The sequence below is a fragment of the Monodelphis domestica genome, chromosome 8, assembly GCF_027887165.1.
Source record: "Monodelphis domestica isolate mMonDom1 chromosome 8, mMonDom1.pri, whole genome shotgun sequence".
Lineage (NCBI taxonomy): Eukaryota > Metazoa > Chordata > Mammalia > Didelphimorphia > Didelphidae > Monodelphis > Monodelphis domestica.
The window spans coordinates 105265783-105409961 of record NC_077234.1 but is presented as its reverse complement, the minus strand read 5'-3'; the positions used below and the strand labels follow the sequence as shown (position 1 = coordinate 105409961).

General features: G+C 33.6%; 2 long non-coding RNA genes and 1 other non-coding gene across 3 annotated transcripts; 1 reads left to right on the top strand and 2 right to left on the bottom strand.

Moving 5' to 3' along the window:
* Nucleotides 1-83276: 83276 nt before the first annotated feature.
* Nucleotides 83277-112370, bottom strand: LOC103100510 (uncharacterized). The gene is made up of 4 exons (XR_471617.2): nucleotides 112107-112370; nucleotides 110194-110276; nucleotides 85894-85952; nucleotides 83277-83779 (listed from the first exon to the last, which is right to left on the bottom strand). It is a non-coding gene; the product is annotated as an uncharacterized LOC103100510 (long non-coding RNA).
* LOC130456016 (U6atac minor spliceosomal RNA) lies at nucleotides 103058-103180 on the bottom strand. Its single transcript, XR_008914299.1, has one exon. It is a non-coding gene; the product is annotated as a U6atac minor spliceosomal RNA (small nuclear RNA).
* Nucleotides 112371-112532: 162 nt separating the features above from the next.
* On the top strand, nucleotides 112533-143696 carry LOC103100628 (uncharacterized). Its single transcript, XR_471618.2, has 3 exons — nucleotides 112533-112628; nucleotides 125548-125795; nucleotides 143470-143696. It is a non-coding gene; the product is annotated as an uncharacterized LOC103100628 (long non-coding RNA).
* Nucleotides 143697-144179: the final 483 nt, after the last annotated feature.

Genomic DNA, 144179 nt, shown 5'->3' with positions numbered 1-144179 from the left:
ATGCAAAATTGACTCCTTGGTTGTATGTGACATCTAGAAATGAATATATTTCTTCAAGAATGCTACAATTACATTTCAACGTAGCAAACCATAACCCCTTTCTTTCTGGCTATTAGACCTTTCATGCAGCCAAATCTTACTTTTTTTTTTGCTTCTATATTACTCATGTAGTTTCTTAAAACTGCTATCTGTCCATACCCCTCAATTTTGTACTTGTGAAAAATATAATCCATTGATATGTATATAAATATATGTATATAAAGTTAAGAATTGATTTGGTACCCTTCATTGGGCACTCAGTAAATATCTGGTAGCAGAAGACTGGATATGATGTCAGGAAAACATGAGTTCAAATCCTGAATTAGATATTTACTAGCTTTCTGATTATGAACAATCCACATGAACTCCGAACCTTAATAACTTCCTCTATAAACTTGGGATGATAATAGCATTTACCTTATGGGTGTATCATGAGGTTATGCAGAATCATTAGGTAGGTGCTAGAAGTAAATCAAAATTTAGGTAGGAATATCTCTTGACTTTACATGGAGTTTAAGATTATAGAGGAGAATATGACTCCTTTTTGTTTATCACTGGATTGCGGACATATGTGATCCCATTTGGAGGTTTTCTTGGCTAAGATATTAGAGTGGTTTTCCATATCCTTCTCCAGCTCATATTACATATGAGGAAACTGAGGCAGACAGGGTTTAAGTAAATTGATCAGGGTAACAAATCTAGTGTCTGAAGCCAAATTTGAATTCAGAAAAATATATATGTGATAACACACTAAGGGAGGAGGGAGCATTTAACAAGGAGACTTGGAAAGACTTATGAAGAGGGAAAAAATATGAGTTAAGGCTAGAGTTAAAATATTTTTAGTCCTAAATTTTAATCCTAAATAATCCAAGAGAACTCAGACATAAGGGCTAAAATTAAACAAATTATACTAAACTTTCATGCTGTTGTAAGTTGACAAGTATAATTTTGATTGTTTTTTTATAATCAGCTTTCTGTTTTATATAATTGTACCATAGTCTACAAAGACTGATTCTTCCAGCCTAACAGTCTTCAAAGTTAAAGCCAGAAGAATTGAAAGTCATTGACTTTTTTAGAGCTCTGATATTTTCTGTCCCTGGCTCTTTCAAAAATGATAATTTGTTATCACCTTCAGTTTCTTTGCCTCCTACTCCAATTTAAGCCAGTCATTCTCCCTTTACTTTGCTAGAGATGGAACAAAATTCATTATTCAACCTTAGCTGAAATAGTTTCTTTTCTGCATATAAACATAGAACTAAAAGACCACTGTTGGGCATTTTCACTAACAAAAAGGCTAAATCTAATATATGTAATTTTACAAGAGAAGACAAGAAAAAAAATTGAATCTCTATAGATTTACATCGGAGTCTGGCTCTTTGCCTTGACACCAGCTCTGAGTAAGAGAATTGGTCAATGATCCATGCTGCCCTTCTATCCAAACCAGCCACAATTGAATCTGCTGAATCAAAATAGAAAATTAGAAGTTTGGCTCAGCACACCGTATCTCATACAAGAACTACATATGTGACATGATATATGGTTTCAGCAGTTTAGTGTAGCTCTTCTGTCCAAATGCCCAGTTCTAAAGTAAGGATAAGATTTAATGACCACCATATTTTATAATCTAGATATTCTAAAAATTGTGTTTGTATATTTAAAAAATAATTTATGATTACCAGTTGGGATGTATGGGGTGCTCAAGGAGGAGTAATATCTTTGGAATGGAGGGCTTGTCGTGCCCTCCTAGAGCAGCTCTCCAGCCACTGACCCTCACGTGACACCCAGCTCTCAGTTGTGGCTCCCAGTAGCTGCTAGCATGCGGCAGCGGCCTCACCCCGGGCATGGCTTCGACAGGCCAGCTAAACCTTGTGAGAGTAGCCATCGGGTCGTCGACCCCTGGTGAACCAGGGCTTTGCTCACCCAGCATGTGAAGACTGTTTCAGTGGAACAGGTGGAAGAAACCAACAAGAAGGTTCAACGGCTGAGATGGCGATGCAGCAAAGCACTGTGGAGTGCTCAGGGTGTGTTGGAGCACAAAAGACAACAGGGCCATCCATTGCAGCTAAGGAAGTCTCCAGGTGTAAAGACTTTTCGTGCCACTGGACCCAGGTTTCCATCACCGAGAGAGTGGGACTGTCTCTGTGCATGGACTTTTCCACTTAAATCTTCATGCACAGGTGTCTTTGTGCACAAAAACACACAAAGACAATTGTCATCCTCGGTGATTGAGAGACTACTACCATATGATTACCAGTTATGTTTGCTAGGGAAAGTGACAATTCAAGGGAAAATATATTGAGATCAATTTCTCAAAACACATTGATGTCTCTTGAATTGGCTTCATGCTGCTATTTGGCAGGAATCATTTTTGGGTTTCTATACTTAGCAACAAGATTTAGGAAGCAAAAGTTATTCAAAGATTCTCCAAATATATCTACAGGGGTACTGTGCTTTATTGGGTTCTTTCTGACATAAGATAGTTTCAAATCATGAAACATCCATTTAGCCTTGTTTGCCTTTTTGCAGAAAAGTAAGATTTATATCAAGTGACTTTCTGGATGTATTTAAACACTCTTCTTTAACAATGACAATAACTAGCCTAGGGCCAATTTCACAGCTGTTGGAAGGAAAGAAAAAATTAGAGATACCTACTTCCAAATTACAAGTGTGGTTATTGAACTGAACTATATTGAAGTGAGTTGATCCCACCTTTCTGGTTAATTAGCTCCTACCTCCTTTTAAAAGAAGTAAATAAGAACACAATCATAATTTCACATTTACAGCGTTATTAAGTCCATTTTATTTGTGATGAAAGGGTCAACCTCAAACCTCATTTATCTTGCAATGTGAGCTATTGATCACAAGAAAGCAAAATCAATTCATTTCATTCCTAAATTATATGGGCATGTCTCAGTCAATTTATAAGTTAGTTTAATATACATTTGATAAAAAAAACAATAAATAAAAACAAAGAAGTGTTTGACTTGATTAGTGAAATTTTTCTCCAAAGATATGTCCTATTTATGGATCAGTAATTAAATTTGTCTATTAAGTATATCATCATTATTGTATTTTGACAATATTAAAGATAAAAAAATATTTAAATATCAGGAACCAAAATCATATGAGTTCATTTTTTTCATAATAGTTCATTTTTTCATAATATTCTTATTTTTAAGCATATAAAGAATGTAAGTCTTGGTTGGGAGTCCATTTTTGCCTAACAAAATCAGGGCTGATAGAGTATTTTGACCCAAAATACATCACTTATTTTTCCCCAAGGCAAAATTTTGCTTGTTCTCTTTCTCATTAAGCCTTGGTTTGAAATTGATTCATATCAAGAATTGAAGGTGAAAGAATCTAGGTATTCATTTGGATGATTAATTGGAAAGAAAAACTTTATTCAGTCTGGAAAATGATGCACAACCCTATTAGCTACTCAACATTGGCTGAGAATATGATGTGATTCCCAGAAGCATGATTCGTTTTCTTGGGGATGATGGGATTACTATCAGGAATAGACCTCTACTGAATGAATAAGGCTACCCTTGCCAACAATTCCGAATGTTCTCAGGACAAAGGGTTAAATGCATTTGATTTTATTTAAAGTACAAAATGTGAACTACCAGAGGAATAGATTGACTCACACCTCTCATATTTAACTCAACAGATGGAACAATCTTATCCTAAAGCCAGATGATGACACATTCCCAAATTTAATATGCATCTGTAAGACTTAAATGCAAGGATCAAATGTGAACCTTGTTTCTTCTGCCTCTAAGATGAACATGCTGACTGCTGACAATCTGCTCTATAGATATTCTTAAACTTTCATTTTTTCACAGACTTGCATTTCATCAAATGTACACTGAATCAACAGCTGTAATCTTCAGAGAAAGATCCAGAGAAGGCCAGTCTCAATATGTTTTTTATTGACTTTCATGCAAGGATGAGTCTCACCAATACTCTTTGGTAATTCTGTGGGCTCAAACTAATACTTTTGTTAGCGAAAAAATGTTATTCCAAATAATAAAAAAAATTAAACTCCTGCTATATATGAGAAATTGGAGTCTATTTATTATTAGTCTATTTAGCATGTTTCTTTGGGGGGGGGGGTGAGATAGAGTTCCATAGTGCACATTGGAAAAAAACTCTAGATGGTGAAATGAATAGCATTCTGGACCTGGAATAAAGAAGATTAGTTCAAATCTGACCTCAGATAATTACTAGTTATTTGACTCTCAACAAGTCATTTCATCTTTCTTTCTCTCAGTTTCCTCAACTGGTGCTAATGATGGCAGCTACCTCCTAGGATCATTGAGCAGATGAAATTTATAAAGATCTTAGCAGAATGACTGGCACCTAATAAGTGCTAGACAAATGTTAGTTATTACAAATCTCAGGTTTTTAAATACCAATCCATTATTTAATGACACTTAACTAATCCTAATATGCTAGGTATAGAGATAGACAAGTTGGTTTAAAAGATCAACTAGACCTGAATATGTCTGTAGGTATGAGAATGATGAGGAAAATGAGGGCAGCCAGATTAAGTGAGTGGGCAGGGAGAATAGGTGTGGGGAAGGATTTTGGAATGATTAGATATGATAGGAAGAAGTCAAATCAGCTAGGACAAAAAAATGATACATGGGTCGAGAATGACAAAAATTATTATTGATGACTAGGAAGTTTGGGGCACTTAGGGGAAAAAAAGAATTCACTTCTGAAATTTGAAATCATTATGTGCTACTTTTAAAGAGAATTGTTTATTTGTGAATATTTGATATGAACACTCCAGGTATCCTAGCATACTCTTGTCAGGCAAACCTGATACAAAACTGGTGGGAGAAAGAGTATAGAGGTCACTTTGAGAAAAGTATTTGGGAGTTTTAAGGATACATTTAGTTTATTATTCATAGCAATAATGGTAACTTTGAATAGAATGTATTCTCACAAAGAGGACTTACATTTAAATATAAGGTTAGAGCGTTTAGACTGTGTCTACAAATCCTAGGAAAGTTGAGAACTGAGGTAATTATCAGTATACTTCAATGAAAAATACATTTGCATCAATTATCTGCACATTTCAGGTTTTTGACCTGAAATATACTGATAATTACCCCAATTCACCAGTGTTCTCAGTGTCTGTATAGACATAGTCTAAAACAATTCCTTTGTGAGTTTGAAATAATGTTTATTTTCTTTTTCTTTCTAAAAAAAAAGTCTAAAATTCTGAAGATAAAAAGCATAATGGCATGGGGGAAAAGAATTGAAAAAAAATTTAAACAATTCAAGTATCTTGAACAAAGTCAAAATATTTTAAAGATGCCCTTAGGAACAGTAGTTTTAATTCTATGAATAAAGTAAACTTAATTCTGTGAATAAAGTAAACACTTAATCTGATGGACACATGTAATGCTAAAAAAAATTCAGTATATATGTGATTATACAAAAGAAGTGAAATAGGAAAATATAACTGATTTAAAATACTAAATAAATTCCATGGTGCTACATTCAAACATACCTAATAGTTTTAAATTCAATAAACACATTCAATAGACTAAAAGCCCTACTGGGATAAGGACTTATTTAATTTTAGAAAAAGAAAAAAATGTTGTATGGAAAACTGGGCAGGAATATGGAAGAAGTAATACATCATATCACAAACCAAGATAAACTTCAAATGATTGTGTGAAAGATAAACAACTGAGAGAAACACACAAGGTATGGAATCATTAAAACTATATCAGATTATTAAAAGCAAATTTATATCACCTAATAATCCCATTTCATTGTTGGAGAGTTCTCATTAAAAAAACTAAATCCATAAATTCATCTAAAGACTGCCTCCCTGTCTAGAGCTTCAGATTATATTTACTTATCACAATGTGTTTAATCATTTCCCAACTGGTGGACATCTCCTTTGTTTGTGATTCTTTACTACCATAAAAATTACAACTATTAACATTTTGTTATGGATAGGAAGTTTCTTCATATCATTGCCTTCTTTGTGATACAAGCCTGTGAGGGGAATCTCTAGATTATTTTAATGCAGAATTTCAAGTTACTTTAAAAATTATCCAGATTTACAACTTTACTAACAATGTACTAAGTTTCTTCAAATAACTCCTCATATGTCAAATACTCATCATGGAAATTTCATACAAAGATTTTTTCTTCTTATTTAACCACTTCCTTTCTTATCCTGTGTGTATTAATTTAGTCTGTGAAGAGGTTGTTCAATTTCATATAATCAAAATTATATATCTTTTTTTTTCACTTTTGCTATCCCTTGTTTGGTTAAGAATACATTTCCTTCTCATACTTAGGAGAGGTATATGATTTGCTTCCCTTCTATTTTTTATAATAAGATCTTTAATATTAAGGTCACATTCATTTAGACTATATTGTAAAATGTAGTTTGAAGTATTGATCAAAGCTGAATTCTTGCCAGACTGCTTTCCAGTTTTCCCGGTGGATTTTATCAAATAGTTCTTAACTTTTATCAAATAAGGAGAATTTTCTTCCTCCTTATTTTATTTTTTTCTTCTAAAATCTAGAGTTTAAAATAACCTATGCCCTGTATTCTCTGCTTTTCTATAATAGTAGGGCTTATTTCTCTAATATTCTTATTTTTCCCAACTTCTGCTTCCAAAGTTTTTTCAGAATTAAGTTCAAAATAGCCATTCCCCTTGCTGATCTATAGTGAGACTTTGGAATCACTCTCCCATAACTGGTCTAACAATAGCTTTCCTTTAGGATGATAGGGTTACTCTGAGGAATTGGGTTGATTCCAATCAAAGACTACCAACTAAAGTCTCCATATTGCTGTTACTCACACTATTAACTTCCAGTTATTACTGCATAAGCTTCATTTAACCAAATAAAATTAATTAACTTTTACAAAGACCTATTTAATGTGAATGTATAGCAAGAACAAAAGTTAAAATTATTTCCCCCCACATGGAGGCATAGTCACTCCTATACTCTTTGACACCATGGTAGAATACACTCAAATTTATGCTGTTTTTTAAAAGCATTCATCTCACTAAGTTCAAATAGGAGTGCATAGTAGCCAATGGATTCATTGTTGTAGCTCTCTCTTGGTTGCCTTTGATCTATGCTGGGTCATACAGATCATGCAGGACTTTACTCCTCACTATCAGACTTCTGACAAACATCTGCCTCCTAAACACCTAGTGGCTCACCATTTGACCTTGAGAAGTACACTTTGATGGAGTTAGCTCCAAAACTCTCTTAGCTAAAAAAGGAATGAGCACAAAATAAAAAGGATCAACAGAATTGCTACGTACTTATGGGCATGTGACAGCTAGGTGGTGCAGTGGATAGACTGCCAGGCATGGAATCAAAAGGGCTCATCTTCCTGAGTTCAAATCTGGCTTCAGATACTTAGCTGTGGGACTCTGGGAAATTCACTTCATCCTTATGACCTCAGTTTTCTCATCTGTAAAGGGAACTAGAGAAGGAAATGACAAACTGTTCCAGTATCTTTGCCAAGAAAACCCCCAATAGACTCATGAGCAGTTGAACATGACTGAACAACAAGATGACCATGTGGTCCAGCTCAAGAGAGAAATACTCTCATCCATATATCTTTACATAAAAATAGAAAGGCAGGCATGGGAGTTAAAACTTACTTTTAAATGCATCCCAGGTAGAGCTATGAAACCACCCAAAGTTGATAAGCCAATTACAAAATAAATGAATTCTCCAAGTCAGGGAACAAAACCTTTTTTATTTTTTAAATCACACTTTATATCATGGCTTTTTAAAATCTGTCTTACTAACATCTATGTGGGTACTGAATCAACCTAATATGTCATGCAGACTCATCATTCAGCTCCCAGATAAATATTCCTGTACCATTAGCGAGTCAAGTAAAAAACAAACAAACAAAACAGATAAATAAAAGACATATATTTTAAAATAAGATATAGCTTTTCATTGTAGCATGTTAGCCATGAGCTCTAATATCTGAGACCAGATGCATCAATTGAGCTCATTCTTGTGGGGTTTCCCCCCCTATAAAATGCTAAATATCTCAATTACTACTCCTTGTGCTTTTTGCTCTCCATGTTAAGTATTTAAAGTCATTAGTAAAATTTCACCCTACCTTACTATTATGTTAATTTTTTTCAAGAATACGACTTCTAAAGGAAAAATAAAACAACAAAATCTACCCTACTTTTCTTAAAGATAATCTAGTCTGGCCAAGAGTTTTGCTTTATGTCATCCTCTAGGAAAAAAAAAAAAGACTTTATTCTTATTTATTTTACCTTTTTTTAGCCAGCTGTTTACTTTCTGCATCTCCCTTTATCTATGTGAAGTAATTAAGAAACAAAGATAGAATTAATCAAAATCCTAGTAGGTCATATGATATTTAGTATTTATTTTAATTCTTGAAGTCATAATATAATTATAATTGAATCATTTTATCTATGTAATGTTTGAAGACATAAGGGGCTTCATTGTGAGAAGAAGTCAAAGATTCTTTTACTAGTAAAAATGTGACAAAATAATAATCATATTAAATTAACATTTCTTAGTTGTTATTGTGGAAGATTATCTTATTTGAGTAGCCTTTATTTTTTTGTTTAGATTATATTTGCATAACATTGAATAATAAAAGATACCTAAAATATCTGTTAATCATTGTAAGAGAACTACTTCCTTTGTACAATGTAACCTTACTTTTATACTTTAAATTACCAATTTCCATGACTACTTACAAAATACAAGTAAATAATGAGTAAACATGTATTGAAAAGACAATCAAATAGATAGGACCCATAACCAGGGAATTTTGCATTGTTAGGAATATCTAGAGTTGATTTAGGATAGCATATCACTTAGAAGTAGTAAGCCAAAGACTAACAAGTTAGCAAAACAAATCAAACCTGGGAACTCTAGGTCAACCATCTCCTATGTGGTTTTGGACAAAAATTCAAAATATAAAAGAGGGAAATCGGTATGTCAGAACTGGCAGTGGAATTGAAATAGGGGCTAAAGCATCAGGGCCAGGTCAAAATCAGGAGTTGTGGAATTGATCCAGACCAGATGGATACTTGGAATGAAGATAGCAGAAATATGAATGTCACATTAGAAACGCTAGATGGACAGTAAAGATAGAGTTGAGAAGTTACAGACAGCCTGCAAAAATCAGTGTTGGAGGGACAAATCCAACAGGAATGTCTCAGATGGTCAGAAGTGAGAGGTAGCTTACCAAGATCTCACAATTCAATCCTGAGAGAAATCAACCTTTCAAAAGTCAACAAAAGGGTCCACTGGTGAATTCATTTGAACCTGGAAGTTTCAATGAAGAGCTCTTCTGTATTCATAGGAATATTTTTATCATTATTACTATGGACTTCAGTAGACTATATGGCTTATTTCACACATGAATGTGTATATGAATCTATATATGGTTATTATATTTTCATTGTTCAGATATAATGCATACTTCTTAACCTCCCATATCTATCCTGTGGAGTAAAAATAGATTCATCAATGACCAACCATTTGACAACTGATGTGGAATACTCTTTTCTGGTCACCAAAATTCAGAACAGCATTAATCAAGTATTGGATTTATAATTAGAGCCACTATTGCTTTTAAGTCCATCCAACAGATATATAGACAGACATAATCAATCACACAAATTCTAATTGGCTTTTCAAGGAGTGTTCCTATCTTCACTCTATTTGATTTAGCCCTGGTAAACTATTAATGAGAAAATTAAAAATAAAAAAGATTCCAATCAAGAATTGGGATATTTCAAATATCCAGACAGTGATGTTAGAACAACTGCATTCCTTTTAAAGAGAAGTTATATAAAAGATATCCTATTTAAGGTATAAAGATGATTATTGGTATCATCAGTTTAACAGTGGGTAGATTATGTTAGTAGCTACTTGTTTAACCATTTTTGACAAATAATTAACAGCTGATACCTTGTCACCTTCTAACTATTTGGAATTGAGGATTAGAGATAATAGTTCACCTTTCTCTTTTCAGCCAGAACAAGAAGTATGACCCCAAAGTGTCATGTTGACTCTACTTAATGGGGGGGGGGGTTGTGCCCTGAATTTTGTCGAGAATCCCCTTGAGATGATAGAAGTGGAGTAAATTGATTTAAATTTATTTCATTCCCAATGTGAAGAATATGGAATTAGACAAGTATAATGGAATGGCTATAATGGAATTAATCAATAGAACATAGTTACTTCCTCATTCTGTTTCTCCCCTCCATTTATATCTTTCCCCATTTCTTTCTCCATCTCCTCCCAATTCTGTACTTTTCTGCTTATCAATCTGAGAAGTCTTAGACTGGAAGAAAAACAAAGTCATGGCTTTTTACCTTTCTAAGAAAGTTTTTTTTTTTTTAAGAGAAAATTTCTCATCTAATGAGATGAGGGATGGTCACCAGTTTCCACCTATGCTTTCTACATGTTTTATGTGTCTATTTATTAGCATGTGGTCAGCTGGTTGAAAGCAGGACCATTTTAAGAATATTTTCCATATCTAGCATTTAGCAACATGCCTGAAAACTTTTTAGCACCTACTGAATTATTGATTGATTGATTTCTTTTTTCTCTCTTTTTCATTCATTCTAGAAGATAGGAGGTCTAAATGACATGGTATCAAATTAGGATAAAGAAAGAGAATTTTCTAGTTCCATCCTCTCTTCAGAAAATAAAAAATTGTGGGGGTTACAAATTTAGAGTTACTATAGATGATTATACTAATGTTATGTATGATTATTTTAGTATAATGTTATATGTATCTTTTCTGAAAAAGGAATTTCTCCTAATGATCCATGTGATTTTATGGCCACTTCTCAATAATATTTCCTTTTTTTTTTTTTACAACCAACCCTTACCTTCTATCTTAGAATCAATATTGTATATTGGTTCCAAGGCAGAAGAGTGGTAAGGTCTAGGCAACGGGTGTCAAGTGACTTGCCCAGAGTCACACAGCTAGGAAGTGTCTGAGGCCAGATTTGAACCTGGGACCTCCCATCTCTAGGCCTGGATTTCAATCCATTGAGCTACCCAGCTGCCCCCAGTATTCCCCTTTCTTAAAATATATGTGTATTTTATTTATTGTAGTTTTCATGGAACTGTGTTGCCCTTATAGACAAAGAAAAAGTTACCAGTCCTTAATAAATTTGGGTTACAATGGGCTTATTAACAAGCATACTAGTCATATGAATGATCATGAATGTTATAAAGATAGATTAGTATATGAAAAAAATATAATCCATATCAGTAAGTGAAATGTAAGTGAAAACAACTTTTGAGTTTCCAAGTCAAACAAATTAGTAAAGATTATAAAAGATGGGAATAGTCAAGATTAGGGATATATGTGGAAAGATTGGCATTCTAATAAAGTTTTGATGGAGTGATGCTTTAGTTAAGCCATTCTGGAAAATAGGCTTAAAAAGCTGCTAAATTGATATCCTAAGGTGATCAAATAAAATAGTAAAGTCATCACTCATCCAAATATATTTTTTCAGTACAAAAGAACTAAAAAAAGGAAAATGTTCACCAATTAGTACATGAATGTATATAGCAGTATATTATTATAATGTAAGAAACAATGAATTCAGGGTAGACTGACAAGACTCTTCAACACCAGTCCCATTTTCTCATGCCTTCTCTTATATCTATAATATATTGCAGAACTACCTAGTCTTATAGCTCTCGGTTCTCCTTTTTTTAATATTTTAAAGCTATTATATATATATAATCTTTGTCAAGCTATTTTTGCTATACAAAAGTATTAAGATTTAAATATATTCTTTGTATTATACAATAGTAGTTTGTTAATGTTACAAAATTATAAAGAAAAATATTTAAATATTTTGGTACCGGTGGCTTCCCTAATTCTTTGTAAAATTGGTATGTTGTAAGATATCTATATAAAATATTATGTGATACATTTTATTTAACAATATATGTATAATAAATAGTAGGCATTTTTTGACTTAAAAAATAATAGAGGGACTATTTGTATAAAAATATTTAAAGCAGTTCTTTTTGTGGTGGTAAAGAATTGAAAACTGAGGGAATGCCCATCACTTCAGGAATGTCTGAACAAGTTGTGGCATATGATTGTAACAGAGTACTGTAAGAAATGAAGAGGGGGATGGTTTCAGAAAAATATGGGAAATCTCATATGAACTGATGAGAACTGTAATGAGTAGAACCAGGAGATCATTGGGCACAACAATAGCAATATCATAATCATGGTTGAGACATAATTACTCTGATCAATAAAATAACCCAAGACAATTCCAAAAGAATTATGTTGCAAAAACATTATCTTCTTCCAGAGAGAATACAAAATGAAATATAATTTTCTCACTTTATTTTTCTTCCTTTTTGTGAAGTTGCTAATAAACATATATGTTTTGCATGATTTCACAAGTATAATTGATATCACATTGCTTGCCTTCTCAGTAGATGGGGTAGAGGAAGCAGGAAGGGAAAGACTTAGGAACAACTCATTTTTAGTGCTAAAAATAAATAAATATTTTAAAAGAAAATTAGAATTACATGCACTGCTGTAAAATGAATTGAGCCAGAAATACAACTGATACTATGACCTTAACAATGTAAATAGAAAAAAATGATACTCAGAGAAGAAAACAAAAATCTAAAAGTGAATGCTATTGAATGACAAGGATCAAGTTTTGTCCAGGGAAGAGAGATGACATATTTCCTTCCCTTCCTTACAGAGGTGGAGACTTATGCCTAAAGAAAATTATTTATAATGTTAAACTTGAAAAATGATGCCTTGGTTTTATTAAATTTTCCCCATTATCTTCATTATCTTTGGTTTAAGGAATAAGTGGGAAGATAGATGAATTTAAATTGAGAAACAAAGTACATGAAAAACAAAAGTCAGTAACAAAAATAACCATAAAAATTATAGGTTGCTGTTTAAAGTCATATTCCTTAATACCTGCTTAAAAGTTTTAGATGATTTGGGTACTCTAAATAACCTATATTACAAAGGAGTGATAAAACTTTTGCAATAACTTGAATTAACTGCTTGTGACTTTGAGACTGATTTCCCAGTGTGCTTTGGGCTCTTTTTCATATTTTTAACATTTTATATTCTATTTCTAGACTATGAAAATTAATATCACTTATGTATTTAAGCCTTACAAATTTCAACATATGTTTCTGTAATCATAATGGCATTAGGTTCCATTGACTTAATAACCCTAAGTAACTTACACACTAAAAATTCAATGAGGAACATATAGAAAAGTTCTCTACTTTCCCAAATAGGAGAGACCTATATTTTTAATAATGTGAAAATGCTGTTCAATGGAAATTAAAATATAATAATTTAATAAACTTAGTACATGTCCTTTTCACAGATCATCCATTCTTGCAAGATGACTGTTTAATCCTTGTCATGTTGTGATTTTAGTCTTTGAATTTCAATTTATTTTCTTTCATTAATTCATCTTTGGAAGCTTTTTAACAGGCTTTAATTTTTAGACTTTTTGCTATATATATTCTGACAGAGGATTCTATGAGCCTTATATTATTGGCTTGGAGATAAGAGGTAGAGCTATTGTTAGACTCTTAACAGAGCTTCTCCTTTCTATCTTGATACACCTCATCAATCTCTAAAAAAGAGACTTTTTAATAAAAAAAAATAAGTAATAATTGGCAGTTGGTAGGATCTCAGAGCCAGGGCTCCAACCCAAAGGGAGTGCCTTGCTACCACAGAGGCTCACGGCTCTGAACTCAGCTGACAGGGAGGAATCTGAAGGAGAGGGGCAGAGAGGAGGTCAGCCTCATTTCAGCCTTTAGGCAGCACTCCTCTATTTCTCTCTCTGGAAGTTTTGGCCTGAAAGCACATTCAACTCTGCTAATCACCTCAACTAGCTTAATCCAGTCTATCAGTAGAGCAGATAAGAAGCCTCTATAGGGCAGAAAAGTCCAATCTCCAACACCCCTCCCCCACCTACTACACTGAGACCCTTGGTAAGAAACTGTCTGACTGGGATCAAGAGTACTATGGTACCACTACCTGAAGTTCATGGTTCCGATAGAACCACTGGCAGTGGGTAGGGGGGCATATAGGAAGAGAGGAAGAGTAGGGTAACTGTATTCATCCTCCAAATCTTCACTACCACCTTCAACTTCTGGTGACAACTGGGGAAGATCTGGCCTCAGGGCACATTAATACAACTCGTCAGCTCCATCAGCCTAATCCAGTTAATCAGAAGAGCAGAGAAGGAAACTCCATCAGGGCAGAAAAGGCCAAACTCACAGATCAAGCAAATAAACAGAGGAGCAGGAATATAGCCAATAAGGAAAGGGAAAGAAGGGGGGGGGATGAGTAAATAAAAGAAAAAGAAAAGAAGAAATTACAATTGACAGCTTCTATTCTGGTGATGAACAAATAAAAAATGAAACAGAGGAAGGCCAAGGAGCACTAAGCAAAAACTCAGCAACTCTAGTGAATTGGAATCAGGGTTTTGAAGAACTCAAAACACAATTCACAAAACAATTAAGGGAAACTGAAGAAAAATGGGAAAAGAACATAAAAGGCAAAATAGGTCATCTGGAAACAGAGGCACATCAACTAGACCAAGAAAATAGTGTCTTGAAAACCAGAATTAACCAGCTTGAAAACAAGGACAAGAAAAAAAGTCCAAAAGGAAAAGGAGAATCAAAAAGCCAGTCTTTAAATATTAGAATCCAACACTAGAAGCAAATGACATCACAAGGCAGGAAGAGTTTATAAAACAAAATCAAAAGAATGAAAAAAAATGTGGAAAATAGGAAATACCTCATTGGTAAAACAACAAAACTGGAAAATAAATCCAGGAGAGACAATTTAAGAATTATTGGACTACCAGAAAATCATGACAAAAGAAAAATCTTGGACATTATTCTAGAGGAAATTATCTAAGAAAACTGCCATGACATTCTTGAACAAGAGGGTAAATTAGAGACTGAAAACTGGGCATACATCCAAGAAACAACTAACCATTAAAACTGATTACATTCTTGCAGGGGAAAGTATGGTCATTCAACACAATAAAAGAATTCCAAGCATTCCTGAAGAAAAGACCAGACTTAAACAGAAAAAATAATGCCCAAATACAGACCTCAAGAGAATCACCAAAAGATAATAAAAATGGGGAAAAAAAGGGAACCAATAAGTTTGAATATTTGTATTCCTATATGAAAAGATGATATTGGTAACTCTTGAAAAATTTTATTATAATTGGGGTAGCTAGAAGAAGTATACTTTGAGGATACAGGGACAAATTGTATAGGATTATATATAAAAATATATAAAACAAACTAGGGGGGAAGAGGATAATATTAAGAGATGGTATAAAGGAAAATAAGGCAAAGAAGATCACAGGGATGGGGAGAAAGACCAATACAATGGAATGATGGAAGAGGTTGGAGACAGGTAATGCTTAAATTTTACACTCATTAGAATTGAGTCAGGAGGGAAGAACAATCAGATCCATTGGGGCAGAGAATTGTATTATGCCCTATAGAGAAGTAAAAGGGTAATAAATGGGCTAGAGGGGAGGAGAGCAGTACAAGAGAGGGAAAAGTTGGGGGGGTCTCTCAAAAAGAACTATATTAAGAGGGAAATAATAAGAGGGGGTGGTGGGAAGTGGAGTAATATTAGGGAGGGGAAAGAGAGGAGATGGACTAAAATAAAAAAATTGAAGGCGAAGGTAAGAAGGATAAGAGAAAAAGGAAGAATCAAAGAAGGAAGTCAAAATGGAGGAAAATACAAAGAATATGTAATCATAACTGTAAATGTGAATGGGATGAACACATTCTTAAAAAGGAAGCTGATATCAAAATGTCTTAGAAACTAGAATCCTATTCTATGTTGCCTATAAGAGACACACGAGTCAAGTAGACACATACAGGGTAAAGCTAAGAGGGTGGAACACAATTTACTGGGCTACACCTGAGACAAAGAAGGGAGAAGTAGCAATTATGATCTCAGACAAAGTTAAAAAATAGATCTGATAAAAAGAGATGAGGAAGGTAATTAAATCTTGATGAAAAGCAGCATAAATAATGAAGAAATATCAGTACTCAATATATATGCACCAAATGATAGAGCATTCAGATTTCTAAAGGAGAAACTAAAGGAGTATTACAAGGAAATAGATAATAAAACAATACTAGTGGGGGGACTCAACCTTCCTTTATCAGAACTGGATAAATCCAACCAAAAATAAATTAGGAAGAAGTAAGGGAAGTCAATGAAATGTTAGAAAAATTAGAACTAATAGATATCTTGAGAAAAATAAATAGGAATAAAAAGGATATACCTTCTTTCCAGCAGCACATGACACATATAAAAAGCTTGACCATGTACTAAAGCATACATTGCAAACAAATATAAGAAAGCAGAAAAAATATATACAACTTGTTCAGACCATAATGCAATAAAAATCATAAACAATAGGGGCTTATGGAAAGGTAGATCTAAAATTAATTAGAAACTAATTATTCTAATTCTTCAAAACTGGAGGGTCAAAGAATAAATCAAAGAAACAATTACTGATTTCATTGGAAAGGATGACAATGAGGAAACAACCTATCAAAATCTATGGGATTCAGGCAAAGCAGTAATCAGGAGAAAATTTCCATCTCTGAGTGCATATATCAACAAATCAGAGAGAGAAGAGGTGGTCAATGAATTGGGCAGGCAACTTAAAAAACTAGAAAGAGAAGAAATTAATAATTACCAGATAAAAACTAAATTTGAAATCCTAAAAATCAAAGGAAAAATTTAAAAATGTGAAAATAAAACAACTATGTAACTACTAAATAAGACTAGGAGCTGGTCCTTTGAAAAATAAAATAGAAAAAGTACCAGATAATCTAATAAAAAAGAAACAAGAAAATATAACTAACAATATCAAAGTTGAAAAGCGTGACCTCACCTCTAATGAAGAAGAAATTAAAGTAATTATTAAAAACTATTTTGCCCAATTATAAGGCAATAACTAAGACAATCTAGTTGAAATGAGTGAATATTTACAAAAATATAAATTCCCCTCTATTAACAAAAGAAGAAATAGAAAACTTAAACAATCCTAGTTCAGAGAAAAAAATTGAACAAACCATCAAAGAACTCCCTAAGAAAAAATACCCTGGACTAGATGGATTCACAAGTGAATTCTATCAAGCATTCAAGGAACATCTAATCCCAATATTATACAAACTATTTCACAAAAGAAGCAAAGAAGGAATTTTACCAATTCTTTCTATAACACAAATATGGTACTGATGGCAAAACCAGGCAGACCAAAAAGAGAGAAAGAAAACTACCAACCAATCTCCTTAATAAACTATAGATGTAAAAAATCTTAACTAGAATACTAGCAAGAATACTCCAGAAAGTTGATCATGAAGATTTTTCACTATGGTCAGGTGGGATCTATACCAGGAATGCAAGAATGGTTTAATATTAGGAAAAAATATTTACATAATTGACCATATCAACAAGCAAACCAAAAAAAATCACGATTGTCTCAATAGATGCAGAAAAAGTCCTTGATAAAATACAACACCCATTCCTATTGAAAACACTAGGTAGTATAACAATAGAAAGGCCTTTCCTAAAAATAATAAACAGTGTATATTAAAATCATCAGCAAGTATCATCTGAAATGGGGATAAATTAGAAGCCTTCCCAAGGAGATCAAGAGTGAAGCAAGGATGTCCATTTCACCTATATTATTTAACAATGTATTAGAAACACTAGCAGTAGCAATTAGAGAAGAAAAAGAAATTGAAGGTATTAATGTAGGCAATGAAGAGACTAAACTCTCATTCTTTGCAGATGATATGATGATCTACTTAAAGAATCCTAGAGAATCAACTAAAAAGCTATTGGAAATAATCAACAACTTAAGCAAATTTGCAATATACAAAATAAACCCATAAAAATCATCAGCATTTCTATATATTTCCAACACATCTTAGTAGCAAAAATTAGAAAGAGAAATTCCATTTTAAATCACCCTAGACAATATAGAATATTTGGGAATCTATCTACCAAGACAAAAACAGGAATTATATGAACACAACTACAAAGCACTTTCCACACAATTAAAACTAGATCTAAATTATTGGAAAAAAAATTAATTGCTCATGAGTAGGACAAGCTAATATAATAAAAATGACAATTCTACCAAAATTAATTTACTTATTCAGTGCCATATCTCTCAAATTACCAAGAAACTTCCTCATTTAATTAGAAAAAAAATATTAAAAATTCGTTTGGAAGATGAAAAGACCTAGAATATCAAGCGAAATAATTAAAAACAAAAAGAAAAACGTGAATGATGGGGGCCTAGCTGTACCAGAGCTTAAACTGTACTAGAGGGCACTAATCATCAAAACAATATGGTACTGGACATGAGAGAAAAGGGAGGATCAATGGAGTAGATTTGGGGTAAATGACCTCAGCAAGATAGTGTATGATAAGCCCAAAGATTCCAGATTTTGGGACAAGAAATCAGTATTTGACAAAAACTGCTAGGAAAATTATAAAAATGGTATGGGAGAGATTAGGTTTAGATCACCATCATATACTCTATGCCAAGATAAATTCAGAATGGGTAAATGTTTTATATTTAAAGAATGAAATTATAAGTAAATTAGGTGAATATAGAGTAGTATACCTGTCAGATCTAAGGAAAGAATTTATGCCTAAGCAAAAGATAGAGAATATTACAAAATGTAAAAAGAATAATTTTTATTACATTGAAATAAAAGGTTTTGTAGAAACAAAACCAATGCAACCAAAATTAGAAGGTAAGCAACAATTTGTGAAAAAAATCTTCATAACAAAAATATCTGACAAAGGTCTAATTACTCAAATTTATAAAGAGCTAAATCAATAGTACAAAAAATCAAGTCATTCTCCAATTGATGAATGGGCAAGGGACATGAATAGACAATTTTCGGTTAAAGAAATCAAAACTATTAATAAGCTCATGAAAAAGTATTCTAAATCCTTTATCATTAGAGAAATGCAAATCAAAACAACTCTGAAGTACCACCTCACACCTAGCAGATTAGCTAACATAACAGCAAAGTAAAATAATAAATGTTGGAGGGGATGTGGAAAAATTAGGACACTGATGCATTGCTGGTGGATTTGTGAACTGATCTAACCATTCTGGAAGGCCATTTGGAACTATGCAAAAAGGCTTTAAAAGACTGTCTCCCCTTATCCAGCAACACCACTGCTGCATTTGTACTCCAAAGATATAATAAGGAAAAAGACTTGTACAAAAATACTTATAGTCACACTCTTTGTGGTAGCAAAAACTTGGAAAATGAGGGGGTATCTATTGTTTAGGGAATGGCTGAACAAATTTTCATATCTGATGGTACTGGAATACTATTGTGCTAAAAGGAATAATGAATTGGAGGAATTCCAAGTGAATTGGAAAGATCTCCAGGAACTGATGCAGAGTGAAAGGGGCAGAACCAATAGAACATTATATACAGAGATGGATACATTCTGGTACAATCAAATGTAATGGACTTCTCTTCTAGCAGCTATGCAATGATCCAGAACAATTCTGAGGAACTTATGAGAAATAATGCTATCCACATCCAGAGAAATAACTATGGGAGTATAAATGATGAAGAAAACAAAACATATAATTGACCACATGGTTCAATGGGAATATGATTGGGGACTTTAAATGATCACTCTATTGCAAATATTAATAATATGGAAATAGGTTTTGAACAATGAGACATATAAAACCTAGTGGAACTGCTCATTGGTTACAGGAAGGGGGATGGAGTAGAGGAGAGAAAGAACATGAATCATGGAAACATGGGAAAATATTCTAGATTAATTAAATAAATATTTTAAAACTTAAAATTAAAAATTAAAATGTTTATGTGAGTTATAGATCTATATCTATATTTTTCCCAAAAGAAAAACTAAAATCTAGAAATGATAGATAATCTGTTCCCCTTAGGGTTATTGTTTCAGCAAAAAACCAAGCCCAGGGATGTTGATGAATGAACCAGTAATATTTCTACAATACTCCAAAGTTGTATTCAGGAAACTGGGATCTGAATTCTGCATTCAACTTTTGCAGCTTTTCAAATCAAACAACTTCTCAGAAGGTCAATTTTATAAGAATATTTTGTACATGAATTAAGAGTATGCTTTGTTGCTTTGTTCTGTTAAATAGTATCTGAATGTAAGGGATAATAATACTACTGAATACCTATTTAAGTTAAATTGTACTTTTAAATCTACAGGGCATCTCTTCATTTAGTTCAATTTTAAACTTTAGTTTAAAACTTTGAGAATGCTCTACATAAGCTATTTTAGGACAGTTTCTTAAATAAGTAATATATTAAATATACTGATTTTCTTTATGATTAAGTCCACCTTACTAAAACCTAGTATTCAAGCAACTCAAATTAGGCATAATTATACAAATGAATTATATTTTTATTTTCAAAATACTGTATAATTATTTTTAAATTATAAAATGCTATGAAATTAACTGTAAATACAGGAATTAAGTATTATGGGTTTGCAAGTCTTAATGTACTTCTATAAAAAAGTTTTCATTGTACAATCAATCAATAGGCTTTTGTTAAATACTTATTGTGTTCTAAACACTATTAGATGCTCTAGATACAAAAATATCAAAAAAAAATAAAATGAACCCTACTACTCTCAAAAACTACCCCAATACCCTAAAATAATTTTAATTTCATTATGATCATATTACTCCAGTATTCTAATACACCTTAGATGTCACTGTAGATAATTTCAATGCTGCCGATAATCGCCTATCAATGACTACCCACTCTGTGCAATTCTTAACAATGCGCTCCTGCAAATCTGTCTCAGGAGGAATTCGCAACTAGCTAAAGACATTGTTTTCTTGTATTAGCATCAATACCAAATTGTTCAATGATTATCACTCATTCTTTCAGTAGGATTGTTCCATCATTTCCCCATTATTTGGATAAATTATTCTACATATTTCTTCAATTTTAATGAGATGCAGTCTTCTACTCAACCTGCATGCTTTTCTCCATTATTTTAGTTTCTATTTATTTTGCATATAATATATAACTTAATAACAATAAGATATTGTCTTAAATGTATGTTATAATGAACACGCATGTTCAAAAGAAACAAATCCTCACATTATATATGTTCAAAAATCACTCTGCTTCTTTCCCTTTTCCTTCTTTGGCAGCTATTCCTCTGCCCCATGAGGTAGTATGGTAATATGATCTTGGTTGTACACGTATTATCATATAATATGTATCTTTTCATTATGTTGTGAAACAAGACACACATTGCTTCTAGCTGAGAAAAATTCATGGAGAAAAAAAGTGAAGAATGGTATGTTTTGATCTGTATTCAGGATATGTCTGCTCTTTTTTGTGGGAGTGGATATCCTTTTTTGTCATGAATCCCTTATAGCTATCCTGGATCCTTGCCTCCATTAACTTTTGAGTGATCTATTTAAATTCTCCAGCAATAATACTGTTATAACCTATATGTATGAAATATCTTTAGACAGTTTTTATAATTTTTTTGTTTTATATTACCATGTTTGTAAATTCCTCCATATCATGAACTTTCTATAAAGAAATATTCTCTACTAATATAGATTTAATTTTCAATAGAGGACTAAAAAAAAACCAAATTATTCAAAGGTGTATTTTTTGGAAGATCTGGAAGCTGAACATACTGTCCATAAATCAAGCCTAGTTGCTTTGATTTCAAGGTGAATTGGTGTAGTCAGCCAGAAATCGTCTGCTTTTAAGCCTAATAAAGGAACTGCTTCCGCATGCATGACATCTTCAGATGAGATTAATATGCGGATTGGGACTTCTATTGGTAGAACTATCCAATTATCCACTTCTAGCAGTTGAAGCTTATCCTGGGTTGAGGGCCTGAGTAGAAAATATGTATGAATCAAATGTGAAGTCTTCATAGTCTGTGGATTCATTACTTCAATGTCATTGGTGGTCTATAGCTTTGATTGTTCATCAGTTATAAATTTCATCCATTATGGAAAAGATTAGTAACGATGCTAGGGCATTTAGGACTAGGATGAAGGCTGGCAAGATGGTTCAGATTCTTTCTACTTCTGGAGGATCCATTTCGATAGTTTGAGGGAGTTTTGTTGTAAGTATAAGAAAAATACTATATAACACTAAGGAGATGATCAGAAACATGATCATTAATGTGTGGTCATGAAAGTATATGGATTTTTCTATAATAGGGGATGTGGTTTCTTGGACAACTAGTTGTATAGGATAAGGTAAATAAGATGAATACATTTTAAAACTATACCTATGGCAAAGTTATGTAATGGTTTTACTAATATCTTATAAGAAAGTCTTGATCAAGAGTCCTGTGGTAAAAGCTGTTTGGAAATGGCTGCCGCCACTGCGCTGAGCAGAGGAGGAGGAGTCAAGGAGGACAGACTGATCCATAAAAACACAGAATCACCAGTTCCTGCTTTGATGTGACTTGTGACTCCCCAGAACACATCTTGCTTCCGTAGACCAGCTCCAGCAGGATTCCATGGTAGCTGGGATGTTAGGGCTCAGGACATGAGAACTCTTTCCTTTTATCTTTGCCTACTATCAGTTGTCCTCTACCTATTTGGATCCAGGCCAAAGTTCCAGTAGGTGTATAGGTAGCATGGACACCAGAAGAGAGAAGTCACTTCCCTGATGTTTAAATTTGGTTAAAGGGCACAGCTAGAAAGTGGAGGATTCTTAGCCTTTACAGGTTGATGGTCAATTGTTATTTCAGTGTTCACAAATCATTGCTTGTATCTCCAAGTTGAAACTTGACCAACAGTTCCTGAATAAAACAGAAGGATAAAAAGTACCACAAGGGGCATTTCATTTAGAAGTTTCCATGATCATTTGGATGTAGACATTTTAACCTTGATCAGAGAATTATTTAATCTGAGAGGACCTGAGAGTTCATCTTCAACCACCAATCATTTCTCCAAGGAGCAAGATTAAAGACAGATCAAGCATCTTGTCCAAAGTGTCACAACAAGTTAGTGGAAAACTGGAACTAGAGCACAGTCTCCATGGTATACTACATTGGACTGGACTTAGTCAGGAGAGGCCTGGGCACAAAACCTGCTACTGGCCTTTATTAGCTTCATGCTGGTGGACAAGCCTTAATCCCTTAGAACCTGGGATTCCTCTCCTATAAAAGGGAGGTGGTCATAGCTAAAGTGCCAATTTCCTAGGTTTTAAACAATGATACACATAAAACCCAGTGGAATTGCTCATCAGCTTTGGGGGAAGGGGAGGGAAAGAACATGAATCATATAACCATGGAAAAATATTCTAAATAAATTAATTTTAAAAAAGAAAAAAGAAAAAAAGAAAGTCTTAAAGGTCATGGGGTTCACTTGAAACTAATCTTAGGAAGTTCAATTCCTCCCTTTCTTTAATTAAAGTTTAATGAAAACTGGTAGACTGAATGTAGGATGGTATAGAGGAAAACTGTAAAGTCATTTGATATTGGTTGCTAATTCTAAATTAAAAACTTCTCGCTTGGATACAAAGACCTCAGATAACAAATACTATTAGAATTATGTTTGTAATTGTGATGAATGAGCCAAATGATATTAGTACCTTTCATATTGTGTAAGCATATGGATAATCTGAGTATTGTGGAGTCACACCAGATAAACCTAAAAAGTATTGGGGAAAGAATGCTAACTCCTAAAAATATTTTTAAAAAGTGGATTTTTGCTCACATGTCATTAAGAATATTAACCTTTGAAGAAAGGAAATCAGTGGACAAAGCCTCTTATAATTGTGGATATAACACCTGTTGATGTTATATAGTGAAAGTGGGCTACTATATAGTATGTGTCATGTAAAATAATGTCTAATAATGAGTTAGTTATAATAATACCTGTAAGACATCCAATTGTAAAGAGGAAAATAAAGCCTAAAACTTAAAGTATTGGAGGTAATCATTTAATAATATCGCCATGAAGTGTAGCTAGTCAGCTGAATACTTTAATGTTCCCTTTCCACAACATATAAAGAAAAAAAAAAGCTTAAATTCATCACTTGGATTATAGACTATTTTGCATATTTCCATTAATTTCCTTCCTTCCTTCCTTCCTTCCTTCCTTCCTTCCTTCCTTCCTTCCTTCCTTCCTTCCTTCCTTCCTTCCTTCTTTCCATCCTTCTTTCTTTCCTTTGTTTCTTCCCTCCCTCTTTTCTTCTTAGTCTGTTTCTTTTTGTTTGCTTGTTTGTTTATTTGTTTCTTTCTTTTTTCCTTCTTTCTTTTTTCTTTCTTTTCTTTCTTTCTTTCTTTCTTTCTTTCTTTCTTTCTTTCTTTCTTTCTTTCTTTCTTTCTTTCTTTCTTTCTTTCTTTCTTTCTTTCTTTCTTTCTTTCTTTCTTTCTTTCTTTCTTTCTTTCTTTCTTTCTTTCTTTCTTTCTTTCTTTCTTTCTTTCTTTCTTTCTTTCTTTCTTTCTCTATAGTTCCAAACACCCTTATCTTACAAAGAATATACATAACTAATAATTATACTAAACTAATAAGTGGCCTATAGTTTTCCATTTCTGATTTCCAAGCTGTCAAGTTAAGCAGCAAAAGGGTGAGGCTATTTTGATTGAGATGGTGCATTCATACTCTTTGAAATCTTTTGAAAATCATTTTCAAGGTACATTATACTTACCACTTGTAATGAGCAAATTAATCAGGTTGAGACCACTGTATTCAGAATTTGCCACAGTCATTTAGTGTAACCACTAAAGAATAGAGAAGCCTGTGAAGTTCTTCTAAAGGAACCAGATTTGTACAGCTGTGGAACCCAGGAGGCCAATGGAGTATCAGTGAGAGAACAGTTTGGGAAGCTATATATCACTGAATTGAGATTCTACTAATTAATTCTCACATAAAAGTACAATTATTATGCTTTTCTGTAGTGCTATCATTTATAAAAAAGCTGTCATTTGGGTACAATAAAAAGTATAAAAATAATTTATTCTCTACATATTTTAGGCAAAAAATACTCCTAATTTAAAAATTAACTTACAATTATCAAATAGAAAAGCCAAAGCAACTATTCTGAAATGCCATTAAAATATAGACTGGTTCCCTTAGGAAATTTTGGGAATTTGAAAACTGTATCTTTTCTTGTCCTCTCTGGACTTGTATACATGTCCAATATTATATTATATAACACTTGTAGAAAAGTTTGATTCATTGATATTCTTAGTTGTATTAGCTATAGGAGTATTACTGATAGTATTAATAGCTGAAATTTATATAAGAACTTATGGTTTACCAAATGTATTTTATAAAATGTTGTGTTGTGACTATTATAAAAACCACCACCACATGAGGACATAGAGGATAAAGTAAGAGGCATAGAAGGTTGACAATTAAAATTGAATTATGATATGGAATTGTGAAATAATTTTACCATTAGCCCCCTCAAGAACAGCCTGATTCTATGTTGAGTCTGAAATAGTTTCTCCCCCAGGCTCTGAAACTGGATTGGAACCTTCATTTTGTTAAGACCTTTGTTAAGAATAAAGGGTTTAACAGCAGGAATGAATAACCACTTCACCCATCATAGAGAACAAAGGAAACCAATGTGTTCTGCTGACCTGTTGGATGGACCCAGACACATGGTGAAGAGGAAGGAATGTGCTGGCATCCTCTTGATACCTGTCTCTTCCTGGGATGAAGTAACAAGGAAGAAGTTAGGGTCTCCAAGAGTACCTCTTCAGTTGGCTAAATACTAATTAGCAATCATTTGGGTGGTCCAGGGGAAAGACAAGTGAATGAGACTGTAATGTTCATTAGAGTCCATTCTCTCTCTTTTGCCCCTCTCTTTAGTCTTACTCTTTTTGCCTCACTTGCTGTCTTTGGTTCCCATTACTTGCTTTTGAGAATCTCAATTATTATAATGGTCAGGAAGATTTTGTTTCAAATCCTTCCTCTAATACTAGTTATATAGCTATTAAGTGATTTAATCTCTCAACTTCAGTCTCCTTATCTATACAATTGAGATTATGATGATAATATTTGTTGCTGTAAAGGGTTAAATTTTGGGGGCAAGAGTTTGATCAAAAGTCATTGCACAGTTTATTAAACACAAAACACTTAGTTTATTATCAGGAAATATGGTTGGGAAATAGGAAGGAAGTGAAAGTAATCTTATAATAAATAATAACTATGCCCAAGATCCCAATCCTAACTAAATTTTTCTAGAAAACCCTACACTTATCTTCCTCTGAGGACAGTATGTTCTGGTAGGCCAAAGCACTTGCCTGCTCTCACTACTCTTTCTATATAATAAGATATACCCACTATCTATCTACCTTATCTTCCCAAGTTATCAATGATCAATAAGGATATTAAGACCTTATTCTATTTTTCTGTCTCCAACCAGAGAGCATGCTAGCAATACACCCTCTCCCCAGGAGACTCAGAGACAAAAACCTCTTCCAGAGGTTTGCCACTTAATAACCACACTCAACCTCAACCTTCTGTCACCAACTGCCAAGAGGCACAGCAGGGACTCTCTAACTGCCAAACTTACTGAAAAATATCATTGCTCCTTTTCCTCTTAAATATAAAAAAGGAGAAATTAATAAATTTCTTAATTTATTTTAAATCTTAATTTAAATCTCAACACTGCACAGAATTTTTGTGAGGAACAAGGGAAAGGATATATGAGAAAGCATGCTATGGTGAAAAGAAAAATGACTTTGAAGTCTGAAGACTTGTCTTTTGAATGTTGTCCTTGTCACCACCTATATTACTATGGGCATATTCTAAGAATCAGTTTCAGTATCTATAAAATGAAACTGTTGTAATAGTTTTCATCTGAGTTAATTTTCAGCTCAAATTTACTATCTTTTTTCTCATTTTTACAGAGCAGTTTATAAAATTTCAAGAGATTTTATAAATGTCAATTATATTCCCTAGTTTATAGATAAGAGATCTGAAACTTAGAGAAGTTCTAGTTTAGCTATAGTCACATAATCATACAATCAGTTAAGCACCTGGATTAGAAGCCAGGTATTTTCTTTAAGTGCAGTGTTATTTCTGTTATTTAAGAACAAATGTTTATTAAGCATTTATTCTGCTCTTTAACAACAAAAATTAAACATTTATTATTTTATTACTATCTGCAAAGGAAAAATTACTAGCTATAGTATTGCTTTCTTTAAAAAAAAATAACAAAATCCTATGTTCTGTCTTAGACTTTATACTTAGAATTGATACTAAATATCTGTTCCAAAGCAGAAGACTGATAAGTACTGGGCAGCTGGAGTTAAGTGACTTGCCCAGTATCACACAGCTAGGAACTATCAGAGGTCACATTTGAACCCAGGTTGCCCCATCTCTCCACAACCGGCTCTCTGTCCACATAGCCACCTGGATGCCTGGCTAAAGTAATTATTTTCATGATTAAAGTTTCAAATATAACTTCAGGTAATAAGCTTAATTTTTTCTTTAGTTGAAGTTAAATCTCTTTTCATCCCCAAACTCCTTTTAAGGCTAGTTCTAATGCTACTTTTTTTTTTTTTTGGTTGTTTGCACGTTCCTCGATACAGTAAACAGCACATAGTAGGCACTTCATTGAATTATATTGAATTAAACAGTTTGGAAAATTATTTATTGCTACCATCATTCATCAGTCAATTTTCTGTTGCCTAAGGAAATAGCCTAGAGATGTGAAATCATAACCAGGGCAGCCAATTAAACTATCCCACTGTGGAGTTCCGCCTGAGGACATGGTATTCCATACACTTCCCTCAGACTCCCTTCAGTCTGTGTGCAACCTTGAAGGAACCATGAAGGGCACGGTCTATGAAAAACCCCCACCACACAAAGAGCCAGCCCCAAATCACAGAATAAGTAAAGCATTTTACTTTTAGCTTCAGAATAAATTAAAGGGATACTCCTAGCTCTCTCCCGGATCCTTCTCGTAGAAGCCAGCCCTTTGAAGGGAATGACAAAGTACTGATGTGCTTGAAGGAGATTTGACTTCACTGGCTGGAATGGGGGCATCTTTGGATGCTCGACAGTTCTGGCTGCTTCTGAGGAGGCTGTGCTGATTCTCTGTGTCTGGCATATGGAGCAGAGTGTTACACAGCAGTGGTTTCTGAACACTGCTTACATCTCTCTGTTCACTGAGCGGGGAGTTGTGATTACAGAGATCATCATTCAGAACTTGCTACAGTAACTCTACAAAGTCAACACATAACAACATGCAAAGCCAAGTGTATGGGAGGAATCACACTTTGGTGGAAGGAATGCAAATGAGGAAAAATGAATCGACTTTCTTTTCTTTTCTTCTGTAACATTTGGCTACCATGGCCTCTTACCTCCTGGAGGGAGAGATACATTGCATGTCCCACCCATCCACAGATTTCTCTCCCTTTCTTAAGAACGTGTCCTCCCAAGTTTAGGTGGCTTCCCTATAGTCCCCATTCAATTTAGTCACGATTAGACTCAGTTTGACAGAGGAATTTTCACTTCAAAAAGCATAAGAAACAGACAACCTGGCTCTATTCTATATGGTAAATAATTTTCTCCCTCACCTCCTTTTACTGGGAAGTGGAAAGGGTTCCATTTATGCATTATCTCAGTTTTTAGAGAGGCATCTTTCCCAGTTTCAAGTCCAAGCTCCCTTTAGGGTTGAGTCTCAGGTATCCTGGTTTCTCCAGGCTTTCTATGAGATTGGCTGGTTTGTACTATCCTATTTCCAGTCCTGGGTCCAAGGATGCCATAGCTTAAACTCCCAGGTTCAATGAAGGATTAGGGCTGATGTTTGAAACTGAAAAGGGCAAACAGCATAGGACAGAGACCAGGCTCATTTCTCAGAACTGGAGGAAAAGAGACAGGGGGCAGATTCACTACCTCTTCTCAGTTCAGTTCATAGAACCTATATACTATGGGTATACTGTAATCATTACTATGTAAGTAGCAAGAAGTGGTACATGGGAAAGAAAAAAATATTACAGTCTGGTCAGTTTTAAAAATGTTACCTGTTCCAGCTACACAGAAAATCAATGGAACCTATATCCATCCACCTGATAGAAAAGCACAGTTCTTTATACTTCTTTTATTGGTGGCATTGTCATCTTTGTTATCAAAAACCAAAACAAAAAAAAGGAAGCAAAACACTGTCCCCTCTTCTAAATTTTCATTTTCTACTCTTCCCAGCCTCCAAGGTATTTAACCTCATATTGTAAAAATAAATTATGGTGAGTTATAAAAGTAAAATATTTATCAAAACTGTTCAATACGGGTTCAAAACTGTTTGGATACTTTTGATATATGTAATCAAAAGTATCCTCGGTGATGAAGTGAAGCTCAGATGTGAACTTCCCTTCAGAGGCAGGCACAAAGACGCTAAGGAGACTCATTATAAAAATAAAATATTTATTGAAATATATAAGGACACAACAGGATTTCTAATTCTAAGGGATTTTAAATTCACCCAAATAAGCTCCCTGGTTCCTCAAGGAGCCACTTCTTCTGTGTTTCACAGGCTACACTAATCCTTCCTGATCTGATGAACTCAAGTTTATACTATCTAAATAAAAACTACCACTATTATCCTTATAATTCTTAACTTCACATTCAAATTATAAAATAGCAAAGGCTAGCTGGTTGAGTCTCAATAAGAATCAAGTTAGGACTCTGAGTCTGAAAAGACTCAGAATCAAAACTAAAGACCTGGTTTTTCTTTGGTCTCAGATATAAACCAATCTATTGAAAAGATAGAAAGTCAATAGTGTTTCCCAAATTGGGAAAGGAAAACACTAAGTTCCTTCATAACTTTCCCTCAGACAGAGAGAGAAGCAACAATGTTACCTCCTCCAGCCCTGAGAGAGAGTCTCTAAGAGTGTGTCTCTGCCAACTGCCAGAGACCAACTCCCAAAGGCCAGAGTAATTGACACAGAAAAAGGGTTATAACTGTCAACATCTTAAATCAACATGCTCTCTCACCTCTGCTTCAAACTCCAATTCTTTTCTCAAGCTAGCTCTCTACTTTTTATCCCTAAACTAATAAAACAATACTTATTTTCTAATATCATCCTTACAATATTATATTATCTTCCCTTGATCCAATATTGAATGACTTGCCACATTTTTACTTAGTACCCTTACAATACTTTTCAATTTGTACAAGTTTTCTCCACTCATATGGCCAATATAATAGTTCAGTCTCTTATTATATTTCACATAGATCATGTTAAACTGGTTTACTAACTGATTCTCCATTCCAATCTATTCTCAAAATTGCTGACAAAATGATTTTCCTAAAGGTCAGATCTGGCTTCATCATTCACACACTCTCTTGCCTCTAGGATCAAACTCAAATTTCCACTATTTAGAGGTTTAAAGCCCTTCACAATCTTGTAAAAACATGTTTTCCTTGCCTCACCATACATTATTTCCTCATCCTTTGCTTTGTGATCCAAAGGAACTTGTCTTTTCTCTGTTCCTCACAGAGAATTTTGCATCTCTTCCACACAGACATTTTCACTGGTAATTTTGCATGTCTATAATGTACTCCTTTATTTTATTAAATGACCATTTTTCCCTGGAAAGAAAACACTTTGTTTCTCTGGATAGGTAATTCTTCCTTGTAAACCTAGCTCCTTTGTCTTTTGGAATATCATATTCCAAACCTCCCAACCCCTTAATGTAGAAGCTGCTAAGTCCTGAGTAATCCTTAAATGGTTCCATGCTATGTAAAAGGTTTCTTTCTGATTGCTTTTAGTATTTTCTCCTAAGCCTGGGAGTGCTAAAATTTGGCTATAATACTCATGGGAGTTATCATCTAGGGATTTATTTCAAGAGATGATTGGTGGAATCTTTCAATTTCTATTTAACCTTTTTGTTCAAGAATATCAGAGCAATTTGATAATTTCTTATAATATGATATCTAGGCTTTTCCTAAATTAAAAAAAAACCTTATCTTCCATCTTGGAATGAATACTGTGTATTGGTTTCAAGACAGAAGAGTGGTAAGGGCTGGGCAATGGGGGTTATGTAACTTGCCCAGGGTCATACAGGTGGGAAGTGTCTGAGGTCAGATTTGAACCTAGGACTCCCCATTTCTAGGCCTGGCTCTCAATCCACTGACCTATCCAGCTGCCCCTCTAGACTTTTGTTTTTTTTTTTTACATTATGGCTTTCAGATAGTCCAATAATTCTTAAATTGCCTCTCCTAGATCTATTTTATAAGCAAGTCATTTTTTCTAATGAGGTATTTAATATGTTCTATTTTTTTCATTCATTTGATTTTGTTTTGTTTCCCAATGTTTTTTTGATATCATTAGCCTCCAGTTGCCCAATTCTAATTTTTATGGAATTATTTTCCTCACTGAGTTTTTGAATCTCTTTCTCTTTCGGATTAATTTTAGAAAACTCTTTTCTTCATTAGAAAACATTTTCTTCATGTACCTCTTTTCCCATTTGGCCAATTTTAATTTTTAAGATTTAATTTTCTTTTTCCATTGATTTCATTTCACTTCCTTGATTTTGTTTGCTTTTCTTATTTGATTTTTGAAATTCATTTTGTATCCTTCCAAAACCTGAGATTACTTTCCATTTTTCTTTGGAGTTTTGCATGTAACTGCTTTGATCTTACTTTCCCTTTTGAGTTTTTGCCTTGCTGTTTTTTATTACATAATAATTATATATGGTCAGGTTTTATTTTTTTTGGATGCTTGCTTATTTCCCTAAACTTTTAAAATTGATTTTTACTTTTATCTTAAAGGTTAGCTCTCTTCTCAGGGTAAAAGGGACAATCTTTTAAATTTCAGATTTTTTTTTTCCTTACTGCTACCCTTAGGTCTAATTGTGGGTTTCTACAAGTTTCAGTTATTCCAAGGTTGTATGCTGCCCTTTAGACTGAGAGCTTTGAAAGTCACCTACTCTTGTTGATTTAATCAACCCTAGTGTATGCTGAAGGCTTGAAGACCCAGAGCACAGTGAGCTAATTCATGCAAGGTTCAGGGCCTCACCTTGGCTTTGCACTGACCTAGATCAATGATTGCTGGGGTTTGGGCCTTCACTGTAACCTTGAGAAGGGGCTCTTGGTCCCTCTTGGGATTGCATCATCTAGGTTCCATGTGAACTGCCTTTATCTGGAGCTTGGACCCTCACCTACACCTAAACCTTGTTCAGAACCTCAGGGCTTTATTCTGGGTTTTTACAGGCTAAGAGCACTATTGATTTCCTTGGTCTGGTGCTTGCAATCTCACTGCAAGCTTTGGCAGGGGTCTAGAGCTTCAAGAGGTCTGAGTTGGGGTGCTCTGCTATTAGCTTAGACAGCATCTCTGAGTCTCAATGTTGGTTTGAGTTCTGGTTCAGAGCCTTGGTTAGTAGGGATAGGGTGGAAGACCTTGCTATTGGCTTATAACTATATTCCCGAGTGGGTCCTTTCTGTAGACTGTGCTCCCCTATCACCCCAATGAAACCAGCCCTCTCTGCTTACTGTGTAAGTTGTTTTCTGGAGGAAATTTGCTTTATTATATCCCTTTTTTGGTTCTCTCACTCCAATATTCCTTTTGATATTTCATTTTGTGAGAATTTAACACTAGACTTCACCCTTTTCTCACTACCAATTTTGACTTAGAAGTTTAAAAGGGCAAAGTTTTATATTGATTTGAAAGTAGCCCATTCTCTGATTGACATTGGTTGCAATTCAACTCTATGATTTGATTGAATTATGAAAAATACTTGATGCCTATATGTCAACAAACTACTTAAGATAGGGGGGATGCATGCTCTCTTTTGGGATGATATCAGGGGCCTCCTGGATCCCTAGAACATGGAAAACACTCAACTCTTATCCCTATAACCTCCAGCATCAAGAAGATCTGTCTCTGTTCTAGACTGAAGTCAGAATCTGTCACATCAGAGGGATTCAGAAACATGACATCACAAGTAGCTTAAATGGGATAAAGGAGAGGAAGTTGTTTTCTTTTGTCTAGGTGAGTATTGGCACTCTAGTGCCTTGGATGTGAAGCTACCTCAAGAAAGGCAGCTAGGAGACCACTGGTGAGAGCAAGCACTAACTAGGGAATAAGGCTCGTGGAAAAAACATTCAGACTCTTGTCACTGGTACCTTATTTTTCTCTGACCAACTTTTTAAAGAATTATTTAATAAATTCATATAAATTAGTATACAATCTCCACAGAATTGTATTCTTAACATTTTAAGGTAGGTTGGAGAGGATTGTACTTTCCATGCCTCTCTACCTGGCCATCATGGTTCTTCCCCCCAAAAAAATAAGAAAATGCAAAAGAAAATATGGTTTTATTGATGTCATATTTATTTTATTTTGTATTAAGACAATATGATATATCATAATTGGTATAGATTTCATGTAGTTCAAATATTATATGCATATATAATATATATTCATTTACTTATTCATATGTGCATATATAATATATTTTCATTTTACACAAAAGTAAAATATTTTGTGTAAAAATAAAAAAAAATTATCTACTAAAGTAAACTAAATATTTTAAAGTCTATATTGTACAAATTTTATATTGAACTTTTACAAAGGCAAAAAATCATTCTTTTTTGTGAGAATATGAAAGCTTTGCCACAATATTATTTATAATTCTTAAAGAAAAGTTGTCACTTCAGAGAAAAACATGTCATCATACCTTTTGCAAGTGGTATTCTGCTATGCAGCAGGAAGTGATTTATGGTGAACGTTTCTCTTTCCTTGTCTATTTGTAACTGATCTACCAGTCTAACTTACAAACTCCCAGAGTTTAAAGGAGGCATAACCTCACATTCATATTTTGTTTTGATAGAGAAGAGGAAAGGATTTCATAATTTCTACATTAAAATCCTAGGGCAGTTAGGTACACAATGGACAGAATGCTCAAATTTGGACTACTCGTCTTTTCTGATTTCAAATCTGGCCTCAATACTTACTAGCTCTATTTCCTGAGACGATCACTTAAACCTGTTCGTCTTAGTTTCCTCATTTGTAAAATGAATTTGAGACGGAAATAATAAAGCATTATAGTAAATTTGCCAAGAAAATGCCAGTCAGGAAGAATTGTACACAACTGAAAAATGACTTAACAATAGCAACATTAAATCCTAAATGGAATACCTCTTTTATTTGAATATAGGTCTTGCCTTAGAAAATATGAATGTTATTTGTGTGAGTCCAGCAATTAAAAGGTCAATTTTGGTATTATAGAGAAAATGTACTGGGAATTTGGTCTTCAGAATATTATTTTGGTCTTCACTGGATTGAATTGCCTTTTAAGACTATCATTGACTTCTATTTTGTTGTTGTTGTTTAGTAACCTGCCTGCATGTAGACAACAGCTGTGTTACACAATAACAAACATCTAGGGGACTGAGTGAAAAAGTCACTTAGTTTTCCATCTGGTGATTTCATGCATACATATGCAGCCTCCTTATTCTCTGACTGAAGAAAAAAAAGGATCCTAAATATTCTAAGTTAGATGCTAAAACTTTTCCTAAAAGACAATCAATAAACAAAGAAAGGATAGCAACTCTTTGAAAGAGTTCATGTCTAGGGGAAAAAAAGAACAAGCTCATATAAAAAAATTAATAAGCAATTTTGAATTTTGCCAAGAAAATGACTTAAATGTGTATATTGCTTTGATCCATTTTGCCAAACACCCACATTCAAGTAGGTCAATGATAAAAATAAAAGTCTCAGGTAAAATGAAATTTTTATATATAGCAGCATGTCTTGGAGTATCACAGGACCAGAAGAAATTTGTTGCCCATTGATTAAGGAATAGATCTATCTCCCTCTCTCCCTCCATCCCTCTTTCCTTCTCCAATCCCTTTTCTCTCTCTCTTCCTCACACAAGCATACACACACGCACACACATACATTACATCAATTTCAGAGATATTATTATTCTGTGAATAGAGTCAAATATAGGAAGACAGTGAAACCGATGCAGAGTGAAGTCAAACTAATAAAATTATAAACCCAAAGGCTATAACAATATAAGCTAAAAGAATGAAAATGGAAACTTGGTCCTAAATGTGACATTGAGAATTTATTTCATTCCCATACTTGTAGAAGCAGAAGAATACAAGAAAGGGAACATTGTATACATTATATAAGATTTTGTTTATGTGTTGGTTGGTGTGGTTGCATTCCTTTTTTCCCTTTTTTACATTGGTATATATACTATTTGCATTCATATAGTGTGACTTTTATCTCACTTTTTATTAACTCCATTATGTATCCAATTAACTAAGTCTTCCTTTCTACATTTTGTCTATATCATATTCATGATTTCTCATGAAATAATGTCTATTACATTGAAGTGCCTTATTTAAAAAGAAATACATTCCCCAATAAATAGACATTAAATTAGTTTCAGATCTGTGGTACTACAAAAAGTACTGCAGTGTATACTGTGTGTATATATGCGTATATTTGTCTTACATGACATTTTTAAAATTTTTAATCATTGAACTCTTTGGAATATATGCCTGTATCACAAAAATGAGTATTTTAATCATTTTGGCATAATTTCAAATCCTGTCCTTTATTTTTAAAGGGGAGTTCATTCATTTTTTTTTCCTAAACATAAACTCTTCCATAGAGTTACCATCTTGTTTTCATTTATTATCTTTCATGAAAGGGTTTAGCAAACTAAGTTAGAGTATTCTGGATTCTTTTTAAATCTGAGAAGAATGCTCTTTAACTTTGTGCTCATGCTTCTCCAATGAATTATCTACACATTAACAGTTTTAATAAGGAGAGTTTATAACAGAGAAAAGAAGGAGAATTATCTAAGTGTAAATGATATTTGTTGCTTTATTCTAAGTGATAACAAATACTGCTTATGAATTCGTATTAACAAATTAAATTTGACAAATATTTAGGAATTACTCATAAGAACTGGGGTGAAATGATAATCTATTAATCATCTAGTATTTATTAAGCCTTTACTATGTGCTGAGTTCTAAACATACAAAAAGTAAAAACAAGATATTAAGGAGTTACATCCCATTGGGGGAGTAACACACACACACACACACACACACACACACACACACATATATATATATATATATATATATATATATATATATATATATATATATATGGCATATATTCCAAAGCTGACAAAGCATAACCCTAGAAGTAAATGACTATTTCTGTTTCCAAGTACCTTGCAAATTAGCATGGAATTTGGGAATGAGAACTGACATGAACAGAAGTAGAAAACGCATGTTATCCACAATATGGAGGTGGATTATTAAGTATGTGTCTTTTGGTGGCTTTTTGTTTTTAATAATTATTCTTCTTAACACTTTGCTAGGCTCAATGATTTTTGCTTGGTCTCCAAATTTCAGTGTCCCATAGGGAAAAGCTCTTGTAACTTCACTCTATTATGGGTCTGTTAATAAATCCATCTTTTCATACCACCTTGCTACCAATGATGGTTCATATTTTGACAGCAAAATTTTCAAAGTTATAGAATGTTTTTCCTAGTACTTTATATTGTAAGGGGGGAAAAGGGTTATTTATAAAAAAGGTTGAACTGGATTATATTTAAAATAGGGTTTCCAGGAAATTACTTTATTCCAAAAGAGATTTATTCACAATTTATTTACAAAATATAGAAAGTGAAGTAAGAAAATCAGAGAGAGAATAGGGTAAGATATCAAGCCTAAGCACAAAGTAATTACCCCAGGCCCCTGGCTCAACCTGAGAGGGAGAGTTAGTCCTTGGGCCTCGGCAAAGCTGAGGACCTGGGGAAGGCTCTCTTGAGGCTAGTTTCTTCAGAAAATCAAATATGAAAGGAGTCATCCTTTCACTCACCACATCTTGGGTCCAGTCAGCAAGTTCTCCAACAGCCTCCACTCCAAAGAAAGAATGAACTTTCAGAAAAACCCCACTCAGGAAGTTGTCACTCCCTTTTAAAGACACTTTCTCTTGCACCACTTCCTGTGCCTTCCCCTAATTCTACGTCTACCACAATCACAGCTGAAGCCCTGCTTTAGGACTGCCCAGAGGGCAGTCAGTCGATTTTGATTTGTCACCCACTATCACTACATGTGGGTCACAGACCTCCCCCACTCAAGTGTGAATGGTTTGTTTATACCTTTGTTGATTAAATATAAAAATGGGCACATCTTCCCACTCAACTTTAAGTAGAGTATTCATACTTTTGGTGATTCTAAATCTAAATCTAAAAATAGGCAGCAGTTACAATTTAATCTTCACAATCAGGGGAGAGTTAATTATTTTCATTTTCACAATCAAGGGAGAGTTAAATTTAATCTTCACAATACCCAAACTATTTTATTGCTACTCTTCAAAGGACTTTTACATATGGCTAAAAAGAGAGGCTATATTGAAATAGAATGACACATTTTAAATTGATTGTACTTGAGTATAGGTCCCCAGGAGAACTAAATACAAATTTTTGTAAATAATAATTATAAATAAAATAATAAAATATTCATAGTTTTTTGATTGAGGGAATGGCAGAATGTGAAATTTATCCACAGATATTAGTATTTTAGGTTTTCTCTGGGGCTCTTTCTGGACATATTTGTGTTATTCTGAACTTAAGCACTAGAAACCTTTTTCCCAAAGTGCCATTTTATGATAATTATGGAATCAAAAGTTTCAATTACTACAATGGTATAAAAAATAAACAAAATGAATGAAAAAGTAAAAGGCCTCTCATAGCTGCTATTTAAAATTAGATCCCCCTCCCAATGCAGTAGGGGATATTTTAATTTAGTAATTCATAGACCATAACAGTTATTATACCTGTGAATAGATTTTTTCTTTTGTAAGATCTAACCATTTCCCATGAGAATTTTGCATAACTTGACATACAGAAAATGGTGGCTTTTGACAATGATGTGGTAATAAACATTTTAAATCAATGGTACTTGAAGTAATTGTAGTCTAAAACTGGACCAACATCGTTTTAAAGTACTGATATCCAAGATATTTCTTATTTGGCATCAATCTCTACTTTCAAAAAGAGAATTGTAGTATATTGCTGAATTTTACTAATAAAATGTATTAGTAGTAGCATAATATCATTTAAGTTATAAAAAGGTCAAATATTATACTCTAGGTGAGCTCCTAATGTTATCTTATGACATAACTGCAAATGAATGCCAAAACTAGAATCCCATTACTCTGATTTGACTTGCATGACCAGTACTCTTTAAAAAAAGTATCTCAAGATTAATTATTAATGGAAAAAGGCTGAAAATTCCTGGAATTTAATTGTTTATTTTAGCTCATTCTCCAACTATCTCCATGTATAGAATTTTATGTTTTTACAAGCTTTAAAAATGTCTCACTCAATGCATAAATCCTCTGGATCTCCTGAACATATAGTCCTCTTCCAGCACATTTTTTCCTGGAAACCTCCATCAAAAGGTAACTCATATCACCTTATGATGCATTTTATACTATTTCTTATTTTAATATGTGGAAAATGGAGGTGATTACCTTAATACACTCCTTATGAAATCATTCCTATTTCAATTGAAAGAACTATTTTCCTGCCATTTACCTAAGTCTATGACCTCAGAATTATCTTTTATTTTCTCCCTTTTTCTTTTATTTTATCTCTCTCATATATCCTTATATCCAATCAATTACCACGTCCTTCCAAATATATCTTCATGAAATCATTCCTATCCATACTCTTCTCTCTATTCACAAAGCCATATCACTACTACATAACACTACAAGTTGCTACTTGGCACTCACATGGATTCTTAGAGCGGTTTGTGTTCACAGTATCTAGCACAGTGCCTCATACACAATAGAACTGTGAGTTCTTCAACCTCTTAAAGTTATCAGAGGTGATATATTCATAGATTTTATGTATAAAAATGATAAAGAAAATGATAATTGAAGATGATAATGATGTGACAGACAGTAAAGGAAGATTAGAGAAACAAAAGTAAAAATTCAAGGATTAGAAATGTTCATATTTTCTCCCAGTACCCAGAGCTTGAAGTTTTGCAAAGATACTTTCATCATAATCATGTAAGGTATCTAATACAGTTTTTTTTTACAATTTAATTATTTTGGGTAATTTTATTTCTACCAATAAGCAAATAGCTTCTACTATTTGGTTAACATTGTGCTGGGAGTCATGGGATAGAAAAATATTATAAAAATGTACATATACATATATATATATCATATCTATCTCTATATAGCATATCTAAGCATTATAAGGAAACAAACATATCTTGAGTTCAACCTTTAGCTGAAGTATGAAATCATCTTTATTAAGTAATTTAGTTCAGTGATTTTAGTTGTATACGAGAAGTCAAGCAAAGTTGCCCATCTTCATCAGCTATGGCTGGTGTTTTTGTTTTTTTTAATTGTTTGTGTGTGTGTGTGTGTGTGTGTGTGTGTGAGACAGACAGAGAGAGAGAGAGAGAGAGAGAGAGAGAGAGAGAGAGAGAGAGAGAGAGAGAGAGAGAGAGAGAGAGATGATTACTCCAAAGTAGAAAGAACAGTAAGGGGACTGGAATAAATCTCCTCATGAGAGTGCCACAAGTTCTTTGAGATTTTGTTAAATGGAATCTCTATTCTGGTATGAAGGGGATATGGACTCTTGCCTCTGGGTTATTATTGGAGGTAAAAGGAATTTAGGTTCAACACACAGATAAGAATTTAAACTGAGAAGTCTTGAGCAATAACAGAAAAGGGTTCAATAGAAAGATTTCAAATGGTCAACTAGTTGGTTAAATCAGGTCTGCTTCACCACAAAGATAAAACTATACCAGTACAATATATGTGTTAGACCTTTACATATATATGTGCATATATATATATTTGTTTGTTTGTTTGTTTGTATGTGTGTATGCATTTTTATGTTGCAATGAACAAATGAGACATTATTCTTGGTTGCTTAAGTGACTTCTCTAAGACCAAAAGTAGGAAAGACTTACCTGGTTTTCTGATTGCCTCTGGGTAAGTGAGGAAGAAAAAGAAAGAAAGGTTTTGCACTAGGATTTGGAAATAAGCCAAAGGAAAACTTCATGTATTTAGTGATTGTGTCCAGCCTGTGTTACTGAGAGCAAAACATTTTATGTATCTTTCAGGAAGGAATTTCTATCTCCTGTAGAGCACAACAAAGTTTCTGTCTGTTGACTAACACAAAAAGTAGACAACCCCCTAAGATGTACTGTGAATTGGCTCCCTAGGTGCTTGTCTTCCTCACAATGAGTGCCAAACCTAAGAAAATGGGAAGAATCTAGATTCATGACTCAGATCTTGTTTTTTTTTTCACTTTTCCAAAAGCTTATAATGTGCTTTCCAATGAGGAGAACAATATAATAAATGAGATCATTAAGATTTCTAAATCTTTTCATTCCTCTCAGAAACTTGAGTGCATTCCCATCCATGACTGCTATTCAGCAGACATTTTTTATTCTGTGTTTATTACTGTATTCAGCACTGCATGTTTATTTTTTATCTGTAGGATTATTTATAGTTATAAACAAATACAAATGCACATGGGAAAATAGAGAAGAAAACTGTATACACATCACAATTATGGAAGGCATAAATAATTGAAATAATCATAAATCAGGACAAATTTGCACTGCACAATAAATAATCTGATGTGTACTGATTCTAAAATTATTCTTTAAGAAAAGAATCTCTTACCCCAAGGATGTTGTATTTGATTGGAAACAGAGGTTAAGTAGTTTCCTCAGAGAAGCTAATTATCATTTCAGGTTAGCAGTATTTTTTTTATAAATACAATCATGGAGCACTAGAGATGGAATGGACCATAGAGAAGATGTATTTTCAATCTGTTATTTTACATATGAAGAAATAGGCCAGGAGTTTATTTCTAGGATTGTAGTGCCATTGAGTGACAGACTTCTGACTATAAATGCCAGGACACTTGACTCATGGTCCAGTGTTCACTGGAAAACAAAACAAAAACAAGCAACATGTAGTAATAATGATACAATAATAATAATAATAATAAAAACCCTAGGTTGAAATCTTGTCTCTACCATATAGTAGCTGTGTGATCTTATACTAGATGATTTTCTCTTCTCTGACTTCAATTGTTCCTCTCTGAAATGAAGCTAATGATACTAAATACAGTTATTGTGAAGCCCAAATGAAAAATATAAGAAAAGCAAACTATTTAAACTATTTTATATAATGGCAGTAAATAAGCATTAACTGAAAAGATGAAGTGCAATGTGTCATGACAGAAAGTTGTTTGTTATTGATAGAATAAATGAAAGATATTTACAAATACATTTTAGAGTGTGTCTACTAGAAATTAGCATGTCAAAGATATGTATATTATAGTTTTGAGTATTTGTTTATTATATTTTAATTTAATTATATTATAACTAACATACAACCTCATATTTAGCTTATATTAAATACATTTTACTATAAGGAGATACCAGTTATTTTAGTGCTAAATATAGAATCATATCTATATCTATATTTGTACATACTCACCTGTTCAAATATGTGTGTATATGCATTGACAGTATATACATATTGAGATATATAAGGGTTTTGATAAAATAAGAGAGCAGCTTTTAGTAACAAGTTTTAATGAAAAATATAGTGGAGCTGTAAATTAATTTTATCCCTTTAAGCCAGAGAAATGAAAACTTCTCGCAGCTTTTAACAATTAACAACTTAGTTTAATTAAAATAGACATAGTAAAAGAATATAGTAAAGGGGGGAAATATAGGAAAGAGTTAGAAAAAGAATTTCCTAATTTATATACTACTTATCCTATAACTGGCTATAATTACTATCTATATTTACCACTAGTAACCACCCCACAAAGCTCCAACCCAATCCAGCCCAATCAAAACCAATTCAATTAGCATTTAATTTAACTCCAATTAGGTCTGACAACAAAGACCAGCCACCTTCCAAAAAGTTCATGGCAGAGAAAAATGCCTAGCAGCAAAAACCAAAAGTCCAAGACCCAAAAGGCAAAAAGCCCTCTAAAAGCTAAAGTCCTCTCAGTAAGCTCAGGCCCACCTTTATATTCCAGCAACTAAATGCCAACCACCAACTAATCACCAACACACACCACCAGCAGCCAAACCCCAATGACCAACTCACAAGCAGCAGCCAACTTCCTACAAGTGAGGGAGGTCTGAGCTAGAAATTGCCCAGCCTTGGAAGTTCAACAAGGAGCTGCCCAGCCTTGGAAGTACAGCTAGGAGTTGCCTGGCTTTGGAAGTTCAGAACTACAAATATGCCAAGGTCCCAGCTGCAGTAGGTAACAGATAAAAGCTTCGAGGCCAGGAAAACCCCAGTAACATAAAAATGTCAAGGTTCCAAGAATAGTATGTAACAGATAAGGGCTGAAGGGAGCCATACATGCCAGCAACAATGGTGTGTAACGGGTGAAAGACTGGAAGGGGTGGGGGGGTACTTACATGCTGAAAGATACTTAAGGCCCAGCCTTAAGGAGGGAACTCGGAACTCTTTTGGCTGAGTTTCCACTGGTGCGCACCAGTACAATAAACGGCCCTTTTGCCTGATTGCATTATCTATGGGTCTTCCTTGGTGGTGGGCGAATACCCGGACCCTAACACCAGCTCTAACTGTCAGCAACTGACAGATCTAACTGTCAGCAGCTGACAGCCCCAACCAACTGCCACTGGCCCAGCAGGGGGCTCCCAAATTCCTACTTCCTTTCCCTGTGGGCTGATTTATCCCTACACATCTCTATGGTAAGAAGACCTCCAGGTCCCCTGTTAAATTAAAAAAGGAATAAAGAATTCCTTTTTACAGATAGAAATATGGGAAGGAGGAAAGACTATTAATTCCTATTTAGTTGAGGACACTACTAAGCTTTTATCTTATTTCTTATTTTAAATGAACATTTTTATTGTATATTTAAGATATTTTTTCAATTTATTTTTATAAAAATCCTAGGATAAGGGTGCTATTATTATCCTTATTTTACAGATGAGGAAATTAAGTCTGTGAAACTGAAGGATTTACCCAGTCTCACTCAACTTATTAGTGTCAGACTAAAACACACTGTATCACCTATGATCCTAAAAGCTACAAAATTAAATCCACAGGGAAGGGGTATTATTAGTCAAATCTTCCTAGTCTGAAGGTTTCTAACTTAATTTTAAAGACATTTTGTCACATTTTTGTTGTTGTAATTTTTTAGTTGAGTTCTTTAGAACAGTGAGTGGTAGGAGTAAGAGATTGAGAGAATCAGTAAACTACTCATTTTCTTAACCTTTTCTCTTCAAACATATTTTTTTCTCTTTTACTTCCTTCTTTCAGATGCATGGACTACAGATTCTTTCCCCTCCCCAAACATTAATCTACTGGACTGATTTGATAAAATGTTGAAAATCTGGAACACTGAACTTTAATCTGAGCTCTGCTATTCATTTTTGGAGAGGATTTAGGGAAGTTGTTAATTATTTGCCATATAGTTCACTCTGATTCTAACCTTTGTGCTCTTTGGTTTCCTTTTGATTGTTTTTAGGTACTGCAGCTGAATATTAAGCAAGTGTTCAGGGCCTCTGATTTGAAAAGATAGCAATGTAGTAGAAGGAATATCTCAAAGAAATGTAAGGTCTGAAGAATGAAGTACAAAGAAAGGCCAGCCAAAGACAGACCAGTGTCATGAAACAGAAGGGAGTAGTTTTAGATTCCAGGAAATTTCATTATTGTGAGTCTAGGCTTTTTCATATGTGACTAAATTTGAAGGGACCGATCATACTATGAGAACATAATTTATTTACACACTTTCCCAATTTTATAATTTTAAAAAATATTAAATATATAAAAATATTAATGTAAAATATAAAAATAAAATTAGATGTGGTGTATGATACAAAGGAATATTTTATTTTAATTTTTTTAACCTTTACTTTCTTCTTTAAATCAATATTGAGTTTTGGCTCCAAGGTAGAAAAACAGTAAGGTCTAGATAATGGGGTTAAGTGATTTGTCCAGTGTCACTCAGGGAGAAAGTTTCTGGGCCCATATTAAAGGGATATTAAAAAAGTGCATTCCCTCTCCTTAAGGATTATGCAATGTATTTATTTGGGGATAGTGGTTCATGGGCTGACCAGGACTTTACCTTTAAACTCTTGAAGATATTTTTATCAAAGAAAATATGGAATAAAAATCAGGTATACTTATCAAATGTATAAGCTTCCTGGAAACTGGGAAGGATTTCTGCAATGTAATAATGAAATTAAATTCAAAAATGGTCCTGAAAGGCTAGAATGATGGATCAAAACAAAATGTCAAAACTTAACTGGGATAAGTATTATGTTCTTCACTTTGGTTCTTAAAAATTCCACAGATGGAGGACAACTGATGGGGCAGCAGTTAATAATTTTTACATAGGGTTTTTAATTGAATTCTGTGTAGATATGAACCCAAATATAATACTTTTAGTAAAACAGTAAGTTTCTTGATAGCAGGGAGTTTCATTTTCAATTCTTAACTCTCATTTTTATCATAACTCCTGAATAGAATAGGTCTTTCATAAAGGCAATGTAATTAATTTATTCATGTTGGAAACAAATTTCATTTTTATTTTCAGTACATATAAGGCTCTCCCAAGTCTGACATCATCATAGAATTTTCTGTGCTTATCACATATTGCTGTTCTACATTCTATTCAGACAGACAGAAAAGATTGTTTTCTATTCATTGTGCTCAAAAATTTCCCACTTCTGGTGGTATCTAGAATGTCTATTCTTTCCCTCTTTACTTATAGAAATCCCAAACATTCTTTCAGGCCAAAGTCAAATGGTCATTCTTCTGTGAAATATCCCTTATCTTTTTCTTCTTCTAACTTCATAGGACAATTTGTTTTGTATATTTCAGATAATATATATTGTTATCTGTGTTTGTATTTTATTCTCCTAATAAATTGTAAAGCCTATGATGTCACAGATGATGTCATACCTCTACTTGGCATATCTCCCAAAGAAGAATGATTTGTGTATAATAGAAATTTGAAGAATAGTTTGTTGAATTAAGTAAGGCATGGATACCAAATTAAAGGTTTTATGATGTAGCAATTAGAAAGTTAGCCTTTGAGGTAGAAGTATGTAATGTAAGCATGGGCATGTTAATTAACCACATAAAACAATTCTGTAGGTAAATCTAGAAGCCTTTAAGTTTCAGAAAATTTGTTGGCCAGCATGGATGGATGAATTTGCTTTGTTGAGAGTTCTCTTATGGAGAATCACTATATCAATGAAATCATAGATCCAGCCCCAATCCCCAATGAATGCCTCCTGAAAGTTATATTAATAAATCTAAATCTCCAGATCAAGAGATCAAGGTAGATAATTATTCTTTGTACTTTCAGAAGTCATGTAGAATATTATATACAAACCTCAACAGTAATACATGTAACAAAGCAGCATTCACAAGAAGAAAACCAGAAAATAAGAGTTCTAGATATCATGTCATTTAAGACACAATGAGAAGAACAGGGGACATATAATCTGGGAAAAGCAAAATGACTTGTCATCTTCCATATGATAACTGGCTTCAAATATTTTAAATATTTATTATGTGGAAGTAGAGCCAAATCTACTCATTCTCGATATCTGAAGATAGTAGAAGTAGATCTAATTGGAAGCAATTACAGAGAAATAAGAACTTCCAAAAGTTAGACATATCTAAATCTACCAAATCTACTTCAAAAACAATACATTTCATGTTATTAAAGGTTTTCAAAAGGAAGTGCCCACACTGAGTAGATAGGATAGCTAGACTTCATGGATTCCTTTTTAGCCTCAACTCTATGATTTTGTGAATGGGCATAGATAAAATACAAGATGAAGCTCCTGTTTCCAACTGTTGACTCTAAATTTAGGTTTCCTAAATTTAGGAAAAGGCCAATTGGATCCCACAACCCTGTCTACCATGAACATAAAACTTTGGTGAATGGGCTTGGATATCTTTTCCTATGATTCATTCATACCTGTGACTTAATGACTTAACCAATCAATAAACAATTATTGCCTTCTTTGTACCAGGCATATTGCTAAGTAGTAGGGAGATGAAAAGATGCAAAAGATAGGTTCTGTTTCAAGGAACTTCCAATCTAATGGAGGAAACAACATGCTGACAGATATATGGAAAGCAGGATATGGAAAAGTAAAAATAAGTTAATAATTAATAGAAGGAAGACAATATATTCAAGAGGGGATGGGAAATGAAGCTAATCTGAATGAGATAGACCATATATGAGGGTCCCTTTAATTTTTAAATATTTTGCTTTTTGGTACTCTGAATAGCACTCCAAATGATGATAAATATTCTTCAGATAAATTGTCTCAGTCATAGTGTCAAGGAAATTTATGCTAGAGGCAGGAAGTTCTACTCTTTAATCAAAATAGCACTAAGAGCTTTTCCTATTCTTCTCCACATCATCCACCTAATTTGCTTCTCAAAACACTTTTCACACATAGTTAATGGTCTCTGCCTGGTTACTTCTCATCTCATTTTAGGATAAAAAAAAACCCAGTATTATACCTTTCTTCAGGGACTCTCCATTACTCTGTATGAGTCAGAAGCTAACTTTAGAGTGAAGATTTGACAGGAGACCTGATCTGTCTTTTATATCAATTGGCATCAGAGAGAGGAGAGGATCGATGGGATGAGACCAGTTACTTGCCCTATTGAGCTGGGAGACAGATCCATTTGGAGCAAATTGTAATCTCTCTGGGGCTTTTGATGCCATATAAAGGACATGTGGTTTGCTTCTGTGTGAGTGGCATACAGAAACTCACACAAGTGTGTATGATAATTACTCTGTCATCTTTCAAGGGTGTTCTTAAAACTAATTAGACTGTTCTATAGTGTTTTTGGATTCTACATTATATTAATTATTATGTTATCATTATTCATTATACAAAATGACCGAAATTTCCTAGGTATTAGAAACAAACCCTATATTTCCAAAATGCATTTTGAATTAGTACCTCACCAGCAGCCACTTCTAAATGCTAAACCCAATACATTTCATAGGATGAATTAATATTTATTTATTTTAATGAATTCATCATTATTTATTTTCCCAATATGAAGATGCTAAATCATATCTTCTATTTGGACAAGCCACCAGCAATCTTGAGATATAGGTGGGAACAAAGATCCTGAATGAATAATCTCTTGATCTCTTCTGTATAGACCTAACACTGTTTTCTTCATGCACTTTGTATTTGGGTGAAGATAATACCAGTGGCAGAAGCACAGATTACAGTCATTAAGACTACAGGATATCAGGAAGCTCTGATGCTTGAATAAGCAACCCCCTAGTTAAATTGCAATGCTGAATATAATTCCTGGTTCCAAAGGAGAGAATGATTATTGATTTGCTAATTGATGAGTAAAAGGGGAAAAATTATTCTGTCAAAGCCAAGAAAATCCCTAGGCAAAGAGATGCTGAGAAATGAAGAAAAATTTAATGTCAATTTTAGCCAAGGAAATCTCCTTCAGTGTAGAATATGGCATAAATGAAATTTGACATATAATTCTTGTCTGTAAGCAGGTAAACAGGTCCTTAGGATCATTTAAGCTTTTAAGCTATTCTCAGACCTGCACATCCCCTATGATTCTGTGGTGACAAAATACTTTTGCTTGGTCAGACCTAATTAATGAATGTCTTTATCACACAGGTAATTATTACCACAAATTAAACTGAAAAATCCACTTATGAAAACTGAGAGTGAGCATACAGAAGTTACAAAAGGGAACTAGAATAAAATGTTAAAATTCTTTATACATAATACTTCATTCATAATGTTTTGATATAAACATGAAAATAGTTTAAGAACATCCCACATTTTCAACATCAAAGGTCCTCTAGAAACTAGTGTTCTACTAAAAGAGTAGCTTTTAGTCAGTCTGCTCAATTTAATATACCAAACTGCAAATAAGATTAAATCAATCAATCATACTATGGGGAAGACAATCCTCAATTAAAACCAGAGGACTGGGAGACTGACTGACAAGGGAGGAATAGAACAGAAATGAAATTTGTGGGAAAGGGTTCCCTTAGGGAAGTTGCTTGGGTGCCACTCATTTAGTCCAAGAGATCTGTAAGCAATGGAACTAGGGAAAGGTTTTAGGACACCATTGGTGGTATCAGCATTTGTGAGAGAAAAGCCCTGTCATTTTTATAGAATAGAAGGAAAATCACGGTGAAAACATTGTTCCTACCAATCCAAACAGACACCTGTTTTCACCTTACTCCCTTGAAGATTTTGCTATGATACTGAGAGTTTAGGTGATCATCTCAGTATCACACATCCACTTGGTGTCAGAGGTAGGATTTGAATACATGAAAACAATTTCTTTTTTACTATGCTCTTTATATATATTTTATAACAAATAGGAATATACCATTATTCATCTAACAATGGAGTTTATGGTCTATTTGTGAAGATGATTTTGTAGACTAGTCTGGTAACCCAATCAAAATTTATGGAATTCTGCCAAAAAAAATATTCCTCAATACAAATAATTAACTTACAAATAAAATAATGAAGCAATATCTGCTTTGACCTCAACATTTTGTGCTATGACGATGTCTTTAACTCAAATTTATTGCTCTGAAAACTATTACAGTGCCAAATAAATAGGATGAATTGCAGTTAATTAAAAATTACTACAAGCTAAGGCCTGCATTATGGTAGTTACGAATTAGTACTCAAGCAAATTAAATAAATAAATAAAGGAAAACCAGCTGAGACTATTGATTTCATCATATAAGTAATATTCATCCAGGTATTCTTTCTTAATTATCATTTATAATGAAATTTTTTGATAGAGCTATAGTAAGAAAGGATAGAATAAAATCTATGTGATATACATGTATATTTACATATGTGTATATAAATATGCTGCATTGGTAATATTCAGAAAGTTAATATTTATTACAAATTCATGTATTTCATATGTTCTTCTATAAAACCATTAAAATTCTTCTTTGAATGTTATGTTATATGATGCCCAAACACTAAAGAGATATCAATAGATCATAAGCTCTGGCTGCTCTCAGTCTTTAGGAAATACTTCAGATATGGGGTTTTAGAGATTCTCTGACTCTTTGTAGTATTATCATCACACTGATACAACAATGGTCAATTTTTCAACCTTAGGCACTCCTAAGACTATTTACTCAGAAGACTTGCTGTCTGTATTGGTAGAAATATTATTCTATTGTTTTTTACAGATAAATTTCTGTCTCCGTGTATATACAAATATTTTTTATAGATTAATTTTAATATATTCTGAAAAGAGGCATAGTGAGCGGTTTGCTGGCAGAACACAGAAAAAGGAGACAGGTCTGAAAATATGGCCTCACAAATAGAATGTTGAAGTGCAGGTATACTTAAAAGATATGTTATTAAATGTAATACTGAATTGTTAATTACATTTTTAAAAATTGATGACAATGCTCCAAAGTGTGGAGCTGTTTATCCTGTCTTTAAAAATCTATTTCAATAACATTCTTAGCATCTTTGATCCAAAGATCAAATCATGCCGCACTCCATATTACAAGTTAATACAAGTCGGCAAGATTCACACATTAAAGGCATCTTTAAATAAGCCATCTTTTAAACAAGATAGAAATCTGGAATGGAGTTTGCACAGCTGGAAATCTAGGAGAAGATTGTTCCATAGTTCATCAACATAAAAGTAGGAAAAAGTCCTATTGTCAGTAAGAGAAATTTAAATATGCTTCATAAGGAGCAAGTAGAACAAAATGGAATTGATATGAGAGCTGATTTTACAAAAGTACTGAGACCTGAGTGCATGTATTTACACTTTTTAAAAAAATTAAGCAAAGATTTTAGTTGGTGATAGAAAATATTTTTATAATTTTAATTATAGAAAAGATTTCTTCTTTATTTACATGGACCATTGTGGTAATTAAAAACAATATTGGTAATTTATTTAATTCAGATGGCTACTCTACAAAATGAAAATTATATAACTTTAGATAGAATTGTGATCTAATTAAAATATTTTAGTTATGCAGGTAGTTTATAAATTAACATAAACTGAATGCATACGTGACTATATATGGTGTTTGTTTATGTATCCCTAATTACAACTTAGTACTATACTGCTTAGTAGCCATTTTTGACACTGAGATGCTATCTTCCAAGGTTGTAAGGAACAAATGAGAATATTTGGAAAATTCTTAGCATAGTATTTATCAATTAGTAGATTCTTAATAAATTATTATCTCTATCCTTTCTTTCCCCTGTTCCTCCCTCCATGTAACTTGTTTATATTATCTAGGTGTAAAAGTTTTCATATTTGAGCTTTGATGCACTACAATATTCAGGTTGGGCTTTCAATAAATTTAATTTCTATGCAATTCTTAGTAGAAGATCCTGAGCACCTTCACAATTCAGTGCAACCAAACCAAACTAAACCAAACCAAAAATAATCTTTATCAATTGGTTTCGATGTAAGAAATAAATTATGAGATAGTAATAATAATGGACATATTTACATATTTTACACATATATATGGTTGTAAATACATTTAATTATATGACATGTGTTAGTCTTTTTTGTTGTTGTTGTTGTGTCTAATTCTGTGTAGCCCTCTTTCAGGTTTTCTTGGTAAATATATTGAAGTGGTCTGCCATTTCCTTTCCCAGCTCATTTTTCAGAGGAGGAAACTGTCCCAAACAGAGTTAAATAACTTACTCAGGCTCACATAGCTAGCATGTGTTTGAGGTCAGATTTGAACTCATGAGTCTACCTGAATCCAGGCCTTATACTCTATCCACTGCACCACCTAGCTGCCAGTTATATAGATGTGATATATTACCTAATAATACTATTTTTTAATTAAAACTATCATTTCTGTAGTACTTAACAAATATTAATTCATTTTACTCTCACAATAACTCTGGGAGGCAGGTGCTTCCTGCTTTACACAGAGGGGAAACAAAAGCAGGCTGAGGTTCTATGACTTGGCCAAGGTTCTAATGATAGCATATGCATTTGGACTCGGGTCTTCTGACTTCAGGTCCTGTTGCTCTATTGAATTTTCCACCAAGATCCAACTTCTGCCTCCAACAGAAATCTATAAAGATAAAAGCATAACATGCATTGTCCTAAAAGGCCTTGAAATCTATTGGAAAGACACAGAATGTACATGGGTAAAAACATGGTAATTTGAGGAAAGAAAATATCTGTATCTCTCAAAGGAGATACAGAAGGTGTCATGAAGGCAAAGAGCAATTTGAGCTCTAATGGAATATATATATATATATATATGTATATATATATTTCTCATTTGAATATCACAACAATCTTGTGAAATAGCTACTACTGACATTCTAGTTTATAGAAAAGAAAATGAAACTTAATTGACTTAATCATGATGGCACAACCAATAAAGTTTGAGGCAGGATTTAAACTCATTACTTCCCGAGTCCAATTAGAGCTTTTTTCCCCATATTTTCCTCTTGTACTTGTCTTTTTCAGCATATGAGAAGTTGAAGAAGTGATCAGTTTAACACAAAATATCCTCCCTCAGGCCTCCTAGCCTGTGTCTTGTCTTTATGCTTGTATGTACTCTCTACCGAGGTGCAAACTCTGAAAAACTTAAGTCTCTCTTTCCCAAGGAGGAGCCCTGAGACTCCTCAAGACCTCAGTCTCACTTTCCCAGAATAGGAAGTTAAGTGAGAGATATGATGCCTGAAAGATCAAGATAGTCTATTAAACAGGGATACAAATGCATACGGGAGTGAATTTATTCAGTAGCTAGAAACTCAAAGTTTAGCCTAGCAAAAAACAAAAGAAAACAAAGCAAAAAACAGGCAGGAAAAGGGTTGATTCAGGGAGGAACCTGAGGTAGTATGGGTAAAGAGTTCCAAGGAGCTGAATAGACATATTCCCAGGCATAAGTGGGAACAAGAACTCTTTAATATATTTAATTGGCATACGATAGCATGATCAGAGTATGAAGTAACTCAGTCTTAAAGTTTCCACAATATAACAATGTCCCTTCTTTTAGACCCAAGGTTGGCAGCAAGAGATAATCTGCTCAGCAGGATGAGAGACCTAAAACTAGCTAAGTATCCCATCTCAGATTTTTAAAGTTATTTCAACTTAGTTTATTCATGGTCATTCTCTCAAGGACTGTCAGCTTTCACTCTGAGCCCCAAAGACAATCAGTGTATTCAAGTTACTCTGAATTTTCAGGGAAACAGATAAATTCTTACACATTTTTATCACTTGCATGGTTAGGCAACTTGAATACACACACACACACACACACACACACACACTTAAAGGGAAAAAAAGAATTTCAATGAATCCATATACTTCTGTTACATGTCATTTCAAGTGAATGTTAAGTTTAACAAGATAGTTAACACTATTACTCCATTTTGTCCTCTTAACGTGTTTTGGTGGGTTTCTTCCTTGTATCTGACTAATTTGGGGTATGCTTTAGCCATATTGACTTGAAGTTGTTGGGGTTTTTTTGTATTCTCATTATTATCTACTAAAATCATCAGCACCTCAACAGAAGTGCTTCATTCTAACAAATAAATTAAGACAAGTAAAACCAACCAAAGAATCAGACACTTGTGGAAATGCATCTCTTATTCTCTTCATCTGAAAGGTATTCATTTTTAGTGCATGTCGTACTAAGTAGATTCTGAATGGAACCTTTCAATTCTGGTGCTACAATTAGGTGGAAATGAGGAAATCTCATGCTTTATATGATTAACCAGATGTGTGACAAGGAATGTTGAGTTGAGAGAATAGCCAGTCATCCAATTTGATGGTGACTTGGAATACAGAAAAGGAAATAATTAAAACTGAAAAGTATATGGTAGTCAGATTCTGGAGGACTTTATGGAGGGAGGGAGCTTATTTATTAATCTACAGGCAATAAAGGAAAAGGAAATGCTTTTGAACAAGGGAATAACTTGGTCAGACTTGTGTCTAATTGAGGCTTTTTATGCAGCCCTGCTCAAAGGAGAGACTTGTGGATATTGGTAGTGTGTGGGTAAAAAACCAGTATATAATTTTGACAAGGCAAAATATCACCTCTTTTGGAGAAACTAGACAAAGGGAGAGTGCACAGTGGAAATTTGAAGTGTCTTTGCAGGGTAGTATAGAGACAGTCACAGAACTACACAATATCAAAGCTGCAAGGGTCCTCAGAAGCCATTTAATTTAATCTAGCATATACTGCGTTTGCTTGAATATTCCATGTGAGGGCAAAACAACTACCTTTACAATCAATCTATATCACTTGAATATTGCCCTTAATTTTTAGGGAATGTATCTTTACATGAAGCTTAAATTTGTTGCCTTGAAAACTCTGTAATGCTACTCTTACTGTTCTCTGTGGCCAAAGAACAAAAGTCCAATCTATCTTTGATGAGATAGCTTCAAATACATGAAGATAGACATTACCATTTGTCCTGACATTATGATCTTCAGACCACCAGGAATTAATGCATATGTACTCCAAGACCTGAGACATCTTTTGTGTCTGTATCCTAGGTATCAGCAGGCCTTTCCATCAGCCTTGCCTCTACACCCTCCTGAATATCTTGACTTTCCTTATTAAAATATAAGCACTGTAAATTCAGAGATTGTGTTGTTTCTTTTTTTATTTATATTTCTAGTACCAGGCATATAATAAGCATTTAGTAAATGGTATTCCATCATCCATGAAGATAAGAAAAATGAAGTAATGACATAGTCATAATCATTTAAATATAGTGATTCACACATGTTACATTTGATCATTTACATAAGGATGATATTTCTAATATAAGTAGTATTAGCCCCATTTTAAAGATGAGGAAGTTGAGTTTCAGAAAAGATGATCTGCTCTATGTCTCAAAATGCTTGGAGGGTCAGAGTCCCCACAAACAAAGAAATGACTAGTCTCTCTTAGGAAAAAAAATCAAAAAGTCTATTTTTCTTTTAATTCAAGTAATAAGTTCATTAATTTTAACCAATATGGGTTCATTCCAATAAAATTAGGGTAGACCCTTTGAACTGTGAGGTCAACTTAAATCAAGGTATTTATTGATATTGTAGAAAATCAAGAGGGGATGGAAGTTAACTGAAAATAATGGAGGAAGGGACATGCTTGTGTTACAGAAGGCAGAGATATGCCAGAGGGGATGGGGGTTTGCTTCAGGCTGTTTGAGAGACTGGTAACTGTAGCAAGATCAGAAAAAAGTTGTTCAGAAAAGAAAGACTGTCACCTACCAGGGATATTACAGCAGGGGATTATTGCAGAGGGTGAGAGTTTGGACTAGTTGAACATTATTTCCCCAACTCCTCAACTCTAGAATCAATGATTTTCTTACAGTCCTGAAAAGAAGCAAGAACCAGAAATTCAAAGACTCATGCTGGTGAGGGAAGGCAAGAATATGGATTGGAAAATTTAAAAAATAAGTATTAAAAGATATCTGCATGTAAAAAATTTCAAAAGACCTCATAACTGATTGCAATTGGAAACTGCATACATTCATGTCCCTCTATTCCTTCATTCATTATCCATTGATCCACATATGCACAAATACATTCATATGACCCACACATACATGTAATATGCATGCAATATTTGTACATACAGATTTAGTTTAAAATTAAAATTAAGCTGTGGAAAAGGAGGGTCAAGGTGCTGATCAAGTTCTCTCCCTCTCTCAAATGTATTCTTGATATAATTTCATTAGAGACAGCTACACTGCTTAGTGAGTACAGTGCATGCTATAGTCAGTAAGCCCTTTTACCTAATCCTATTAAGCACTTCCTGACTATGTAACCCAGATTAAGTCCTTCAATTTCCTTTTCAGTAAAATGGGGATAATATCAGCACCTACCCCACAGAGTTATTATGAGGATCAATGAGGCAATGTTTTTAAGTTACTTTGCAGAACTTAAAGTAATATATAAAAGGAGCTTTTTGCTTTTTTCATATGTGTTGGGTAAGGCATTAGGTAAGGTAACTCCATTGCTCTTATGATTCTTCATAAAAAATATCATTTGACACAAAACACTGCTGTACTTTTGTGGTTTCAAGGGACTCATGCTAAGCAACTATTCCTGTTCCCAACACAAGGGACAACATGAATCGGTTAGTGGAATCAATTTGAAGTTAGTGATTAATCCAAAAATGGTAATAAGAGTCCATTCCTACTAATAATGTCTCTCTAAATAGCTCTGAGTTACCCCTCTTGGCAGCTAGGTAACATGCTTAATAGAGTGGTGAACCTGCAGAAAGAAAGATGTGAATTCAAAATATACTTCAGGCACTTACTGGGACCCTGGACAAATCAATTAAACCCAATCTTTCTGTGTTTCCTCATTTATAAAATTGGAATAAAGATAGTACATACCTTGTAGAATAGAAAAGATCAAATAATATTTGTAAAGTGCTTTATGAACCTTAAAGTGCTATGCAACTGTTCAATGAAGACATTATTAATTATTGAAAAAATGAGGAGCTAGCATAATGTCTTGTAGATTACTGACTATAATCTTAAATACAGTAACATCTTAGATAGTTAATTCAGAATATGAAGAAGGTAAATGACTTGCTGATAGTTATATAGGTAAAAAAAGTTTCAATGGTGGGATTTTAACTCTTGTGTTCTTGATTTTCTAAGACAACTTTCTATACATGCTGCTTTTCAATATATATTTATCACATTGAACTGAAATTAGAGTGCCTATAATGTGCTAAACTTAGAGCCAGGAATTCCTAAATTTTAAACCTCCTTTTGGTACTTAATTAACTATGTGACCCTGTGTATGTTCTTTAACAATGAGTAATTCTCCTTAAGTCTAAACTGAGTATAGGCAAAGGGTCCATTTCTTTAAAGGAGTGCCTACTTCTGTCAAAACATAGAGCCTTAAACCTTTGAAATAATGACATTCCCTATAGTTCTGGTAAAACTATTTTGATTGGACGAGGAAGAGAAGCAAAAGTATATTGGGAAAAGTAAAAATTAAAAAAAAATACAAGAGGGAACAGTTGGGAACTGAAAGAAAAGAAGGGCTGAGAGAGAAAGAGAAGTAGGAAAATAAAGCAAAAGTTTTTAAAAATAGGAAGCTAATAAAATAGAAAAGATCTAGTTTGAGAATGAGTAAAGTCTTATGAGCCTCGGTGTGATCTAGTTGCACTTATTTGCCTTTTGGCACCCCAGAAAGTCTCTGAGGTTCAGATATAGTGTACAATTCTGAGATACAAACTTAATTCTTCCAAGTATTTGCTTTGGTTAGATTTCTGTACAAGTGAGATAAGTGCAATGTAAAGGTCAACAGATTAAACATGCAGTTTAATCAGCAAATTATGTAAATGGGCATAAATGAAATACACCATACAACTTATGATCAGTAAAGCATGCAACTCTATTAGTGAAGAGTAGGAACATTTTGGCTAGTAAAATGTGGTCTTAAATCAGCAAAGTTTTAAAAAAAAATCTTCATTGCTGGAGTGGAGACTTCAGCTGCAAGAGATTGGAGCATTTTAGTTTTGCCAGCAGGTATGTGATAATGCAGCTCCTTGAAATACACTGAAGGCTAATCAGTAAAATTTGTGAAAAATAAAAAGAGACAGTTGAATTATGCTCTCTGTCTGGGAAGTGTGTGTAGCTCAGTTGGAAAACTGAGAATCTGACTGCTGAAACATGCAGCTTGATCAGCAAAGTGTGATAAATTAGGTCTATCAACTGGAAACATATGCAGTTAGTTCATTGAAACTCAAACTTTGATCAAAATAGCAGACTTTCAAGTAATTCATATTTGAAAAGATAGGGATGGCTCTAGTTAGTTTGTCATTAGGTGAAAAAGAAAACTCTTTTAGTACCCTTTTCTTTCTGGCCATATCAAGGGCTACAAGTAGAATATTGATGGAGAATTGGTTGTAACTTCTCTTCAACCATGAATGACTGACTGCAGTGGTGGCTTGTGGTGCATTCTGGTCAGGATTGAGTAACCAGATACCCCAAAACAGGAATATTCTATTTGTTCTCTATATACACCTCCATTTCCATCTCCTTTTCGTCCTCCTCCTTCCTAACCTGTTCCTCTTTTTCCTCTTGCTACTGCAAATACTATCTCTACTAATATACAACAAATTTAATTAAATGTGATGAACATGTATTACTGGTTTGCTTTGTACACAGAAGTATGCTAGACAATAAAAATATAAAGAAAAAAATTAAAAGTAGTACTTATATTCAATGGAGCTCACATTGTCCCCAAAGAAAACCAGTATCTAGATTAAGTAAATACAAAATCTATTTAAAGAATATAAATATAATATGGATCACCAATATTTCTATCCATAGTAGTCTGTTCTATTTTCTTAATACTCAGTTCTATGTATTATAAGGATGATGATAATAGCAATAATGCTAGTATATTTAATAATACTGTAAGAATTTCAAAGGATTCTACATATACTATCTCATTTGATATGAAAAATAATCATATAAGGTAAATTCTTAGGTGCTCTTATTTTTATTTTACATAAAAGAAATTAAAACTCAAAAGTTTACATCACTTTCTTTAGTTCATGCACCAACTTCCATTGCACTGAAATGAATATTACTGGTATCAAGGTGAAACATAAAAAGAGGGAATTCTGTGAGATATTTCTAAAATTCTATGGACCTGTTGAGACAATAGTGTTAGAGAATGACCCCTGTATCTCTAAAGTTCATGGAATTAGAATATTTATCTTTTTTTAAAGCCCTTATCTTATTTTTTAGCATCAATATTGGTTTCAAGGCAGAAGAATAATAGAATAATAATGACTAGGCATTCCAGGATAAGTGACTTGCCTAGGGTCACATAGCTACAAAATGTCTGAGTCCAAATTGGAGCAAAGAGAGCATAAAAAAGTTAAAAAAATAAAAATAACACAAGGGAAGAGTAGGGAATGAAAGAAAAGAAGGGTCTAGAGGGACAAAGAGGAGATGAAGAAAAAGAAATAAAGGGAAAATGCCTGAAGAAAGGATTTAAAAAGAGGGGGGCTAAAAAATAAATCTCTAGTTTTGGGAAGGAGTGAAGTCTTGTAGTCCACAGTGTTGTCAAATTGTACCTACTTGCCTTTGGGCACTACAGAAAGTCTGTGAGTTATTCCTTCTCTAGTGTTCTGTTCACTGAGCCACCTAGTTATCCCAGTTGGGGTATCTACCTTGAGAATTAAATCACAGGTTTGGAACCAGCAGGCAACTTAAAAATAATCTCAGTTTCCTACATTTCTTTTAACAGACAAGGAACAGTAATGGATGAATGAATGAAAAATAATATTAAAAGAATGCTTATTACATGCAACAGCACTGTTCTAAATGCTAGCAGTACAAACAGAAAAATAATCCAATCTCGGCTCTTAAGAAGCTCAGAAAATGAATATAGAAGCTTCAGCAGCCAGTCAGATGGAAAGATTACGGGTCTTTTCATTTAAAGATTCCACGGTATGATATAAAAACAAATAATAATACATCTACTTTAATTCCATTTCTTCACTTAAAATGTTGTCTATTTATTATTTTGAACCATTTGACAGTGTTAAGACCTGTGGTGGCTAGAAGTTGTTTTCTGCATCTTTGGTTGCTATGACTGCTTAAGAGGCCAGAGCTTAAGCTCCTGTAGAAGGAGATCCCTGAACAAATTCCCATGATGGCTCATTCCCTGTTGATAACTCTGTGTATAGTGTGTATAGATTGGAAGTGTGTGGTAGTGAGTGTGTGTATGTGTGTGTAAGTGTGTGTGGTGTGAGTGAGTGAGAGAGAGAGAGAGAGAGAGAGAGAGAGAGAGAGAGAGAGAGAGAGAGAGAGAAAGAGAGGGATGAGGAAGATGAGGAGGAAGACAAGGAGAAGGAGGAGGAATAGAAGGAGGAGGAGAAGGAAGGAGGGTGTTGCTAATCAGGGACCTAGGCTCTCTCTATTCTCTCATATGCTGTTTCTCTACCAGAGAATGCCCACCTTCTTTTTCTAAACAGAGTTACTTCACCTTTTGATTGACAATTATTATGTCTGACCATCTTTTCCCAGAGGTTGATGCCCCCAATTTTCTCTTGGGGCTGTGCTGGAAGAAAGTCAAATGGTCAAGGTAATGGTGCTTTCCCAAGGCTCTTAAAATGACCCTTATGGAGTTTAAATGACTTTAGCATCATTACAATGATAGAAAATGGCAGAGCCACATTTCATACCTAGGTGTGAAGATTTCTGATCCAACAGTCTTTCACTGAACTATAATTTTAGAAATTGTAATACTTTTATTCAGTCCTTTCAAGAGAAATGAAGAATTAAATAATAAATTAACATATATAAGATCATGGCTAGGTTAATAAAATATTTTATGATAGCACAATCTGGATGTTTAGTTTAGTTAATCATCAAAATCTTCATTCTTGATTTTTGGGATGTGATAGTTTCTCAGTATCTCTGACAGGAGGAAGCAATTGGTCCTATTGACATATTTCAGTGGTGGGACAATTTAAACTGGCAAAGTGAACAATTATTAAGAAGTTGACTGTAGTGATGCACTTATTCTAGAAAAAGAAAAATGGAAAGTCTTGACTTTGGGAAAATATTTATTTCCCAATATGAATATATTTTCCTTTGCACTCTTGCCTCCTTTCACTTACATTAGAAAAGGAAAGTGCGAGAAAAAGTAAATTGTGAATTTGTAAGACAATAAGAAACTAAAAAATTTTAAACCTCTATTTGCTCAATAAATTCCTTTGATTTGCATTACAATACATTAGCTCCCCATGATTCTCATTTGAAATTTCAGATCAAATCAAATTAACCCAGAATTCAGTTCAGTTCTTAAAAGAGGGGGTGGGGGGATGGAGAGAGAGAGAAAGAGAGAGAGAGAGAGGGAGAGAGAGAGAGAGAGAGAGAGAGAGAGAGAGAGAGAGAGAGAGAGAGAGAGAGAAAGAGAGAGAGAGAGAGAAAATAACAATGACTTGAAAATTTTGGCTAAAAATTTCATGAATCTGGTATGAGTTCTGGGGTTATTGTGGAACATTTATTTACATAGATATCATATGGTTTAAGAAGTTTATATAAAATATCAGTCGATTCTCTTTTGGATATTTCATTTAAGAAATTATTACTTGTGGTCTGAGTATGGGCCAATGTTTTATTGGCATAGAGCAGATAATTTTTTGCATCTTTTTGGGGGGAATGCATGGATGAAGGACCTATGTTTCTACTTTCTATGACATTGTACCTTCTCAAAAATTGATTGGAACTTTGCCTTAGGCTAGAGAAGCCAGGCAATGATAGGTTTCGATCAACAGCCTGAATGTAACTTTGAGTACTTTCTCTTTAATAAGATGTTCTTCCTATGAAATGGCCCTGAAATACCAACAGGATGACTAAACTAGAGTACTGACACTGAATTGTCAAAAACATTTGGACAGGTCAGGAAAGGAAGACAAGAATACTCTGGGCTTCACTGAAAGCTAGCAAGACAGGTAGAAGGCACATAGGGACCCATTATGTCCAAAAAATCATGCAAGGGAAAAGACCTTCCTAAAGGTGTGTGGTGGGCAAGTTATCCAGTCAGAGAATATGAGGGGTAATAAGTCTACCAATGCAAATTGTGAGAGAAACATAATTAAATCATTAAAAGCACATGAGAAGTGGTTCAAAACCTAGAATTGATTATGATTAAGTTTCCAAAAAGGTTCTCAGGGTTGTTTTGGAGATAGAAAAATGTACTCATTATGTATGTGTTTGTATGTGTGTGTGTGTGTGTGTGTGTGTGTGTGTGTGTGTGTGTGTGTGTGTGAGGTAGTAAAATGAAAGCATACTTCAACTCTTGGAATTCAGACCCTAAATACAATAGTGAAGACCCTAAATATCCTATTATTATCCATATGATATTAAAATCAATTATTTACCTTTAACATCAATTCTTAAGGACACTTTTCCTTTGTGAGTTTAAAATAGAAAGAAAAAAAAGGAAATAGAGATAACATGATTACAAATTCCAGCTATATTTTTTGCATAACCTAAATTGAAACAATTTCAGGAAATGGTACTTTCTGTTTTGCTTTTCCCTAAAGAAACTTTAGTGGAGAAATATTCAAACTTATCTGGGGGGCATCCATTGTATGGCCACATGAATTAGATTACTCCTTTATTTTTGCATGACTATTTTTTCATATTTGGATTCAGGTCAATAATTCAATGAAAAAACCCTATGTGTACCTTAGATGTTCTTCTATTTAAAATTATGTCAGATGTTTGCTGCTTTATTAATCATTAAGTATTTCAAAATCTATAAAATAGTTCATGAATATAATACTTCCAATCAATGGGAAGTTATTTATTATGCAATAAACCTGATTTAATGAAAGTATATTAAAAAGTATCTCAGTTGGTATTGTACTTAATTGCATTGATTCCTAGACACAACAAAGCCTCCTCAATGAAATTTATAGAAGAGATTAATTTAATTAACCACATTGGAAATTTAAAAAAAACCCAACAACATCTGAATAATAGTACAAATTACCTGGTTGTACTAATATAAAATTCAGCCAACCAGGAAACACATTGAGGTTGTCTGTGTCTATATACCAATATATTTTAGACTATGCATCATATATTTGAATATATGTATGTATATATGTTTATACAGACAAAATAGTATATTGCATATTTGAAATATAAACTATATATATACATATATATATAGAGAGAGAGAGATGATGCACACATATATTAACTAAATGGACTTCCAGTCCAATTGGATATCATAGTATTTGTATTATTATGCAGTTATTTTTTTACCATTGTTGAAGATGAAGTCCATCCTTTTGAAAGACTATAGTTTATAATAAGGTATCTTAATAGTCTTATGAGAATCACTGACTATTTGATATTCTAGTAAATGTTTGAAGCTGGATTTGAGCTGATATTTTCTTAATTACAAGTTTAATATTCATCTCTATTACACAATCTAGGTGCCTAATAAAATATTCAGAATAGGTTTCCTAAAATTCATTCCATGTGTACTTGTAGCCTTTCATGAAATACTACATTGAAAAAAAGTCTGATGATGTGCCTGGAGAAAATTGAGGCACAGTTAATGTAGATGAAGAAACATAATTTTTTTCAAGTGATTCAAAGTTAAATCATATAACAGTGAATAGTAAAAAAAGTTAAATATGGGAATAAAACTATTTGAAAATGCTTTTTCATTACTGTGAGATATACACATTTCTAACTCATATTCCAGGGATGCCTTTAAATATGAGTCATTCATACAAAACTAAATTGATTTTTTTGCCAAAAAAATCAACAATGGGAATAGTAGGGCAATTGTTTCACATTTCATTTGGACATAAACCTATACCAAAAAAATGAATGATTGTCTATAGCTTGGGAAAAAAGTTAGGCCATCTATAAAAAGTTCCAAAAATATGCTGACAAACAGTTATATGGAAAATTTGAGCTAAATCCAGTGCCTGGCTTATTTTGAATGTCACCCATTATTCTGGGGAAAGGGGGAGGGGAAAGCAGGACAGAGATGAAATATTTTCTCTAGAACCAAGGGGCAAAATATTTAATTCATATAGAAAATAAAATCACTTGAATTCACAGCTGGTCAAGGTTAAAACTGAAGAGCTAACTCCCCAAAGAAGTAATCCTGGGTCAACCTAATTTTTTATGTATGAAGTTAGATGAAAAATTAAATACATACCACAAAATGATTTTTAAACTATTTTCTAAATCAAAACAGGACCAAAAAGGTAGAGGATACCCAAGAGATGGACTGCAATATTTCACTTAAGAGTTGGCACCTTAGAATATTGAACACAATTCTCAGGGAGACTTCTTTCTCGAAGAATCAAAGTAAGAGCCTAATAGTTCACACAAGAAATGAAGATCAATCAGTGGACGCAGATTTGCCCTGTCCTTTATTCCTTACCTTGAAGTATTAGAAGATTCTATTTAATAGGGGTTTAAGTGACTGGTTAAAATAACCATGTATGTGGATTTAACACGCACACATATACATACACACATACATATGTACTGAATTTTCCCCTCATTTAAAAAAATATTAAATGACTGATTTGGAGGGCTCTTGAATATTGTCTGTCTGTTGTCCTCCAGGCAGTACTTTCCCCTAAATCATTTAGGTAGAGGAGAATTTATACTGTTTTTAACCATTCTTATAATGAAATAATCTTGCTATTTTACCCTCATCTGGATATCTTGAGCAATGACTCACAGGGTAGTGTTAGTGACTTTTGACTTATAATAGTTGCCTGAAATTAAAAGCTGTTTAGATATCAAAAGGTCTTAAATATGTAATAATAGAGTGCATTGGGGTATTCAGGAAGGACTAGCACCTTTGGTGTGGAGGCTTGCCAAACATTTTTGGAGCTGCTCATTGCATCCCTAGCCATCCACAGTTATCCTGACTTTTACCTTGCCACTGGACTTCACTGATTCTGGAAGAGAGAGTGAGGCTGGTAACTTTGAACAAGTCTACTTCAATTCAAACCAATTTTTGGGTGAGACAAAGAATTACCCCATGATGTCACTGGTTGTCTTGAGAAATGAAAAAAGAAAAATAATCTAATAACATAAATTGCTACCACAGTCATCTAAAAAAAACATTTTATCTAGAAGCAATTGTAACCAATTTTCATTTTGATTCATTTGCATCTGGTGTATTTTTAAACACCAAATAATTGCCTGCTATTGATGAAAGCAATGATGAAGATGATGATAAATATGACTGTAATTGCAATTAGGTTTCATATTTTACAGAAGAAGACTACACTTAAAGGCAGCAAGATTTAAGTTTGCAATCTGACTTTAGGTAATTTGCTTAATCTCTTTCAACCTCAGTGTCTTCATATGTAAAATGGAGATAAGGCTGTTGGGAGTAGCAATTGAGATAATGAAAATAACATGCTTTGCAAACTTCATAGCATTTTATAAATTCTAGACGTTATTATTATCACCTCCATAATCATCATCATTTATCATAAGATATATTACTCCAACAATATTTTTTTAAAAGTGGGTTAAAACAGCCTTTGGAGAAAATACTTTTTATAAGATCTCAAAACAAAAAGGGGAAAACAAATATGATAGTATGAGTATTAATTTTTTATGGTGAGGTATAGGAATTTACAAATTTACAAACTATCCCTTCCAGTGGATATACAGTGAAATGAACACAGTAAGTGATTAAATAATTGTCTGTTGAATGAATGAATGCAATCCTTGGCACCATAGGTATAAGACCTGGGGTATTGATAGAATTCTTAGATCACAGAACAATGAAAATAGTCAATTCTTGTCAGTCATGAAGAAAAGCCTCTCTTTGTTTGACTAAAGTAACCCCATTTTAACTAGCGAATATAGAATCTTAGTTCACAAAGATACATTTATTGTGTAGTCTTATAACTAATATTTTTTCACAGTGTGAAATGATAAAGTTTGTATAGCTAGAAGAAAATGAAGATATCTTTTTCTCAAAATTAAAGGATAGTTTAGAAATGAGGAAAATGAGAGCTATAGATATACAAATATTTCTTTTTCATGATAAATAACTGGTTAGTTGAAGAGCAGAGACAATAACCCAGATTTCTTGAAGCATAGTGTCTTTCTCAACACAAATGTTGCTATCCTTTTTTTTGTCTGGCTGTATTTCATTTATATTTATACATATCTAAATATGTATAAAAATATATGTGTGTACGTTATATATATATATATATATATATTCCCTTTTATGGCTACTTTTTATTCTATTAAGTCTACCTCTAAATCATCTTTCATCATTTTTCTTATTATTTTTAACCTTTGTTGATTTTGTGTTATCCTTCTATATTTTATTATAGTAGTAATGCTTTCCAATGTAGTCACATTTGAATTTAATTACTCTTCTAGTTCATCAGTGGTATTTAATCTCTTTTTCTAACATCAATCCCTGAGGCATACCACTCAACATTTCTCTCTAAATTACCACTTTGGTCATCTATATTTGTCGTTTGTTAATAGTTAAGAACTCCATTTCTTTCATTTCTAATGAGAACATGAGATAGGTGATTAAAACATGAAAAAATAGTAAAACATATTAGGACCTAACATATTAGCTAAGATTGAGATTTTAACATGAAGTAGGGTATGATGATAGATAACATATTCTCCTCACAAGGATTTCGCAGTCTGTCACGTTGAGTTAAAGGTGGCAAAAGGACAGAGCTAGAACTGGTAGACCAGTTAGCCAAAAGAGGGCTGTCAGGAAATATAAAGATTCAAAAGATGAGAGGTTAAGTCAAAAGAATTACTCAACAGCAAATTGAATAGAAATGCCAAGTAGGTAGAAGATTGAGTCTAGGGAAAGTTACCTAGAACTTAAGTCTGAACAAGTTCTGGAAGTCCAATAGTAATGATTTCTAATTTAGGTGGAAATGACTGATATAAGAAAAAAAATCAAGGTTAACTGATTCTTATGTAGACTTTTTGTTTTGGATTTGTGGATCTGAGATGGTCTTAAACTACAGATCTGACTGTAGCAGAAGCCAGTTATTGAAACTCTCTAGTGATTAATACAGGTCAGAGAAATTTGGATTATCTCACCATTCCCTGGCCATTTGGCACTAATGTTGGCACATTAACCTGTAGAGATTACAAGAGAATAATTCCATATACTTCCAACATAGATAGAAACTCTGAGAGAGCAGAGAATGCCTTACTTTTTATCTTTGTAACCCACTACATAATAGTTCTTGGCACATAGTAGGCATTTAATAAATATCTGTTAATAGATCATTCCATCTCCATTATCCCATACAACAAATAACTTCCAGTTTTATTTATTCTGTAAGTATGTGTTGAACAAGGATCATATCCTTGCTAAGGAATAGATTGGAAATCAAAGAGAAATATTTCAAACAATCTATTCTTTTAAGACCTTCTTGTCAGGGAAATAAAACTAACAATGAGGAAATGAAAAGAAATTAGAATCCACATAGAATCAAGTGTTAATTGATGTGACACTGATTGTATAATCCAAGGACTTTAGAGACAGCTCATGGAATAGATAAATGGATAACAGATTTGGGAACAAGACAACATATCTGGGAAGATATGTGTGATATAGATTTTATTCATAACATTCATACTTCACCTCACCTGTGATTCAAAAATGTTCAATCTTCTTACTGAATTATAGGAGAATATTTTAAAGAATTTGAAAATATGGAATATCACTGGATCTATCATTTCATTTCCTTCAAGTGTGACATTTGTAAGGTGTAAAAAAAAAGCTGGGTTTCCTATTGCTGATCAATAAGGAAGGAAAAAGGAAATATCATAATAGCTACATATGGGATTCCAAATGGTAAAACTTTATGAACTTGACATAAAGTCAAGAATTAGATCAGGTGAAATCCAAACTCTGAAACTGCCAAACAGTCCTCCTTCAAACAAATAATTTAAACTCCTTGAGTCTCAGTTTCCTTTTCTTTAAAGTGGGGTTAATGATGTTTTCACTACATATATCATTGTTTTTTATTTAATATCAGAAAAATGCTTTGTAAATATTAAAGCACTACATTTTAATGAAAGCTATTGTTATGTGATTCCTATATAGGTATTCCTTAATTATTAATTATTATATTATATTATTAATATATTCTTTAAAATTATTAAAAGTAAATATATATAAATATATTAGATATATATGAAATATAAAATTATTATAATTATTAAAATAATATATATAATTTAAATTATAAGCAATTAGCATCTAAGAAAATAGAAAGAAAGGAGGAAGTTGAATTGAATACATTTTAATGCTGTTTCAAACACAAAAAAGGTAATTCTAGAGTCAACTTTGAAGAATACCCTAATATACAGAAGGCTAGTTGGAAATAACTACTTCCTCCCTAAGTCAGTATTTAAGTAAGGAATGATGCCATCCTGGATTAGTGGTAACTTGTGTGCCCAATTATTCCATCATCTTCCTCCCTTCTTATAAATGTCATTTCCTCATTTTAATTTTTCCTTTTTTCATTCACACTCCGTGTAAGAAAAGATTTTTTATAAAACAACATATACTTTATCTTTAGCTGTCATCTGTCCTCTATCTTTGTGCATTGGTTTTAGGAAAATCTCTCTAGTTAGCCTTTTCCTTTCCTTTTGCAATTTCAAGAAGACCAAAGAAAGAATTCTGACAGGCTTGTATATTGATAGTGAAATACCTACATAATAAATGACATGCATTTCAAGTGAAGTTTGATATAATAAAGATTATAAATACAGACATATTAAAAAGCTAACAAACTTCATTCAATTGATAGTGTCCATAAATTCTCTTAAATATATATAACTATATATCTTAATATATATTAATTATTAATTATATTTTATTTAATTATATCTTAATATCTTAATTAATTAATTAATATATTAATAATATCTTAAATATAAATAAATAAATATATAAATCTCATTCTCTCTCAGATTTCTTCAAAAATTATACTCATTTTATTTTTTAAAAGCAACAACTTTAAAGACATTTGTGAAACTATATCATTTCATTTGCAAGTTTATTTATAACTTTTATTAAAGTATAATTTACTATATTTTGTAGTTTAAATTCTTTATTTTTTTGTAATTTCTGCTACATTTTTTCTGTTACATATAGAACACCTGACAATTATTTTTGGACATTTTAAAAATTAGATTTTCTCTCTACTGCTCACAGAGGATGAATAATCTGAGATAGGTTATACATATATTTTCATATAATACATATTTATATATTGCTTATGTCATGATAAAAGACAAATCAAACATACAATAGAGAACTCATGAAGGAAATGTAGTGGAAGATGGAATACTTTGATCTGCACTCATATTCCAATAGTTCTTTCTTTGTCTGTGGATTGCGTTTTCATTATGAGTTTCTTATGGTTATCTTGGAGACATGCTTTACTGATAATGGTTTGGTTCTTCACAATTTTCTATTTCTCTTACTGTATATATTGTGTAATCATAAGTCTGACAGGTAAACTGTTCTACATGTCCCTGATTTGTTTATAGTATCACCCTTTATTTCTTCTAGATAAAGTATTCATTTTGACTTTATCCTCATGTATGGTGTGAGATGTTCATCCATGCCTAATATCTGCCATACAGCTTTTCAGTTTCCCTGGAAGTTTTTGTCAAAGAATGAGTTCTTTCCCTCAAAACTTGGGTTTCGGGGTTTATCAAACAATAAAATGCTAGGGATATCAACTTCCATATGTTGATTACCTAATCCATTACATTTATCCATCACTCTGTTTCTTATTACTAGATTGTTTTGATGATAAATTCTTTTTAGTATAGTTTGATATCTGGTAGAGTCAGATCTCCTTTCTTCATATTTTTCTTTTTCAATTATTCCCTTCATATTCTGGGTCTTTTGTTTTTCTGGATAAATACTCTTGCTATATTTTCTAGTTCTAAGAAATAATTTTTGGGGGGTGATTGGCATAGCACTGAAGAAATTAATTTGGGTAGGCTTGTAATTTTCAATATATTGACTTGGCCTATCCATAAGTAATTATTTTGTTTGCTTGTTTGTTTTCCCAGTTGTTGAGGTCTGATTATTGGTGTGAAGAGTTCTTTGTAATTTTGTTCACATAATTGCTTCTTTGATTTTGTTTTTATCTTTGTTTTGGTAGTTATACCAGGTATTTTAAATTGTCTAGAGTTATTCTGAAGGGAATTTCCTTTTCTGTCTATTGCTATTTAATTTTGTTGGTGATAAATAGGAATGCAGATTTATGTGAGTTTATCTTATATCCTGTGACTTTGCTAAAGTTGTTAATTATTTCTATTAGCTTTTTTCTCAATGATGCATTTTTATTTTTAAATTAATATATTTAGTCAATTAAGACATTATTCCTTTTTTACAAGAAACATATTATTTCCCTCCCTCCTCCCCCCCCCACTGTTCCCATAACTGATGCACAATTTCACTGGGTATTTCATGTGTCCTTGATCAGAAACTATTTCCATGTTGTTGTTTGTACTAGGATATCAATTTAGAGTCTACATCCCCAACCATATTCCCTCGACCCATGCTATCAAGCAGTTGTTTTTCTTCAGTGTTTTTACTCCCACAGTGTTTCCTCTGTAATGACCTCTTTTCTTATAGAGATACATAGCATTTTAACTTATTGGGTCTCTTAAAAAAAGTTGTTTTTTTTGTTTTTTCTTTTTCTTTTTTTCCCTCTTTCTTAATTAACTTTTGATGATTCTCTTGAGTTCTGTGTTTGGGAATCACATTTTCTGTTCATGTCTGTTCTTTTCTTTACAAATGCTTGGAATTCTTCTATTTTGTTAAATGACCATACTTTCCCCTATAAAAATACAGTCAGTTTTGCTGGGTAGTTTATTCTTGGTTGTAGACCTAGTTCCCTTGCTTTCCAGAATATCATACTCCATGCCTTTTGGACCTTGTGTAGATGTAGCCAGATTCTGTGTTATCCTTACTGTAGTTCCATGGTAACTGAATGACTTCTTATTAGCAGTTTGTAATATTTTTTCCTTGATCTGATAGTACTTAAATTTTGCCATATATATAACATTCCTGAGTGTTGTCTGTAGGGGATTTAGTACAGGAGGTGATCTGTGGATTCTTTCAATCTCCACTTTTCCAGCTTGTTCTAGAATATTAAGGCAGTTTTCTTGGATAATTTCCTGTAGTATGATATCCAGGATTTTTTCTTTTGTTGTGGTCTTCCGGTAGACTAATGATTCTTAAGTTGTCTCTCCGAGAACAATTTTCTAAATCTTCTCTTTTGTGAAGTAGGTGCTTCATATTTTCCTCAATTTTTTCTTTCCTTTGATTTTGTTTTATAGTGTCCTGCTGCCTTGTGAAGTTGCTTGCTTCTAGTTGTTGTATTCTGGTTCTTAAAGATTGGATTTCATGTCTGGCTTTTTGGTCACCTTTTTCGTTCTGATCTTTCATCTCTTTTGCCTCATTTTCAAGCTGATTAATTTTGACTTTCAAGACACAATTTTCTTGTTTTAGTTCAAGTGCCTCTGTTTCCAGATGATTTATCTTGCTTTTTAAGTTCTATTCCCAGTTGTCTTCAGCCTCTCTTAAGTGTGTTTTGAATTGTATGTTGAGTTCTTCCAAAGCCTGTATCCATTTCATTGGGGTTTCTGTTTTTTTTTGTTGTTGTTGTTGTTGTTTTGGTTTTTTTGCTTGGTGTTCCCTCATCCTTCTCTGTTCTGTTTGCTCTTTCTTCATTGCCTGGATAGAAGCTGTTGATTGTAATTTCTTTTTTCTTTTTCTGTTGTTTGATCATATTTACCCCATCTTTACTCCCTGCAGCTGCCTGTGCTCTTTCTTCTCTCACTTTTTTTTGGATGGATCTGTGGTTTTGGGCTTTTTTGTCAGCCTTCACCCATTGAGCTTAGTCAGCAAATCTCTCAGCACAGTCTGTGGGGAAGGGGTGTTGGAGCTTGAGCTTCCTTGCCCTCTGAAGGATTTGATGGAATTAAGGCCAGCTGGGTTGAGCTGGATGTGCCTGAGGCCAAAACCTAGGGAAGGGGGGACCAATATGGAGGGTCTAAGCTGCTGCATCTAGGCTGCCCACTCTGTGCTCTGCTCTTCTTCTCTAACTGCTTTCCCACTGCCTGTGTTCAATGCTCTGAGACTGGCACAGCTTTGCCCAGAAGGTACTCCTTTCAGACCTCCATCCTTGCCCACCCAGAGGTTCCAGCTGCTGTGGAGGCTTAGTGCTCTAAGTAGGGGAGGGGCCTGGGATCTTCCTTCTTCCTTCCCCTTAAATAGGATACTAGCAAAAAGAGTCTAGCAAGTGATCAGAAGGATCATTCACCATGATCAAGTAGGATTTATACCAGGGATGCAGGGCTGGTTCAATATTTGGAAAACCTTCCACATAATTGACCATATCAACAAGCAAACCAACAAAAATCACATAATTATTTCAATAGACTCAGAAAAAGACTTTGATAAAATACAAAGCCCATTCCTATTAAAAACAAAAGAAAGCATAGGAATAGAAGGTCATTCCTAAAAATAATAAACAGTATATATCTAAAACCATCTTCTAATATCATCTGTAATGGGGATAAACTAGATGCATTCCCAATAAGATCAGGAGTGAAACAAGGATGCCCATTATCACCTCTATTATTTGACATTGTACTAGAAACACTAGCAGTAGCAATCAGAGAAGAAAAAGAAATTGAAGGCATTAAAATAGGCAAGGAGGAGACCAAGTTATCGCTCTTTGCAGATGATATGGTGATCTACTTAAAGAATCCTAGAGATTCAACCAAAAAGCTAATCGAAATAATCAACAACTTTAGCAAAGTTGCAGGATACAAAATAAACACTCATAAGTCATCAGCATTTCTATACATTTCCAACACAACTCAGCAGCAAGAATTAGACAGAGAAACCCCGTTCAAAATCACCTTAGACAAAATAAAATACTTAGGAATCTAACTCCCGAGACAAACACAAGAACTATATGAACACAACTACAAAACACTCTCTACACAACTAAAACTAGACTTGAGCAATTGGAAAATCATTAACTGCTCATGGGTAGGATGAGCCAATATAATAAAAATGACCATCTTACCCAAACTTATTTATCTATTTAGTGCCATACCCCTTGATTTTCCAAAAAATTTTTTTACTGATTTACAAAAATATATAACAAAGTTCATTTGGAAGAACAAAGGATCAAGGATATCCAGGGAAATAATGAAAAAAAAAAATACAAGGGAAGGGGGCCTTGCAGTCTGAGATCTCAAACTATATTATAAAGCAGTGGTCATCAAAACAATTTGGTTCTGGCTAAGAGAGAGAAAGGAGGATCAGTGGAATAGACTTGGGGTAGGTGACCTCAGCAAGACAATATATGATAAACACAAAGATCCCACCTTTGGGGACAAAAATCCACTATTTGATAAAAACTGCTGGGAAAATTGGAAGACCGTGTGGGAGAGATTAGGTTTGGATCAACACCTCACACCCTACACCAAGATAAATTCAAAATGGGTGAATGACTTGAACATAAAGAAGGAAACTATAAGTAAATTAGGCAAACACAGAATAGTATACATGTTAGACCTTAGGGAAGGGAAATATTTTAAAACCAAGCAAGACTTAGAGAGTCACAAAATGTAAAATAAATAATATGACTACATCAAATTAAAAAGTTTTTCTACAAACAAAACCAATGTAACCAAAATCAGAAGGGAAGCAACAAATTGGGAAACAATCTTCAAACAAAAACCTCTGATTAAGGTTTATTTACTCAAATTTACAAAGAGCTAAATCAATTGTACAAAAAAAATCAAGCCATCCTCCAATTGATAAATGGGCAAGGGACATGAATAGACAGTTCTCAGCCAAAGAAATCAAAACTATTAATAGGCACATGAAAAAGTGCTCTACATGTCTTATAATCAGAGAGATGCAAATCAAAACAACTCTGAGGTATCACCTCACCCCTAGCAGATTAGTTAACATGACAGCAAAGGGGTTAAGATGGCGGCTTAGAGAAAGCTGAAGTTCAGATCTCCGGAAAACCCTTCCCCACCGATCTCAAACTAGAAGCTCCTAAGGCGCCGAAATTCAAAACGATCAACAGCACAGACCCTGGGAACCCTCCTCCTGGACCTGGACCCGGTTCAAAAGGTACGGCTCCCCTTAAAAGCCAGAACCCGAGATCCCTCTGACCTCAGGGGTAGGAGCGCAGAGTCCAAGGCTCCCGGAAGCGGCAGCCGCGCCGGGCTCAGAGAGCAGGGTCTGAGGAACAACAACCCTCAGGGTCTTCTACCCAAGTCCCAGTCCGGGTGAAAGTTACTGCCTGGGGCCTCCGCTGCAAAGAGCTGGTTGGTCCCGGTGAAAGTTACTGCCTGGGGCCTCCGCTGCAGAGAGCTGGTCAAAACAACAGCAACCCTCAGGGCGGGCAAGACAGCCTCACGGGCTGGATCCTGCTATCCAAGTCTCAGTGAAAGTCTGTGCTCTCGGAGCTTGGGGAAGCGGCAGCCCATCCCCCCTCAGGCCGACGAAACAGCCTCATGGCCAGCGATTCTGAAGGCAACTTCCAGAAAGCAAGCCGGGGGGAGACTGTGGCCTCGTGGTCAGACCCTTCCATTCCAGTTCCAGTGAGGCATATTCAGTTTAACCCAGGGAAAGCTCATAGAAGGGACAATCTGCCCCTGACTAAAGCCTCTGATCACCAGACAGAGATAAGAAAAGCTAATCCTCCACATTCAGAGATGGCAGCAAACTCCACAGAAGCACAGAAGCCCCAAAATACCAAGAAAAATAAGAAGAAAGGGGCGACTTTGGACACATTCTATGGAGCCAAAATACAAAATACAGAGCAGATAGAAGAAGATATACAAGAAAATTCTCCAAAATCTTCCAAAGGAAATAGAAACTCTCCACAAACCCATGAAGAATTTGAATCAGAAAGGACCAAAAAGATGGAAGCCCTCTGGGAGGAAAAGTGGGAAATGATGCAAAAGAAATTCACGCATCTACAAAACCAGTTTGACCAAACTGTAAAAGAAAACCAGGCTTTAAAGCAAGAACTAATAAAGCAAAGCCAAAACACCAAGAAATTAGAAGAGAACATAAAATATCTCACCGACAAGGTGATAGATCTGGAAAACAGGGGGAGAAGAGAAAATTTAAGAATAATTGGACTCCCAGAAAAGCCAGAAATAAACACCAAACTGGACATGGTGATACAAGATATAATCAAAGAAAATTGCCCAGAGATTCTAGAACAAGGGGGCAATACATACACTGACAGAGCTCACAGAACACCTTCTACACTAAACCCCCAAAAGACAACTCCCAGGAATGTAATTGCCAAATTCCAAAGCTATCAAACAAAAGAAAAAATCCTACAGGAAGCCAGAAAAAGACAATTTAGATATAAAGGAATGCCAATCAGGGTCACACAAGACCTTGCAAGTTCTACGCTGAATGATCGTAAGGCATGGAACATGATCTTCAGAAAGGCAAGAGAGCTGGGTCTCCAACCAAGAATCAGCTACCCAGCAAAACTGACTATATACTTCCAAGGGAAAGTATGGGCATTCAACAAAATAGAAGACTTCCAACTTTTTGCAAAGAAAAGACCAGAGCTCTGTGGAAAGTTTGATACCGAAAATCAAAGAGCAAGGAATACCTGAAAAGGTAAATATTAAGGAAAGGGGAAAAATGTTATCTTCTTTTACTCAAACTCTCTTCTATAAGGACTACATTTATATCAACCTATGTATACTAATATGTGGGGAAAATGTAATGTATAAATAGGGGGTAAAGAAAGACCAAATAGAATAATGGTTCTCACACAAAGATTCACAGGGGAAGGGGAGGGGAAGAAAACTCCTATAAGAAGGAGAGGAAGAGAGGGGGGGGGGGGTTTACTTAAACCTCAATCTCAGGGAAATCAACTCAGAGAGGGAAAAACATCCAGATCCATTGAGATCTTGAATTCTATCTTACCCAACAAGGGTAAGGAGAAGGGAAAACCAAGGGGGGGAGGGGGAGAGGGAGAACAAAAAGGGAGGGAAAGAGAGGGGGGAGGGGGAGGGAACAAAAAGGGAGGGACTAAAAAGGGAAACATCAAGGGAGGGGACAAGGGGGACTGATTCAAAGTAAATCACTGGACTAAAAGGTAGAGCCGAAGAAGAAAAGGTTAGAATTAGGGAAGGCAATCAAAATGCCAGGGAGTCCACAAATGACAATCATAACTTTGAACGTGAATGGGATGAACTCACCCATAAAACGTAGACGAATAGCAGAATGGATTAGAATCCAAAACCCTACCATATGTTGTCTTCAAGAAACACACATGAGGCGGGTTGACACCCACAAGGTCAGAATTAAAGGATGGAGTAAGACCTTCTGGGCCTCAACTGATAGAAAGAAGGCAGGAGTGGTAATCATGATATCTGATAAAGCCAATGCAAAAATAGACCTGATCAAAAGGGATAGGGAAGGTAATTATATTTTGTTAAAAGGGACTCTAGACAATGAGGAAATATCATTAATCAACATGTATGCACCAAATAATATAGCACCCAAATTTCTAATGGAGAAACTAGGAGAATTGAAGGAAGAAATAGACAATAAAACCATACTAGTGGGAGACTTAAACCAACCATTATCAAATTTAGATAAATCAAATCAAAAAATAAATAAGAAAGAGGTAAAAGAAGTGAATGAAATCTTAGAAAAATTAGAATTAATAGACATATGGAGAAAAATAAATAGGGATAAAAAGGAATACACCTTCTTCTCAGCACCACATGGCACATTCACAAAAATTGACCATACATTAGGTCACAGAAACATAGCACACAAATGCAAAAAAGCAGAAATAATGAATGCAGCCTTCTCAGATCACAAGGCAATAAAAATAATGATTAGTAATGGTACATGGAAAACCAAATCTAAAACCAATTGGAAATTAAACAATATGATACTCCAAAACCATTTAGCTAAAGAAGAAATCATAGAAACAATTAATAATTTCATCAAGGAAAATGACAATGGCGAAACATCCTTTCAAACCTTTTGGGATGCAGCTAAAGCGGTAATCAGAGGCAAATTCATATCCCTGAAAGCTCATATTAACAAACAAGGGAGAGCAGAGATCAATCAATTGGAAATGCAATTGAAAAAACTCGAAAGCAATCAAATTAAAAACCCCCAGCAGAAAACCAAATTAGAAATCCTAAAAATTAAGGGAGAAATTAATAAAATCGAAAGTGATAGAACTATTGATTTAATAAATAAGACAAGAAGCTGGTACTTTGAAAAAACAAACAAAATAGACAAAGTACTGGTCAATCTAATTAAAAAAAGGAAGGAAGAAAAGCAAATTCACAGCATTAAAGATGAAAAGGGGGACAGCACCTCCAATGAGGAGGAAATTAAGGCAATCATTAGAAATTACTTTGCCCAATTATATGGCAATAAATACACCAATTTAGGAGAAATGGATGAATATATACAAAAATACAAACTGCCTAGACTAACAGAAGAGGAAATAGAATTCTTAAATAATCCCATATCAGAAATTGAAATCCATCAAGCCATCAAAGAACTTCCTAAGAAAAAATCCCCAGGGCCTGATGGATTCACCTGTGAATTCTATCAAACATTCAGAGAACAGTTAACCCCAATACTATACAAACTATTTGACATAATAAGCAAAGAGGGAGTTCTACCAAACTCCTTTTACGACACAAACATGGTACTGATTCCAAAACCAGGCAGGTCAAAAACAGAGAAAGAAAACTATAGACCAATCTCCCTAATGAATATAGATGCAAAAATTTTAAATAGGATACTAGCAAAAAGACTCCAGCAAGCGATCAGAAGGATCATTCACCATGATCAAGTAGGATTCATACCAGGGATGCAGGGCTGGTTCAACATTAGGAAAACCATCCACATAATTGACCACATCAACAAGCAAACTAGCAAGAACCACATGATTATCTCAATAGATGCAGAAAAAGCCTTTGATAAAATACAACACCCATTCCTATTAAAAACACTAGAAAGCATAGGAATAGAAGGGTCATTCCTAAAAATAATAAACAGTATATATCTAAAACCAACAGCTAATATCATCTGCAATGGGGATAAACTAGATGCATTCCCAATAAGATCAGGAGTGAAACAAGGATGCCCATTATCACCTCTACTATTTGACATTGTACTAGAAACACTAGCAGTAGCAATTAGAGAAGATAAAGAAATTGAAGGCATCAGAATAGGCAAGGAGGAGACCAAGTTATCACTCTTTGCGGATGACATGATGGTCTACTTAAAGAATCCTAGAGATTCAACCAAAAAGCTAATTGAAATAATCAACAACTTTAGCAAAGTTGCAGGATACAAAATAAACCCACATAAATCATCAGCTTTTCTATATATCTCCAACACAGCTCAGCAGCAAGAACTAGAAAGAGAAATCCCATTCAAAATCACCTTAGACAAAATAAAATACCTAGGAATCTATCTCCCAAGACAAACACAGGAACTATATGAACACAACTACAAAACACTCGCCACACAACTAAAACTAGACTTGAACAATTGGAAAAACATTAACTGCTCATGGATAGGACGAGCCAATATAATAAAAATGACCATCCTACCCAAACTTATTTATCTATTTAGTGCCATACCCATTGAACTACCAAAATACTTCTTCACTGATTTAGAAAAAACCATAACAAAGTTCATTTGGAAGAACAAAAGATCAAGGATATCCAGGGAAATAATGAAAAAAAACACATATGATGGGGGCCTTGCAGTCCCAGACCTCAAACTATATTACAAAGCAGCAGTCATCAAAACAATTTGGTACTGGCTAAGAAACAGAAAGGAAGATCAATGGAATAGACTGGGGGAAAACGACCTCAGCAAAACAGTATACGATAAACCCAAAGATCCCAGCTTTTGGGACAAAAATCCACTATTCGATAAAAACTGCTGGGAAAATTGGAAGACAGTGTGGGAGAGACTAGGAATAGATCAACACCTCACACCCTACACCAAGATAAATTCAAAATGGGTGAGTGACTTAAACATAAAGAAGGAAACCATAAGTAAATTGGGTAAACACAGAATAGTATACATGTCAGACCTTTGGGAGGGGAAAGGCTTTAAAACCAAGCAAGATATAGAAAGAATCACAAAATGTAAAATAAATAATTTTGACTACATCAAACTAAAAAGCTTTTGTACAAACAAAACCAATATAACTAAAATCAGAAGGGAAACAACAAATTGGGAAAAAATCTTCATAGAAACCTCTGACAAAGGTTTAATTACTCATATTTATAATGAGCTAAATCAATTGTACAAAAAATCAAGCCATTCTCCAATTGATAAATGGGCAAGGGAAATGGATAGGCAGTTCTCAGATAAAGAAATCAAAACTATTAACAAGCACATGAAGAAGTGTTCTACATCTCTTATAATCAGAGAGATGCAAATCAAAACAACTCTGAGGTATCACCTCACACCTAGCAGATTGGCTAACATAACAGCAAAGGAAAGTAATGAATGCTGGAGGGGATGTGGCAAAGTAGGGACATTAATTCATTGCTGGTGGAGTTGTGAACTGATCCAACCATTCTGGAGGGCAATTTGGAACTATGCCCAAAGGGCAACAAAAGAATATCTACCCTTTGACCCAGCCATAGCACTGCTGGGTCTGTACCCCAAAGAGATAATGGACACAAAGACTTGTACAAAAATATTCATAGCTGCGCTCTTTGTGGTGGCCCAAAACTGGAAAACGAGGGGATGCCCATCAATTGGGGAATGGCTGAACAAACTGTGGTATATGTTGGTGATGGAATACTATTGTGCTCAAAGGAATAATAAAGTGGAGAAGTTCCATGGAGACTGGAACAACCTCCAGGAAGTGATGCAGAGCGAGAGGAGCAGAACCAGGAGAACATTGTACACAGAGACTAATACACTGTGGTATAATCGAACGTAATGGACTTCTCCATTAGTGGCGGTGTAATGACCCTGAACAACTTTCAGGGATCCAGGAGAAAAAAAACACCATTCATAAGCAAAGGATAAACTATGGGAGTGGAAACACCGAGAAAAAGCAACTGCCTGAATACAGAGGTTGAGGGGACATGACAGAGGATAGACTTTAAATGAACACTCTAATGCAAATACTATCAACAAAGCAATGGGTTCAAATCAAGAAAACATCTAATGCCCAGTGGACTTACGCGTCGGCTATGGGGGGTGGGGGGGAGGAAAAGAAAATGATCTATGTCTTTAACGAATAATGCTTGGAAATGATCAAATAAAATATATTAAAAAAAAAAACATGACAGCAAAGGAAAGTAATGAATGCTGGAGGGGATATGGCAAAGTAGGGACATAAATTCACTTTTGGTGGGGTTGTGAATTGATCCAACCATTCTGGTGGGCAATTTGGAACTATGCCCAAAGGGCGATAAAAGACTGTCTGCCCTTTGATCCAGCCATAGCACTGCTGTGTTTGTACCCCAAACAGATAATAAGGAAAAAGACTTATACAAGAATATTCATAGCTGCGCTCTTTGTGGTGGCCAAAAATTGGAAAAAAAGGGGATGCCCTCCAATTGGGAAACGGCTGAACAAACTGTGGTATATGTTGGTGATGGAATACTATTGTGCTAAAAGGAATAATAAAGTAGAGGAATTCCATGAGAACTGGAACAACCTCCAGGAAGTGATGCACAGTGAAAGGAGCAGAACCAGGAAAACATTGTACACAGAGACTGATAAGCTGTGGTACAATCGAAGTAATGGAATTCTCCATTACTGTCAATGCAATATCCCTGAACAATCTGCAGGGATCTAGGAGAAAAAAAAAAAAACACTATCCACAAGCAGAGGACTAACTATGTGAGTAAAAACACCGAGGAAAAGCAACTGCTTGACTACAGGGGCTGAGAGGACATGTCTGAGGAGAGACTCTAAATGAACACTCTAATGCAAATGCCAACAACATGGAAATGGGTTCGAATCAAGAAAACATGTGATACCCAGTGGAATCGCACGTCCGCTATAGGACAGGTGGGGGGTCGGGGTGGAAGAAAATGATCTTTGTCTCCAATGAATTATGTTCGGAAATGACCAAATAAAATAATGTTTAAAAAATATATAAAAATTATACCAATCACATTGAATTTCTAAACCAAGTGTTTAGCTCAATTCCTGTCACATAATAGATGGCTAATAAATTTGTGTCAATTGAAAAAAAAAGAATTATTTTCTTTTTGTTGTTATTTTATTTTGTTTTCCCCAATTTCCATTTGGCCCATTCTTTCCCTTAGGAAGCTTTTTGCTTTACTGTATTGTTGTCCCATAGTTTCCTTTTGGCCTATTCTAGTTGTTTTTTTTTTTTTTGATAGTTGATTTCTTCCATGATTTTTCCAAGCTGTTGGGGTCTTTTTTTGTTCTTTTAGTCAGTTCTCTTCTTATTTTGTTTTTAAACTTATTTTCAAGTTCCTTGAGAGGTTCTTTTGAGGCCTGGTATCTTTTCATACTTTTATTTAAAGATTCCCATATTTTCTTTTTGGCCTTGTTTTCCTCTTCTGAATTCATATTATCTGTCACTTAAGTTAGTCTCTAAGTTCAGGTTTTATTATTTGTGTTTTTGTTTTATATATTCCCATTACCTTGTCTATATATTGAGGTTCTTTTCTATTCCTGGGGAAGAGGGAATACTGCTTCAGGCATGCCAAGTACTCTTCTCTGGTACTTGAGGTAGGTAGGCCTAGTTACCTTTTTTCTTCATGAGGTATCTATTCAGTAGCTGTCCCTGAACATTTGCTCTGGGGAGGCATGTAACTTTTTATCTAGTTAGATTTAGCACCCTGTGTTACTAGCTTCCCCATTGTATGAGGTGCTCATCTGGTCCTCACTCTTGCTTCCCTGCCATAGACAACTGGTCTAGGGCTCTACTGCCTCAAGCATTCTGCTGCCACATGGGAGTGAGTAGGTTGCTATAGATCCAGATCTCCCTCTCCCTCCTTCTCCCTCCTTCTCCCTCCCTCACCCTTCATCTCCCTCTCTCTCCCCCCACCCCTCTCTTACTCTCTCATCCCTTATAGTCTCAGGTCTCTCTCTGTTGCCACATGTATATGAGTAGGATCCTGAGGTTTTAGTTCTCCCTCTTTGTTCCCTTGTGGACTCAGGGTTCACCTGTCATATGAGTGTGTAGGTTTCCTGATTTCTCTGCATTCTACACCTGTATGGAGTGACCCAGGCTGGGTTCAGATTCTATAGCTTCTTTGCCTTGGGTAGAGACCCACATATTAAGGCTGCTCCAAGTTCTGCCAGTTTTTGCAGATGTAGCCTGAACTGCTTACTTCTCTTTCCCAAATGATTTGTATTCCCCCAGCTTTATCCTGGTTTTGAGACAATTTCTTTTCTCTTTTTTATGTGAATGGGGATCAGGGTGAGCAGAACATTTTTTTATTCTGCTATCTTAGCTCCAATTATGCAATGATTTCACTATTTTTAATGAAAAATATCAGTATTTCTTCTCTTTAATGGAAGATTTTTTGACAGATTAACTGTGAACCCAAACAATCAATTTCAAATATATTTTGTAATACATGATGCCTGTGAATTAAACAAAATATTTCCAATAACTGAATGATCAGAATCAAATAATTCTTGAAATCTTCAGAGGCTTATAATAAGGTTATCCTTTCATATGTTTAATTTTAAGGCCCTAAAACTTAATTACTGGTCATATTTTTTTTTTTACTTCTAATCTGTCATTCTAAATGTGAAAATAAGTTCCTTGGATGAAATCTCATTTATTTATTCTGCTTTACTTTTTATTCAGGTCCTTTACTTTTGTGCCTCACTTCTGTAATCTTGTTTCATAAAATTGGTAATACCTTCTGTTTGGTATCCTGGTGATACAATCTTCCACAAGTCAGTGGGAGCATGACTTCCCAATAGAGGCTGAACAGAGGAACATATGGTCCACCACATCCATGCTGAGGAAAAGGACAGCTTAACCCCATAAGAGGAAGATATATTGAGAGTTTGATTTGTGGGCTAAACTTCAGGGTCCCAGGGAAAAACTGCAGGAATTCACTGAATACTGATAAGGAAGAAGCTGAAGGGGAAGGGTCTGTATAGGTGAAATCTGGTCCTTTAGTCATTTTTCAGTTTACCTGACACTTAGCCAAATTCTGCCAGTGTGCCAAGTAATCCTTGCAAATAAATAAGCACCTTCAGAAATATATTAACTTGCTCAACTCACCAGAGTATTGTTTATGAAATAAACTCCTATGTAGTATGTAGTACACTAAGTGGTGACCTCATGGTTTGTGGGAATTAATATGCCACTCATGGAATAATATATGAGCTAGTTAGTAATATTATTTAGAATTTGCTACTATTTCCCTCTTCCTTTCCATAATTTCTATTGTTTTTCAGTAGGATTGAATAATGTTTGCTCAGGAGATACTAGAAGGAGTTGAATTATCTTATAAAATGGAGAAGACCATTTAAAAACACAAGATCTATTCATAATAATAGTAACATAATAAATATCTCATATGCTTATTTTAACAGCATTTTTTTGCTATTTTAATTAGTCAGTCCATCAAGACCATAGGATTCTATGAAGTACAATGGATATATAGTGCCCTACAAAGGAAAATATCATTAGTCATTCATTATGATGTTATGTATAAAACTAGACAACACTTTAGAAGTCATCTAATCTCATCCATCCTTTTAACAAATAAAGAAACTAGAGCTTTATGAAGTTAAGTGACTTGTCCAATGTTACCTGCATGACAGATATAGAATTCAAATCTAGATCCTCATATTCCAAATCCAGCACCCTTTTCACTGACCATATCATTTGAGAGGTGCTGCAAAATTCTTGGCATGTTCTAAGATCCCTCTCCTTCACTATCAGCCTAAATCATCAATATGGAAATTTGTGTCTTTAGGTAACAGTTGCACTGAAGAAGAGAAGCAACTACTTTTCCCTTTTCTCTAATATCAATCGACATTAATGATCCTTTATAATTGTCACTATGTTACTAGGATGTTATTATTATAAAAGACAGATTGTGGCTATTAAAATCATATTTAATAAACCCAAACTATGATGGCAAACATGTATGGAACAGTACAGCTTTATGTTTAGTGTTCATTTGTCATCATCTTAATCAATTAACTTCAGTGTTTCATGAAAAAAAATAGATTTTGAAAGTCTTCTAACAAGACAATCTGCTAACTATTCTGAAATTTGGCCTTTATGAAACTTAAGAAGTTTTTCCATTTTACATTCTTGCTCATTTTACTTTCTCTTTATCTTTTGACAACCAGTAGAATAATATTAGCATAATTAATGAATTGGCAAAAAATTGTGAGTATATGTTTTATATCTAGTTAATAGTTGCCACTGAAGCCCATTTTCCACAGAACACAGGAGATAAATCCACACTCTACTTTCTCAAATTCCTTGATATAGACTGTCAGAGAAACAATGGGGACAATACTGAAAATTACTCTAGTTTATTCTCTAAGTCATATGCAAACTATTGAAAAGCATATTTAAAAGTCCCACCTCAGGACTGAAACAATGTCACTTGAAATAAATGGAAATGCTGAGATTTTTAATTCAAAGAAAGAAACTTTCTGCAAAAAAAGCTCATTCTGATGTTCATGTCCATTCACTGAGTCTCATAAACCAATATATTAGCCCTTGGTATGAGAACCCCAGAAACATAGTGAATCAAGGTATCATGACACACATGATGGTAATGGATGGGAAGGGCCGCCATCTTGGTCCTTTTCCATGGTCATTCCTTTTCTAATATTCCATCAAGGCAAATAGAGACAGAGTTATATGTCTTAGAGACAGAGGCAGCAGCAGGATTTCTGCTCCAAGGAGCTTATGTCCTGATGGGACATTGATGAAACTTGATGGGAGAAACAGCACTGTGGTGCAGATAAGCAGAGTAGGGTAGCCTGGCATAAAACAATTAGCAAAGATGTGTTAATAACTTTTTCTTCTCTGTCCCACACACTCATGCAATCATAACGATTTTATGGCCTACAGAGAACAAAGTTTAATTTCCAGAAATAACTAACTTACAAGTAGTTTATAAAAGAATTAAAGTTAGCATTTCATTCAATCTACCAAGCATGAGCTAAGTATATTGCAGAGAAAGTAATGGTCATAGGTGTCCTAGAAATGCCCTTTGTAGTATGTATTCAATAGAGAGTTGATTGTTTTATTATTGAAAGCATTATAGACATTAGCATATTTGATGCTTTATTTGCTAAAGAAACTTCATGGTCAATTAGTTTCCTCATGGGCTTGTTTTGTCAATAAAATGAGACAGACAGAAAGACAGAGACAGAGAAAGGAAAGAAAGAGAAAAATGAGAAAGAAAGAGAGAAAGAGAGATAAAAAGCAGAGAGTGAGAGAGAGAGAGAGAGAGAGAGAAAGGAAGAGAGAGAGGAAGAGTAAAGGTAAAGGTCTTTGTGTCTTATTTAGGATTTGAATCCAGATATTCCAAAATCCAATGTAAGTATTCTATCCGTTATATCATGTTTTTTATTGGAACTCCCCTGCATTTGAAGTCAGAAGACCTATATTCAAGTCTTAGTTCTAAGCACATTCTAGTTATGTAACTTTAGGCAAATTATTCAATCTTTCTGAACATGAGTTTGACCCTCAGTAAAATATATATAACAATTCTTTTAATATCTTCAGTGAGGCATATTGTAAAATGTAAACAATTATATAAATATGAAATTCTATTGATATGGCTTTGTTATTTATCCAGTTCATTGACCTCAAACTTTGCAGAGATAAGAATAGACCTCCACACATCACTGGAAGTCTCCTTCCAAACCGAAACCAAATTAATCTTTTTAGTTGGCAGTCATTTGACCATTCTTGCATATGGCTAAAATCACTATCATCTGGAGCATAATTTTCCATCCACTTTCCATACACATCTAAGGAGGCACAAGTAAATATCTTGCTCAAATGCTGCTATATGCTGATTCTAACAATGTTTTTCAAAAAAAGAAAAAGATATTTTTCTGCCACTGAATTAATTTAAAAGAATCCATGCTGGCTTCTCATTCTATTACTTCCTTTATCTGGAATATCAGATAATATATATAATATATACATATATATATATATAATATCAGCCTAATCTTTGTTTCATAAAGGCTCTTAGTAGGTATGAGAGACATATTAGGAATCATGCTAATACGTGGACATGCATGGTGACAACAACAATACTTTTAGTAAATTCTGCACTGTTGAAATCAATATTTTTTAACCAATCATCAGAATCATAATGTTTCATGTAATCTACTGGCACTGATAAGCATGCAATTTAATTTGTACTAATTCACTCAAGAGGAAGGGACCACAGATACTACTTGAATTAATTCAGTTTCCAAATGTCATTTCTTCTTAAATGAGTAGAAATGAAGGATACATATATATATATATATTCCCTAATCCTTATACCTTAATTAAATCATATGTATAGGCAATGTCTTGAAAAAGTAAGATAAAAGATTAATCCATTAAAGTACTTTAAAAAATCTAAGCAAAATATTTTCAATGTAGAGGGTCACTAGAGAGTTCTAAAATATATATAGAATGGCAAGAGCAGACTGAATTTTGAACAACTTCATCATATGATTGACACTTCCTTAAAATTTACTTTCACCTCGCATACTGTCCTCATCTGATTATGAAAAGGCCATAATCACACATTATATTGTTCTACGATGTAAGGTGGATACAGGAACCAATCTATGAATTGATCAATCACTTAACATTGAGTTATATGAATACACATATATAGAAATGAAACTGCATTGTATATGTAGTCATATTATTACCTGTCTTTACCTATTGAATAAGGAACAGTGAATTACAAAGTTAGGAGATATGGCAGGTTATAATATAAATGACTCATTTTTAATAATTTTTATGTTCAATAAGCTCCTTAATGTTGGAAGAACAAGAAGACAATACATTAAAAATGAAAAATTAATTGTTTACCATCACTCTAAAGAAGAAATTCAGCTAAGTATATAGTACCTACCTATCATCCTAGTTACTATGGAGGATGAGGTTGGTGGATTACTTTTGTTGTCTTCCAAGCTGCAGTGGAAGAAAAGGAAAAGGAAGTGAAGAAAAGAAATATTTTCATAGGTCAGACAAAGGAAGACAAAAGAAAAAAATATATTTTTACTGATGAAACTCATTTTTATATTCAAAGCTACATCAAAAATAATGTCTGAAAAACTCCATAAGATCTTATAGTAATTTAATAGCATCATCATTCAACAGTAAAATATCTGACTTCAATAATACATTGAAATTTACTTTTTTAACTTCAACTGAAACTAAAAGCATGGCTCTTTTTGAGGGAATGGTAAACTCATAAATATATTAATGTTTTGAGAAAAAATGCTCTCAAATTATAAAAATTCCCAAATAGAGATATAATATCACATGAACTTTCACTATGCCATAGGTAATAAGGGTTTAAGAAGTTCATTTAAGAAATGGTAGCAAAAATACTATAACAGCCTGCAAAATAACCCTGATTTAAACTTGAAATAACAAACATACATGACTAAAGCTAGACTTAGAAAAAATGTAAGATTTTTCAAGGTTATCTTTAATACCCACTACAGCAAATATTTTCTGATATAAAGCTTTGTACCTCTATTGAAATCTTGTGAACAAAATGATAACTCATGTAAAATGAGTTTTTGCTGGAAAAGAACATGCTATGTATTATTTTTTTTCTAATGCAATGACTAAGATATTTATGTCAATAAATTTAATCTTACATTAGTTAATTCATATAGCACTGTTTGCTAAAAGATAGCAGAAATAATTTTAGTAACACACCACTAATCTAATATTATATATGACTTTTGGTTTTTCAAACCACTTTTTGAATTGCATTCCATTCCAGTAAAAACTGCATTTAGGTAGAAGGTTAAGGAAATAGTTTGATGAAAAAGCAAATTTATGTGGTATAGGACCTAATAAAATTCACATGTTCTCAGTAATTTTGAATTATTTTAACCCAATAATCACCGTATGTTAATGGTAGCATCTTCAATTTTAGAAGTCATCCCTTTTGTAGGCTATAAGAAGTAATAGAATCTATTTCACCTAATTATAATGAAGAAAAAGAAATTACTGCTTCATCAGGTTAACCTATATGGAATAGGCAGCCCATACAAAGTATAATTTTAGTGTTAAGTCAAATTTGTGCTATAAGAGCAAAGTGAGTAGTTATTCCTTGTAGAAAGGATGATGATCAGCTTTAAAACATGCATATGCTAGGGAAGATCAAATGAGATAATTCTGGTAATATTTTGCAAATTGTTAAGATCTGTTTAAATCCTAAAATTCCTAACTTTATCATGACTCATGGTGGGACCTAATGAAACAAATGCTTAATTTTTCATCTGCACACTAAATGAGATTCAAAATGTATAAATTAAAATTGATGAAGGAATATATTAATAACAAAACTTAAGTAGTCAAGGATGATGTATTGACTCTCTTTTGATAATATTCAACCTTGAAATATATGCAATGAAATTCACTTATGCTAGACTGCAAATAGTTAGATAGGATAATATTCAGTAGTCAATAGAAAACAACACACAAGAGTGTCAGGAATGAGCTATTTATTTTGCAAAATCAATAATAAAAAGTAAGTTTTAGCTTTGTTCACTTACCATATGGATGTTTACTGTGTTTTAAGTTATGATGAATAATGAATATCAGAATTGTATTATTTGGCTTCTATATTATGCAGTTAGAGAAACCCATTATTGAATGGGCCACAAATTTCTGTTGTAATCATCTGACCAACTTTTTCACTTTGAAAGACTTTATAAAAATAAAAGTTAAAATTGTCCCTGATGATCTTACCTAAACATAATCAATCCCAAGGGGAAAAATTGTTTGTTGGGTTTTTCTAAAACCAAACCAGCTAATGTAAAAATCAAGCAATACAGAAATTTAAAAATGACATGTATTAAATATAAAATATTTTTAGAAAGTTTAGAAGCTAAAGAATTTGTTAGGGTTTTCTCCTCTGAAATACAAATGAGCAATTGAAAAAATGTTTAAGATAATTAGTGATGAAATGCAAATTTCAAGTTGCCTCTGGTTTTAGTTTGTTCATATACATGTTTATATAAGTGTGCATATAAAGTCTTTAAAAAGTAGGTAATAAAATGTTTAAAATTTTGTCTAAAAGGTACAAACAAGAAGAAGGTTAAAATCTTTAGGTCTCCTATTTGTACTTTCTGTGAATTGTAATATCCAGGTCTATCATGGTGATGATTGTTTGTGTCAGCTAAATAAATGTGCTGTACTTTGCATTTAGTTCAATATTATCTTTTTCAGAACTCTCCATTGCAAAATGACATGCTATCTGTTCCCCATATGCAATATTTATTTTCCATCTCCATACATTTGCATTAGTGATTCCCCCATGACTTGAATGCTAGAAATGTTCACTAAGATATCTAAAGGATAAATTAGATATCAAGTAACCTTTGGGCCAATTCCTGAAGTGGCAACCACAATTAATAGTCAATGTTCTTGAATCTAGCTTTTTTATACTCTGCAATGTATTTGATACTAAGCATGCCAGAATTCATCATTGGCATGGGAAACATCTTTGTGAAGTGAAACGTTTAATGCTACATTTTGGTCTAATGAGTTATTTTTTAAATAACATTCAAAAAATAAATTTGATTTAATTGTATATTCCCTTCATCTGTTAGTTGTATGACTCAGAAGATTTTGATTAATATGCATATTTTCATCAAGATTACCCTCATTATGTGAATGTACTATTCAATGCATTAACAAATACTTTTAGACTCAGATGGGACCTTAGTAATCATTAAATTCAAATCAGACTCCAAAAAGAATTTTTAGTGTAGGTAGTCATCCAGGTTTTGATTGAAAGATCCAATGAGAATGAGCCTTCTCTTTCCCATGGTAGCCTTTCCATTTTTGAGTAGCTTTAACTGTTAGGAAGTTCTAACATAAAGTTTAAATTTGACTTTTTTATAGTTCTACACATTTGTCCAACTTCTTTCATCTACACAGCCCTCTTCCATATGTCAGCCCTTTCAATATGTCAATAGAATTATTTCTATCTTGTCTTCTCTAGACTAAAATACCATTTCTTCCATTTGATCTTCATATTGTAACACAAGAAATTTCATTACCTGCTTGCCTTTCTCTGAGTGCTCACTTATTCTAATAAATATTGATTAAGAATATGTTATAAACTATACTTCATGCCATTTGCCAGGGAAACAAAACCTCTTTGCACTATATTCCTTTCTGATAGGCCCTGTATGTAACATGTTTCTATTCTCATAAAGACTTATAGGGATGAGAAAGAAAGCATATTTGTAAATGATTCTTGATGTATTCTTCTTCAATTTGGGGGGTATAATAAAAATCTTCTATGAAAATTTTATTTCTTTAGACATCGTCCTAATCTTATTTTTTAAGTTATTACTAAGTTCTCCAAAAAATAGCCCCTCCAGAAAAGCTTTGTTTTAACAAGTATTTTGACATATACATAACACATATTATATAGTATGTGTGAGAGCTCAATTTAGAAAAACACCTATCTTCTCCTACCCCACAAGTGAAATTCTTGTAGAAAACAGAGAAAAAGATGCAGCCCATTTCACCCCACCAAAATATCAAATATCCCACAATATGCTACAGTATAGTTTCACATTCCTATGATGAATTGAGGATTGTACATTATTATAACTTCCCACATACAAGATCCTGAAAAAAATTATCAAAGGAGCCTTTAAACAATGAAAGAAAATGACCTATTCATGAATGAACTTAGCAAACACTGTTAACTGTTTGAGAACATCAGCCCAAGTTGTTGCATACCAGATTTAGATACTATAAAAGTAGAAATATTTATGATAGGGAAAATATAATAGTCAGTGCAGAAACACCTCCCTCAATCAATGAATCAATCCATTAGCATTCATTAAATGCTTACTATGTACTAAATACTGGGGACATGAAGAGAATCTGAAGCAGTTTCTACACACGAAGATTTGCATTTTTCTCCTTTGCGCAAAAATAAAATATATTTTAAGAAAATTGAAAGTAATTAACTTGGAAGGTGAGGCATTATCCATTGTGCTGGTCAAGAACTGAAATGAGCTGATCCTGGATCAAAGTTAGGCATGAAATAGACATTAGAAGGGAGAACATTCCAGGCATGAAGGGTAGCCTATGCCAGATCATGGACATGGGAGATGCCTTTTTGAGTATGGTATACAGTAAGTAGAAGGAAGCCATAACTGTCCCCTCAACCATTTCTCTCTCCAATCTTTGATGTCTTTATGCTCATTTCAGATATTTCTAGCAGTTCCTTACATTTTATTTTCAATCATGCCCAAATATCCTTGAATCATAAAAAGCTACACTAGACTCTATAATCACTTCAAACTTTCCTCTAAATTTCTGCTCCCTTTCTCAGCTGAACTCCCATTTAAAAATATATCTGCATGTGTTGCCTTCACTTCCTTATCCCCCCCCATATGACTTGTATTCTCACTTCATCATTTAACTGAAAAATATTCTCTTCAAAATTTCAAGAAGCTCTTAATTATCATATCCAATAGTCTTTATCCGTTTTTATCTTTTTTGGACTACATGCTGCAGTTGGTACTCAACCACTCTCCTTCTCTAGTTATTTCAGATATTCATTTTCTGACATTGCTTCTTCAGCTTTCTTTAAATGCATGAATATCCATATGTGAATCTATGTATATATGATTGTGTGTATTTTTCCTCATTTTCATGTAAAAAACAATTTAAAACATTTTTTAAACTTTGAGTTCCAAATTCTCTCATTCACTCTCTCCCTTCCCTCTAACACTACTGGTATGGTAAATAATCCAGAATAGATTTTATATGTGTAATAATTTCATATATTTTTGAAGGTACATTTGATAAATGAATATCATACTCCTAACAAAAAAGTAAGCTTAATAGATTATTCTTGGCCAATAGTGCCAGTTCCTGTAATTTTGAAATTATTTCTTTTCTTGCAACATCACTTAACAACAACAATTAAAGCAAGGTTCTTCTATTTTTGAGGTTGAAGTCTTATGAGGAGGTATGAACATAGGTTGTTTTGGGTGGTAATAGATCCCTTAATGAAATCTAAGTTTTTAACGATCCTTTCTTGACATTAAAAATTACAGTAGGCTAAATGCCTCCTACACTGTAGCATGCAAATTACTTGATCTTGAAAGCATTAACATTTCCACTACATTGAATGATAGCATCAGCTGCCATGAATAACATGCTAGGCCAGAATTCTCACACATATATACATCATGAAAGTGAGTGGTGAGAGAACAGAGAATTTGTATTGGGGTTAAAGTTGTATCCCAGGCAGAATTTGTAAAGTGGAGTATGTTAAATAGAAAAATTTTTTAAATAAGTTTGAAATGTTTAAATTTTTTAAAAAAATTATTATATTTGAAATTCAAATTATATTTGAAATATATTGAAATATGATTGAAATTATATTTATTACATTTGAAATTATATGATGAACATAATGCGTTAGGTAGGGTAAAGAAGATTACTCCAAATATATAAAATAATATTTACAAATAATAAAGCAGGCTTGAAAAAGTTTACTTCACTGGAATGGGAGTAATATACAAAAGAAAAGAAAGTGCTTAGAGAAATAGATTGATCAATGGAGATCTATTACAAGCCAAAAACATTTTTTAAAATCTCTGGTATATGTCAACTTTATTTTACCATCAAAGTAATTTTATAGCAAAATGCATATGTATAATATATAATATATAACATTTCCACATTACATATTTATATGTATATGTAAACAGTATCTTTATAGTGTTAAGAGACTCCTGACTTTTTTTCAAACTCCTACCCCCCAAAATTTAACCCTTCATAATAGTAATGGGAAAGAATTTCAAAGGGAAGCCACTAGATATGGAATAAAAGGCATAGATACTAGGAAAAACCTGGCATCAAATTTTAGATTTGATGTGAGTCTTGAAAGAAACTAAGGAAGCCAAGAGATAGAGATGAGGTGGGAGAAAATTCCAACAACTAGGGGAAAGGTGTCAAGTGAGAACAGCCAAAGAGTCACAGTCAAATAAAAAGAACAAAAATGAAAGATGAATGTCATGTTTAAAAAGAACAGCAAATAGGCTTTTGTCTCAGAATCAAAGTGCATAAAGAGGGGGAAGAAAGTAAAGAAACTTAGGTGAAAGAAAAGGAGAAAGTAGTACAACCTCTTTTCACATATGCTCCAACAATAATCTAAGAAATATCAGACCAAGCAGTGATTGACTATTGAAATAAGAAACTACAGTGCAAATGATCAGGACAGGAATTGTGGAATGGAGGTTTATTAGGATGATAGTTTCAATTCCTAGATTTCCAAACTACACCAGAAATATGGAGTCACCCAGAACTGATCATAGACTCACCACCTAACTTGGGCTAAAAGGGAGAATTCTCTCAGAGGATTCAGGAGACAATAAGGACAGATCTCATAAAGAAGTTAGAAACAGAGATTTAGTTCCCAGACTCTAAGCTATGTCAGCAACTCCCAGTCTTTTTGCATTAGTTGCATTGATTTTGTTTCTGAAAAGGTTATTTTTTTCTTTAAGTTTAAAATAATCTAAGTCACATGTTTATTTTTTGGTAACCACCTTTGCCCATTGTTTGAAAAAGTATTTTCCTTTTAGCTGTAGTTGTTAGAGGAACTATACTAATTTTGTTTTTTCTTATGACATCTTTAAAAACAGACTTTATACTCACTTTGAACTTACTGTAATATACAGTGATTTTAATCTAAATCTAACTTCTGCTAAAATGATTTATGTATTTTTTAGACATTATTGCCAAATTGGGAGTGTTTCCATAAGAAATTTATGTACCATGGTCTTTCATAGCATGAGTTATTAAATTCAGTTGCATTTTGTTCAAGCTTATTCACTATTTTTACTGATCCCTTTGATAATTATTGCTCTATATCATAATTAAATGTTTGAAAGTAATATTTTCCTTTCATTAAGAGTTTTATTTTTGGTCTCTTTCCTTTGAGATTCCAAATTTTTTGTTTTACTGAATAAATTTTTTCTTTTGATTAGTTCTATAAAATATCTATGGCACTTATTTGAATAATATGGAAATTAACTAAGGTATGATCATGACTTTTACTATAATGATATTGTCTTTTCATGAAGGATACCTCTATAATTATTTAAATTGATATTTAACTAAGCCATTTTGTAATTATATATGTATATATATCTTGACCATTTTATAGTAGGTTGACTCCCCCACATTTTTGTCCTTTTATGGTTTTTTAATAGGATCTCTTTTTAATTTTATTTCCTCCTTCTTTTGTTATTACTACATTTAAATGATTTTAAATTTTGTGAATTTATTTTACTTCCACTTTCTTTACTGAAGATATTAAATTCCTAAACTCTTGTATTTGCTGATTTTCTGAGATATTTTAATGATTTTAATGATTTGGCTGTCATTACTTATATTTTTAAAAATTCTTTTCTTCCATTGCTATACTTCATTTGGCAAAAAGACATTTCTTTCTTTAATACCCCATATCAACTTAAATATTATAAAACCTTTGTATTAGTAATGATATTTTAGAATCAAAATAAGATTATTACTTCATTAATAATTAATCATTGACTCTTTTATGTTGATTCCTTTAAATATTTTAGTATAGTGTTATACTTCCTCTAAAAATTTTGTAATCATATTTCACTTTTAATATACTTTTTCTTATAAATGGGTTATGTTATTTTTACCACTAATCCTGACTTAACCATTCACTTCTTGAAAAGGTTTGATTTAATTCTAATGAATACTTTTTTTTTGCTATCTTACTACATATACTCTTATTGTCAGTATTTTAATTAAGAAGGTTGCATCAATATTAATTCATTATTTTAGTTCTCTTCTTTTTCTCATCCTTCACTGGTTTTGTAATTAGGACCATATTGGTCTCATTATAAGAGTTATTTACAATATTTTGTTTCTCATTTCTTGAGAATAATTTGGGTTGCCTATGCATTAATTACATCTTTAAACCATTGATGAATCATCTCAAAATTCATCTGGTCCAACATGTTTTTCTTCTTTTTTTCTTTTTGCTTTTTCAATTTTGTTTTTGAGTCTGCATTATTGAAAATTTTATTTTTCCTTCTCTGCTAATTTAATTGTTTTTCCTGTTTTAATAGGTAATCTATTTTCTTTAAATTCTCCATTTTACTAGCACATAAATGTGATAGCTCAGTCATCTAGAAAACATTCTTAAATGTTAACTATGTGCCAGCCACTAACAGTGTAAATTACAAAGATACAAAGGAAGTTAAAAAAGCAATTCCCACTCTCAAGGATCTCATGTTAAAATGTAGAGAAAGCATATAAATAGTTAGATACATAGGATATATAGACAGAATAAATGGAAGGTATTAGTAGTTGGGGAAAAGCAAAGACCTCTTGCAGAAGGTATGATTTACTTTTTTCTTTGTCTTGAAAGAAGGAAAAAAAAACATAAAAAACAAAGGGGAGAAAGCAAAACATTTTAGTTTTTGAAATAGTACAATATCATAAAGATGGTAAATGGAATATGGTATGCAAGGAAAAACAAGTAGACCAGTGTAACTGGACTAGAGATTGTGTGGCAGAATGGGGGAAGGGCATAAGTATTTATTTGTTGTTTTTCAGTCAATCAATCATGTTCCACTTTTCATTATTTCATTGACCAGAACAACAATAGGCTTTTCTATCCCCCTATCTCCCCTCTTGTTCATTGTTTATATAATACTATTCATCCCATCCACTGCCATTCCCTTCTCCCTTTGCCTTCAGTCTTTCTCAATGTCAGAGTCTTTTCCTGTCTTCTCATTATGTGTACAAAATAAGTTTAAGTTTCAGTGATTAAATTTATAGTAATCTGAATTAATTTCTTTAAGTATTTTGGATTTGATCACTGATTTCTAAGAAACTCCCAAAATTTTTCTCCAGCACCACATTCCCAAAATGTTGATTCTGCAGCACTGAGATTTCCTCATAGTATAATTCTTATAGCCATACATTGCTTCCTACTGGAAGATCTATATTTTTGATTGCCTGGATCATTGCCAGCAATGTTATGTATCCATTTTTTCTGATTCATGTCTAGATTTGGCGTTTCTTTCCAAGGAGTCAGTGTCTTAATATTAGTCCCATCTGCAATGATTTTTGAGCCCAAGAATATAAAATATGACACTGTTATAATTTCGCCCTCTGTTTGCCTAGAACTAACAGGACCAGTTGCCAAGATCTTGGGGCTTTTTATGTTGTTTCAAGACAGCTTTTACACTTCCCTCTTTCATCGTCATCAATAAACTTGATTCATCTGTATATCTGAGGTTACCAATATTTCTCCTGGGAAGCTTAATTTTGATTTTTGATTCATCAAGTCAGTCATTCCTCTGCATATAAGTTAAATAAAGTAACAATATAGAGCTTTGTTGTTCTCTTTCTCCAATTGTAAACCAATCACTTGTTTCATGTGAAATATTAACTGTTACTTATTAGACTACATATAGGAATTCCCAGAGACAAGTAAAATGATCTGTTATTCCCCACACACTTAGAAGTTAGGCAAGAAAATCTATTTGTAAAAGAATGTTGTAAAATAGATGAAACGAATGCTGGAATTCATATTTCAAGGAGAAATAATAGCACTTTCAGATGTTCAGATGATAACACTGATTGTAAGAAAGTGATAAAGAATTAAAATCTCTTGATGGATTATAGTGAAAAAAGAACTTTTCATAATTCTTTTTAAATGTCTTCTTTTGTAATTTTAACTCATTCATTTTTATGTTCGTAATTTTTCTTTTCCTCATTTTTTTATCGTTAGCCAAAGGTTTATCACTCTTGTTAATTTTTTTCAAAAGCTATTTTTTTGTTTCATTTCTATCATTCCATTCCATCTGTGCATGCTGGCAAGTATTTAAAAGTTCCTCTTATGTTAAATTAAATTTGCTTCTATAAATTTAACCAATTTATCTTTGTTCTGCCATTGGTCAGTGAGCAGATTTATTAAATGCCTACTATGTGCCAGGCACTGTACTAAGTGCTAAGGATATACAAAGTAAGACCAAAAAACCCCAAGACTTTTCTCAAGGAGCTCACAGTTCAATGAGAAAAACAACTATGTACAAGGAAGTTATATGCTTGTTAAGTGAGGGAGAATCTAAGATTAAAGAGGCCCAGCAAAGGATTCTAACAAAAAAAAATAGAACTTTAAATGAAACTTAAAGGAAACCTGTGATTCCAGGACATGGTGAAGATAAGGAAAAGTTCCCTGCTATAGACAGTGAAAATGCCCAGTCAGAAAATGGTGTTCAAAGAGGCCAGTCACTGGATCATAGAGTATGAAGGAGATGGGATAGGAAATATAGGAAAGAACCAGGTTAAAAGGAATTTTCAAAGCCTAAAAATGATTTTATAGTTGATCCTGGAAGTGAGAGATAGTCTTTAAAATTTATCAAATAGGGGTTATCATTGTGAGACTTGAACTTTTGAATTTAATCTGATTCTTCTTCCATAAGATGACACTTCAAACATATTAATGCAGCCACCATATTCTCCAATGATATATTGTTTCTAAGTTAAAAACCCCAAGTAACTCCATGATACATGTGTGGTCATATTTTAAGTTTCTTTGTCACCCTGCTTGCCACTGTCTTGAGGAGTTCCAATCTGAAAATCTTTCCTAAAAATGGTACACAGAATTAAACATGAAACTACAGATAAGAGCAGAGTATAATGTAAATAATATTTCTCTCATTTTAACATTATGCTCTATTTAATTCTAGTAGTAGTAGTTTAGGTTTGTTTTGGAGGGAGGGAGTGTGCTATTTCATGTCATTTTGAGAAAGCAGGCAATGATGAAAGAATGCTCACCATGAAGACAGGAAGATCTGGATTGAAATTCTGTTCGATAAACTCTGAGTTATAAGATTAAAATGAGATAATATATATATATATGTATATATATATATATATATATATATATATATATATATAAAACACTGACAACTTTAAAGTGATATACAAATAGAAGCTTCTTTCTATTTATGTTGTTAGCTAGTCCTGAATTTTAAAAAAAAATGTCCTAAAGTCTTCAGAGTAGTGTACTCCAAACAGAAACAATTTCTTAATCCAGCAGTTTCTCTTTGGTTTAATTAATCAAGTCTTTCACTTAGTCTTTGGGGTATAATTAAGTCAGAATGAGAATGGACCATTTATATGGGCTGCCAGAAGGCTAAGTTCAAACTCAACATTTTTTGGCCCTCATACAGCTAAACTGTTTTGAAAAACAGTCCAAATAAGTTCTAAGTTTTAATCAAAAAGTTCTCATTTATGAGAATCTAGGGTATTGACTGAAGCACAGAACAATCTTTCCTCATCCATTTTCATTTAAAGTTATTTGCTGGTGGGTCCATAATTCAAAACATTCCAGAAATGTCATGCCTAGTGCAAATTCCAAAGCAGTTGGTTTTTAATATTCGTCAAACAAGGGTATTTGGGTAAACAAGTGAGTCATGGGGCAAATAAAATACCTGTTCTAAAATTACAGAGGGGAAAAATGTGTGTCTCTGTGTGCATTGTAACTAGATTTTATTTTTGCAGGCTAATTTATCTTTTAAACTTTACTGATTTTTAATAAGCCTGTCTGATGAATTGAAAAGTATATTATCTGTGTAGCAAAACATTTTCAAGACATTGCAGAATCATAGTTTACATAGCAGGTGGAATTTTAGCAATGTACATTTTTTCTTCATTGTTTATACAGAAATAACCTCTTGTCTATCTTTCTTTTCCCTTTTTTCCCCTGAGCATCTACAAACTTAATTAACTAAATAATTTGAAAATCATATTGACCAATGGAAAAGCTAATTTAAAATATATTTATTATTAATTAATTTTAAAATATTTTAGAATTTTAAATTTCCAAATTCTCTCCCCGTGTAGCTCCTCCATCAAGATAAAATAAACAATATCTCAATTATACATATTAAATAATACCAAACATATTTCTAAATGGCACAAAAAAACAAGGAAAAAATTCAATTTTTGAATTCAAATTCAATTTTTAAAAATTCAGTTTGAATTTAGAGTACATCATTTCTTTCTATGGAGGTAGATAGAAATTTTTCTTACTGAGAGATTTGAAAATTTTTTGGTACATTCTACTGATTAATGTGGCTTATGTAGCTAAGTCTTTTACAGTTTATATTATTAAAACAGTGTCATTACTATGTATAATCATCTTCTAGTTAAAGGAGAAAAGAAAGATTATTATTCTAATACCCTATAATTATACCTAAATTCCTAATACTAACTAAAATTTTTAAAACTCTAATTCTGTCTTATGAGGACAGGTTCTTGTTATCTGGCTAGACCATGCCTATCTAACCTACACTATCTAAAATTGATTCACTAACTACCTATCTTCCTAAATAAACAGACATCTACCACTCACAAACTCCTCTCAGTAGCAAATAGCCAGTAGTCCTTGACTAAGAGACAGACCTTCTGAACCCTTGAGATTCAAAGGCAAAAGACCTACCTGCCAACTGATTCCTTCTTTATCTCTCCCCTCCTCACCTTGGTAATGGAATCTTCAGCTCTGGCTCACTGACCCCTGTCAGTTCTGCTCTACTTAGAAATCCTGCTTTCCTGCCTCTTAAAGAGACAGAGGAAAAGATTAAGAAAATCCCTTTAACTTAGGTCATCTTCATTTTCATTATTTTTATTGTTTTTCTATGTTGTTCAATTAAATGTAGAAACAAACATGTAGGAAACAAAAATGTAGAAAAGAAACAAAAATGTAGAAAAAGTCATGAAACTGGAAACATCATCCCTCAAAACCCTAGGAAAATACTTAATACTTAAGTTTATTTCCAGGAATATTAAATGTTGTTGTTGGTGGTGGTTGTTTTTGTTTTGTTTTGTTTTTTAATGAGCAAGAAAAGAAGCCCAATGAGTGATATCTATTATGAGGACATAGAAAATCTGGTTTCAAACTCTTAGGGAAGAGAAGTACAAACATTTATTTCTAAAACAGCCAAGAAATATAATAAATGGTCTCAAGTTCAAAAAGAGCATTACAATTTTTAAAAGTGCTTACAATAGACTGCAAAAACCAAATGACAGAGGTTGAGGAAAAAATGAACAAATAGGGGAAATCCCCAAGTTCAATGCAAGAAAATCAAGAATGAAAGAAAGATCACCCAAATGGGAAAAAAAGATCCAGAAACTCAGATGAAAATAATTTCTTAACAAATAAAATTTATCAAAGGAAAACTAATGACTTTCCAAGACAATAAGAAATAACAAAGCAAAAATCAAAAGAGTGAGATAATAAAAAAAAATATGGAACACACAAATTAACCAGGAAAACATATCAAAGGAGAGGGAATATAAGAATAGTTGGATTCATCAAAAGTTATAATGGGGGGGGGCAACTGGGTGGCTAGGTGGATTGAGAGTGAGGCCCAGAGATGGGAGATCCTGGGTTCAAATTTGGCCTCAGATACTTCCTAGCTATGTGACCTTGGGCAAGTCATTCCCATAACCCCCATTGTCTAGTCTTTACCACTCTTCTGCCTTAGAACCATTATCCAGTATTGATTCTAAGATGGAAGATAAGGATTTTTTAAAAAAGTTAAAATAAAAAAAGAGTTGACTCCATACTTCAAGAAATCGTTGAGAGAAATCTACTCAGAAAACCTAGAACTGGAGGTGAAATAGAAATGGAAAGAATCCAATATTGAAAATAGACCCAAAGATGTAAGTGTGCAAATGGATCATCATTGAGTTCTGTAGCTCCCTAATAAAAGAGAAAATACTACAAGTAATAAGAAAAATTAAATATTGTGGATCAACAGTTAAAATAGCACAAGACTTAGAAGCCTTAGCATTGAAAAAACAAAAGGAATAAAAGACAATATTTTGAAGAACAAAAGAATGGGTTTATAACCAAGAATAACAGCTATAGCAAGGCTGATTATAATTATGTGAGGTAAAAATGGGTAATGAACTAAGGTAGTTTCAGGTATTCCTGGGGGGAAACCCAGAACTCAGTAGAAAATATAATCTATAAGAAACACACAGAGATAATTACAAAAGAGCAACCATAGATGACCCAAAAGGTCAAATTGTTTAATTCTTTTATGGAAAAAATGTCATATATAACCCTTAAGAATTTTGAAAGGACCTGCATAGATAAAAGACTTGAGGTCAAAGTGAATATAGTGGAATGAACTAAAATAACAATCAATTAGACCAGAAAAAGATAAGATGGAATAGTGATCTCATATAAAAGTGGAATGAATGAAAGAACTGCTAAAGAGAAGAGGAAGACTTTGAGAAGGGCAAGTAATATGATAATTCTACTCTCACTGGTTTTGGGCAGGTAGACCCATAATTCTTAGAATATTTCTCCTGAACTTATTTTCCAAATAATCTGGATAACATTTCTTTTTAAGTTGTTTGCTCATTTTCCAGGCTTTTTCTTTTCTTTTATATTATTGTTTTCTTTCCTGTTTTTGTGCTTCCTTTACCAAGCTGTTTTATGATTTTTCTATATCAATTTTAGTTCTTTTCCCAAATTTCTTCTATTTCTCTGATTTTTAAAACCCTTTTTGAATCCCTCCATTAGTTCTTTTGTGGGCTAGAGAACAATTCATTTTTTTTTCCCCCTTGGAAACTGGATGCAGCTGTATTGACTGTTTTCTTCTTCTGTGATGTCACCACAATAACATTCTTCATTGTGTTCCTTTTTTGTTGTTGTTTGGTCATTTTCTAGTCTTTATGTTTTCTTTTAATTAAAAAAAAAGTTAAAGTTGGTCTCTGCCTATAGTGAAGGGAGCACTTATCTAAGCTTTAGATTCTTTGTCTGCAGCTTCCTTCAAAGCTAAATCTGGGGATCTAGAAGTTTTCAGTTCTTCCAAAATATCCTAATCTAAATGTATTTAAGATAGTCCTCTGTGCTCTCTGGTCTCCTTTTCTGCCCTGGAACTGTGACTAAAGTCCCTTGCTCCCCTGTAGCTACAAGTGATAATGTATGTAGTGCTTCTCCTCCCCCTGAAACCATGACCCTGGACTACTAACTACTTGGGTCTATTTATGGATAAAGCAATGATATCCCTGCAACCAGAGACAGCAAAGGGATCCCTGGAATCTCTTTCTAAGCAATTATCTGAACCCAAGAACTTCAGAAGCCTTTGCTGCTGATTCAGGGACCCTGTGGTCTGTTGCTGTGAGGGGCCTGCCTTGACCTGCTACTTTGTGCTCCACTTCCACCCCAGTGAAATATATCTTTCATGCTGGCCTTCTACATTTTTTTGAAATTTAAAAAAATATTTTGCCCCATCTATGTGTGGGTTATGCTGCTACAAAAATCATTTTGAGGTGTTATAACATAGTTATTTGGAAGGCAAATTGGTAGAAATCAGATGAGTCTGTATACCTTCACCATCTTGGTCCATGTTCTTCTCCTCAATTATTTGTGATAGCACAATAGTACCCCATCACAATCGTATGCCACAACTTGTTTGGCCATTCCCCAATTAATTGGCTTAATTCCAAATTCTAATTCTTTTTCACCAAAAAAAGAACTGTTATAAATACTTTTGTGCATTTTACATTTATGTCCTTTTCCTTTTCCTTTGATTTATTTGGGTTATATACCTGCTATTGGTATTGCTAGATCAAAGGATGTGTGAAATTTTATACTCATTTAGTCATAATTCCAAATTGTTATCTAGAATGTTTGATTGGACCAAATTTGAACAAAAGTTCATTAGTGTAATTATTTTCCTTTAACCCTTCTAGCATATGTCATTTTAGATAGGTATGAAGTGGCATCTCAGAGCTTTTTAAATTTGCATTTCTCCAATTCATAATTACTTAGAGAATTTTTTTTAAAGATTAGATAGCATTGAAGTCTTTTTGTGAATATATCAATCCCTTGACAATTTGTCAGTTGGGAAATTGGACCTTATATTTCAACATTTGACTCAGTTTGCTATATACTTGCAAAAAGATGCCTTTATTAGAAAAAAAACTTACCATGTTTCCATATTGTTTCATTGCCTCTGGTACTTTTTTAGAAAAATGTTGTTTCCTTAAGAAATTAGATTTATTTTTGCTTTTGCTTTGTTTATGTTATGATTACCTTTAACTTTTTTTTTTACTTTAGCTGAAATAATAGATTGTAACATCTCTGTCTTTTAACTGTCTTTTCTTATGTGTCTTTTGTTGGAATGTGGTTTCTAATCTATTCTATTCTATTTTATGGGTGAATTAATCCTCTACACATTTGTATTTGTGATTATAATTTTCCCTTTATTCTATTTTCTTCTCTTTATCTTTCTTTCTATATTTTATCCTATCTCTCCTAATAATGATAAATTTCTTAAGAATTACATGTGCTCTCTTCCTATATATGAATGTAAGTGGTTTAACTTTATTGAATTTCTTTTTATTTCTCTCATGTTTACCTTTTTATGCTTCTCTTGAGTCTTGTGTTTAAATATCATTTTTTTTTTCTATTCAACTGTGACCTTTATATCAGGAATGCTTGAAAGTCCTCTATTTTAGTAAATATCCATTTCCCCCTTACGGATTATATTCATCTTTCCTGGCTCTGTTTTTCAGGTTTATATTTCTATCTCCTTTGCTTTCCAGAACATTATATTCTAAGTTCTTCACTCTCTTAGTTGAGAAGCTGCTAAATCTTTTGTGATCATAAACGTGGCTCCATGCCACTTGAGTTCTTCTTTATGATTGCTTGCAATACTTTCCCCTTTATATAAGGCTCTGGAATTTGACTATGATATTTCTTGAAGTTTTCATTGGAAGATTTCTTGTGAGAGGTGATCAGTCAATTGCTTAGATTTAAGTTTAACCCTCGAGATCTAAGATTTGGGGGAAGTGTTCTTGATAATTTCTTGAATAATGATGTCAGCTCTTTTATGATCTTTACTTTCAAATATTCCAACATTGTTTAAATTTTATCTCTTCACTTTTTTTTCAGGTCAGTAGTTTCTCTGGTAAGATATTCACATTTTCTTCTGCTGTTAAATATATGGTTAGATGTCACAGTGTTGGTGGCAATGCATTAACTGGATATGTTTTACAAAAGCCACCGGGATCTCTTGCACCCTTTTTAAGGAGAGTTCTAAACTTCTCCCATACATTAAGAAAATTCTCTCACACTTGACATTTTCTCATGGACCACATGGAAAAGTTAAGCTTTTCTCAAAATGTTTCCATGGCTATATGAGGGTCTATATCAACACAATTATTTCTAAGAACAGATTCAGAGTACTTATTTTTCTTAAGAGGAGTTTTTTTTTTTTAAGTTAGCAACAAAAACGCCAGCTTAATCCATGCCACTTATAATAATAATAATATTAATAATACTATAATAATGTCTATTAGTTCATGGAATGCTGTCATATTTGCCAATGGAGTCTTTGGAATTAGAACTAGATATTTAAATAGGGATAAGTATTCAGGACTTAGTAGGTCTGATTCATTTCAACTAATCTAATCAGTAGTAGAGAGACTGATACTTTTAAGATTATAGAATTATACTTGAGAGACTATATCAGAGGTCATTTATGTTAATTTTCCTATTTAACAGATAAGGTAACAGAAGTCTTGGAAAATTAGGCAATTGGCTCATGGTTACTTAGAGAGTAAGGGCAGGAATAGGATTTGAAAGTAGATTCTCTTAAGCCAAAACCAGTAATCTCTTCCATTATTAAATTCTTATATGTCAAAATTTAGTTAATATTTACATAACATTCATATTCAAATTAAAATGCATTAAAAACAAAAACAAATAAATCAAACATAAAGACTTAAAGAAATATTTTTGGGTCATTCAGACTACTCAGTGGTGTAAAAAATAGACTAGAATACAGGACTACAATCCCCATAAGTCTTTGCTCCACTTCCCCAAAATGCTTTGTAATCTCACGGGAATTCTGAGGTGGGCCGAGATGGAGGAAGGATTTAAGCTGGTGGCAAAGGTTTTTGGGGCTTCTTTTGGACTTTTGTTTTGGAGCAGATGTGTCTCCTCCGTGATGTGAGGTTATCTGGCCTAGGCCTCTGGCCTAGGCACGTGTTTTCTCTTATTCTGTATTTTCTTTAATCTTTAACCTTTAATAAATCTCTAAAAAAATATAATCCTCCTTGCAGAGAGAAACTAATTTCTACCTGCCTCAGTCTCCCCATATTCCTAAATTTTAACTGTTACAGAGGATAGATTATCAGGGTTGGAATCAGCAAAACCTGGGTTTAAATTTGACTTCAAATATTTCCTAGTTTTGTGACCCTGGGCAAGTCACTTAACCCCTTTTGCTCAGCTCTTGCCTTCTTGTCTTAAAGTTGTTGCTAAGACAGAGAGCAAGGGTATTAAAAAAAATGAAATATTCTTCCTTATTACCACCTAAATTGGACCCTGAATCTGACAAATTGGAGATGGTTTCTAAAGGTTAAAAGAACAAGAGAAAGGCCACATTCACATACCTGGTAGGCTTGAGTACATAATAGCAGCCTTATAAACATTATGTATATGCCTGCTTTTTCTTTAGTATGTTGTTCTTATGTTTCTTTATTAATATATTATTTAACCCAAAACATACTATGTGTCTCATAGCTAGTTAATGATTATAATTTGTGGGTTACCTGTTAGAGTCTATCTCTAATTTTCATTGTATACATAAAATATGTGACTCTTGGCTAGAAAATTATGTCATCATTTATCTTTTCAAATAGACCATAAACTTTAAGGCTCTGTCTAATCTTCATAAACAAAAACAATTTTATTATGATTTTTTCTTCTAAATTTTTTTACTTTTAGCATTTACTTATTAAAATCTTTCTTAGCCCTCATTAATTTTAGCACCTTCCTTCTGAATCTACCCTATGTTGTCCTTTATGTATATCTTCTTTTAGATATTTATCTGCATCCTGTCTGCTCCCCCTTTAGACTGTGAATTCCTTCAGTACAGAGACTACTCTTTGCTTTTCTTTATATTCCATTGCTTATCACATAGTAGGTGATTGATAAATGTCCCTTGACTGATTGAGTGATCATAAAAAAAGTTTTGTACATAAAAATATTAGGGGAAACAAGTAAGCTTTATGTATACTGTACATTCTTGATGCTTATGAATATAATAGCCTATTTTAAAAGACAGAGGGACTGACCCACATACATAAAGGAGAATCCATGAATATTGGAAAAATTCCTTTCTCTAATATCTCCTTTCTACTCACTGATTTCTAATATTAGGGGCAGAAAAGCTATTTTTCAATTAGAGCTAAAGATTTAAATGCAGACACTCCCTTGAAGATGTGCTGCCTACACTTAAGTTCTTATTAAGGCATAAATGATTCAAATTGGCCCTTTTTTGGGGAAAGGCTTTTATTAGGAGGGATGGAGCTAAGAGCAGAAGGGCATCATCTGACTGATGGGAGAAGAGAAATGGTAGCTCAGTACAGAATTTGGAGAAAGGGAAAATGAGAGAGATGGAAGATAAAAGGATGTCGAAGGACAGAGCAGAGATGAGGATGACATATTTTACCTAATTTACAAATTAGCCTAGAGCTGACCATGACTGAGGAACAGCTGAGTAGAAAAATTTGAGTCAAGCCATGAGTATTGGTGGAGCTTACAGTTGCTCTTCAGACACACAGTTGATATTGTTCCATTTGTATTTCATTCAGAGATTCTTTAATATTAATATAGCAAAGGGAAATATGTGTGCGAGAGGGAGCAAAGCACATCTGATTAGGAGAGGTCCAACAGGGAGTACAGAGAAAGAAAGGGGTTCTGATACTTCTGGAATAAAGCAAACTGAAGAAGAATTTTAGAGTAGTGGATAGAGCTAAAATAACAGGTTAGGGCATATAATAGATGGAGACCCAATGTGGCATCAGGAAAGTTATTTTGCCTCCTGGGGTCTCAGTTCTCCCTTTTATTGACATAAGAGGGTTCTCACAGATTCCTCACAGTTCTATGATCCTAAATCAACTAGGGAAATAGACAAAATTTATTCTGAAGATATCAGGAGAAACTTCATGGAGTCAGTAGCAGCTGAACTGAATCTTGAAGGGATTAATGAATTCTACTAGGCAGAAGGTGCCATTGATCAGGGGAGTAAAGGTTCAGAATTTAGGAAGTAAAACTATTATCCAGAGTTTTATTAACAAGTAAAATAGTGTCAACCAATGAACTCTCAAATGGAGAAGCATCCTTGGTGGAATAAAAAGACGATCTATTAAGAGGGAAAATATTTGGACACCCATGACCTCCAGAATAAAGCCTCTGTGCCCTACAAAAATAGGGGAAATTTTTGCTTGCAAACCAGAAAGTGACTGTATTGGAGAGGAATTGGAGGTGGATTCTTTCCAGAAAGAGGTAGAACAAAGAAATGGTATATTCCAGGGTATTTGGTAGTGATGGCTAACCAATAGGATTCTTTACGGCAGCTTGGACTGCTTTGGGTAGAGTTTGGGATGCATAGTTTAGCAATCTCAATAAACAAACACAGTCAAGGCATCTGGGAATGAGCAAGGCTCATGGGGCATTTCAGGCTCCTTTTTGACTCTTCTGCAAGCAGGTTTATAATGTGGCCAGTATTTCTATATAATATGGTAGCACATGGAACACAAACATTAATTTCAGGAGTATTTCCAAAATAAGATACCTTGAAAATGAGTTGTAGACCTAGGATGAAGATAGTGGTGGTATTCTTTATGACTGTGTGAGGTTACAAGAACATATTTTACGATCTCAGGCTAAATGGAACAGTTTTTGTATGGTTCCGTTCCTGTATTTGAGGAAACTCAGAGTCAGAGTGGGGATAGCTATGTGAAACAGTAAATAGAATGATAGGCAGACTCATCTTCCTGAATTTAAAACCAACTTTAGACAATTACTAGCTGTGTGACTGAGCATAACATGTAACCCTGTTTGCCTTAGTTTCCTTACTTGTAAAATGAGCTAAAGAAGAAAATGGTGAACCAGTCCAGTATCTTTATCAAAACAATCCCAAAAGTGGTCACGAAGAGTCAGAGAAGACTGAAAAACAACTGAACCCCCAAAATAGACTCAGGGGAGTTAAGTGACTTGCCTAAGGTAATATAAATACATTAGGAGTGATGGATTCATGATTCAAAACCAGGTCTTATAGATGAAAAAAGCAATTACCAGAAGCTGTATTTGTGTTATCTGGAGGTAGTGTCAGCCAGACTCTATTTACAAAGGTAAAAAAAGACTAGAGGGATCTGTACTTCATGAGTGTTTAGAAACAAGAACCATGGGTCAAAATGGAATTTGAGGACCATTGACTATAATTATAGAGATGGAATATAAAACAAAAGTGGTGAAAGGAAGGTGGCATATTTGGAAACCAGAAGACTGGGTAACCATAGTAGGTCAACTAGATCCAAATGAAAAATGAGAAAAACAATCTAGGGACAGACATTTTAATGGAAACTAGATGGCAACACAATTTGAAATTCAGTTTAGTTTAAAAGGTATATTAAAAATCTAATAGTTGTCAGGAACTGTACTATTTGCTGAGTATTAAAAGGCAAAAATGGAATAGTCTATATTTGTAAGGAATTTACATTGTACTGGATGGGAATAATAAGGAAAGACAAAATATATCCTGCAGATATGAGGAGAAACTTCTTGGAGCCAGTATCACTTGAGGTGAATTTGGAAGGGATTAATGAATTCCACTAGGCAGAAGTGAGTTATAAGATCATAAACCTAGAACAAGAAAGGATCTCAGAGGGTAACTAATTCAATGACCTCATTTTACTGATGAAGAATCTAAGGCCTAGAGAGATTTTTAATGTGTCCAAGTTTACATTATACTAAATGGCAGGGTTTGAAACCTGGTTCTCTGCTTCTAAAATCAGGGTACTTTTCCCTTTTGTCTTGGGGGAGGTTATTCTAGAAACAAAAGATAGTACTATTTTGAAATAGGTGTAAAAATGAGAACTGAATTGTTATGGCTGGGAAATGGTAAGTCAACTATTCTGCTGAGGTAAATGGAAAAAATTTTATCATTGGCACAGAGGGATAGCTTAGAGCTAGATTATAAAGGAAATTAAATGACAGGAAAGTTTCTATTTTATAAAAAAGATAATAGGGAGCCCTGAGGATTCTTGAGCAGAGGAAGAGCAAAGTCAAACTTTGTTTCATGAATATTAGTTTGGCTGTGGAATGGGGGATAGATTGAAAAGGGGAAAGACAGATAAGTTACAAAGCTAATCAGTATTGTGGGTAAAAAAATGAGCAAAGTGCAGTGATGGTAAACCTTTTAGAGATGGAGTGCCAGGTAAGCCCTGCAACCCCTGGGGAAGGGAGAAGTGCTCCCATTGACTACTGGGTAGAGGGACGGGGGAAGTGAGGAATGTCCTCAGGGGCATGGCAAGAGGAAGGGGAACAGCTCTGCCCTGAGTCCCTCTGGCTTTCTAGTAAGGAACTCTGGCTGGTGACTTCAGATGTGTCCACAGAGAGGGCTCTGTGCCCTTTCTGGCATGTGTACCATGGGCTTGCCATTACTGCCTTAGGGCTTATATTAGGATGGTGGTCATGTAGGCAGAGAGAAAGGCAAACATATGACATATACAGTAGAGAATCATTGACAATTATTTGGATAAAGAAGTGAATCTAAATTGGCAGTTGATTTGAATAAAGAACTTCTCCTAAGGCTGCAAGCCTTGGTAATTAAGAGAGCAGTAATGTCCTTAACATATAGAGGAAAATGATAAATAATCAGGAAAGGAAGATTTAGGAGATTAGGCAAAAAGTTCACATGCAATTTGTCATGTTCAGTAGATTTTGGAGACTAGGGAAGGGATTCCCTCCCTAAGGTTCAAAGATTGTTGGATAGATCAGATGGGGTATGAATAGTAGGAACATCTTTATGTTTAGGCACATTTTTGATGAGTCAAATTGCGAAATGATCCAAGTTCATAAATTTTGTCCTTGAAAGTATGATTACGTTATGTCTCATGATTATGCCTTTTAGTTAGAGAGCAAAATTCTCTAATTCCAGGGGATCTTTGGTCAGGAAAGGTAACTGTCCTGTGACTCTTGGAAATTTCCTGAGGCCTCATTCCATAAACAAAAGGGCACCACAAAACTCAAGCAAAGATCAATCAGAGATATTTATATGAAATGCAACCAAAGTTGTCAAATGTTGTCTTTAATCGATTTTTAAATTAAAAAAATATTTAATTAAAAATTGGATTCTAGTTGCACCTAACTAAAATGATGCAAATTGCCAGGGTAAGCATTTTCAATTTTTCATATCTGTTTTTTGTTTAAACATTTCAATTACCAGGAAAACACCCACATAAAATAAAATTAAATTAAATCCACAGTCATATACATCTCCACTTGTCTGTGGACAAAATTTATGAACTTGGATCATTTCACAATTTGACTCATCAAAAATGTGCCTAAACATAAAGCCATTTTTATCCAAGAAGATGGGTTCAGAGAAGGAAAATTCAGATGATCCTGCCCCTGACCACTGTGATTGAACTGCTGTTCTATGTGTCTGGTGTATCTCACCATCTCCCTCTTCTATTTACCTTTGGTAGTAATCCTCAAATCTCCCTCTGTGTAAGATAAAATCCTACCTTTATGTTAACTTCTTCTCTTCCCAAAGTAAGAAAAATATACATCTCCCAGAGTATCTGTAATCAGTCTAGACCTCACCAATGGGTTGCTGCTTTATTTTTTCTAACCTCTAACTAAAATTTAGCATTTCCTTTAATTATATATATGCTATTATTCTGAGAAGGGGTCCATAGTCTTCATTAAACATCCCAAAGTGATCCATGACACACAAAACTGAGAACCCTTTACCAAATTCCTTTTATGCTGTCATATTTGATGCAAAATATATTCCTTGTTCCAATGAGTGCATTTCATATTGTGACAGAGCCTGGCACTAAAGAAAAAGTACCAGGTTGAAGAGTGTGTGAAATTGATTACCTCCATGGGGGAGGGGCCCTGAGGGATTGGAATCTTGGGGAGGAGGACACTCTGGCTAGTAGAGGAGAAACCAAAGACAGAAGGTGGGAAAAAGACTCTGCTGGTGACTGGAAACTCTTCCGCACAACACTTTCCAATTGAAGGGACTTTCTGAAGAGAAATCTGAGCAGACTTTACCTCAGCTCCTGTTGCCCAGGGGTGAGTCAACCTGACTTCCTCTCAGAGGGTTCGGGCTGCCAAGGCTTGAGTTCCCCCCAAACCTGAGGAGGGAGGAAAAAAGGTTTTAGATAGAGACAGAGATCCCCTTTTCCCACATTCCTTTCCCATTCTTCCCTGCCTGTTATTCCTTTCATATTACCTGATTGAGTTGACATTAAAAGTTATCTGTTCCCCAAGTGGAGTGTGAGTGGACAGATCAAAGGGAGACCCTTTGGCCTCTCGTAGTGGAGGGGGGACAAGAGAGACAAGAGCGAATCTGAGAGAGTAGCCTTAGCTAAGAAGCGAAAGCAGAAGGGGGAAAATCTTGAAACCCCCTCTCCTCCCTCTGAGCCAACCCTAAACATCAGCTGTTTCCCCTGAACCCAGCTTTGAGAATGGGGAGGTCTCCTCTCTTCCCCCCCCTTAATACTGAAAGATTTAACAACTCTAATACAAATTAAGCCCCCTTTATAATATAATATTATTGTTGCATATGCATCTTGGTTGCATAATTATGTATCTACATAATCACATGTATAAAAACTGTTTCTAAGGATCTAAAGAAAATACTACATTCTATCCTTCCCTTTATTCCATAATATTTGGATGAGGATGAGTTTGGATTTAGATTTGTAAATTCACATAAAGAAAAAAATTAGCCTCAACTCAACTTCTTGCTCCATAGACTAGGCTTTCTAGGAGACATTTATGAAAGGATAGTTTGGAAGATTAGCTCAAATTTCCTTTCATGTGAAAATAAACTTGATTCAAGAAAAAAAAATGTGAGGAGGAGGTAGAGGAGACTTCACTTCTCTTTTTATAAAAGTATGGGAATTAATCCATTAAAAAGAATCAATAACAAAAAAATTAGAACTCTTAAAGTTTGAGATAATTCAACTCACTTTGGGGTTAACCACATTTTATAGCTTCTGGAGCCATTTATTGAACATTAGTGGTCAGATATTGTAAGTAAATGGATTTTAGTTTTAGGGGGAAAGTATGTATTTTTCCTCAAAATAATTATACTCTATTTTCTTTCTTATTATTTTATCCAAAAACATTTTAATTCATACCTTTCTCACATGAAAATACTTGTAAGCCTTCATTTCATGACTATATGACCAAAAGTTATTCAGTCATTTTTAATAGTATCTGATTCTTTTTGATCTAATTTGTTTTTGTTTTTATTTTTTGGGCAGAAATACTAGAGTGGTTTGGCATTTCCTTCTCTAGCTTATTTTACAGATAAGGAAACATCTGAGGCCAGATTTGAACTCAAGTAGATGAGTCTTCTTGACTCTAGGCCCAGCACTCCTTCCACTATGCCACCCAGCTGCCCTTCTTTGACCAACAGTTCTGTTCTGTTTCCAAACTTAATCTGGAATTAATCTCATTAAACTACAGCTTCCCCTTTTCCACCATTCTATTCATGTACATCTTAAGAAACAAGGTAACCAGGGTTAGTTCAATGAATAGATATAGTAGATGATAGCCTAAAGAATTAGTTTTGAAAGGTTCTAAATTGTAGATACTTCTCATTTAGCTTATTTCTAATCCTTCATGATGAATTAAATTCTACTTATTCCTTTGATTCTTGATAACTTATATGCCTTCACAAATGTCTCCTCTTTGATTTCACAGATTTTTATTTGTATTTGTTTTATTTTTATTTCACTTAGTGGTAGGGAAGAGGAGATGGAAAGGATAGAAAATAAATTCCTTTTAATGAAAAAAATAATCAATTTATCTTTACAAGTGCTCTAAGAATATATAAGCTAGTATTTGAAATATCAACACCTTAAGTTTATTTCAGTCAACACCTGAGCAAGGGCTAGTTGACAATTGATAATAAGGCACTATATTAAATAAGATGTAATATCTATGATACTTACATCCTAGTTGTTATGTAGTAGAACTCAGTAGATTAAAGAAACATTTTGTTAAAAATATAGTTGAGAGAATTTCAGTCACTTTAACATTGGTCTCTGTAGGATCTGGGTTTCTCTTTTTTCATGATTTTCCTGTATCACTCATATTTTTTCTCAATTTTTTTCTTCTACCTCTCTGATTTTTAAAATCCCATTTTTGAATTCCTTCATTAATTCTTTTTGGACTTGAAAGCAATTAATATTTTTCTTGGAAGTTTTGGGTGCAGCAGTATTGACTTTGTTGTCTTCTAAGTTTAAGTCTACCCTGTCACCAAAATAGCTTTCTATATTTAGTTTCTTTTTTCATTGTTTGCTCATTTTCCTGCCTTTTTTCTTTTCTTTTAGTTTAAAAAAAAAAAACTGTTAAAATTGGCCTCTGTAACTGGTGAAGGGAGCAGTGTTCTAAACTTCAGGTTATTTGTGCAACTGCCTTTAGAGCTGACACTGGGGATCTCTCTGCTTTCAGATCTTCCAAGGTGGTAGGAGGTAAGGTGAGATGTATTTAATACTGCCCAGTCAGTGCTCTGGTCTGTAAATAACCCCAAGCCTATTTTACCTCTTGGAACTGTGACCAGGATCCCCTGCTCCCCTGTGGCTACCAGTGCTGTTGTAGACTGGTGCCCCTCACCCTGCTCCCTGATTCTAAGTATGGACAATGAGATAAAGTCTTGTCCCCAGAGCTAGCAAAGGGACTCCTATAATCTCTTTCAGAGAAACTGTCCAACCCTCTCTTAACATCTGGGTATAAGACTTTCAGAAGCCTTGACTGCTACTTCAGTTGAGCCTGAGGCTAGTTGCCTACATTCACCCTACCCTGGTGTGCTGAGCACAACCTCCATCTTGATGTACTAGATCCCTTGTACAAATCAATTCGCCTAGTCTTTTTGTGGGTTATGCTGCTCCAGAATGTGTTTTGAAGAGCTATATCATTGCTTTTTGGTAAAAATCAAATGGGTCCCTGTGCTCCTGAGTTTCTCTTCACCTCAAAAATCCAGATTTCTCTCACATAGCCTCAATAATGTGTCTTTAAAATACAAACACTTTAGCAGTTATGCTATTGCTCTCCTTACTACACAACTTCCCAAGGACTTTCTCACTGACTTAGATCACAAAATGTACCACCTGTGTTTCCTTTCTTTCTTGCTAATATCCCATTTTCCAAAAGCTTCAAAATGACAGTGAAGCCCCACTTGCCTATTTGAAGCAATTCCTTCTCATTATAGGTGAAGGGATAATGAATGACCAAATCCTGTTGAAAACATCATCACTCTCACTGGATTCTTCAAAGCTCATTATAACTGACTGTACCTGTTACTATTTAAGCTATTAAAACTTCCTCTTCAAATCATTCCCTAGTAAATTTTTTTTCCTTGCAGGCTTCAGATCAAGTGACCTTCAAAATGTATTGTTAATAAGTTAATAAATATAATGTCTATTTGTTGGGAAGGATAAGTCGGGTGTTGGGGGACAGAAATGTGATCTTTGTATCTGACAGCAATTTTTCATAAAGAAGAGAATTCAAAATACTTTCATGCTAACTCATTAAAATATTTAACCACTTATACCCACATATTGTGGGAATAAGAGATCTTCTAAAAACTATACTGCCTAAAAAATAAGCAGTTTACTTTACAAAAATATGTAAAATTAGAAAATAATTAAAATATCCTTTACATTAAAGACTTCCCTCCCTCGAAAAAAGATTTACTATCAGTATAGCTTGAGTTTTGACAGGGAAAGAAAAAACTTTCTTTTCCCCTTCCACAAAATATTTCTTTCTTTTTTAAGAACAAGTTCAATTGCCATCATTTCAATGAAGCCTTGCCTGGTATTATCTGCCTTCCAACACCCTAACTCAGCATGCTGTGAGGATGATGTACTTATCCTCAAATTTTTATAGATCAATTTCTTCTGTATTTCTTTTTTCTCCCATTAAATTTTAATTCAATTATTGTTTTATACCCATTTGTGTATATGCTCTTTTCCCCCCTCAAAAACCCTTCCCAGTTGTATCATAAATTGTTTAAGGTCAGGAACTATATCATAAATCTTCTTTTCCTCAGCTCCTTAACACTATACTTTGCACATAGTGGGATCTTAATAATTGTTCATCAAATTGAATTCAGATAATCTGTTTTGCTGGAAGTATGAATTTATTCAAAATCACATGTTTAGGGTTTTTCCCCCCAGGCTTTCCTTTGGGACTAATAGCACAAATCTGTGGAATGAGTAGCTTTGGAACGGTATTTCTTAGGTCATACAATTACCAAAAAAGAATTCAATCTGTATTAACTACTATGATTTTCATACTTTAGTTATCCCTTCTATGATCATAGATTTGAAATGAGAACATTCTTAAGAAGCCATCTAAATTAGAAGCCAAATCCCTTTTATTTTTCATATGGGGAAATTGAGACCTTAAGAGGTTGCAACTTTTTTTTTCACATTCACCCAATCACATTTGCTGATTCCAGATTTACTACTCTCTCTACTTCATCACATAAGCTGCTCTAGAAAGATAGATAATAATAAGAACTCAGCTACACCTATATATAATCTCTCATATTTGGTCTGTCTATTTTAGATATTTCAGAACTAGGTTGTGTTTTTCTTATATGTAAGGTAGGGGACAAGGAGATTATCCTATAATCTTTATTAAATAATAATTTATTATTGTTTATGATACTTTTAAAATCCTAATTTTTTTATTTTAAAAATGGCCTACCTATCTTGATAAGTCCTAAGCATTAATGTCTCTCTCATATCTAAATTCTGCTCCTTTAAAGAAACATTTCAAGTGGCAGCAAAGATCAGCCTCTTCTTTTACTTTCACAAATTAATTAAATTCAGCACACAGCTTTCTACAGTGTTCTAAATCCAGCTTAACTGACTGGAGTATTACAAGATGTATTTTACTTCTTTCTTATTTTATCAGATGAAGCACTTTAAAATGTGACTATTATCCTCCAGGGTTTCTTGTTAGAACAGAAGTGGCTTGTTGGGTTTGAATGTTCTAATTGCAAATGGATGACCAGTTAGAGCTATAATTGGGTGAATCCATTAATTTTCACTTTATGAGCAATTTGCTATACAAATGCAGCATTTTGCCAAAGATTTCCAAATTCATTTGAATCAAATTTTAATAATTTCCTTTGTTTCTGAAAAATGTATACCAGTTTGGATGTGTAATAAATTATTCATTTTTGAAGTGTCCCGGATATGTGTTTCTATTTGTATTTCTATTTGGGGTTGTAAACATCCCTCATTGTGCTTGTGAAAATGGATTGTAGCATTTGCAGTGATGAAAATCAGTTTTTATTTTTAAAGGCTCTATCTTATATCTGGGGAAATTAAAGAAACGAGGACGCTACCTTATTCATTTTTATGAACACATATATATTTCTAAAGGAATTAATTGATATATATATATATGAATTTGGGGAATTTCATGACTACTAATTCGTATAGTACTTTATATTACTTTTTCCCTAAGATTTCAAAGCACTTTAACAATATTCCCTCATTCTAACCACATATTCATTATAAATCAATTAATATTTCATGAACACCCATTAAATGGATGGCATTACACTAATGTCATTGTAATATCCTATAAAGATAACTAATTCACATTACAAAAATGTGTTTGCATAAAACAAAAATACTATTGTTTGCATATAAAAATCTCCCTATTGATCCACACACTTATCTATCACTGTTAGGATGAGTCAACCATTCCTGAACTATTTTTCCCATGTGAAAGAATGGATTTGCACTGGATTGCATAAACTGTCTTGTTTATTCCCTCTTGTGACAAATAACACATTATTGGGAGTAGAGAAAGCCCCAAAGACATTTTTTCTTTATGTGATGCTATCTAAAGTAGAGTGAATTTATGTACCAAAACAATTATGTGTTAAGAAACTACAATGTTTCTTAAAAATTGATTCAGTTCATTTTACTCTGCCAGTCACTGTGGAAACTAAGATAAAATATGACAAAGAGAAATCCATGGATCTAGTACATAGAAGGCTGGACCTGGCATCAGGAGGACGTGAATTCAAGTCTGTCCTCTGATACTTAAAAGGTTAAATATTCTTGGAGGCAGGCAACAATTAATTTTAGGGTTTTGGAATGAATAAAACACTGTCCAGAGTTAGCTATTAGCAAACTTTTGAAAGGTTAATGAGATATCCCCCTCTTCACCTAAGCAAATAATAAATGATTGATAATACATTGATTATTCTTAAATGATGGACTGATGGGTGGATGTTTAAATAGATTATAACCTATTAAGTGATAGTGATGTAAAGTGCAAAAAAGTCATATACATTATCAACATTGATCCTTACAACATCCCATTCTATACAATAATGATACTATCTTTTACAAATGAGGAAACTGAGGCTCAGAGGGTTTAAGTGACATCACCTTGCTTCCAAGTATTTGAAGTGGTATTTAAATCTAGGTCTTCACAAATCCAAATCTAATGTTCTTGCCATTATGTGCCTCCACACCAAAGTACAGCTTTTATAGTTCCCTCAACATTTATATCCTCGACATGAAAGTAATTCATGTTGAGGCTTTAATGTTTTCTATTCCATCAAAAATGATTAGTAATAGCTAGTTAATCTGAGAAACCAAAATCTAGTAATTTGTGCTTCTTCCAACATTACATTTATATTATATTACAGGAATGTTTTACAAATAATACCTTAATCCTGAGGAATTCAAAAATGGGAATTTCAGGGTTGATGTAGGGCAGACCTTAAAGCCAAATCTCTTGCCTCTTAATCACAGTGTGTATTTAGTTGCTTGTCCTGACTTTGATTACCTAACTGATTTTGATAGAGATGTTAATTATCTAATTTTTTTCTTCAGGTAAACCTTTAAAACTAGATTATTTAGACTTCATAATTGTCATTTTTGGTACTTATCTAGCTTGGCTGTCTACACTGTCAAACTTCTAAACCTTTACTTCTATTCTCCATAAATAAATGCTCCCACTTTTTCTTTCACCTATTCATGATGGATTCATTTTATTTGTCTTTATCCAGATAAATACATATTTCACTAAGTATTCATCTTATAACCTGCTACCCGATCAGTTGTTGTTATGATTAGATTAGTCAAATAATTCTTCTGTTTAACACTATCCTTAATTGTTCTTTGTCAAAAGGAAAAGACATTATCAAGTACTAAGTATTGCACACTAAAAGCTTGTTCTTTTTCATAAACCAAGAGATGATAAATTCCCATGCTACAATATAAAATACAAATAACTTCCCTAATTCCTCATTAATGAAAAAATAATAGGAATTAGAGCATTAACATATACAAAACTGTTTCCCATAATCAACGTAATCATTGAGATGTCACATCTGACCCCCAAAATTTAAAAAAAATAAATATTTAACCTATTAAGTTTGTAATCATAAAACTATGTAGAATAAAAATCTCTCAAAATACAGACATAGAAAAAGAAGTCAAAACTATGTAGGAAGAGGAAGACATTAATTTCATCACTGTTTTCTACATCTACAATAGATGTGCATGCACCCTAAACTTTAACTCAATCATTCACTTAAAAAACAACATTCATTCAATTATCAAAAATAATTATTGTCTTCACTAAATATTCAAAATGAAAAGACAAGAATAACAGAAGAGAGGTTCATCCTAGAGTTATTTTATGTGAAGTCTATAAAATATAAACAGAAGAATGACATAATAATGCTCCCGTATGCTTTTATTAGATGAACTTTCATCATAGTTTTCAAGTGAACTCAGAACATTACAAAAGGAATAATAACAAAATAGTTTCTTGTCCTAGAATCACATCTTTTTAAATTATTAAATATTTATAATAAGTTATTTAAATTAATAATAATATTGATATTTATATCAGTTTAAGTTTTGAACAGTTCATACACAGAACTAAAGAGAAATTATCTCATTTGAACCTCAAATAATCCTGGCTAGATGATATTTTTCTGCCCATTTTAAAGAAAAAAAAAGATTCGAAGGTCAGGGTCACACATATCTCTATTCTTTAAGTGGGGTTCTCACCTAAGGTTTCAAAACCCTATTATGACTAGTGTCCACACATAAAAACATACCTGCATACACGTGTACGAAATGGTAAACTACTCCAGTTTCTTTTCTAAGAAAACCTCAGAGGGTCATGAAGAGTTGGGCAAGACTAAATCACTGAACAACAGTACTTATGTAAATTGGAAATCCTGTCTTTCAGCAAATTCTAACTACGTCTTCTTATATTTGCCTTATAATTCCCTTATGTTTCCCTCCTTTATCTAAGGGCATAAAAAAATGGGTCCCACTCCTCTTCCAAGTGGCAGCTTTTGCTCATTGGAGGTAGAGATCTTCCCTTCCCTAAATCTTCTCTTTTATGGACTAAAAATTAAGTCCTTATATAAAATCTCTTTTGGTATTATTATCTCCATATCACACTATTGATTCATATTGAGTTTTTATTTCACTAAATCCTCCATCATTTACACTAAAACTACCCTCAGTTCCCCATTCTGAACTTGCAAAGTTCATCTTTTAGATTCATTGATAACTCTTCATAACTATTTTTAAGCACTAACCTTCCATTTTAGTATCAATAGTAAGTTTTGATTCCAAGGTAGAAGGATGGTAAGGACTAGGCAATTAGAGTTAAGTGACTTGCTCAGGGGCACAAATCTAGGAAGTTTCTGAGACCATATTTGAACCCAAGACCTCATGTCTCTAAGTCTGGCTCTCTATATATTGAGCTACCTCATATGACTGACTTCATATTAACTATTAATTTCATTCTTAGTTTCAGTCCATAATCCTAACTTTTTAAGAATTTGAAATCTGTTATCCAATGTTAGTGTTAAAACAGAGGACCAGAAGACAGATTCTATGTCCCATGATGAAATGTTCTTTTCACTGTGCTCTGCTACCTCAAAGTAAGTAAAGCTTAATGGTAAATGTGTAATTTTACTTATTTAACCAGTCATTCTCCAGGAGTATGATTGTATGCTTTCCTGTTCTTCATACTATGCAATAACCTATTTTAGATCAAAGAACATATCTTATTTATGTTTCTTTATTTTCCCTAGGAAACACAATCCTCTTTCCAAACTTCTGATTTAGTTAGCTTACCATTCCTCTGATGCTGTTTTTTTTAAGTCTATACTATTAGACCATGTGCTCCACAGTTTTTTTTAATCTCTATATCTCTAAAACAAAGTCCTATACCTATTCAAGATTAATTATTTTCAAAGTTGAACTGAATTGAATTATTTCATAAATTAATGTGTCCAACAAGAATTAAGATCTAGTGACCTGAACTTAATATATCAATATGTCCTATGATACTATTCTATCACTGATTCCATACTTGCATTTTCTAATTCAGCTTTTATTATCAGTCAGAACTTCTGTTCTACTGGAATAACCTTCCCAGATGCATTGGAGTAGGACTTTAGTAGAAGGTCTTAAGTAGTTTTTGTTTTACATATAATGTGGAATTATAGAATGTCGGTCTTATGTCTAAAATATATGAAATGTGGAGGGAAAAGCATTTATGAAGTATTTATGATGCATACCAATAACTGGGCATATGAATAACGAAGCTGATTCATTTCTGTCCCTCAAAAATATTTAAAAATTAAAGGAAGTTTCAGTTATAACTTAGATGGACAGACTCCTTTTATAGCAGCAAAACACACATGATAATATATCTTTAATGTAATTTTCCATTGATAAAATGATATCTATTTCTATTATTGATTGATAGTGTCAGGGATCTTGGTGGCAAGAACTTTCTTAAATGGATCTCCTTCAATAGTTATGATAGCTGCGGAGAGAGAAGCCATAGCTGCTCTGGTCAAAATTTGGACATGGGGGAGCTGAGTTGATTTAGCTGGACCTTCTTCTTCTTCTTCTTCTTCTTTTTCTTCTTCTTCTTCTTTTTCTTCTTCTTCTTCTTCTTCTTCTTCTTCTTCTTCTTCTTCTTCTTCTTCTTCTTCTTCTTCTTCTTCTTCTTCTTCTTCTTCTTCTTCTTCTTCTTCTTCTTCTTCTTCTTCTTCTTCTTCTTTCTTCTTCTTCTTCTTCTTCTTCTTCTTCTTCTCTCTCTCTCCTTCATTATCTCTGTTGTCTTTCCTGCCCTTATAGGTGATACATGGTTGGCAGCTGTTAGGGATAGCTGGCCCCTTCTCTATAAAGGTAAGTAAAGATAATCTAACAAATATCTCACATTACCTACAAGAGAACAATAGTCTTAAAAAATGAGTAAGGTTCAATAGATGGAGCATTAGACTATCAGGAAGACTATGGTTTGAATCCTTAATTATATATTATGTTGTATGAGCATAGCTAAATGAAATAGGTGTATGGACAAGTCACTTAATCAGTCGAAGCATTAATTTCATAGGATTTTATGAGGAATAAGTAAATTAAATAATAATATATTTTATGAAAGAAATTGTGAATTTATTTCTATATAAATATAATGTATTTTACATTATTATTATTATTAATTAGCCATAACTACACTAGATAAATTAATAAAATATGTTCACACTCCTTTCATATATATCATTTTTAGTTTTTTTTCTTAAAAACCTTAAAAAAAGAATGACTTTTACAGCCTAATAATAATAAGTATTGCTAGTCCCAAATATTTTGGAAATTGTACCATTTCCCTCTCTACTCAGTGACCCTTCTTAGCCCTGTACCCATAAATACATCGACCACATTCAGTCCTAGGGGATACTAATGTCCAAACAGAGGTCTTACTGTTTTTTTTTAAACCCTTATCCAAACTCTCTGGGGAAAAATTGACTTAAAGTTTAGGTTTGGCTCTTGTATAGAGTGTCTTCCTAAAGTGCTGTGTGAAGACAGGTATTCAATTTACAAAATGAATAAAGTAGAGAGTTACATTTTTTTCTCCATAGAAAAGAAAAGTTAAATACAAAAATGTTTAAAGTATGCATTGAATGATACTCAAAATAGGAGACAAAAATTTTAAATTGCTAATAAACTTTAATCAAGCATTAATAATAAAATAGCAAGATATAATGTTTCAGAAACTACTGAATAAGCATTTCGTATTTCACAACAGTTTGGGATCATAGTAATAATTCTCTCCACAAATGAGTCTTCTGGTAAACCAAGCCAGGTGTTGAACTCTTTCTCAGTTTTTGGACATTCTCTTGAATTGACTAATTTTTGTTATCATCAGTTGGCTACCATTTAGGAAACTGGATCTTCTGGACCTTTTAAATGAACGAGTTTACCTTTACCTCTATAACTATATATGTCCATCTTGAGACCATTGTTAGGGCATTTATTCTGAGTGAAGTAAATAAATCAGAAAAGTGGACAAATAGTCCAGGCTCAACTTGCCTAGCCAAGAGCCCTCTCTGGCTATCAAAAGCATAATACTAACACAGTGGAGGAAATGTTCCATCCCTCTTCAATGCTTCCCCCCTCTCCTTGCCTAATAAGGGGAGTAGATTTGCCACCCAGCTGAGTCCAAGGACAAGTGACAGTCAAAATATTTCCCTTCTTTAAACTAATTTAATATCCTCCCCCTCCCCATCCTTACAGAACTAAAAGGCCAAGAATGCTTTGACTCACCATCCCAATGCACCAGAATGCTGTAGCAGTGATGCAGCCTATGTGGAATACTAGAAGAAGGATGGAAAACTTTTAGAATACAATTTGAGTTTAAATTCTTGTTAATTATTGTTTATTTAATTTGACAAAAATAATGAGATAGTGATGAAACTTTTGTATTTGAGATGTATTTGAGATCTCAGTCTGGTAACATAATTTTGTTTACTCTTTCTTGCTTAATGGGATAATCTAACTCTATTGGCATTCAAAACAGTCAGCAAAAATGAAAGAAACTCTGATACTGATATGTATTTGTCAGAGTGGCAGTTTATGCATCTGAACTAATCTCTATTATTATTGCACTTGCTGTATATGTTGATAATTAATGCCTCCTCCACTGAGTTTCAAATGGAACAAATTCTCGGGATAAATTTTATCAATTGACTTCTTGATTTTCTATCAATTTATAATTTTTCTTGTTCCTTCCTCCTCTTCCTCAGCATATTCTGCTCTGTGCCAGCCGCTATTTTTCATCAGCTTTCTCCAATGGCATATATGTTATATATGTGTGTGTATATATATGTATATGTATATACATATATATTTATAAAGCAAACACTTTGCTTTCTATTGAGTGGAGTGCATCAATATATATAAGATGAAGGAATCTGAATAAGAAGTAAGCACTAATACCTACAAATAACAGTCTAGGAATCCCAATGGAAGAGACAAATGAACTGAGCCTGCCAGGAAATAATGATTATGGAAGATAGGAATAAATGTGGAGTATATTTGAAGCCTGAAAGTCATGAGGTGGAGTGTCACATTCAGGAAATAAATAATGATTCAGGTTTGATGAGCTCTAATGTTCATAGAGGAGGATTATATGAATGAAGGTCATAAAGGCAGACTGTAAAGATTCCATAGGTTCTTAAATGCCAGTAGAAGGATTGTTTGCATTATACCTTACAGGTACAACAGGTATAACAATTTTTAACAAATTTTTGATTAGGAGAGTTTCAGAGTCTGATTATACCTTTAAAAGATTATTTTGTCTATGAGGTAGAAAATGTAAAAAAAGGGAGACTCTCTCCCATGATGTCCATTATGACAGATCAAATGAGAACTGATGAATCCTCTACTAGAGTAGTGGCCATGTGAATGTAGTGAAAGGAATAAATTTGAGAAATTTTGTCAATTAGTCAAATAGCATTTATTTAGTAAACACCTCCTATGTGCCAGGCAAAGTTAACAAAATGTATAAATAATTATATCAGAGGAACACCTAAGTTTCCATTTCAGATCTTTTAGTAACCTTTGAACATGTCCCCTGGAGGTGCCGAAGGTACCTCAAACTAAACATTTCTTTTCCTCTATATACATGTTATTTCCCAATGTCAAATTTCTGTCAAAGGTATCACCATACTTTCAGTCACTCAGTTTTTCAACCTAGTTGTCATATTCCATATTTTATTCTCTATCAAATCTCAAAAAACCTGTTATTTGCTGTCTTGTTAATTCAAAATCTCGGCACTTTTCAAGTCTGTTCCCTTCTGTATATTAATTTTCTCCAGTGCCAATTAGAGAAGTCCAAATAAAAACTAATTAAGCTCAGAACTAAAGTAGTTGTCATGTATATGGGGTGAAAGGGATGATTATTAAAAATAGTATAGATCTAAAATCAAAAGCACATGTAAATAGTAACAAGGGGAGTCAATGACTTATACAATGCATTGCTTCACATAGTAAATAAGTAGATTCTTAGTAAATTTCTGGCCATTTGAATTGATTGTTAGTCCTACTACCATATTGGCAGAATTAATTATTTATTCACCCCTAAAATGTATTGCTCACTTCTTTTGTTCATTCTAATCTTGATAAGCATTATGGAAAAGTCTGTCTGCATTTTCCCATAACTCTCAAATCACTCTTTTTTGTTGTCCTGTCACTGATTCCTTTTTAGCAAAAGTTCTACTTGCTTCTTGTTTACTCTGAATATTTTTTTAAATCACATTCATTTGTAATGAACTACATTTACCATTTATTAGTTTACAATGCTGTAGCTAGCTGTTTTAAATGCTTCTGCTACCATAATGACTTCAGCTTACACACATGGAAATGCCACTACTGTCTACCATGGTTATTAATCATTTCTTACATGTACAGAATCAACAAAATTTAAATTTAAGAACTGCAGAACCAAGACTAAATTATTAGACTGTGTGCCTTAAAGGAACACTTCCAATATAACAGCTAAAAAATGAAATCCTTGTTTGCAAACAGTTTCATTTTATTTAACTATGAAACTCTAATATATAGCTATGGTATTAGCTTTAGTGTTGGCTTAAATGAATTGTGCAATCTCTTCTAGCTTCTATTTCCTGAATTCCAGAAATAAAACCCTACAAAAAGACATGAAGAAAAATGCATTTTGTTTCTTTTACATTACTCTTACAACTTTTAACAATCTGTCTGCAGACTAGGCAGCTAGCTAGCATGAGGAATAGGGTACTGGGCCTGGTTTCAGAACCTAACTATCTATGTGACCCTGGGCAAGTCACAACTCTGTTTCCCTCAATTTCCTCATTTACTGAAACATGTTAGAGAAGGAACTGGCAAACCACTCCAGTATCTTTGCCAAGAAAGTCCTGTCTGGGGTCACAAAGAGTCAGATGCAACTGAAATAACTGAAGAATACCAACTGTTAAGGATGCTTCCCATGAAGGCACCATTTTAGGGGCAAGTCACTTAACTCTGTTTTCCTCAATTTCCTCATTTCCTGAAACAAGCTGGAGACAGAACTGGCAAACCACTCCAGTATCTTTGCCAAGAAAGTCCTGTCTGGGGTCACAAAGAGTCAGACACTAGTGAAATAACTGAAGAATACCAACTGTTAAGGATGCTTCCCATGAAGGTACCATGTTAGGGGGAGGGAGGTGATTGCTAAAAAGCATAATGATGATTATTTCTGTTTTCCAATTCAGGGCTTAGCTGTCCAAGACAAATATGATTCTATACATCATAGTAAACTAGCAGTTCTCTCAAATAATAATAATAATGACTAGCATGTATATAGCAGTTTTAATGTTTGCACAATGCTCTGTACATTATCTAATTTTATCCCTACATCAACCCTGTGAGGGGGATGCTATTACTGTAGCTATTTTGCAGATGAGGAAACTTATACTGAGAGGTTAAATAACATGCAAAGGGTTATAAAACTAGTATGTGTCTGAGGAAGGAATTGAATTTTGATCTTCCAGACTCCATGCCTAGTACTCATTCACAATCCAAATATACCGGTTGAGACTGGATATGTATTTATACTGTATACATTCTTAAGTAAATGACCTTTCTTCCTAATAGAATATTATTTATTCATTATGAAAACACTTGACATTGTGAAAATTGCAGAACCCCAATTTCACCACAAACATTATTTCAGTTGCTACCCAGAAAATTAACTCAACTTTGGCAACCAAGAAAAGTGACAATAAAAAGATATCTATAAAGAACAGAGATTTCAAATATATGGACCTGTGTTCCACATGTGGCTCCCAGAACTCCTGAGTACATCCCTGTCCAAATCAGATTAACATGTAATTAATAGCTAGTTAATAAAATAAGTAAAACTACTGTAGGGTTAATATTGTATTTTAAAACTGGTCATATGCACCTTCGAGGATCCTCATCATAGGATTAGTGGCTCCTTGAGTTTTATACCATAGGTGTAGAAAACAACTATCATTAATACTACACACTCATTTGTGTCCTAAAATTTCTTCCATAGGTGCTGGTTACCCTCAACTTGTTTTAGCCTGCTTGCTGAGACAGTTTAACAAAGTCTGGTTCCTGTGAATGCCATAGCTTCTTACAACCACAAATGAGAACAGATTGGCAGGAAGACACCAAAGGAGAAAAGCAGTCATGAAAAGGACTCAAGAAGCCCTCATACAAAAGGGAACTAGTTTTCCATAAACACTCCATATTGCCCAAGGTCTCCTACCTCCTAGTAATTTAGAGGTGTCTCTTCCCCAGGTAGGTAGAGACTTCTGGTGTGAAAAGATGAGAATATTTACTCAAAAATTAATGAATATGACAAAAACAGGCATTGTGGAGCACTTAGAGCTTGCTTAGAAATCAAAGAAATCAAAGTTATTCCCTGGATCCTAAGTCATTATTAGTTGCCCTGAGTTTTGTCTTGCCATTGTATTCTGATGACTCTGGAAGAGAGAATGAGGGAGATAATTTTGTGCAATTCTACCTCACTTAAATCTAATTTATTTACAATTCAAAAGACATAATTAGTGATGTCAATTTGGGTCCTCTTTGAGTACAAAGGACAACAGCCAACTAGTCTTTAGATAGATGCTAAAAGACTAAAGAAGGGATAGAAAGGATTTCAAAATATAAAATGGGCAATGTTTATTATGGAATACTGAAATTTTTTTACAAAAACAAAATTAAGGCAACTAAAATTAAAAGGGTAACTGGTTAATGTATTTGCAAGAAGTTTCTCTGATAAATATCTGAAAAATGAGATATATAAAGTACTGATTCAAATATATGAAAACCAAAGCAATTCCCCAATAGATATAACTCTCAAGAAATAAAATGGGAATTATTCAAAGGAAAACAGATCAGATATTAATTGACAAGTTTTAAAAATGTCTAAATATCACTAATAATAACTGAGATGCAAAATAAAACAACTTTGAGTTTCCATCAGATTGACAGAAAATGATCAGTTCCTAACAGAAGCCATGTTAATTGCATAATAGATATCATCCTCTCTGATCCTATTTATAACACATTAGCTTCTTTAAAAAGTCAGAAACACATATTTGTTTTTGTTGTTCATTTGTTTCAGTGATACCTAGCTTTTCATGACCCCATTGGGAGGTTTTTTGACCAAGACATTGAAGCCATTTTCTATTTTTTCACCTCATTTTATAGATGAGGAAACTAATGCAAAATGGGTTAAGTGACTTGGCTGGAGTCACATAACTATTTAGTGTCTGAGGCCACATTAAAATTCAGATCTTCCTCAGTCCAGATTGAGCACTGTATCTACTTCACTCTCTAAGAAGATATTAATCCTTTATTTTTCCAGTTTAAAAAGCTTGCATGTTGTACTGATCAATAATTTCAGCAATTAAATATGAGAGATTTTTTGATCATCAAGGATGATATGGCAGAAGAGTGGATAACAAGTTGTGTTAGGAATTATGGAAAAAAACAAAATTCATATGAGCCTGTCTTGAAGAGTAATAGAATGCTTTTAGATCTTAACTCATTTGCAGAACTGAGATAAAAGACAACCTGATCCTATTAGATTGTATAACCGTTGGTCTTACCCACTTTTCTAGATTATTTTTGATGATTAATTCCCAGAACTGTCTTCTAAAAAACTGTCACTTTTTAGAAACTCTTAAACAAAACATAATTTTAATGGATATATGGTAGAATTGTATTTATTCTCTATCAAAACCACCAAATTTAACATTAACCAAAAATATTTTTGGAAGAGAAAAGTTTAAATTTTTTGGTGTAATTTAGGTTAGCCAAAATGATGGGTTTCTTTTATTATCTGGGAGCATAAATATGAACTAATTTCTGTGGGCCATTTATTCAATAGTCAGCTGAAGACATAATTCAGTGATGCCTTTTTTGTACCCATAATAGAGGTTGCATATACAACAAAATTTGAGATCTCTCATTATTTCCTATCTGTTTTGAAATAATCCCTAGCCCACAGCAAAAAAAAAATTATGTTTGTGAATGAGTGAGTATTAAATAACCCTGTTACATATCTCTCATTCCATGTTTTTAGATAATAGGCTGGAAGGAACCTTAAAGATCATTCTAATCCCTTCATTCTACAGCTAAGGAACTAATGACCATAAAAGGTTAATTTATTTTTTTAAGGTCACACAGTAAGTGGGTAATCTGGGGTAAAAATTTAGGTCTTAGCTCAATCCAATGTTTTATCCACTGTTTAATGATTATTCCTCAGGCCTGAGTGGAGAAAGGTGGTTTATATGCAGGTGAAAAGAATAGTGGCAATTCAGGAAATAGAGTTATTCCGTGTGGAAAATAGATGAAAAATAAAACTCCATCCTTTTTTCCTATCAAACTTGAGTCAAAACAAATATTTTATTTTAATAAACTTAATAATTCTTATATATTCAAAATCAAATGTTTGATAATCAATTTAGATTATTCCCTGAAATATCAAAAGATATTAAAGCCAAAAATAAATAAACAAAGCAAAAAACAAGACATAATAGATTTTGCACAAGAAGTAACCTTAGAAACTTTCTATTCTGATCCCCTCATTTTACAGATGATCAAATTTAAGTTCAAAGATATTTGTTCAGGATCACCCAGATAGTGATGTAAGCAGGATCTGAATCCAAATTCTGTGTCTCCAGAGCCCATGCTCTTTCCACTATCATTTCTTTTAAATATAAAAATAATTCAGATGACATGACTGAGAAAAGCATATACTACCTCCCCCAAGTTTTGTTCCTCTTGTTGTTTGGTTTGGTTTGACTTTTCTTAAGCAAAATTTCCTGAATGTACAGAGTAATAATGGCTGATTCAATGACTATTGGGATTCTTGTTTTATAAACTAAGGTATTAACTGTGATGGAGATAAAAGTATCGAGGATCATGAAAGAGCAAAGTTTAACAATCTATCTTACCATTTATCTTTTCTCCCTCCTGCCCATCCTTTCTTCTCCTCTTCTTTCTTCTCCTTCTGATCTTCTTCCATGATACCTCTTATCATGTACAAGGTTGCATTGAAGCCTCTTCTCTCCTCTTCCCTGCTTTGAAACAGTTCTGAGAAAACCTTAGCTAGTAAGCATGTGTGAGGGGACCTAGGACAGAGAGAGCAATCTAGCTTTTGCTCTAAGGCTGGAATTCAAACTGTTGTGGGATCAGGTAACAACAACCTCCTGTATCACAATGGTTGATGAGCTTGACCTCTAAAACTTGTAGCTAGTCAATCTGTGCCATTCCCTCCATCCTAATACTTCACAGAGGATGTTAGTTTGAGCTTAAATGATATGCTTTGTAGTGAACATCTGCCGTTAGATTCCTGGCCAAAATACTGAAACATTTATGAAAATGGAGATGTTACTCAAATTTTCATTTTCCTATAGATAAGCTGCCTTTTGAAAGGTACAGCTATGCTGAAGAGGGAAAAAATATTTTAATGAAATCTCTCTGCTTAATGAGCCCATCATTTTTTCTTTAGGCAACAAAAATATTTCCTTTATATTAGGAAGACAGACAAAATGCTGAAATCATTGGAAAAAACAGGTTTTACCTACTGTCTGAAGTTGAAAAGGATGAAATATAGGTCTCCATAACTCTAGGTGAATACTATATGAAAATTAAAGTGACTTTTTTTTGGAAATTTTTTAAAATTTTATTTAATTGATTAATTTAGAACATTTTCCCAGAATTACAAAAACCATGTTCCTTCCCTCCCTTCCCCCCAACCCCCTCCCATATTCAATGCACAATTCCATTGGGTTTTACATGTGTCTTTGGTCAGGACCTATTTCCATATTATTGATATTTGCACTAGGGTGATCATTTAGGATTTATAACCCCAGTCATATGCCCATTGACACATGTGATCAGTTGTTTTTCTTCTGTATTTCTACTCCTGCAGATTTTCCTCTGAATGTGGATAGTGTTCTTTCTCATAAGTCCTTCAGAAATGTCCTGAATCATTGCATTATTGCTAGTATAGAAGTCTATTAGGTTCAATTGTACTACAGTGTATACAAATTTCTGTGTACAATGTTCTCTTGGTTCTGTTCCTTTCACTCTGCATCAATTCCTGGAGGTGATTCCAGTTCACATAGAATTCTTCCAGTTCATTTTTTTTTCTTTCAGCAAAATAGTATTCCATCACCAACAGATACCACAATTTCTTCAGCCATTTCCCCTTTCTTAGTTGTTCTTTGAATATTTAATAGAATTCACTTGTGAATCCATCAGGCCCTCGGATGTTTTCTTAGGGAGTTCTTTGATGGCATATTCAATTTCTTTTTCTGATATGGGGTTATTTAAGTTCTATTTCTTTATTTTTTGTAAATATTCATCCATATCACCTAGATTGCCATATTTATTGCTATATAATTGGGCAAAATAGTTTTTAATGATTCCCTTAATTTTCTCTTCATTAGAGGTGATGTCTCCCTTTTCATCTTGGATATGGTCAATTTGGTTTTCTACTTTCCTTTTTTCATTAGATTGACCAGTACATTGTATATTTTATTTGTTTTTTTTTTCTTTCAAAGTACCAGCTTCTAATATTATTTATTAATTCAATAGTTCTTTCACTTTTGATTTTATTAATTTCTCTTATAATTTTTAGGATCTGTAATTTAGTTTTCATCCGGGGATTTTTAACTTGTTCCCTGTCAAGTTTTTTTGATTTGCATGTCCAATTCATTGACCTGTACCCTCCCAAATTTGTTAATATATGAGCTCAAGGATATAAATTTCCCCCTGAGTACTCCTTTGGCTGTGTCCCATAGATTTTGAAAGGATGTCTCATCATAGTCATTTTCTTCAATGAAATTATTAATTGTTTCTATGATTTGTTCTTTAACTAACCTGTTTTAGAGAATTATATTATTTAGTTTCCATTTAATTTTTTTTTATTTTTCTCTCCATGTACCCTTACTAATTATTATTTTATTGCATTATGATCTGAAAAGGTTACATTTATGATTTCTGCTTTTTTGCACTTGTTTGCCATATTTTTATGCCCTAGTACATGGTCAATCTTTGTGAATGTACCATGTGCTGCTGAAAAGAAGGTGTATTCCTTTTTGTCCCTATTTATTTTTCTCCATATATCTATTAACTGTATTTTTTTTTCTAAAATTTCATTCACATTTCTTACCTCTTTTCTCATTTATTTTTTGTTCAATTTATCTAGTTCTGATAGAGGAATGTTCAGGTCTCCTGAACATCTCCTGGAAAAAAATGGTTTTATTATCTATTTCCTGCTTCAACTCCACTAGTTTCTCCTTTAGAGATCTGGATGTTATACATTTGGTGCATACATATTGAGTTTTTATATTTCCTCATTGTATATACTGCCTTTTGTCAGGATATAATTATGATACTTGTCTCTTTTGACTGGACCTATTTTTACTTTGGCTTTGTCAGATATTGTGGCCTGCCTTCTTTTTCTCAGGTGAGGCCCAATAGATCTTGCTCCAGCCTTTGATCTTTATCCTGTGAGTGTCTACCTGCCTCATGTGGGTTTCTTGTAGACAACATATGGTAGGATTTTGATTTCTAATGCACTCTGCTATTTGCTTTCTTTTTATGGATGAGTTCATTCCATTCACATTCAGAGTTATGATAACCACCTCTGGATTCCCCTACATTTTGGTAACCTCTCCTATTTCTGCCCTTTCTACTTTCACTATATCTTTTTAAAACAGTGGTTTGCTTATAATCAGTCCCCCTAATCCCCACCCTTGATATATTCCCTTTCTGCCGCCTCCCTTTTTGTTCCCTTCTTAATTTTTAGTTTCTATTAAGATCCCTCCCCCCTCTTTCCCTCCTTTTTTTTACTCCCTGTCACTCCCCCCTTAGTTTTTCCCTTCTCACGTTCCCTGTAGAGTAAGATAGAATTCTGTACCCCAATGGATCTAGATGCTCCTCCCTCACAGAATTGATTTCACTAGAGTAAAGTTTAAGTATTTCCTATTAGCACTCTCTTTCTCTTCTTCTTATAATAGTAATCTTCCCCTTCCCATATGCCTCTTGTGTGATATAGATTATTCTATTTATCTTATTCCTTCAAGTTTCTCTTCATTCCATCTTCTATTCCTCCTCCCTTTTTATTTTTATTTTGGCATATCATCTTAGAACACTTATTACCCCAGTCTTTACCTATGAACAAATGTTCTAATTACTATAATACTATATATAATATTTAAGAGTTACAAAAAGCATTTTCCAAATATTAATATAAATAATTTTATCTTATTGAAGCACTTAAAGAAGAAAATTTAAATAAAAAAAAAACATTCCCCCCCCTTTCCTCTCTCTTATTTACCTTTTCATGTTTCTCTTGATCTTTGTGTCTGGATATCAAACTTTCCACCTAGTTCTGGTCTTTTCTTTACAAATCCTTGGAAATCTTCTACATTGTTGAATGCCCAAACATTCCCCTGGAAATATATAGTCAGTTTTGATGATTAGGTGATCCTTGGTTAAGACCCAATACTCTTGCCTTTCTGAATATAATATTCCAAGCCTTGTGGTCCTTTAGTGTGGAAGCTTCCAGATGTTGTGTGATCCTGATTGGTGCTGCTTAATATCTGAATTATCTCTTTTTGGCTTCTTGTAAAATTTTTCCTAAGTTTGGAAGCTCTTAAATAGACAATTATCTTCCTGGGGGTTGTATTTTGTGGATTTAGTATAGAGGGTGTTCTATGAACTCTTTCAATATCAATTTTCCCCTCTTGTTCAAGAACATCAGGGCAGTTTTCTTGGATAATTTTTTGTAGTATGATGTCAAGGTTTCTGTTTATTTCTGGGTTTTCAGGTAGACCAATGATTTTCAAATTGTCTCTTTGTGCTCCGTTTTCTTGGCCACTCATCTTCTCAGTGAGATATTTCATGTTTACTTTTATTTTGTCAATTTTGATTTTTCTTAATTAATTCTTTCTGTTTTGCAAGATCATTGGCTTCTAATTGTCCAATTCTGGTCTTTAAAGACTGATTTTCCCCCCATAATCTTTTGATCTTCCTTTTTGTTTTGGTCTATCCTGTTTTTCATAGCTTTCAGCTGTTTAATTTTGACTGGATCAAATTTATTATCATTTCATTTGCTTTCTGGGTTGCTTTCTCCAATTGGGAGTTCCTGTCTTTTAAACTGTTATTTTCTTTTTGAACTATTTCTCACTTTGCTTGCCAATATTCTTCCATCTTTTTGGTAAAATCTGATTTAAATTCTTCAAGAGCTTGTGGCCAATTTCTATTGTTTTGGGAAAGTTTTAATGCATTTTTTGAAGGTCCTCTTCTGCTATTTCCTCTGTAGTCTGGATTTTTCCTCCATAAAAATTATCCAGGGTCAATGCCTTTTTCTTGTTTTTCTTGGTGTTGGGAAGCTGTTTTTCCTGGGCATTGTTTGTCATCATTATGATGGTTTTTCCTTCTCTTTCCAGTCAGAAGTCTGAGTGAGGTGGGCAGGCTCTCTGTGTATATGAAGCTAGAGAACACAGTTATCACAGTTTTTGCTTGAGACCATCTCTCTAGACTCCCTGGCTTCTACTGTTTCCAGTCATTCTCTATTCTATCTCTCCACCTGAGATCTGTGCTCTTCCACCTATTGGGGTCTCAAGTCTAGCTGCTCTCAGGGGTAGGCCTTTGGTCATCTTGGTCAGCTGCCAAGGACCTAGAGATGCCCCTGGCTTACTCACTGATTCTAGAGCTCTAGCTCTGAATCTAGTGCACTGGCTCCTTAGGTGGGATAGGGGAGGGTAGATCAGCTCATGTTTTGGTGGAAGCTATTTTACCCCCTCATGGTGTGGAAATGCCCAAATACTACATACCTTCAATTCTATGCCCTACTGAGGAGTCCCTTCATTGATATAAATTAAGATTTTTTTTTGTCCTTTTGAGGTTGTTTATATCAGTAGGCATTGAGGAGAGGTAGATTCCTGTGTCTAAGCTGTAGCCATGTTTATCTGGAAGTCCAAAAGTGCATTATAATGACCGTGACTCATATTTGCCTTAAAAGAAAATAATTATAATTTACAAAACATTTTACATGTTATCTCACTTGATCCTCACAAACCCTGTGATAGAGGTGTATTTATCATGCTGATTTTCTAAATAAGTACATTGTGGCTTGTAGTAAGGGATTTCTAGCAGGGCATAACAAGGCTAGCTAACAGCATGAGATGCTACAAACCAACATTCCACTCAGAACTCCCAGTAACTGGGACTAGACACAGAGGCAGTTGCAGAAAGCAGTTGGTGAACTCTGGAAGAGTGAGGCTAATTTCCTCTGGCAGTCAAGAGCTTTGAGGGAAGATAGCTGGTTATTTCTGAGGTGGACCCAGAGAGCCAGTGGTCCCTGTTCCTTTGGGCTTCCTTATTTCCTGCCTGTCCCTCTTACTGGAGCTATCCCTTCTTGCTGTGGAGAAGATTCCATCTGAGGGGTTAGTAGGATTGCTGCTTAACCCAAAGGAGGACTCCGGTGTTGTGAGGCCCTGTTCCTGAAAAAAGCCCTTTACCTTAAGTCTTATTTTAGAAATTTAGTTTAGAATAGTTATATAAGTATAAGGGGTTTAATCTCTAAGTGTGTTATAAATTAGCTAATCCCTGATCCCTTTTCCCTTTCTCTCGTTAGATAAATAAACTGTTAATTTATGTATAGTTTGAACCCTTCCTTTAACCCTCCCCATAACAGGCTGAAAGAAATTATGCAACTTGCCTGAGGTCCAACAACTATTAAATATTTAAAGGACTTGAACTAAGATATTCCTACCTCTAAATCCAATACTCTATCCATTGAAACACCAGGGTACTTCTTTGCTATGAATTGTGTCATGATGCTGCTAATGATGAATATAAGAAGGAGGTGTTCAGTCTCTTAACTAGCACTTATTAAGCACCTATTATGTATGAAATACTTCGCTTAGCACTGGGTACAAAAATTTACAATCTAATGGGAGTAACCACAAGCAAATAAATGTGTACAGAGTAATTGTATACAAAAAAAAGTAAGAAATAATTAATAGAGAGGAATTGCTGAAATTAAGATTTAGGAAAAGTGGGACTTCAGGGTCAACATGGCTGCAATCTAGACGCGAATTGCTTTCTCTCCCCAGCACCGAATGAAATAGACTCCCTCAAAAGAGCATAAAAATCATCTTTGGAAGAATGGAGGGACTCTCCAGTACCCCACAGAAACAATGGTATGTTCGGCTTGAACATTTCCACACTATAATAAGGAGGAAAAGCTTGCACAAAAATGTGAACTGAGCTGCCCTCCCCCCCCCCACCTTCTTGAACATAAAGAAGGAAACTATAAGAAAATTAGGTGAACACAGAGTAGTATACTCGTCAGACCTTTGGGAAGGGAAAGATTTTAAAACCAAGCAAGACTTAGAAAGAGTCACAAAATGTAAAATAAATAATTTGGAATACATCAAATTAAAAAGTTTTTGTACAAACAAAACCAATGTAACTAAAATCAGAAGGAAAGCAACAAATTGGAAAGCAGTCTTCATAAAAATCTCCGACAAAGGTTTAATTACCCAAATTTACAAAGAGCTAAATCAATTGCACAAAAAATCAAGCCATTCTCCAATTGATAAATAGGCAAGGGACATGAACAGGCAGTTCTCAGCCAAAGAAATCAAAACTATTAATAAGCACATGAAAAAGTGCTCTACATCTCTTACAATCAGAGAGATGCAAATCAAAACAACTCTGCGGTTATCACCTCACACCCAGCAGATTGGCTAACATGACAGCTATGGAAAATAATGAATGCTGGAGGGGATGCAGCAAAGTAGGGACACTAATTCATTGCTGGTGGAGTCGTGAATTGATCCAACCATTCTGGAGGGCAATTTGGAACTATGCCCAAAGGATGATAAAAGACTGTCTGCCCTTTGATCCAGCCATAGCACAGCTGGGTTAGTACCCCAAAGAGATAATAAGGAAAAAGACATGTACAAGAATATTCATACCAGCGCTCTTTGTGGTGGCCAAAAATTGGAAAATGAGGGGATTCCCTTCAATTGGGGAATGGCTGAACAAATTGTGGTATATGTTGGTGGTGGAATACTATTGTGCAAAAAGGAACAATAAAGTGGAGGAATTCCATGGAGTCTAGAACAACCTCCAGGAAGTGATGCAGAGTGAAAGGAGCAGAACCAGGAAAACATTGTACACAGAGACTGATACACTGTGGTACAATCGAAGGTAATGGACTTCTCCATTAGGGTCAATGCAGTGTCCCTGAACAATCTGCAGGGATCTAAAAAACACTATCCACAAGCAGAGTATAAACTGTGGTAGTAAAAACACTGAGGAAAAACAACTGCTTGACTACAGGGGTGGAGGGGATATGACTGAGGAGAGACTCTAAATGAACTCTCTAATGCAAATACCAACAACACAGAAATGGGTTCAAGTAAAGACATGTGATACCCAGTGGAATCATGCGTCAGCTATGGGAGAGGTGGGGGGGGGGGAGAAGGAAAAGAAAATGATTTTTGTTTCCAATGAATAATGTTTGGAAATGACCAAATAAAATAATGTTTATTTAAAAAAAATAAGGTTACATATACCAACAACAAAAAAAAAGATTTAGGAAAAATAAAGACCATAATAGGAAAAGAAAAGTTGATAGTAAGAAGACACAATATATATGTATAATGAAATAAACTAGTACCTTGATACAGATATTGAAGCTGACTTTATATCCCCATGTCCTGCCCTATCCCTACCTTTTCTTTCTCTCCCTTTGCCCCTGGGGATTTCTTAGCGCAAAAGTCAAAAATGATATATAGAAATGGAATTGTCATTTAGCCCAATGAAATTAGGTAGATAGAATAAATTATTTAATCTTAAAAATTATAGTTGCACTTTAGTTTTAATGATTTGAAATTATTTCCCAAAATATATCCTAAAACTTTATTTCAACATGTATCAGACTTGGTTCCTATAGTTTGATGAATAGTTTTTAAATTGAACTTGAGACTTTCCAGAAGAAAGAATTGAAAAATGGGAAAACACACACTTAGGAATTTCTCAGGTACACCCTAGGCCAGGGGATGATATTTATGAATTGATTGGACTTGGTATTCATTTCAGATTAAAAGTTTCAAATTCAAAACCTTTCATAATTCCTTTGGATTTAATGAACTCCATCATATAATATTATTGCTAGAGAAGTGAAGAGTTTTTGTTTTCTAAATGACTCATGACAAATGACCAGGTACTTAAAATATATTAATGAATAAAATCGTGGCATAAGTGAAAATGACTCATTTTAGCCTCATTTAGAGACAAATAGACTGAAAGTGCTTTGCATGAATCTCAGTAAGTAAAAATTTGGCTATTTCTTATTCTAAGATAAATAATCATAGACATTTATAGATGGTAAAAATGCAACTCTTACTTTAAATTGCAAGAATTATGAAGTCATAATTTCAAAATTGCCAGTGCCACTCCAACTAATTGCAAAACCTTTTTTATCCACCACTCCTTCCCAATTAACTGCCAATAAAAGAATATTAATAATATTTATAAAGTCCTAATGGAAAGAAATAAGACTCTACATTTTAAGCTAAAGTACTATTTGTTGATGGTGAGCTTCTCATAATTCAGTAGAGCATGTTTTCTAAGTAAATTAATTTGTAGTTTGTGGCATGAAAGATGATTCAGGGGAAAAAAAAAATATTGATTTAAAACTTCCTTGCCGGAATGAATTTCCTAAGTGTTAGAGTTCTGATACTGTGTGCCATTTCTGCTCTTTTTGAATAACACCCCCCAGGCTCCTTCTTCTCTCCACACAATGTACAGAACACTAGTAATTGAGATCATTTTTCTCGTATTGAGGATTTTTTTTCTATAAAAGAATACTATCATTCTTACCCTCACTTTGATACAAAAGTTCAAAGGCCCCCTGGACTCTAACTAGTTCAAAGTCTCCCAAACCCTTTCCTCTGCTTTAACACCCTTCATTTTCTCTCTCTATGAGAGTTGAAAACAACTCTTAGAGGCTAAAATGAGATACCACAATTGAAAAAAAAATAGAGGATTGATACTATAATCTTGGATAATTTCAGGGAAAATTATTTGGGAATGGGAGTGACATCCATGTTTATTTTATTTTTTGATAAAAAATAAAAAAAATTATTTTTGATAAAAATCTTAGAATGAATTTTATATGCAATAAGAATAAATCATCAATTTGCTTCTGGAGTTATATGGATATACATGATAGAAAATGTATGAGTGCTAGTGAGATTGGGGAAGTATAAGGTTGATATTTAACTCTTGCTGCCCTTCTTCCACTATTATCCTACACATACCCCATCTACAATGCAATTGCTCCCATATATTCAATATTATCCCTTGCCTAAATTTTCCTATTTGGAAGTTACGCAATTGGGCCAAGACATGTTTTTACTTCCAAAGAAACGGGGCTTAAAAACATCAACTCTGAAAGATCAATACTGCTTTCTTCCTTATGATCATTTTAATCTCATTAGAACTATTCCCTTTCATGCTTTCTCTAGTATGGAAGGGTCAGTACAGGTAATGAATCAAGATGCAGCATATATTCTCAGTAAAACTAGTTAAGAAGGAAAGAAATATTTATTAAACTTGTACTGTATTCCAGGCACTAAGCGAAGTGCTGGGTATACAAATTGGTTATTATCTTTCCTGCTTAAAGAGAATCCACATGAAATCATAGGTGATGCATTTTGGCTCCTCCACAAACTGTACATAAGTGAGACTGAGTTGCTCAGAGTGATCAGCCTCAATCCAGTCCAATATCAAGACAGAAGTCAAGAAGACTGGTGATGCCCTTGGATGCAGTGGATGACTCTGGCATCTTCGATGTCTGATCAAACTCTAAGCACTGCACAGTACCTGCTTCAGCCCTCTTCATGGGTATTGGAACAATTTTTTTCTAATCTACCCTTTCCACTGGGGTACGTCTTCCTATGCCTAGAGCAGATTTCTCTCTAATTCTGGGACAGGTTATCAGTTATCTTCAGATTTTTTTAGCCCTCCTGCCAAGGTGGTTTACTGGGATGGGGCACCAAGGAATGCTTTGCTTTATAGTAGTCACAGGTGAGAGCTGGGTGGCAGATGGACACCAAAGGAAGATGAACACCCTAGAAAAAATGGAGACTATAGGAGGGATTTACCAGTGGAAGTAGGGTGGTGGGACTCTTGGAGGAATATCCCAAGGTGAGTGGAGTAGGTGGTAGTATGCTGTTCCTGGGTGAGGAAGCCTCAGGCACTGAGGGAAGTTGCCAATAAATTGGCAGTTGAGTATGTATGAACTAAAAAGAAGATCCTGAGGAAGGAAGAAATCTTGATTTATGAAATATAAAATGACAGAATCATAAAGGAATCTGAAAGAGCTCCTAATCCAGCCCTCTGCCTTCTGAGAGCATGTAAGTTATATCCCTTAACTTCTACCCAAGTCAAGGCCTCCAAGATAGCCATCATTTCCTCTTTTTATCCTTTGTAGTTCTATGCCTTTCATTTGCTTTATGTAGGATTTTTCTGAATCACACCCTTCTATGGATGAATCCAAAAGAAGCAACTGAAAAATCAACACGGCTTCTTCCATATGATCATGTTCATCTCATTAGTGGTATTCCCTTTGATGCCATCTGTAGTGGCTATAGTTATTCCTTCAAAATGGGAAAATCTCTTTTCCTCCTGTTCTTTAGTAGTTATGGGTTAGATTTAATGATGTAGCACAAGGACATAGGAACACAATTTCTTGGCTTTCAGTTACAATATGTTTATTTCATCTTGTATTATTTAGTCAGATATTAAATGTGACATACTTTTAAATAAATTTCTACTAAAATGTGTTTACTTCAGTAACTCATTTTATCTTCATTTTTTTTGAAAATATATGGCATTTTATTGTATATTCCTCTATTTCTATAAGAGGATAGAATATTTGCCTCATTAGTCTCTTGGTGCAGAAGATCAAGTATCAGACTGCAATTTAGTGTTTTAAAGGAATACAACTACATAAACACATACAAAAACAATGCCCTAAATGTCAGTTGATAAAAGTAGCAATGTTATATATATTTATATATATATATGAAAGAAAGAGTATCCTGAATGAATCCTAGTGTGCCTTGAAGCATGAGATTTCATTTATACCTAATAGCAGGAATAACAAAAATAATAAAAAACGTTACTGTTTATAAACTTATTCAACCTCCTTAAAACTCTAAGGGCTCCCATTTCAGTAATCTATAAAAGTAAAATTACATGGCATATGATCTGGTCATTTTCTAATTTCTTCTGATATCTATAATCTCCAAGTAGCATATTACTTTCAAAATTATTATAGTATACAGTACAAGTTATTGATCTAAGTGTAATTTCTGTTATATTGCTTTCTGGGAAGTTATTTTCTAGGTAATTCATCTTTTTCCATTGAAAGATATTTAACTTTAATGATTAGTTGATGTGATTTTTTTTTAATTTTTAAAATTTATTTATTTAGTCATATTAGAAAATTATTCTTTGGTGACAAGAATCATATTCTTTCCCTCCCATAGCTTTCCCCACACTTCTTGTAGCCTACATGCAATTTCACTGGGTATTACATGTGTCCTTGATCAGAACTTATTTCCATGTTGTTGGTATTGGCATTAGGAAATTCATTTAGAGTCTACATCCCCAGCCATACACTCTTGACACATGTAATCAAGCAATTGTTTTTCTTCTGTGTTTGTCCTCCCACAATTTTTCCTCTGAATGTGGATAGTGTTTTTTTCTCATAGATCCCTCCAAGTTGTTCAGTATCACTGCATTGCCACTAATGGAGAAGTCCATTATGTTCAATTATACCACAGTGTATCGGTCTCTGTGTACAATGTTCTCCTGGTTCTGCTCCTCTCACTCTGCATCACTTCCTGGAGGTTGTTCCAGTCCCCATGGAATTCCTCCACTTTATTATTCCTTTGAGCACAATAGTATTCCATCACCAATATATACCACAATTTGTTCAGCCATTCCCCAATTGGAGGGCAGCCCATCATTTTCCAATTTTTTGCTACCACAAAGTGCAGCTATGAATATTCTTGTACAAGTCTTTTTCCTTATTATCCCTTTGGGGTACAAAACCACCAGTGCTATGGCTGGATCAAAGGGCAGACAATCTTTTAGCGCCCTTTGGGCATAGTTCCAAATTTCCCTCCAGAATGGTTGGATCAATTCACAACTCCACCAGCAATTCATTAATGTCCCGATTTTGCCACATCCCCTCCAGTATTCATTACTTTCCATTGCTGTCATGTTAGCCAACCTGCTAAGTGTGAGGTCATACCTTAGAGTTGTTTTTATTTGCATCTTTCTGATTATAAGAGATTTAGAACATATTTTCATGTGCTTATTAATAGTTTTGATTTCTTTAACTGAAAATTGCCTTCCTTCATGAAGGACCATCATATCATCTGCAAAGAGTGATAGCTTGGTCTCCTCATTGCCTATTTTAATGCCTTAAATTTCTTTTTCTTCTCTAATTGCTACTGCTAATGTTTCTAGTACAATGTTAAATAATAGAGGTGATAATATTCATGCCCCTGGCCCATTTATCAACTGGAGAATGGCTTGATTTTTTTGTACAATTGGTTTAGTTCTTTATAAATTTGAGTAATTAGACCTTTGTCAGAGGTTTTTGTTATGAAGATTTTCCCCAATTTGTTGCTTCCCTTTTAATTTTGGTTTCATTGGTTTTGTTTGTACAAAAACTTTTTAATTTAATATAATCAAAATTATTTATTTTACATTTTGTGATTTTCTTCTAGCTCTTGCTTGGTTTAAAAATCTTTCCTTTCCCAAAGATCTGACATGTATACTATTCTGTGTTCACTTAATTTTCTCAGATTTTCCTTCTTTATATTCAGGTCATTCACCCATTCTGAGTTTATCTTAGTGTAGGGTGTGACATGTTGATCCAAACCTAATCTCTCCCATACTCTCTTCCAATTTTCCCAGCAGGTTTATCAAATAGTGGATTTTGGTCCCCAAAACTGGGATCTTTGGGCTTATCATAGACTGTCTTACTGACATCACTTACCCCAAATCTATTCCACTGATCTTCCTTTCTGTCCCTTAGCCAGTACCAAATTGTTTTGATGACCATTGCTTTATAGTATAGTTTAAGATCTGGGACTGTAAGTCCTCCTTCCTTTGCATTTTTTTTATGCTTTCCCTGGATATCCTTGATCTTTTGTTCTTCCAAATGAACTTTGTTATTTTTTTCTAATTAAGTATTTTTTTTTTTTGGTATTTCAATGGGTGTGGTAATAAATAAGTAAATTAATTTGGTTAGGATAGTCATTTTTATTAAGTTAGCTCATCCTACCCATGAACAATCAATGTTTTTTTCCAATATTTTAGATCTAGTTTTAATTGTGTGGAAATTGTTTTGTAGTAGTGTTCGAATACTTCCTGTGTTTGTCTCTGCAGATAGATTCCTATGTATTTTATATTGTCTAGGGTGATTTTAAATGGAATTTCTCTTTCTAATTCTTGCTGCTGAGAAGTGTTGGAAATATATAGAAATGCTTATGACTTATGTGGGTTTATTTTGTATCCTGGAACTTTGTTAATGTTCTTGATTATTTTGACCAGTTTTTTGGTTGATTCTCTAGGAATCTTTAAGTGGACCATCATATCATCTGCAAAGAGTGATAGCTTGGTTTCCTCATTGCCTATTTTAATGCCTTCAATTTCTTTTTCTTCTCTAATTGCTACTGTTAATATTTCTAGTATAATGTTAAATAATAGAGATAATAATGGGCATCCTTGTTTCACTCCTGATCTTATTGGGAATGCATTTAATTTGTCCCCATTGCAGATGATGTTTGCTGAGGATTTTAGATAAATACTATTTATTATTTTTTAGGAAAGGCCCTTCTATCCCTATGCTTTCTAGTGTTTTCAACAGGAATGAGTGTTGTATTTTGTTGTAGGCTTTTTCTGCATCTATTGAGATAATCATGTGATTTTTGTTGGTTTGCTTGTTAATATGGTCAGTTATGTGAATGGTTTTCCTAATATTGAATCCTCCTTGCATTCCTGGTATGAATCCTACCTGGTCATAATGGATAACCCTTGTGATGACTTGCTGGAGTCTTTTTGCTAGTATCCTATTTAAGATTTTTGCATCTATATTCATTAGGGCGATTGGCCTATAGTTTTCTTTCTCTGTTTTTGACCTGCCTGACTTTGAAATCAGTACCATGTTTGTGTCATAAAAGGAATTTGGTAGAACTCCCTCTTTTCATATTATGTCAAATAGTTTGTTTAGTATTGGGATTAGTTGTTTGAATTTTTGATAGAATTCATTTGCAAATCCATCTGGAACTGGGGATTTTTTCTTAGGGTGTTCTTTGATAGTTTGTTCAATTTCTTTTTCTGATATGGTGTTATCTAGGTATTCTATTTCTTCCTCTGTTAGTCTAGGCAATTTATATTTTTTGTAAATATTCATCCATATCACCTAGATTGCCATATAATTGGGCATAATAGTTTTTAATGATTGCCTTAATTTCCTCTTCATTGGAGGTGAGGTCTCCCTTTTCATCTTGGAGTAATTCATATTTGGAAGTTCATGAAATAATTGATTACTGAACTTGATTCATTCTTAAGCTTCATTTTTATTCTACTCTTAAGCTCCATTTTTATTCCATTCTTCAACTTTTTCATCTTTGTTTTGATTACTTCTGACTTACTATAAAGTTTGGGGTTTGAAAGTGCTATTTCCTCTTCATCTGTACTTCCCCCCCTGTAAGATTTAAAATTATTTCCAATAACTCCAAGTATTAATTTCATAAAGTTTATTAATAATTACTTGAAGTAGAAGGAATAAAAACCTATTGTCTTTTTCTTACTAAAAACATTCTATTATTTTATCTAACAGATAACAAATTGAAGTAAGAAGTCAAAAACACAATTGCTACAAAAACATAATTGGAATTAATAACAACCATAAAATAATTGAAAATGAATCTGGAAGAATTGAACCAAAATCAACAACAACAAAAAAATAAAACATGCAAACCTCCAATAAAGAGATTAAAAAATACCTCCCATCACTCTTTTTGAGGTCAATGTGTATCGCATTTTATATTTTTTCAGACTTTTTTAATATATTGGTAGGATTTTTTCTCTTTTTAAAAAAGTATTCTTTGAAAGTGAAAGGAATACTGACTATAACAATTAGCTTGATTTGCTGAAGCTTCCATTCTACCAGCCCCAACCCCCCCCCCCCAGTGTTTTCTGATGCATAACAATAATCTTTTATGATTGTAAACTAAGCTTTGAGAAACAGGGACCTACCAACTGAACCTTGACCTACCTGCACTCCTGGTCCTGGATTGAGGATAACTCTAGAAACTTTTCCTGATAAAATGATCATTATCTCAGCAGGATGGTATAATGAGGAACTGTCCTAGAAGGATGTTACATGTTACACCCCACCTAGGAAATCCTCAAGACCAGTTAAGCACCAAACCCTTGGCTTATGGAAACAAAGTTTATTTTAATAAAAGGAATAAGGGATACTGGTAGGTATGACCCTTAACTCTTCAAACTACTTCTACTCAACTTCCAAGTTCCCTGCTTAAGGGG